Source organism: Paramormyrops kingsleyae, chromosome 18 (assembly GCF_048594095.1).
Source record: "Paramormyrops kingsleyae isolate MSU_618 chromosome 18, PKINGS_0.4, whole genome shotgun sequence".
In the NCBI taxonomy this organism is placed as follows: Eukaryota; Metazoa; Chordata; class Actinopteri; order Osteoglossiformes; family Mormyridae; genus Paramormyrops; species Paramormyrops kingsleyae.
Window position 1 is genome coordinate 10,939,812 of NC_132814.1, and position 109,083 is coordinate 11,048,894.

Consider the following 109,083-nt stretch of genomic DNA (forward strand, 5'->3'; position numbering starts at 1 on the left):
TGTTGCGATATTCTGTTCACCATTTACTGAACCTTCCATTTTCTATACCCAGACACACACACTTCCCAAGGTTAATTTAGGGGCACTTGTTTAACTGAAAACTCATGTCCTTCAGGAAATTATTTCATTATTATTTAAAAAAAAAGAACATAAACAGTGTCATTGGCATTTATTGCCTGAAAAATATCTGGGATAAAATTTTGTTAACTGTGTGTGAGGGAAGAGCCTTTGAACTGTGTATATAATGTGGGGACCAAATGTTAGAGGTGTGCGGTAAGAGTGATACCCACTGAGTCACTCTGCCTTCCCAACTTGAGAATATGAGAAACGGAAATGTACATACAACCATACATGTCTTTTTTCAACAGCATTTAAATGTTTGCAGGCTTGTTTTAGTAAAAACTGCAGTTACTGCTTTGAGCACATCTTGATCCAATGGCACATCTGTGGGGGAAAAGTGACTCCTCAGGGACACGCAAGGACTGAGTCCAGCTCAGCACAACACGGAAGTATCAGATAATTAAAAAACTGAAGAAACTTGTGATCTTATGTGGATTAGAGGCGCTGTGAAAACCAAATTTGTTGGTAGACGCCATTTCAAAACAGCACACAAGACATAAAAATACACATACGCAGGTCTGTTCTGGAAACTTTATGTAACTATTATACATTCAAACATGTCCAGCTAACCTTGTTAATGCCTGAGGACTCAATGATGACGTGTAGAGTTATCGGTAAAAGACGGGAATGATAAGGGATGGGGGAGGGGATTAACAGAGGCCATCTGATGGAGGGAGCTCGCTCATTGGCCAGATTCCCCGGGGAGTGATGAGGGATGGGGGAGGGGATTAGGAGAGGAGATCTGACGGAGGGAGCTTGCTCATTGGCCAGATTCCTGGGGAGTGATGAGGGATGGGGGAGGGGATTAGGAGATGCGATCTGACGGAGGGAGCTTGCTCATTGGCCAGATTCCTGGGGAGTGATGAGGGATGGGGGAGGGGATTAGGAGATGCGATCTGATGGAGGAAGCTCGCTCACTGGCCAGATTCCTGGGGAGTGATGAGGGATGGGGGAGGGGATTAGGAGATGCGATCTGACGGAGGGAGGGAGCTCATTGGCCAGATTCCCTGGGGAGTGATGAGGGATGGATTTAAGTGATGCGATCTGATGGAGGGAGCTCACTCATTGGCCAGATTCCTGGGGAGTGATGAGGGATGGTATTAAGAGATGCGATCTGACAGAGGGAGCTCGCTCATTGGCCAGATTCCCTGGGGAGTGATGAGGGATGGATTTAAGTGATGCGATCTGATGGAGGGAGCTCACTCATTGGCCAGATTCCTGGGGAGTGATGAGGGATGGGGGAGGGAATTAAGAGATGCGATCTGACAGAGGGAGTTCGCTCATTGGCCAGATTCCTGGGGAGTGATGATGGATGGGGGAGGGAATTAAGAGATGCGATCTGACAGAGGGAGTTCGCTCATTGGCCAGATTCCTGGGGAGTGATGATGGATGGGGGAGGGGATTAGGAGATGTGATCTGATGGAGGGAGCTCGCTCATTGGCCAGATTACCCTGATTGCAAGTTTACTGTAAGGTTAACAACGTCTTTTTCCACAGTCGAATTAGGCACGTTACTTATTGGCTATATAATTGATTTATACATTATATTTCTATAAAGTATTGGGTAGGCGGGTGCCTACCTAAATTGACTGGCACAAGACCACTGATGTAGATGATCTATATTTCAACAGGGTGTATAATACAAGTTGAGATAGGGCTGTATCTGCTCTTGGAAACATTTTCTGCATGTACATCCTCTCGTTTGGGCATGAACCCGGACATGGACCCACACTGCTGATGTTAAAGGCCTTCTGGCATATAATGGAAATTTCCATAATCAAAGGTTTGCGGGATCTCTATCCTGAGGAGTCCTAAAGTGTCTCTGCATTTGCGTCACATCATGGCATATCTGGCTTGCATTGTGGGAAAGCTTCATCTCTCTATTGCATTTCCAGCCTCACTCTCCCACATGGGAACGTTTTTTAAAAAATAACACATGACTCTTGTGCATTTTAACCAAGTCATATAAGCTCTTTATATGGCACTCAAAAATAAATATTCATTCCACATTAACTTAAGGTGTCATCAGATATATATATATATGACATTTATTGATGAAAAATACATATGAAATTAACGTACCATCAAACATACAAGTCTTACATTCATGTACAATTCATAGTAAATGTATGTCATTAGTCATATAAGTCCTTTATTCAAGTAAAAGACATATTAAATTAATGTTTTGTCAAACACATACATTCTAGCTAGATGTACAATGCATATTACATGAATGGTTTGTCAGTATTAGGTTTTTGCATAATTCTTTGAATGGACTCAGGTGAATCTTGGACGGTGGTTCCACACAACTAGAGTGAGAATTTTGAAAAGGAAACATACTTTTCAGATGATGCGTTCACTTTGTGTTCTGAGAACAAAACATGAATTTTCTAATGTCCAATTAAACCGACTGAATATGGAGAGATCATACATGTCTTTCATTAGTCTAATATAGAAGCAATATAATTTTGTATTAATAAACAACAAGCAATAAACATGTATTTACTACTAAAGTCGTATGTTATCAGGTGTGGTAAGATGTAAAGTTCATGTAAAAGTTTATATATTCCTTTGAGTGTCTTACATGTCAAGTGTGTTTTTACTATGAATGTGGCCATAATCATCAGAAAAAACACTAACAGAACATATGAAAGACATCATGCATTGTCATGTATAACTGAAATAAGAAAAATGCTTGATAGCCTTATTCACACGGCCGAACCGCCGCCTGCCTGATTTCTCGTCCTTCCTATTTTTCCCACGACCTACTTTCTTTTCACCTCCTGTCCAGCACTATATGTGACGGTAGCAGCTGAGTGTCGCACACAGCTGTGTTGATACGGATCAGCCCCAGCTCAGCGCTAACAGTCACAAATTGCTGGCACCGAGGAGACAATGAAACAGTACACGTTGTAGCCAGTAGGCCTGCAAAACACACGAGCAAAGAATCCAATTAAAAGGAAATACTCCCTTACTTTTAAAAGGTCTATCACAATGCATGCCTTGCATGAAGAAGTACACCCTGTACTTGCGTAACATATGGAACCCCTTTAAGCAGCAATAACTTGAAGTAAACATTTCCTGTGAGTGTTTATCAGTCATCAGCCCCCCCCCCCCCCCCTCAACCGTGGCTGTCAGTTAGGTTGAGGTTACTGTGGTGGTGTGCAGTGTCTGGGTTCTGAATAACACATCGTTTTGCATGACGGCAAATATCTCCTCCTTGGCCTCGTCTGTCCAGAGGACATTGTCACAGATGTCTTATGGTTCATTCAATTGCTGTTTTTGTAAACCTAAGTTGTGCAGTAATGTTCTTTTTGGGTCGTACCTTGAACTTTAATGACTCACATATTGGAAAAGGCCCATATTTCTCTGCATGTAGCCTTTGGGTTCTTCGTACTTCAGAGAATATTATAAAGAACAATTTAGAGAGTCGTGTTTCCTACTGCTTGAGTAGATTGAGAACCATCTTAAGCTTTATCAATTTGTAAATTATCTTTCTCACTGTGAAATTGCAGGCTTCCTATTGATAGTTTGATAATTGACTTTGTAACCCTTTCCCAGACTGATGAGCAGTAACAATTATTTCTCAGAGACTGTTGCCAATTTCTTTTGGCCTAATTGTTTGTTCACCTAATTCCTGATGATTAACTGATCGTGTGCATATATTTTGAAGCACCTGATTATAATTACCTTCTTAACTGATACAGGCTAATGGTGTATATTTTTTTTCCAAGAGCAACCTCGTATGGCAAAACTCAAGTGGGGAACAACAGGAAGAGCCAAGATCCATCCATCTTCTAACCTATTATCCTGGTCAAGGTTGTAGACTGGGTCTGTAGGCTCTCCCAAGCAGCAGAGAGCACAAAAGCAGAGGTACACCCTGAATGGGATGCCAGTGAATTGCTGTGCATGTACATGCATGCAGACATACAGTAAAGGGTGTGCGACTCCATGTAGTAGAAACCCATGCCTGTGATCAGAAGGTCAACCGTTCAAATCCTACGACTAGAAGAGTGATGTCACCACTGGACCTTTGAGGGCCCTAATCCCACCTGCTCTAGGGACTGGCCGACCCTACAGTCTCACTTGCATCCAGCTTTATACCCACATCAAGTAGCCTAATTACAAGTCTTTGGACGGTGTGTTTGAAAACCGGAGAAGCCAGAGGGGACCTGAGCAACAACACGGACGGCATGCAAAGCTGGCAAGAAGCAAGCACCCAACCCTGGAAGCGTGAGGCAACGCTGCTAACGGTGTATGTGATGATGCAATTCACATCTCTGTCATCTATTAATGTTTCCATTCCTGGTCACACAACTACCACAGCACAGCCCAATCAAGCTCCTTCCTTTTCAAAAATGCGTAATAATCCATTTCCAGATTATTGTTGTTCTTTTCAATTATAAGCACAATCGCTGAGTCCAAATGAGATATTTTGCATATCTAATTCAAGCAGCGGCTGATTGACAGTTCACTCATATTTAATTCATCCTGAGCGTTGACAGTTTCCAGCATTTTCTCAATGCTTTTCTTAGCAAGGTAAATACAGACACACAACACGGCAGGGATGACAATAGCGAAATGAAACCACAACAGAGAAACCCAGCAAAAGCTCTTGGTTGATAACACTGAATCGGTGTAGAAAAAGCCACCATAGCTGGACATGGGCACCATATCTAAAGTTACATATCTAAAGTTGTATGCATGTAATGTGCAGGTTATGTTGTGCATGGTAGCGTCAGGATTTAACTACCTAAAAGCACAGTTTAAGCAATGCTATTTATATAAATCAAGATCCTTAGCAGTGGGAACATTGATTATGTCACAATGGTGGTAACACTGCAAGCACAAATGACTGTTGTTATTTTCATCCCATCTTGTTATGGATCATATAATAAATATTTTAAACACAAGACATATTTGCTCCACATGCTTGGCAGCAAAACAGGGTCTCACTTTCTCACACTGTGCTGGTTGACAGCCAACGGCTCCATCCGTTTCACAAATACTCACGTCTACACCCCCAGTCTTTGTGTTTTTTGCATATATTTTACTGCTGGAACACATGAAATCACAAAATGAACTAGCTTTCATCTTCAGTCTTGTAATTATGTTTAAAAAGGACATATTTCCTTCTTCTCTTTTTTGTTTTTCTCTTGCTATAAAGAGTCAATCACATTTTAATATTAATGGGAAGCTCTGTCACTCAGTGTTACATGAAACATTTGCAGTTCCTCTAAAATCAAAATGTTTCCATAAACTTTGAAAAGTTCTATACAGAAGCCCAAGTTATTTTTTCCAGTCAAGCCTATTAATATATTACCCACTTCAACAGCTAAGAAAACATTTAAACATATTTTGACATAAACACTTGCGCAGAGCACAACTGATCCTAATACTCTTAACGGCTAACACTCATATGTCATTATTGCAACAAAAAATGGGTAAATAAACCTTTAAATAAAAGTAAATGCAAGAATCACAAGAGGAATAGCAGAAATTATAATGCTGATGCAGAAAAGATGTTTAAACATCAACTGTAGAGCAGGTTAAAATGTAAAGGTTCACGGGGATTGACCGGCAATTTCTTCCTGTTAAAAATGAACTCGTCCATAAAATGGACATACACGGATTATGGCCTACATGTAAGAAAGTGATTTGCCCCACACTTTTTCTGTTGGAGTAAAATAGGAATATTTCTCCAACATGAAGACACCTGATAAAAAATTACCTGACAAATAATGAAACAGGACATCAGTTGATTAGCTGCGTTCTTATACCAATCAGACAGCATCTTCCAAATCTTTTCAAAACTGCACATTACCTACGTTTATTACATGTCTGTGACAAATATGTACATTATGTGTACTTCCCAGTAACCTGTGTAAGTCCTTTTAAACTTTTATCTAATAAATCATCATGAACTATCTTCATGCTTGCAAAGTTTCATCTGCACCGTCATTTTGGGATAATACAAATTTCATGCAACATTTGCTACATTTTGTTGCAGTGGGGAAAAATGAAACTTGGTTTCTTAATTAAGTTCACTATTCAGGCCAGACACTGATCCCTGGTCCCGCATCCCAAAGCCCAGTCAAAGCCCTGCCTTTGCTTTTAGATCCCACACCGTTTATAAAACCCATCTCAACTTTGGTACCCAAATCAAGTGCGTATATATTGCTAATCCTCTTAAAAATAATGGAGGTGCTTCACTCACCTCCATAGATATTAAGAGTTTGGCTTAGACCCCGATTTTTGAGCCACGGTTCGGTTAATACCTTAGGAAAAAAATTCTGGGTTTTATTAGTCACAGACAATTTGGAAGATTAAATGGAAGAACACTAAAGAACACGTTAGATTAACATAACTGCACATAAAATAACAATGTAAACAATAATACATTTAAAAATGAAATATTATACTGCACTGGGTAACCAAAATGTTCCCAGACCGCTGACCTGGATGTGCTCTGTAATCTCAGGGTTATTATCCATCTTGAGCTAATGAAACTAACCTAGCTTTACTGCAGGTGTGATCACTCAATTGTGATTGGACCAGAATAGTCATGTGACACTCACAGTTGTAAAACAATAAAATGTGTAATGTATAAAATTTACAAAATATATAGCCCTAAATTTTATGATTTACATGTGTTATAGTATTAATTGTGAAATGAAAAATGAGTCGTACCATTAGTAACATTAGTAACGAGAGCTAAACAGGCTACACCTGTGGCAGCGGATTGGAGTTGGGGGGGGTAGATATTGTGATTCCCTAACACGAGATCGTGAACGTGTGTATCATGGTGTTGGTCTCGGTTTCAGGACCGTTATATCGCTAAGGGTTATATTTAGGAACTTATGACAAATGCCATTTTGCATTCCATAAGACAGTGTTTCCCAATCCGGTCCTCGGGAACCCACAGATAATCCACGTTTTTGCTCCCTCCCAGCTCCAGGCGTCTATGGGACCCCGCGGACCGGGTTGGGAAATACTGACACAAGAGAGCAATTATTTTGGGTAAGAAAACAAGGTGAGCTAGCATCCAGTATCTGCCAAGCACAGGGTTCCCCAATTCCGGTCCTGGAAGGCCAGTCTGCAACACAGTTTGCAGATTTCCCTACTCAAACACACCTTATTCAGCTCACCAGCCAACTCCAGTACCTGAACTGAGGAAGCATGCCCTAGCGCAGGGTTATTCGACTCACGGTCCTCGAGGTCCAAGCTGCTGGTTTTCCAACCTTCCTTTACCTGTCAGTCAGGTGTGAAGCCTCTGACCAATCAGAATCAGTAATTATTAAACAACTACCTGGGAGAACTGAAAACATGGCCTGGATTTGGAATCGAGGTCCACAGTTGAAGAACCCTGCCCTAGCGGTTGGGGTTAAGGGCCTTATTACTTACTTAAGGATATGATTTCTCCGCTGGCCAGAGGATTTGGCCCCACGACCTTTGAGGCATGCAGTCCAGCCTAAGTTACACTCTACCCTCAAAGCTCCGGGGTTCAGTTCTCTGTGGCGTCATGAGTAAGTCAGAGAATTAAATAATGTTGCAGCAACAGTTTCAACCTAAAAAAACTGACTTATCACAGGCCCTTGTCACTAAATAACTTCTCCTTTCATAATTCCTCACTGCAAATCTAGAAACCTACAAAGAAAGAAGCCAATTTATCACTGTAAAAAAACCAGGCCCTTCGTGGGACACAGCAATATGGAAGATGGAGACAATGTGGAAGATGGATACATAGATTTCATGTTGGCACCTTGATGGTGCAACTGGTAGGTGCACCAGCCATAAAAATCACATTTTACTCTCGAACCTGAAGAGCCAACTATAAATGGCATGAGAGCTGGATCACTGCTTCCAAACCTATGCCAACCAACCCAACATGAGAACAACCTTAAATTAACCAGTTCTAAAGGAATTACGGATGACTAGAGGGGCTTTTAAGCAACCTTGCCTGCCTCTGAAATATCCACACCATGACCCCACAATCACCACATCTTAACCTGTAGGCAAGCTGCAACTGATCTTGCAGAATTTCCCCTCTCTGTGAACGGCGCAGTATTACAGGGTTTATTATGCAAACCGAGAAATACATCTTCAGTTAGGTCTTTGAGTGCATTGGCCTAGTCTACGAAGTATATCACAGAGCTTCTCAACTGTCTCTTCACATTTATGGTATAAGCTTTGGACAAGAAGTCATAAACGGTTCTAAAATAAACAGAAAGTTGTTGGGTTGAAATATAAAGGCATCTCTGCCAATTTCTCCAGCCTTCTAATAAACAATAAATACATTTGAAAATAATATCACATAATACTACTGCACCACTGCACGGTATCCCCCTTCTTTTGCTGCAGATGATTTTGCAATGTACGTTAAGATTGCTCACATGAGAGCTTCTTTCTTAACTTCCTGAAACCACCCACTCAACACCTCTTTCTCACTTCCCTTTTTATTCAACTCAGGGTTTTGTCTGCTGGATAGTAGCATCCTGCTCTATCTGCTCCACACTTTTTCAATAGTCTGGAAAATACTTGCACACATTCTCTGAGTGATTATAGATGGACAGATCCCTGTTGATCTGCTCTTCTCTCTCCCAGACTAACCTCTATAACCTCCTCTAGTCTAGTTTAAAGGCTAGACTGTCCTCCCCTGCATCTCCACTGCTAATCAGTTTGCAAGAGCTGCAAACCATGCTGGTCATCTTTCTTCCTTGATTTCAGCTGTGTTTATGATGAAGAGTATCACACCCTTCTGTACTTCCTGTAAAATGTGGATATTGATGACTCAGCTCTATCATGGTTTACACCAGTATTCCCCAATCCGGTCCTGGGGGACCCACTGGCAGTCCATGTTGTGGACAGTCTGGAAGGTACAAGAGAGCAAAAACGTGGACCGTCTTGTGGATCCCCGAGGACCGGGTTGGGAAACACTGGTTTAGACAATATGTTTTCAAATCTTCTTATGCAGTGGCATGCAGAACTCTTTTCAAACCCCTTGCCACGTCTTTAAATGACTCCTCGAGTAGATAAAATCACCTCTTCTCCCCAATATTAGATGCTTGGATCACATTGCTACCTATTTACACATGACGCTTTATATCAACCGAGGCAGACTTCTGGCTTTGTCTATGAGGCTTCTAAGGTTCTGGTCGTCATTTTCAACAACTGCATCCCTATTCCACCACAACACAGGGGGTAATTACTGAGAGAGATCCTTTCCTTATAGCATCACAGTTGACCTTTTCCTTATAACTGTTTCTCACTCAGCATATTAATTTATTTATTTGTTGGTTAATCCTTATCACACACCGATGAAGGCTTAGTGCTATGCCAGACTCATAGAAGATTACTAATAGTAAAAAAAAATTGGAGTCTGGACCTGATTATTGTTAATCTGATTGTGGTTAATCCCCATCAGACAGAATTTCTTCTCCAAAACTATCATTGGTACAACCAAATGTCAGGACTAGTGCCGAATACCAGATCTGCTGAAAAGGCTTCACCTTAACCAAACATCCATCCATTTTCAAGACCCAGCTGTCCTGTGCTGGGCCATGAGGGTTACATTGAAACACTGAAGTAAGTAGTTAAGTATGTATTATTTCTGCTTAAAAATATAAACATCCATTCATCTTCCAGCCAATTTTCCAGTTCCAGGTGGGGGGGTGGTAAATTCTAACCTGGGCAGCAAAGGACTCAGGGAGGGGGAACACCATGGATGGGATGGCAGACTTCAGTTTTCAGAGTTATACATGCATGCCATTCATCCAATCTTCCATTTCCTACATCCCCTCCAGCACAGGGCGCACGGTTAGACATTATGGGCAGTTCAGAGTCACCAATTCAATTGACTGCATGATTTAGACTATGGGAGTGTCCTGAGGAGACACAGAAGTATACGCAACGCTCAGACTCAAATCCCCAAACTAGGAGGTGCCACGCAACGATGTTCATTTTTATCTGCAGATGTTTTTTGTCTAAAATGATGTATATACACAGTAGGGCCAACCAGTGTCATTAGAGTAGCTGTGGTTAAGGGCCTAGCTCAAGGTCCCAGTGTTTAAATCACTATGCCAGCCAGGGGATTTGAACCAGTGACCTTCCGACTGCAGAGTCTGACCCTAAAGAGTCATGCATTACCCACCTAGTTCCATTTAAATTACATGTCTAGCAATTTTAGACAAGAACCGTCAAACACATTGATTCTGACTAGTCACCAGCTTTACAAAAATTAAGAACCACTTACATACAAGTACAAGACCCCTGCTCTGAAAAAAATCATAAAGGAGGGAGTGCAGTAGATGGAAGGTCTCTGTAAAAGCCACAAGCAAACAAACAGAATGCGTTTCGGCTTTATTCTGATAAGGATACATTGCGGTTTTTAATTAATAACGGTCTAAGCCTGGGTTCTACTGAACAAGAGTAACACAACATAAACACTCTACTTGTAAAATCACAAGGGTTATTGTTCATTCAGCTGTCTTTTTTCATAGTTTAACAATAATCAGTACACTGCTGAAATCCTTTTGTAGTATTTCAGAAAACCAACAGGTGATACTACAGTTAGCAGCAAAGTAACGTTTCTAAGACATCTCATATCAGCATGTATCGCAAAGCATCTCAGTTACACAATCACGTTTCTTTGCCTTGTAGGGTAAACATTTTGTGTAAAATTGTTCTTCCTCTTAAATAACCAACGCCTGAAAGTGTCATAAAATCTTGAAAGGCTACGCATATATCACACATCCCATGTTAGGGATACTGATTTCAGGGAGGCAGATGAGGGGCGTCTGGGAAGGCGCGGTGCTGGCCAGTGCTGGGCTGGTATGATGGTAATACCGTGTGTGTGTGTGTGTGTGTGTGTGTGTGTATATATAACCGACTGGGGTGAGAGAGACGTAAAATTTGGGGCGAGGCTGGAGCAGTAAAACTTCTTGCCAGCTAATTTTACCACCACTGAATAGCGGAACAACATAGCGCATCGTTTGTGGATGTCAGTGAGCCAATGCCAATCTGCGGGAGACTCCCTGAACTTCCGGGAAAGGTGGGATGTCTGATATAGGCCTATTGATATATATTCAAAAGGTTGCTGGTTCTAGTCACAGATAGGGCCCTGCAATTACATCTAAATGCAGGTATATAATGCTATGGTTTGGGTCCGATATCCCAGGTCACAAAGAAATGACGTCCATTCACCTTCTAATCACTTGTCCCAGTCCTGGCTGTGGGCAGGACCTGGCTGGAACCTATCGCAGTCAGAATAGGAACACTCTGTATGCGATGCCAGGCCATTGCAGGGCACGTAAACACACACACAGTCACTCACACAGTCATACACTAAGGGTGATTTAGTGAACCTACTTATACTAACTGCACGTTTTTGGATTGTGAGGCAAGACCAGCATGTCACAGTGGAAGTATGCAAACTCTACGCTCAGGCGGAGCGGGAAATTACACCATGCTTCTTAAACAAGGAACACAAGGAATCCTTATACAAGGACCAATAGCTGGAATTGTAACAGAAATATACTCTGAGGTACAACGCATGAAAAACAAGAAACTGAATATTGTACTTTTGTATTTAGGAACAGTGGTTTTGCCGTATGATCATATGACCATCATGTGAAGTTCCCTCTAAGCGAACAGCGAAGCAAAGGCTCTCATTAAAAACTCCGCTAAGACTGCAGTGCGATAGCAAGGATGATTCTGCCTGTATCAACTTAAAGTTACCATCATCAATAATATCATTTTTACTCACTATACTTACTCATATAATTATTTCGCAGCATGGTAAAAAAGAAGGACACTATACTTTTAGTATACGCATTTTAAACTGTTTTTAATTACATTTTTGGAACGTTAAGAAACGGAAGTGGTAGAAAACTTATTTCTGAACTCAGATGGAAATTCCCCTACCGTTAACCACACTCGATAGTCTTTTATATTTACTTGTTTAATTGTACCTGTTAATCTGGTAACATTGACACACACAAAAAAAAACAACACTTTCGTAACATTCGCAACAGCACCGGGTCAGTTAATTTTCAGTTACTCACAGGTACTTCACATACCCAATCATTAATATTATTACTGGTTAGGTCAGAACTAAAGGTCCCCTTCCTTGCAGACCTAAGCATTATGCATATAACTAAACTTCAAACTATTTGGTTAAATCCAAGCGTTGCGAAAACTATACATAATACATAATATACATTTACATGTAAATATTTACATATTTAGAAAATATTTCGCGCAAAATGGACAAGTGTCGCCTTATAGTTACATTATTCTATTTTATACACAGTTCGACGCCATATCACATTTATTCAACCGCTTTCAAAGTTAATTGCGAATACGTATCTCTGAAGTTACAATTAATAATTAATATAGTTAAAAGTTTTATATGTACGTTTTCATGAGTGTTTTCGGTTTTCATAAAGAAAGAAGTACACATCAACGGTCAAGTTTCCTTTTCAAATACTATACTTACTGAAATGAAACATGTCCATACATGAAAATAGTTTATACATAAGTTTATTAAAAACGTAAGTTTTATTTACCTCCATCCTCGAAAAGATCCACTATTCCCTATTTTCTCAGCAGTGTTTTGTTTTTGGAGGCTACTAAGCTCTAGCCGAAAAACTCAAACTGACAGTCTCGAGACTGTTTCCTGTCACCTCTCGCGCGCCAGAGCGGAGCATCTGACAAGGGCTGCTCTGCGGGTATATTTAGACTCCAAATCTCACAACACTTTAACTGATATTACGAGGTAGTTGTGGTCTGTGTTGCTCTTGCAATACTGTGTTTTTAGCAAGTAAATGCAGGGGATTTAATAAGCATGAAACTACACATTATATTATATTATATTATATTATACTATATTATATTGTTACAATATGATAAAGTTACTATTGTACATTTTTAAAAGGAAACATTCTGACAGGCTTTGTCTTTGACAAATCACATCCTTTGACTTATGTTTTTTTTGTTTTGGTATTATCACTTTTACAAAAGTTATTTGCATTTTATTAATTATATTTATTACTAGGGTGGTGAGTGGTTCACTACTACTCACTACTAAGCATGGTCATAGTCATAGTCATAAGCTCAATCCCAATGTCCCCCCTAAGGCCTAAACCATGAACCCTTACAAACTTAATTGCCATTTCCTGGTAAGTGATTTAGGGCAAGAGACTGCATGGGCTCAAAATGATATAAATAGGAATGGGACATCACATTGCAACGTGACTTGACAATGCCAAACATATTCCTTACTATTGTGTATTACTATTACTCTCTTCACGGCCAAGGCGCTTAAGGGACTGACTGCCTAATTTGAATGTGTTCTACGCTGTTGCCTTACAGAGTGGACAAGAGGTAACTGTCAAATAATCAAATTGATTTTTTTTCCCCAAAACAGCACCATTAACCAAAAAATAAAAGAAATGGCTTGTTTACCATTTACGCTTTCGGATTTAATAAATTCTCTCCAGATTAATCAATGACACATTTACAGTTTGCAGATTTATTTGAACTGTGGATATTAGGAGCATTGTGATTATAAAAATTTGGCAGGAGTCTGAGGTGTTCTTGGAATGCAGTCAACAAAAAGTGTTTTCAACCAATTTTAATGCCCCACATATTTACTCCTGTTATGGAAATAAATAGCAAGTGAACATAATTCAGAAAAAAACTAGAGATTTTTATATCATTTGTAGTAACATGTTACCCTAAAATGAGGTTCTCCAATAGGCAGCCTGTGGGACTAGTGTGGTCCCCGGGAGTCAGATGTTTGGTCCGCGGGAAACGTGTCACATTCATCAGTGTAATCACGTTTTAGATAAGCGAGCCTTACCATCCAGTCACAGACCTTCTGCACTCTTCACTCTGAAGCGGCCGCTGAATGTTCAAGTAGCAGCGAGGTCTGACAAGAATGAGAATAGAAAACGACCACTGCAAAAAAAAATGTAGGAGAATAGAACACAACCACTGCAACAAAACAAAAACAAAACATGCAAATTCCACATAAAGAGTAGGATTTATGGTTCGAGGTATAAAAAATAAATTAATGATGAAAACAGACAATCCAAGTCTGACTGGACTGACTAATTTTGTTTTATTTTACCAATGCTAAATGCTAATGCTGCTATTATTATTATTACTACTACTGCTACCTATGCTACTACTTAGCTACTGCCACTAACAATAGTTAAGAATAATAGCTACATAAAAAACAACTTAAACCAACACAATAGAATAATATAGGGGGCAGAGGCCCTCAGCTTTGTGTTTGGCCCTCAGGGAAAAAAACATAACCATAATAAGAGTTCAGTTCAATTTAATTTATTTTTATATAGCGCCTTCCACAGGCTCCAGTGCTGACTTCACTTACTTTTAGTTAACTGGATTGTCGAGAGTCGGGAGCATTGGTGGTCAAAACCATGCTTCATGAACCATTTGCTGTATTTTCTGACCCCACTAGATGGTGCTCTTGGTTTACTTGGGTCAGGAAGTTAACTCTCAACCAATGCAAAACGTGTAATATCAGGACATATTGCACCTTTTGGTATAATGTTTTACAAAAAGCTTTAACCAGGGTAATTCACATTGTACATTCTCCTTGTATTTCTCCTTCTATGTTCTGTACTCTCTTGTCCTTTGAAGGACTGTGGGGAACCACAAAATATCCTGGAAGCTATGGGCACAAGGCAGGGTATAACCCAAGACAGGGCACCCACCCACCCACCCACACACACACACACACACACACACACACACACACACACACACAAGTTGGTCTTCCTATCTAAATGGGGACCGTCCATTCATTTCTATGGGAAAAACCATAATCCCAATCATGACACCATTAACCTCTATCCATCCCTAACCTTAACCATAAGTAACCAACCCAAATGCAAGACTTTTGGCATTTTTATTTATTTGATTGCATTCACAGATTTTTATAAAACTGAGGTTATCCAAATGAGGACCTCAAAAGATGTACCCAAAAGTAGGGACATTTCAGGTTTTACTACACTTTGGGGACAATTTGGTCCTCAAATGAGATCTATGCAAATCCACACACACACACACACACACGCACACACACACACACACACACAGGGGGCACGATAAGGGAAGGGGAGAGTTAGGATGATTCCAAGAGCCCTAAAAAATTTGGAAAGTAATTGGATTGGTATGCTATCAGGGGCCCACAATCTTAAGCAATGCCCCTGCAAACACACACATACACAAAAACACACAAACGCAAACACTTGTATTCATATCTTTGTGGGTCCATTCACTTCTGAGAGAAAAACCCTAATCCTAACAATCACAACCTAAACTTCTATGCGGCCCTGTCCTTAACAATAAGTAACCAAACAAAATACTTTTAACATTGTTTTTTTTATTGTATTGACAGTTTTCCCCTTATGGGGACCGAAAAAATGGTCCCCAGTAGTCAAAATAACACGTTTATATCACATTATGGGGACATTTAGTCCCCACAATGTAATATATATATGACCCACCCGTACATACAGACACACACATTTAGGCAGTTTGGGTTTAAGTGTTGAAGATGTGTTAAAAAGCCACTACTGTTCCAGAAAAAAATAAAAAGGAGAGAATTTTGGACAGGGTACCGAATTTGCGGAATGGTTACAGCAGAGGTGTGTGGAGTCATTAATTACGGTTTGAGTTCAATGCATCAACACTGTAGAGAAGAGTGGAGGAGGTGTTATGGTCTGGGAAGCCTTTCATCTGGTGGTGCTGGTGAGCTGCTCAATAAATGCCACGGAGTGAAGGAGAACACTGCAGGAAGGCTTTCTTCCAAATGGAAGGGAGTTTTCACAGGAGCAACGGCCAAACGTGGATTTTAACAAAGCTTCTGCCTACACTGTAAAAACCACCAAGTTCAAGTTCAAAGTTTTATTCGGCACATGCGGTTGTACTTGTACAAAATACAGTGAAGTGCTTGTTCTGGCAGATTCACTGACTGTGCAGCTGTATAAATACAGAATGTATTATATATTACATTAGGTATAATATATCTAAGCATACAAGAGTGTAACAAAATATATACTGAATAAAAAATATAAAATACCGAAAAAACACTGAGACCAAAAGAATAACACAACACTGTGTGAGCGGTGCAGATGTGCAAGGCAATGTGCAAAAATGCAAGTGATGTGAAAAGGAAGGGGAGACATAGAAGGGGAGAGACAGAGAGTTTGTGTGAATCAGCACAGATTTTCCATTGTATGGTGCTGCTGAGAGGGACAACCCATCTACCCAGATGTGGCTGGAGATCTAAACCCTACAGATTAAACACAAACCAGCACTTTCCTACTTCCGGTCAGCTGTTTGAAGCCATCAAAACTGAAGAGAAACAAGACTAATTGCACTTTCTATAAAAAAAGTATCTGCAAGTTGACCTGCAAGGCTTCAATATTTGAAGAAACACAAGGGAGGGACCTTGAGGAACCTTGAGGAACCTTGAGGGACCTTGAGGAACCTTGTGTCACGGTACGGGATGAAGGCGAGCAGGGAAGCAGGGAAACGGAGCCAGGGAGTCGGGTAAAGCGGGGATTTATTGGGCAGGACAGGACTGGGGAAGCAGGACGGCAAACAAAGGGTAACACTACAATGACAAGTCTGGGGAAGACTGACTCAGACGAGGACTAAATACACAAGACAAGCTAGACTTAATAGGACACAGGCGATCACATTTAGGGCTGAACACGAGGTAATGAGGGGGGCGTGGCACACATCGGGATCGTACGGAGCGGGATGTGACACCTTGCTATACTTTTAGTCATTTTATCTGCTTACATTTTTGCTTCTGATCGTTTCCTAACCATTGATCTGATGTTAAAACCACGATAAACTAAATTTCTTGCAATTTTTGACTTGGCCATTGTTTATTTTTACCCAGATAATACAATACATATAATATGTTTGTATTATACAGTAATTAAGTGGTGCGTAAGTTGGATGGACAGATATTTACTTATGAATCCTTAGGAAGAGACACAGCCTGCTCTTCATCGTTTTGTTTAATCTTCACAGAACAGTATATTTTCAATAAAAACAATTCTATAGCGCCCCCTGGGATTTCTGTAGGGGGTAAAGCTGGTCATTTCCTTCAGTTACTTAAATACGAGGAAGTATTTAATTTGCATAAAAGGAATCATGGACTTTCACAGGATGGATAGAATGTCCGGGTGACTGGGTATGACACAGTCACACATCACAGGCAATCAAGTGAGGCCAGTTCATTTAACGGCATGTTTTGGACTGCAGGTGGTAACGCAGACAACACAGGGAGAACATGCAAATTCCACAGAAAGAGCGGCATTTATGGTTGGAGGCGCAAAGCAGCAGCACTACCTACTGAAATATCACGCAAAATGCATTTCAAAGCCAAAGGTAATCATTTGTCTGCAGGGATTGCAACTGCGGTCAGCTGATTGGACACAACACTTTTGATGCAGCTAATTTTAGGTTTATAATGGAATAATATAGATTTGCCGTAAGATTTCTTGTGTGAGCGTGAGAGTCTGAAAGCATGAGTGTCACGCCGGATGCATGAGAGTTGGCAACCCAGTGTCTGTAGACAGGGACGGATTATGGGTTGTGTGGGCCCCTGGGCAAAACGTTCGCGAGGGCCCCCCCCCCCACCACCACCACCACCACCAGCACCACCACCACCACCACCACAACCACCACAATTCAAGGGCCCTTGGCAGCCAAACGCCCTCCCTCCATGTTTCCATCAGAGGCCCTATAGGGTCAGGGGCCCTTGTAGGCAGAGGATCAAAGAATGTAGGCCCTCTAAAATAGACAAACGAAAATACATTGTTGATAAGCGTTGCAAATTGTTTTGGGCTAGGGGCCCCACGGGCCCCCTGCACCCCAAGGGCCCCTGGGCAGCGGCCCCGCTGGCCCGGTCCGTAATCCGTCCCTGTCTGTAGATAGCAAAGGAGAGGCTATAACAGAAATTTGCTATCTCCAAAATCAGCCCTTACACCAAGTCTCCAAGCGTGTTTGCCGCTGTCACAGTAGTCACGGAAACTATTGGCGTGAATCTCCTCCAGCACCACACAGATTCAGTGACCTTCTCTCACTACTTTGGAGGGATTTCATCCATCTCTTGCACATTCCCTGGACAGCACTTGTGGAGTGTAATTCTCTAAGGGTTATTGCTAATATAAAAATTCATAAATAAAATAATAAATTAAAAATGAATATAATAATTGCTATTTATTGCTATAACCTTATTGCTCATGAGTCGCTCCATCTTTGGGTCCTCGTTTAGGATAATGAAAGGTGACTTTTCCATCTAAGATTCATTTTATTAGCAACATGAATCAAATTCCTTTGTAGACCTGCACAGTCATACGGCAGTATGTTCTCTGGGGACAATAAAAGCATATAGGGACTGGACTACAGTAGTGACATCAGACACCAATCCGATCCACCAGCCGATCCGCCACAGCAACAGCTACTCCCTGAGTATGGCAGCCATTAGACCGACCAGACCAAAAGTAGGTATACCCACCTACAGAGATCTGGCCACTCCCCGGTCTGCGTACCTCAAAGAGCGCCGCCACCCAAACGCGGAGTTTACGAAGCTCCCCCGACAGCAGAGGAAGATGGTCGTCTTGTCGGAGAGAGATGACATTCAACGGGTCTATCCAGATGGGCCGCCCCAATCCGGGACCCGAGTGCCACCATGCAGCAGGCCCTATCACACAAAGACCCTATTAGCTCTCCGACGGTTTCCACTCGGCAGAGCTACTCCCACGGAGAGCAGGAGGGTGTCGTGTGTGTTTAGACTGAGCCGCTGTGAAGTGTTTTACGGTGGCTGGAGTGCCAATCCCGCCACCAACCTCCAAAAAAACATTTCCCTCACTGTTTTGCAGCTACAGCAGAATGCATGTGGAGTGACCACCCCAAGGAGTGTGACGATGCTGTGGTCTAGACCGGCCATCTGGCATTCCAGGCATTTTCCCGGCTGGCCCATGGGTTTGTGGGCTGGTAAAATTAATTGGGTGGCGGTGGGGGGGTACGTAGCTTCCAGGTTAGGACCCGGAACCGCTGACCCTGCATTAGACAAGTGGGAATTGAAAATGGATGGATGGTGATGACTTGAATGAATGAGATCCATTTTGGATCAATGTTTTGCTTTTCCTATAGCTTCGTACATAATTCTATAACATGTACAGGTATCACCATTTTGCCGTTTGGTTAAGCAATTTTTTACTCCACCATTTGATTGTTTCTCAGACCATCAGCTTTGGAGTTCATTGACCTACAGGTCCATGGCCTTTTCTGGTTCTTAATCCTGTTTAAATCCCTTCATGCTGAACATCTGGTTTACCTGGTGTCCATCCATCCATTCATCCATCCATAACTGTTTATCCAGTACATGGTTCACATATAAGTAATTTCAGAGGTTACATTGACAAATTTTAGTTGATTTTTTTTATTATGTAAATAATTTTATGCATTGATCTATACTGGATGTTGTTAGCAAGTCTGAACCTTAAGAAGGAAACCAAGTGCATATGCAGGTGAATGGCTAAAAAATCAGTTATTGCTCCCAGGACTGTTTTTCAACAATGCAATTTGTTTTACTGTGTTTAGTTTTGTCCTACTTCTCAAGAATTATTGAGATATTTTTGACTCAGCTGTAGGCTCTCCAGTCTCAACTGTCTCCCCTTCAATGCCAGCACTGAAGGTACCCAGCTGCACGCCCTGGGTCACAGTCAGACATGAATCTAAGAGCTCAGAGATTAGAGCCCTTGCAAGCCTGTCCCAAATTGATTCTAAAAATAGGACATCAGCCTTCCGCATACAGATATCGAATGAATAGGTTCTCACTTGAAAGTGACATAGTTTTATTGTAATAATTTCTCTGGTTTATGTGAAACAGCTTTAGTGTTTTTATCAGTAAGACTTGATTGGACTTCAGTCGTAATGATTATAAGTACGTAGCAGTGGTGGTTCTAGACTATTTCAACTCGGGGTGGGGGGGTAGACTGGGGTCAGTTGTTCTGCTAGGGGGGCAGATGCATTTGACCTTGATTTCCTCCAAGTATTACTTACACTAGATTGTCGGCATTAAGAAGCAAAAGGCAATTTTGAAAACTGATAAGTTCTTTATGCAATGCTGTGCAGTTACATTTTAGAGTTTTTACAAATAGACTGTCTTGCTTCCACAAGCTTGATGATTTTCTTCTCTTGTTAACTTTGCTTTTCACCGAGTGAAGTGACTCGACCACCCGTCGAACCCGCGTTAAGAATCCGTCAAGAAAATGTGCTTATGTTTGCCGTTTGTTTTTCGCCTGTTCCCAGCGCACAAAATGTTAGCCCACATACATAAATGCAAATAATAATAACAGGAGAACAAGCTTGGGGGGTCACAGCAGCAAGAAGCTGGGGGTTAAGGGCCCACAGACTTGTGACTATTCTGTTGAGGCTGGGGCTCGAACCAGCAACCTTCCGATCACAGGCTCAGAGATTTTGTGAGATGGGAAGTTTGCTGGTTCCTGAATGTCATTCATTATAAAAGATTCAGTTGTGTTTTTTCCTGTTCTGAGTCATTCCATTCACTCCCTGATGCTCAAAGGCATGCCGAATTGTTACCAGATAATGGTCTGCTACCCATATTATTTTTGTTACTGTATGTTCCTGCACTAACGCAAACAATACTTGCTTTTTGTTTTTCTCCACATGCTGATTTTGTTAAGCAGGTTTCTCCCCGGTGCCAACATGCTCCATCCCAGCACCTTTTCCTTTCCCCAGTCAGATCCTGCTTGTCCAGTTTGGGCTTGACTGGATATGACGAGCTCTTCACAGGGCACACTGGGAACTCATAACATCCCATCCTCGTGTTGGATAAAGACTGGCTCACGCTTGACCTGAGGTGGATAGTCCAGGTCCAGAAAGTAAAAATCCAGACCAAGGTTTTGTTTCAACCAACCAGTTGAGTACTCTGTGACTGTGACTCTTCATACTCAACTGGTTGGTTGAAACATAACCTTGGTCTGGACTTTTACTCTCTGGACCTGAATTACCCAACTCTGCTCTGCTTATAACCAATGAGAAAGATTTCCCAAAAGCTGGGTGCTTGTGTGCCTTGTTTCATGCTGGCTACAAATTAAGGGATCTGTATGTATACAGAAAAATTAATTGATAGGCAAGTTTCCAGTTTCCAGAGGGCCCACTTGAATATGTCCTGGTACCAGTGGAGGACTTTCCTCTTCAGTAATTACAGAATGATACCCTTCCCCATGTCACAGACCAAATAATTCAAATATATGAATGACGATTGTTTCTAGACTAAACAGTAACATACCCAGCTTTAGTGATTATTGAGGATGGGTTGCATCATGTAAAATCTAATATGCTTTAATATAAGCACTCCCACGGGAGTGTCTCATTATTTGCTGCTAAGCTTTGGTGAAATTACTATTAGCCAACCTATGTCACAGAAGAAAATATTTCAATATTTTGTACTAAGTATACGTAAGTAGAAGTAAACATAGTTAATAAATTCTCTCTAGTATAATCAATTATACATTTACAGTTTGCAGTTTCGTTTGAACCGTGGATATTATGCGCCCAAGGAGCATTGTGATTACAAAAATTTGGCAGGATTTTGAGGTTTTCTTGGAACGCAGTCAACAAAAAGTGTTTTCAACCAATTTTAATGCCCCCATATTTACTCCTGTTATGGAAATAAATAGCAAGTGAACATAATTCAGAAAAAAACTAGAGATTTTTATATCATTTGTAGTAACATGTTACCCTAAAATGAGGTTCTCCAATAGGCAGCCTCTGGGCCTAGTGTGGTCCCCGGGAGTCAGATGTTTGGTCCGCGGGAAACGTGTCACATTCATCAGTGTAATCACGTTTTAGATAAGCGAGCCTTACCATCCAGTCACAGACCTTCTGCACTCTTCACTCTGAAGCGGCCGCTGAATGTTCAAGTAGCAGCGAGGTCTGACAAGAATGAGAATAGAACATGACCACTGCAAAACAAATGTAGGAGAATAGAACATGACCACTGCAAAAAAAAAATGTAGGGTCGACAGTGAAGACAGGCAGGTCAAGTCTGCCTGGACTGAACAATGTGGCTATTATTATTATTACTACTACTACAACTATCTCTGCTACTACAGAGTTACTACCACTAATAATAGCTAACAGTAATCGCTGCATAGAAAAAAACCTTAAACAAGCACAACACAAAAATATCAGGGCAGTGGCCCTCGGCTTTGTGTCGCTGATCGAATTTGGCTTTTGGAAAAGAATAATTGGGCAACCTTGCCCTGCAATATGTATAATTCCATATGTTGACTCTCTGGTGAATAATGAATAAATTATACATAACCCTGAGATTATTGAGGACAGGTTGCATCATGTAAAATAGGACATGTTTTCGGTTGAGGAATTAACATACTTGCTGGTGCCAAGGAGCTGTTGGGCATGAGGGGATCACTTTGTGTAAATGATTATGAAATATGCAAGGTAATCCCTGCAAGCAGTACTCTGATGGTGAATTTGTGAAGACATGACTCTCAAAGCTACAGAAATCGTGTGTCGGGCTTTTGCCGACATAAGTCTGACGAGAAATGCAGCTGCAGACAGGATTTCACATCTCGTCTATCTCCATGAGTCTGTTTTTTATTCATGAGTGCTTTGTGAGTAAGTGTATGGTGATTAACTGTATTGAATGGCAGGTATAGGACTACTTTACTGAATCTGAGAGTAACTGAAGATCTGTTTACTCGCCCTGTCACAGCTTGTTACCGGGCATTTTTATACTTGCGTTTTACCAGTAATCACATTTTAATAAGAAATAGTATAATTGTTTATAACTGTATTATATGTGGGGTAAACCACTAAGACTCCCCCCACTTTTAATAAAAAATGAAGTGGAATGTAATTTATATTAGCCCTCTTGGGACTGGATTTTGTCCAGGTAGGGGCCTTTATTGAAATGATTTTTCAGCCCTGGAATGGTACATGGACCCAATTGATAAAGCAAGAATTTAAGGATGGACCTATGTATTCTGTGGTGAAATTATGTGTGAAATAGAGAGGGAAAGTACCCCGTAGACAGTCTGCTCTTCTGCAGAAGAAGGGAATTCTTCTTTGAAATAAAGGATGTGGAATTTAGAATGGATCTGATTTTACCCTGCCTACATTACGTGTGTGTAGGTACTGTGTGTGTTAATTTAAAGGAAATGTATTTACCTTCAGCATTTTGAGAACTTAACCAAGAAAAATAATATCATTCCATTAGAGGAAGGAAAGTCTATTGCAAAGTACCCCACTTTATGCACCATGGATCTAATAGGTGGAGAAGAACATGGGCATTATCAAAAGAGTTTGCTAAGAGCCAAAAATTGGACAGGCTGAACTACAGGATTTTGTATCTGGCTGGAGTGCTGACTAGCTATGCTGCTGGCGAATAGTAAAATGACAGCTAGATGATCCATTTGCATCCACTTCCAGTCCTGGCTACTTAATACAAGATGGCCATAGAGTTCATCATGCAAAATTGGTGAGATTTTTACCCTCCCGAACAGCATGAACCACAGCACATTGGAGTCTGTAAGCAGGAGAGTCTTAAATTGCTGATTGTCACAATAAAGCATATATATATATATACATATACATATATACATACATACATATACACATGCAGCCTCATGTCTGCAACTGAACAGTCATGATGTATTGGAGTACAACCGCACCACTTTGAGTATGTTATGGTTTTTATACAACAGTTCATCGAGTGGCATTTCTAAGGTAACAGTAATAAGCTACAGCATATTTCTATTATTTACTTAAACATTTTCGGGCCTCCCCAAAAAAAAAACAGTTCCCATATATATCAGAACGTATGGTTTAGCAAAAAATGTAATGGGTTTGTTTTGGGTTCAAACATTTGAAGATAAGGATAAGTATAAGTATAAGTTTAAGTTTAAGTATAAGTGTAAGCATAAGTACAAGTTCAAGTATAAGTAGAGCTTTATTGTCATCCCAACAATACACAATAACTATAGAGTGAGATAAAATATCATTCTCCATGACCATATGTGCAACATAAAACACAACAGCACACAAGACAGATCACAATGAGGGTGGGAGGGGTAATAATTTACACTATACCTATATACATATATTTATCTAAATATTCTGAGGTATATAGTACAACAGGACAGAGGGCTCCACTAATCAGTGCATCTATTGTTCAGTAACAAGTTGAAATTCATATTGGCCAGATATAGAGACAGTACTGTCCCTATAGCTATTTCGGAAATGTCTTATCTCCAAGAAAGAGTTGAGTGTGATTGGAATGTATGAAAATCAGGTCTAATGTAAATATAGTTTTCAACTCGTCAAAGGCCCTTTGCACCTTCAGAGTCCTTTCGCTTTTCAAGACACCTGTCAGCAGTGATAGGTCAAAGCTGAAACTACAAACGTCATTAATAAAAGTTCAAGAACGTTCAAACTCCATGGCTCTGGTAAAAGGCTGATCTAGTACAGGCTGACCATTTAATGGGTCTGTCTGGCACTTCTCTAATTTTACCTATAAGCTCTTCTCCAGGCGTAAGACCCGACGCAGGATGTGCTCTTCGTCAAACCATGAAATATTAGGATGGTCCAAATATTTCTCGTTTTCTGTTTGTGTCCTATATGATTGCAGGAGACTTAAGTGTACTTAACTGTGAAAGCATTGAGTCCCAGGTCATTTATTTATTTTTTTAACATATATATTTTTTTGTCCAGCAGCTTTAGCAAACAGAATCATGGTCTGAATGCGCTGCTGTGCCAAACATGTTGGCTTTACCAAGAGGGGCTCTGTAAACTCTGTATAGGCCGCTCATGTCGATCAATTTCTTATCTTATTTGATTTATTCATTTATTTATTTATAGCACATGTTAAATATTGCAGTGGCTGAGCTGAGTGAAGAGGAGGGACAGATGAAGGAAAAAAAAGAAAAGGAGGAGAAAGTGAGAGAAATAAGCTAAGAAAGATAGGAGTAAAGGGGGAAGCACATAACAGGCCGGCAACTGCTGCATCAGTAAAGGAGAGAAAAAAAGGCAGAAGATCAACAGCATCTGAAGGAAACGCTAAAACGGATAAATGCACGAGTCCCAGGTCATTTATGAAGGACCATAGTCCCCCGTCCCATTTCACCTTTCTCAACAAAAACCATCCAAGCTGGAGAAGATGACAGATGGATTGTTCCTCCCCTTTGGCCTCTGGTAGGTAGATCTTCACAAGGTCATGGGTCCCAGGCTCTTCCTAGGAGGGGTGCCAGCGAATAAATCAGGAGAACAGCATTACAGGTACAGTTATTGGGGTGCAATGAATCGTTGCTGAATTATTTTGAATTTTGTACTGAAGCTATGAAAAGAATTGCAATTAAAAGCTGTATGTGATCATTAAATACACCCCGAGTGTACAGAAAAGACAAGAAACTTGTTCAGTTCTCTGGAATTGCTGATGAAGGGGAGGAAACAGGTTTAAAAAGGAATTTTAAGGCCTGAAGCAATTGAGACATGGATTGTGTTTGGGAGGGAGAATGTGCCGGAAAGAAATAGTTTTAAAAGTACTTTTGAAAGGAACTACAATGTTGCTGAGTTTTTCCAACCTCAGTAGTGTGCTATGGGTATCTGGAACCCAACCACCGAAAATACGTCTGGCCAATGGCAGACCAATGGTATAAGGCGGCTCATTGGTGAGGCAGGTGGTAGGAGTCTGCTACTACTAATTGTGCAGATCAGCAGATGGTCTGCAGTTAGTCAGCTGACATTCCTGTGTAACGGTGGTGCTGGAAAAAACCGAGAAAAAAATACGCAATGCGACACGCCTTAACACAAATGTGGTATGACAGGCAATGTCTTTATAGAGTTCCATTGTTTGTCAGCAAAAAAAACAAAAAACTGCATTTGCAGTGGGGTTGGGAATGAAAGGATTGGATTGGAGGACTGGAAAGACACTGTGTAGTTTGAAGAATCCTAGATCCTGTTGCTGCATATATATAAAAAGGGAGGAATCGGGTATGGAAAAAATACATTAGTGCAAGTAACCATCATGGTATATGTCGACGCTGCAAGCTGGGGGTGGTGTTGCCATAGTAACAGGTATACTTATAGCAGTAGTACATTCATCTGTAAATTTGGGATGCACGATGAATCATTTTTAGATTAGATTTGGTTAGACTAGATTCAGTTGGATTCAACCTTGTCATTAAACAAAGTACAAGACAACAAAATGCAATTTGTCATTTAATTTGAAAGTGCAAAACAGTGCAAAAATGCTAAAAACAGTTATACGATATATACATGTGATAAATAGGTAAATGGAAAATATACACCTATACATGATGTCGTTGTCACTCCCACCAGATGACGAAACACCGCGGGATCCTGGTTGACCCCCCAGGCCAATACATGGTCCAGACCCACCTCCGGACATGGCTGTCTGTCTGCCACAGTCAGCTGCTATGCGAGTGTCCCTCTATATATGTGTATATATATACACACAGACACACAGACAGGTTTGTAATTATATCTTTGTGGGGACTCTCCATTCATTCCTATGGGGGAAAACTCTAATCCCAACATGATGACCCTAACCCCCCCAGCCCTAACCTTAACCATAAGTAACCGAACAAAACATGAGACTTTTGGCATTTATAGTTTTTTGATAGCAGTCATGGATCTGAAAAATGGTCCCCACAGCGTCAAAATAGCAGGTGTTTATCACATTTGGTCCCCACAATGTAATATAAACCTAATCCACACACACACACACACGTATGTATGTATGCATATGCATGTATGTGTATGTTTTGGGGGTCTCCAGTGATGTTGCACCGCCCTTTTCAGGCATTGCTTACGCTGGAGGCCCTTGATCTACGGGAGCTGGGTGCCGACGACATACTGGGCCATTTTCACCACCTGCAGGGTCTTCCAGTTGGAGATGGAGTGACTTTTATACACCCTGTGATACAGCTCAAGATGCTCTCCAGGGAACATGGGTAAAAGTCGGTCAGGATCTGAGATGACAGGATTTCCTCAGTCTCCCCAGGAAGTAAACATGCTGCTGGGCCTTCCTGACCGGGGTGGAGGAGTTAATAGACCCAGAGAAGTCTTCAGAGATGTATAATTCCAGAAGCTGGAAGCTGAAGATGCTCCACCTCAGTCCCGTTGATATGATTGAGGGTGTGTCTGCAGCCTCTCGCTTTCCTGAAGTCCACAATGAGCTCCTTAGTCTTCCTGATGTTAAGGGCCATGTTATTCTCAGCACACCATGCAGCCAGGTGTTGAACCTCCTCCCTGCAGGCCCGCTCTCCTTTCCTGTTGACCAGGCCCTCTATTGCGCACCAGGATCAGTCCCTGTCCTGCCCCTTCGGTATGTCTGTTCCCCGTTTGGCCAGCAGGTGTTGCTGCCCATCTTGTGTCCTTTACTCCCAGTGTTTCCCTGTTCCCTTGGTCACTGTGTGGTTTAACGGACTAAGCAGTCAGCCATTCATCCTGATTTCTGTTTCACTATGGATTAATTTAACATTTATGTTATTTTGTGTTTTCTTGGTGTATTTCTGTTACAGTTCCTTGTTTAGGTTTCACTTGGTGTTTGAACGTTCTGTATCAGTTAACTGGCCTCACCTACTCCTTGTTGCCCCTAGTCTCTTGTCTGTAATAGCCCACACCTACTGTACCCCTTCTTATCCTTGCCTTGTGTCCTCAATCAGTCATTGTGGTTGTTACTCTGTGTTAGTTCCTGTGTTTTTGGTGCATTACTCCCTTCTTGCTCCCCACATGTCTTCTTAGTTGTAGTTTACTTTGTGGATAATTATAGTTTAGGTTTTGCTCTTGCCTACTTCTTTTAGCCCCTCGTGGTCCCTTTGTTTGCTGGTTCTTGATTCATACCCATATATGAACACATTCTAGGGCAGCACGATTAATCATTATTAAACCACGATCCCGATTCATACCCCTATGCAATCTCATTCTAGGGTAGCATGATTAATTTTTACATCGCGATCTCGATTCATACCCCTATATGGTCTCATTCTTAGATGACACCCATTCTGCCGTGTTTGCATCAGCAGGAAGATCAGTTGCATCAAACCAAGCGCTCCCTTTTTCTCCATAAGCTGTATCAACAAATGACAGGACTGCGTTACACCATGTGACAGGAAGAGGGGGTGGAAGGATGAGGAAAATGAAGGATCAATATGTGAACTGGTACTTTTTACCTCTTGTAAATGGCGAATGAGCCGACAAAATCCATTTTCAGTTTGATGCAGGAGTGGGCAATCTTATCTGCAAAGTGCCAGCGTGTATGAAGGTTTTTGGGATAATCTTTAGGTCAGTTGCTCAAACCCAGGTGTGAGGACTCTTCAGCCAATCAGTCCTCCAATTAGTAATCTATTTAGGTAGTTAGAGTAAAAACCCACATATGCAACAGCACTTTCTGGATGTGACTGCCTAGTCCAGTCCCTAGATCTCAACACAACTGAATATCTGTGTGATGAGCTAGAATGAGCCTTTCAAAGTAGAAATCAACTACCTGCCAACTCCATATAACTATGAGAAACAATGGAATCAGCATGGGCCAGTACCCCGGTGTAACTCTTTGGTTACCTTGTTGAGTTTATACCCTGACAAAGAGACTTGTGAAGATGCTATGTTTTTAGTATCCGGAAAAGTATAGGCATGAACTGGATTAACTGTGTCTTCCAAATCAAATAACAAATAACATATGTGGTGTAAACCTAAAAAATGTATCATATTGTTCAATCAATCAAACAAAAATTGTTTATCCTAGAAATTACTGTGTTGGAGTAGTGTGCTTGCAAGCAACACTGGCAAAAACACATGATGATTCACCAGAAACACAAACAAACATCTACAGACTACAAACATTGCAACAAAACTAGACTGGAAACAAACTAGAAACTACAATATGGTTTAAGACTGGAAACAATATCCAAGTACATAATAAACCATGTGTTACTTATGCAGAACTTTTATATGCACGCCGCAATTGCCCATACATGTTTATATGATAAGATGTCGTCTAAGGATAAGACTGACACACAAAACTTCAGAGATGACAAACTTTTCTAGTGCAACAAAAACAAGTAAAACAATAACAGCAATACATTTTCCACAGACTTCAGGCCAGGAAGCCGAGCCAAGATGCTCAGAACACACCCTGGATTTGATGCTAGTCCTTCAAAAACTACACACAAAGGACATCTTAGAGGCATTAGTCCATGGACTTTGGACTGCCAAGTACCTAGTAAAAACCCACACGGACATCGAGAATGCAGGCGAACCTCCAGTCGAACCCAAACCCCGGAGGCGCTGGGCTGTTACATACTGGTTCTCACTTACACCCTGCATTTTAACGACATTTTGTGTACATGAACCAGAAGTTTTATGCATTCAGGACTTCGAAAAACACACATTCAGTTTTAGTGTATGACGGGGGAAGTCTTGTTTGTTTGATTATGAACTGAGAGCTTGGATTATTTTGCAAACTGTGTTTTTTTATTGAAAGTGTAATAAGGACTACTAAAAGATTACATCTACATTCTATGTTCTGTAATATTCAATTGATGATAAATAATATTAGTTAAAAAACATATATTTCATAGCCTTTTTCAATGTACTGCTGTAACCAGCAATATTAACATAGTTAAATAAGACAAATGAAGAAGAATGCAATCAAATCAAATCAAAACTGTACTTGATGGTACATAAGCCGGATTGGAAAACATGATCTGAGAAAAAAATGTAAAGTTTTAAAACTATTTTTCATTCTGTTTAATGCTGTCTCGAATCTGGAATGAGCTCATTTCAACACGCTAATATACCATCCGCCAGCAGAGGGCGCAAAAACATGCAATTTGCTTTGTAAAATAACAATGTAATACGCTACGATAACTTCAAAAAAGGCCTAAATCCACGCCCCTGGCCACAGCAACCAACGTAAGATATAGCGGACTGAGAGGTTCGTTAAGACCGATTAAAATCTTTCGTTACAAATGTTCATAATCAATACAAAAATATGTAGTTGTTTCCAACGGTAGGTAAAAGCAGTGAGATCAAAATGGGGAAACAAGCACGCATTGTTTAACTGGAATTTAATATTGTAATAACTTTCAGGATATTATTGTGTGGTTATTCAACTCAAGAATTTCCATTTACCACTAAGTCATAAGGCTTATTTAATATGATATTTTCAGATAGAAAATCACTTCTTTTTCGCGACTGACTGGTTTATGTAGCGTTTTCATTTAGGCGATACCTTATTATTGCTAGCTAATTTACATGGTACATACATGATAATAATGGACACTATCAAAAGTAAAGATCTACATATTCAGAATGTATTCATTTCCATCTTAAAATATTTTATATATTTTCAAATCCGAGTTCAGATTGTAAATGAGTATAAGTATCGACGTTTATGTGTTCTGTCTAATTCTCTCGAATCAATCTTTACGTTCGCAGTCTTAAATTAAGCTGATTTGCGGATAATTTTATATTTCCATGAGTCTGACCACCCATTTTCAGTAACTGCTTCTCCAGTCAGGGTTCACGGTGATCGAGAGCAATATCCTGAGAAATGTGACATGCAAGGTGGAGTACAGTATTGCAGGGCACACACACGCACAAATTTGGAGATAAAAAAGGCAAACCTTTGATTTGTGAAACGAAACTGGAGTACTCGTGAGAAATACTACTACTAATAATAATCAACAAGCAAACAAACAAATAAAAACACCCACCATACACGCCAACAGGGGCGAAACCTACGTACGGCGTAGGGGAACCCGGGCGCGCGCTGCACCCCTCGGCTCCGTACGGAACCGAGACAATAACGATCCTCCGAAACTGCCCGCTTCTCAACACATTCAGCATTTTATATTATGCGGGCAGAATTTACCGTGCAAATTAAGCTCGACAAAACTATACGGCCATTGCTTGTTTTTATTATTGAATTGTGTCAGTTCATTTCCACTGTTACAGAATTAAAAATAAACAATAAGAAAATGCATTTAGTCCACCATATTAATATCGTTACAGCGTGCATACCAAGAGTCTAAGAAACGTGGATCTAATGATAAAACACATTTTTTTTTAATGTGCGATGTTCACACTGAGAACAAATATGTCTAGAAATAACATTAGGTACAGCTTTAAGTCTGACTCCTGCAGTCTAGACTTCAGACGGGCACACACACCTGTCACTGTCTAGACAGAGGTAATGGTGATGATGATAGTGGAGAGGAGGTGCAGGGGCAACACAAAACCGTATCCTCAGTTGCTCTCATTCAGTGTCAGTCACGGTCTTCTATAAAGATATTGGACAATATAACCGTTCGCTATCACCTTTCCCAACCTGATTGGTTAGATAAACTGTCAGTATTTATTTAAGTTGGCCTGAGGTCAGCTCGGGTCGTTGTCTTAAAAAATAAATAAATGAGAAAATAGAAATGCGTAGAAAGTAAAATGCTCCGAGGCAATCTAGCTTGATGGTATTAAAATGATAGGCAGCCACCTCCTCCAATATGAGCCGGAAAATAATTCTGGTTGGTTAACTGACAACATTTCCACCCAATGTCTGGCATGAGTAAATGATAGACACATTTAATTGTCAATGAATTGCCTTTCTAAAAGAAGACGGGACATAAAGACTTTCGGGAGTTTTCGTCAACATAATTTAATGTTGTGGACCCTAATACTATATATAGTGCGCATATAATACATTTGGTATATATATATTCACATAAACCATACTGAATACGTATTATTTCAGTTGTGTATAAATGACGTACATATACTGTAAGATGTGAATACAAGCATATAGACATATATGCAGAAATATGTATATATGTCATGTGCGAAGTGTTTAAGACACGTAGCATGTACATATGCTGTTGTGCATGACTATATGGATGTGACTGTTTGTGCCACAGCGCCGGACACCGCACAGAATCGCTGAAAATCGATTACAACAATGCCATCGCAAGCCAGCAAATCCTCTAGCTTAAATGCGTGAGTCTTCCACCGTAGATTTAATTCAGAAACTGTATACCTTCTCTCTCCATGTTGGATCAAATTGCTTCACTTTATTTGCTACAAATTCTATTTCTGTATCAGAGCCGTAATGGAGTCACTTTCAGTGCTCCTCAGTGCTGTGAAATGTGGGTGTGCAATGTAATGATTGGGTCATTGTAATGTTAAACGATTTATTCCCCAACCTACGCGCTTGGAGAGAGTATTTTCTGTTCCAATCGTCAATGAAAAGGCGTGACTATCCGAAATATTCGACGAATAGTGAAAAACGGGCGGGAACTGGAGGTACTGGTTGAGGTCTTTTGCCTAGGTAGGCTGCAGCGTGTGTTTATTGATGAGATGAAAGAAGATGGAAGTGAGAAATGAAACAAAGTAAAAAAATATATTAAAAAACTCATACTCTTGCCTGGTGAAAAACGGGGAAGGAGTGACGGGCAATCGCAACAACAGCACGAAAACAAGTTTAGAGTAAAAGGTAAGATATCAGAAAAGCAATGGGAGGGGGCGGGTGTTGATACTGTCTACGCTATTTATAAGAACAGAAATGTCTGTTATTCTATAGAAATGGTTTATGAAAGTTTTTCGGTCAGCAAACTAAAACAAATAGAATTTAATAATAACAACGCTCTTAGATTTAACAAGTCATATTTTACTTTATGATATAGCTTATTGTTTGTTGCATCCTGCATAGTTTTGACATGATTTATAATTACTTGGTAGTATAATACGTTAAATATCGATTATAATTATAGCAGTCTCTTAGGCACCAGTTGTTGAATGCGACAGGTAGTCATGTGGTTAATTTGGCAAACATTTTTATACGTCATTAGAATTAAACATTACCTATGTATTGTAAGTGGACCAACAATTGTCATTTTAACGCTTTCATGTGTGGCTAGAAGAAAAGACAATGGATGCTTTACTCAATTGACAGTATGAAAAGTGCGATTTAAGTTGCCTATAGGAAGTCTGAGACTGTCTGAAATCAAGATTATACCACCCACCCCACCCCCAACAGCCGCCCCAGTCGGCGGTTTACTGAGGTGAACCAAGATGATTTAATACACACAATGATTATCTTCATATGCAACAATTGTTGAACATATCGGGACTAATTTAATTACTTTACCTACCCATGTGCAACCACTTTTTGTCCCAGTTGTAAAAAAATCGTTGTACACATTGTCAGCGTTGTAAAACAATTGCTAAAACTTCCTTACATTACATAAGGATACAAACGCAGCGACCGAAAAACTGGTTATATCAAATGGAAACTTTTTCCCTAAAATAATAATAAAAATTGTTGGTTCCGCGCAAACTTGTAACGAAACGGGCGGCACTACTAAACAAACGCGGTGTATGTGGTGAAACTGGAGATCTCTACATATTTTATAAACATCCAAGTCTACAGGTCTCTTTTTAAAATGTCTTAAAATTTTATGGCCGCAGTACGGGTTGGTTTTTCGGTGCCGTGTTTTAATAAACAAATCCCCTTTTTACTATAAAGTTGACCAAGTTGCGAAATTCCAGCCCTGGCAATACAAATTAGAAGAGTTGGTTGTATCATAGGTAGTTTAATCCACCACTGAAGGTCACGTATTTTTCCGAGTGATACGGATGAATTGGCGATGTGAAGGAAAATCACGAAGCCTAAGCGTTTGGATTTTGAGGGCGAAATATGGCAGAGAGTCAGACACCGTGCGGCGATCACCCTGGTGTTTAATGTCATTCTGGCCTGCGACGTAGTTCAGCCCAAAAGATGCTGCTGCCTTTTTGTATTGGTGGAGATCAGTCTAACATATGAGGCGATGGCGATCTGAAAAAGTGATATATACAAAAAGGTCATAAACCGAAAATAAAAATATTATACAACGTGTGCAGTACACTTTTATTCTTTGTCATACATTAATACCGGTTATTAAAGGAATATAGCGTTTGGACCTACCGCTTTTTCCTTTTCGGACAGTTATTCTTTGGTACGAAATGCAATACATTACTTGTGAATGCAGGAATGCAAATCGTTATTAACCCTTTTGAGCTTAATTTTCACTATACGTTATAGATGATGTGGAAAAATACGTGCGTTTCACCTTGGAACAGTGTTAAAGGAATTTAATAAGTTTCTGGCAGGTCACGCATTCTTGCTCAGCTTCGTTCATTTGCAGCTCTCACACAATTTAACCTATTCCAAACTCATGAACTCAGATCGACAAAACATAGACATATTTTAAATGTAGTCATGTATAGTGAATAATTCGGCTGGTTTGGAGATATCGGCTTTTCTGGCATTGTCGATAGCTGCTTATCTTAAACGTTACAAGTAAAGTGAGCTCCTGTGATGACATTGCTTTCTCGTTAATTTAACCATACATTATGCTTCATCTACTCAAATCAATCACTTTGTAAGTACAGTGTCAAATTTAACTTTGTAGGCCTATAGGCCTACGTACGTTACTTTCTTTACTGCTATTGTCGGTAGTCCTTTTTGTTGTGTGTCCAATGTTTATTTTTTATATATATGTATATATATAGAGGGGAATATTGAGACTTATTAAGTTTACCATAGTCTAGTCCATGAACTTGAAGGGAGGTTACGTGACATACGCGTCAAGTTATATACCTATAACAGAAGAAACATATATAGGCCTGTAAAACTATTTCATATGAAAGTATGAAGGTGTGTTGTTTTAAAACGTTTTACAGCGTGGAACTGATTGCAAAAAAATATATATAGGGCCTGTATATCTACAAAAAAAGCTCTGTTCAGAAATATGCATTTATATTATTCTTGTCTCCTGCCCCTGGTATAAACGGTAAGAAATGCCTTAACGCGGAATGCAGACCTATGGGTACGTCCAATAATATGGGTAAAATAGGAACCGATGTGTTTTTAAAAGTTTAATTATTATCACTGAAGCACTGCTGAAAACACGTTTTATTTAGGACCTGGACCCAGTTTTTCGCTGCCCATTACATTAGTTGCATTAAATTTTAAGGGGATACTGACTTACGCCGCTAAATGCGCTTTACCGTATACATCATTGCTTTTAAAACTATAAACCGCGTTATGAACTTTTTTCCCCCCTCTTTCTGTATTTTAAAATTGCAAACTTGTACATGCTTGAATGATAAATCAACGACATCACTACATATAATTTGTCATGTGAAGTTGTAATGACCGAAAAGTGTGGAGTTTTAAAAGCCCTTTATATATATCGTAAACTTCGACGTTGTCCGATCTATATTGTTCTTATCAAGCACGTAATATTGTGTTGAGCCATTTTTCCATTCATTTTTAAAACATACAGAGAACGGTTTTGCATTAATTGTGCCAGTTAAATACACACCCCTAATGGCTGACCTTAATTTAATTACCAACTGGGTATTTTATTTAGCCTGTTTGGGAGGAGATAGAATGAACAATCACAAACAAGTAAGAAAGCCACTGAGACCGTCTTTGTGCGTGTTTATCTTCCACAGTAAAGAAATGTTTTGCCAGTGTTATATTAAAATAGGGTATTATGAATTAAGCCTTTGAAACTTGAATGTAACATTTCAAATTTAAAAACTTGAGCAACAGACGACTAATGCTGGATCGTTTCTTCCCTGAAATATGTGCTGTCATTTCAGCATTACTAATTGCATATATAAACCGTATTTTAGAATATGGCATAACAGAAGAAAGAAAAATAAGAACAAAGACCGAACACAAGAAATAATTAAACTCGGTATTATGGCAGGAACGCCAAATGGCTACTTTAGACGTAGATAAAAGGCACCTTTTCATAGCCTAGCATTAATCCCAAGGTTAACTATTTGTTACCCAACGTTTCCTCATTTACACTGTATAACTATTATTAATAACCTATTAATGAATATTACATTAATACTGCCAAACAGAATGTCATGTTAAAATCTTTATATTATTTATGGTATTTTGCAAAAAAACGTTGGGATTTTTTTTTTTTCCCCCCAGAGTCAGTTTTCTATATGATGAATTTGGAAATATGATAATGAATCATTTAAACAGCATTGCTCATTTAGGCTTGCCCCGTAACAGAAGTACTTGAGAGCAGAGTTTAGGAGCTAAGTTTTTATTTTTTCTTGTTTAATTCTTTACAGACATTGGGCCTATTTTCCATATTAAGACTCTAATTTAAAGTAATACAAGCCAAATTAAAAAACATTGCAGTGTACCAAGCTGTTTTAAGCAAATAATAATCTGTAACATTTCAATAATATTTAACAATATAATTTATTACAGGTTGCTTAGCAAGTAGTTTACCGCAATCTTAATTTTAAAAGTTTTTTTTATATTAAACAAAAGGAGTAGAAACTATTAGATGTCAGAATGCAACCTATAATTTTACTGAGGAAAATTTTTGTTTATTGATTTTTTAAAAAAAATTTTTTATATTTTTTTAGTTGGATATACTTTATTGATCCCAGTTGGAAATTAATATGCATGCAGCAGTAAGGAACATAAAGTGTACAGACTGGAACACGAAAGTGCTCACGACCAAGTTTAGAAGACACAGAAATGTAACTTGATGTTGTACAAAAATGGATAAACAAAGATAAATAGATTGCATTTTGTCGTTGTGATGTGCATAGTCATGTGGTAATGCAGCATGTCGTCTGTATTAAAATGTTGTCCTGGAATGTGTTATGGCCTGGGGTGGGAAGGGGGGGGGCGTAATTGTATTAGAAAAATGTGATACATTTTAGCAGTTTAGGGTTTAATAGCAAAAAAATAAAAAATTCGGATACATTTTTAATTGATTACAGTATCAATATAGTGAAACAAACCAGTGTCATCAATATCCCAGAATCTTCTGCCATTATGCTGATTACGGTTTTTCTAGCTTTATTCCTGGCCGCGTGTTTAAGACATCTGACGGACTTGGACTTGAACTCCTTTCTGTTTTGCATTTAAAAATGTTTCTTGTTGTGTCTCTGCAACATAAAATTGTTTATCTATTATGCACATGTCATGCATAAATTGAGCTAAATATTTAAACTGAGATGCAAAAGAATCCATTGCAGCAATGTCGTGTCATTTTTTTTTTTGGAAAGCTTAGATTTCCCGAAGGTCAATGGCAAGTTATTTCCCACCTGCATTATTATTATTATTATTATTATTATTATTATTATTATTATTAATAATAATATTATTATGTGGCATATCCCCATTTGCACGTCTTTGTACATATTGTACAATGTGTAGTATACGTACTCTCATATACAAATTTGCCAAAATCTCCTCGGTAAAATCGCTTATTTTGATATTCCTTGTGTATAATGCATGTGCTACGGTTTTCTCAGTGTTTGTGATGTGTAAAACATGTGATTGCTATTTAATTATCCAGTGATGATTGTCTAAAGACAAAGAATGGGTCTTGTGAATGTCCACTGTTCCCTTGCATGTTTTGCATTAATTATATGTGCTTATAGTGGTTCTGCCTATCAGCCATGGTATCGGCGCACATGGCTGCTTTGGGCGCTTCCCCTGGTCCCCACAATACACACCCCGTACCTCTGACCCGATTGGCCCGGGGTGCCGCACTGGAGCCTGAACTGCTGCCGCCCAGTGGGCAGCCCGCAGTGGCCACAATATAATTTGCATATTGGGGAAGTGTGGCACATAAGGTATCGTGCCAAAATTTTAATACAAAAAATTAATACAAAATAATAAAAAGCTTTTTTTTTTTTTTTTTCTTTTTTTAAACTTTAGTAGAGATATGTATTAAATACAATTAAGGATGTACAATGAGTTGTGGGATAATGCAAAAAACATTGAAATATAACATTTCTATAAAAATACAGTGAAAAAATAGTGCAAATGTTAATTGCTTTAGAGAAACTGTGCAATCAACAAGCCTTATATAAAAAGGAAATTAATTCATTTATGAGAATTTAACTGTCTTTTTTTCTGTAATAATTGAGGGATCAAATAAAGATGAACAAAACTTGAATAGTCTTGTCTCCTATATTATCCTGTTTCAGTGAATTAATCTGGTACTCAATACCATAATGCTGCTCGACGCATACAAGTACATTTCTGCCATTGTTTCATTGTTCCCCAAAACATACCTGAATTTCTGATCATGCAATGCTCCTGTTTTCTTTGGCTGTCTACCTTGGGGGGAGGGGGAGACACTTTTGTGACCTGTGTTATGTAGTTCAGGAAGTACACAGATTAAGGCAGATGCGTCCTGGTGAGGATGCTTGATGAATTAGTGTAGGTGGGACTGTTAGGGCCGATGTGTTAAGCTTGGAGGACATACAGTAGGGAGTGGCATCTGTAAAGTCTTGGTCCTGCTTTTGTGGAGCCTTCTGGATTGCAGCACTTCAGACTTACAGTATATTGTCGTGTCCTTTAATATTTTCAACATTATCATTTATTTGTTCATCTTTTATACTGCTTGTCTTGGACAAATCAACAGTTACGAAACAGTCTTTTTTAATTATATTCCACAAAGGGGAAAAATACCAGAACAAAACAAAAGAGGAAATATTAACCAGATGTTACAATTAGAAACTGTGCTTTATAATAGGGCTCATGTCATATAGAGCACAGTAATGTTCCCGGCATTTTTCAAAGGGTACTGTTGTTTTTAAATAAAGCGTTGCGTGTTTCCGTCTATGCAGAGTTAGCATCATCTCTCGTGTTCATGCCAGTTTTCATTTCTCTGTCATTTATCTTTCATGTACTTTACCTAAAGTGCTCAGGATTCCCTCTCTTTTATCAATGTGTGTATGCTTGAGTGATCTTGAATGGCTTCCCATCCTGGATTCATCTTGCTTTACAGTCTCTATTTTCTGTGATTCACTGTATCTGTACTGTAATAATTGTACGAGAGGTTATTGTAAATAACAGAATGAATGGACGTTCTCAGGTTTGAGGTGATCATGTCGCATTACTGCCAAACCACCTCAAGATGTTCTGTGTCAGAATGTGTTGCCTTTTTGTACATATACATGCTTCCATATATCGCTTGTCAGGCAAGTGTTTCCGTGAAGAGTTACAAAAATTTGAGAGCTGGTTCATAAAGCAATAAATAGCTAAGACATCTCTAGGTAAGTTGACGCACCTTTAAAAAACATGAGAGGTATGGTAACAAGTTTGCAGTTATATGATAAACTGTCATGCTCATTAAGCATACACATAAAATGATTCCTGCACTTAGAAATTGATACTCTATTGTAAAATGCCCCATATATACCTAATATATAGCTGGGTGTACAAAGGTCTGCTTCTTTTTTAGAATTGACTTTCATGACGGATACTACGGTAATCTATAAATACTTTTTATATTGTTGGTCTTGAATCAACTTTCCGTAAGTATGCCACATGTGGCTGTAGTGTTACATCATCCGTGAATACAAACATTTGTTTTTACCAAGTCAGATTATTTATTTTACCATAGCTCTGGTAATAATTTACATATCTGCATAATACATTCATGCACACAAAAACAGTTTTACAGAGTGAATAAATAGACGATCATTTTATGTTCCTTGAGCTTGTTGTGAGTTGGATTTTTTTTCTTTCATTTAAGGATGTAATATTCGGTTTGCTCATTCCAAGGTGACAATTTCCCCTTGTATGGGCAGAATTTTTACAGACAATTTACTCCCAAATGACTTTTACCCTCATTGCTCACTTTGAAGGTTGCAAAATCATGCAGTCATTGTGTAATTTCTTCATCCTATCATCCTGAGAATGGACACGCTGATCCAGTTACTTTTCTTTTGGAGTTGTCACCTCTGACTTACAAAAATCTTGGACTTCCAGCAGAACAACGATTAAGAACCAGTGCTTTAGTGTAACAGCATAGATTTTTGTCTGTATTTGACTATACTGGCTTGAGACTGAATTCCAAAAAAGATAAACAAAATGTGCAGGCAGAATAGATGTGCATTCTCCCCCCCCCCCCCCCATTTTGATTATCTTTGGAGTTGCCTTTGCCTTTAACTCAGTACACTGAACTCAATGTCACAACATGTTTTTATATGACCCATATAGTTAGCATCTGTTTTCTGGCCAAAAAAGCCACAGTGAATTGGACGGATGTATGTAAAGGCATTAGACTTCAATAGAATGTGTTGCATTGATGTGGCTGATGGACTTTTTGTATCTGGCTGCACAAAATAATTATACCATTTCTTCATATGAAGCACATATGAAGCAATCCAGTTGATATTATGGACCAGGCACGAGGAATTTACAGTGAACACTGTAAAAAGAGGAGCCTCTGATGCAGAAGATTTTAAATATTCCCGCTGGAATATTACTACACGTTTTTTTTTTTTTTTTAAACTCTGCTAGATGGATTTAAACAATGTTACATATTTTAGCGATGTGAATATTGAATGTAATAGCCGTTGCATTTTTTGACTTTTGATTTTAAAGGCGAGCAAGCAGTGATGGTGGCCCTTTAAATCGTGGTAGCATTCGGTATACAGACTGTGTAGGGCGATGTCTCTCCACTGTGGCACACAGCCCTGATGTGGAAGTTCCTAATAATATCGGCCCAAATGTGCCCAGCATGGGTGGGGCTAGCTGACAGCTCCCACTGCGGCAATTAAAAAGCAAGCCCCCCATGACAGCTGTTTAAAGCAGTCGCATATTTTTTTTTCTTCCCTATTTGTTCACCTAACCTGGTGCTAGTGCAGTCAGTTATTTACGTTCTTACATTGCCCAACTGAACTATTACGCACCAAAGGTACAAGTTACACACAAATATATACGAAATATTCTAATATATTGCACGGTATTTATAACAATACGTGCATTAAAACACGATATCTTACTATGCGTCAGAAGCTGCGACTCATTGAAACACATACACCTGAATCCCCTGTTTGAAATTTCAGCAGATAGTTAAACTGAAATACAACCATCTTAAATTCACCATTATAGGACCATAACAATTTATATGTACACCTTGAGATACAGTTTTCCAGAATGAAATTTATTTAGAAACGAATGAATACCAAATTATTTGAATCTTAGTTTCGCCTGCCATTGGACTTCTGAAAATCACCAGCTACTGTAAAATGGTCGTTTTACATACTGTCACTATAAAATACTTTGCACAGTTGTGACACGTCATAACTGCTTGTCATTAGTTTGTAATGGTGAGTACATGCTGTTTGCATTAATTAAAGGAGAAAGGACTTTAGAGGTGCCATTGTATTTTGAAAATGTTAGGCCCACACCACGCTGCTACACGGAAGACATTCTTCAAATCTCGATTTCAATAATAAGATATTTAACGTGAAATAGGTGTCGCCTATTACTGTCCATCAGGGAAAGCAAACCACCTGACAAAAAAAAAAAATCATGCTGTAAATTTTAAATTAATTTGTGTTTCATGTAAAAGGAGAGGTTAGTGGTTAATAATCATCCCCTTATTCTTGGCTTAAGTGTGGTAGATGACATCAAGGTCACCAAACAAGAGAGGTCAGCACATCTCCTGGGTCTCTTATTTGTAATAAGTACTTATGGTATCATGACAACAAAGTTACATAATCCAATTTCATGTGATTTTCAAAAGAAAATCCATTAAAAAGTGCCAAGAAGTGCAATTTTACGTGATTTCATATAGTTACATCAAAAACACAGATTTTCCCAGATTGAAAAATGGAAAAATCTCAAAACTGCAGTAGAGGGAACACACTAATTATGCCCCCAGTCATTCAAAGAAGGCAACTGGGTAGTATCCTGTACAAATGGGTCTGTGACTGCACAAATCCATTCATCTGCCTTGCAAATCTATTGGGTCAGTCAGTATAGGGTCTTGCAGTCAGTATAGCAGTGTTTCCAATCCAGTCCTCAGGGACCCACAGACAGTATACATTTTTGCTCCCACCTGGAGCTGGAAGGGAGCAAAAATGTGAACTGTCTGGCAGGGAGCTGGGGGGGAGCAAAAACATGGACCAGCTGTGGGTCCCCTAGGACCAGATTGGAAACCACTGCAGTATAGGGTCACAGAGCTTGCATGACTGGCTGGTTTGCCAGTCCATTTAGGGCCCCATATATTATGGTCAAATTAGAGATGTCATTTCACCTAACTGTGTGGCTTGGGCTGTGGGTTAAAGTGGGAGCAGCATGAATAAACCTGCTGAGCCCCGGAAGAGCACGCAAACGCCAGGCGCAAGGAACAAGGTCAGAATCTGCATCCCCAGTGCTGGAGCTTTAAGGCAACTGTGCTACCTGCCGAGCCGCCGACTGTGTAAATGACGAGTGTGATTGTAAACAATATACAAGAAGCGGTTTGATCATGAATGACAGCAGCTGGGGTCGAATAATCAAGGTCATGTGACTCAGCAGCCGCAGAGCTGCTGCCAGGGGAAGTGGTTGATGCAGCATCTGTAAAGTAGATCATCCCAACATGTGGATTCATTCTCTAGACATTTGCAGGTCAGATGTCTGGTTCCAGGTAATGATTTGTCAGCTTAAGGCCAAAAGGCCCCTAGTGGAAGGAGAAAGGGCAGAAAGCAAAAGCAGAGTAACGCTAACATAATATGGAATAACCTGGTAAATGTAGGTATAGCAGCATATTAAAAAAAAAAGTTAGACACTGGATACATGTAACTGGCGCGAGACAGCACTGACCAGCTTACACATAGCTCCGCAATGCATTCTGTGTCCTGTAATCTTATAGCATTACAGGTAACACATGTTTTGTCATACAATGAATTTTTAATTTAAACAAGTAATCTATTGATATGTAACCTTTTAGAATTCTTACCAGGCCTTTGTCCAGCTTATTCCAACTGCCACGGCTGTGTTAAACGAATTGGTTTTTTTAAATTTCATTTTCAGTGAATAAAATGACCAGATAGTTTTTAATCTTATAGGACTGAACTGGTAAAAACAAGTAAGAACTGAACTGGAACAAATACAATTCAAATAGAAACTTTACGCTGTTGTATTGAGAACAAAATAAATTCCACTGAGATTTTAATTTGGGGAGGGGGGATCTTATAGAGCTACTTAACTGGAATATCTAAATTGTTTAATTCTTTGAGGCTGTGTGTAGTCAACAGAAGTTTTTAAACGCAGAGACTCTTCGTGTTAATAGTTACACAATGCAGAGCAGCAGGACTAAATTCTGGCTGTCAAATGTTAGAAAAAGACCCAATGAAACCCGAGTAAGAGGTTAGACAGAGGGGTGCTAAAATATTTTGTGTTCCTAACAGTCTGTTATAATAAATTTCACATTTATGAAATAATTCTAAATTATTCAATTTATTAAATCTAAATTTTCCCTTCTTGTATAACACTGGTTGTATGTGCACAGTCCTCACAGTTTCAGTGATAGTTGGTGAATTGTTGGGTTAACACATTACCTCTAAAATAATTTAATACAGATCATGCACCATTTGCTAGCCAGCAGTTATTATCAATCATTTACATTGCATATAAGGCACACTTGAAAGAAGGATGATTATAAAATGGTTAGGCTACTGTTATACTAAAATGTAAGAATATCACTTGTCAGTTGAACTCAATGCAAATTTAAAATCGAGTTAAATGCAAGCTGTCTATTTATTCCTAGGCAATTTTTGATGCCGAAAATAAAGACAAAATATTTTATTCCTGGACTAGAGATGCATTTAATATTAAAGCATTAAGGCCTTAGAACATTTTTTGCCACATCAGAAATGCAGCTTCATTTAGTATGTTTTAATGTGAATTTATCATTTACTTTTTAACATACAGAAAAAAAATTCAGATTAAAAAAAAAGATATCTGATTCAAATGCAGATATAATTTGCCTCTTTCCACTTTTCCTCAATTTAAATAGCATGTATTTTGACATTCTTTCAAAAGGCAGGCAAAGAAAATGATCGTGCTGTGGAACCTTGAGCAGTATAGGATGCACAATTTTGATACAAGAAAATCCACAAATTAAAGATTTAGAAGGAATCATTCAAAATAATAAATGGCCCAGGTGTGGGACAAGACTGCAAACATCATTGTTGCTATGCAGTGGGATTAGAAAACCAGTTAAGAACCATACGTTTGCATTTGTATCATCTAACAGTGATAAATCATTTCTCAAACCTGCTTGGAACAGTCCCACAGGGAATGATGCTGTACTGTATTCTATGTTGCTTATATTTTAGAATGTCTAGTTTGCTAAATGCATTTTGTATATGCTAAACCACCTGATTTTTTTTTTTTTTACCTTCCATATATAAGCCCATAGCAGTGTATTGATTATTTATGTCACAAGTAACAAGATACATTTATTCATAATGGTGCTGCTGTGAATTACTTCTCCACAAAATGAATAGTCAAAATGTGCACACTTCCCTACTGTAATACCTTGCATCAGTTCATTTTTCAGAACCACGTGCAGGATTGTGATGAGCTTGGGGCCTAATTCAGGAAGCACAGGGTGAAAGGCAGGCATACCCTGAACTAGATACCTGTTCATCATATGGCGCATATTTCCACAAACAATATTGTGCTAAAGCCAATTTACAGACACCAGTTCAACTAGCTACTGTACATGTCTTCAGATTGCAGTTGGATTGTGAGTTAAATGGTGTACCCAGAGAAAGCAAGAGGAAACGTGTAAACTGCACATATGGAGAACCAGACCAGAAACTACCCTTCGCCAGTATTATAATTTCAAATGGTATTACAGCAATCTCTCGCTTTTGGATCTTTATTAGCGTTTCACTTTTCTTAATGATTTTAAACATTTATTCGATTTTTAGAGAAATCTAGGGTTTCAATGCCTGAGAAACACACATGAGTTCACGAATGGAAATGGCGGCATTTCATCAGACATACGTTATGGCGAATGTTCGTAAATCGAGATCTTGTAAATCAAGGAGTGACATGAGCTGTTTTTAGTCCAATTTTAAACTTCATCCACTAGATAGGAGCAGTTTGATGTAAACATACTAAAAAAGCAAAAATGCCATTTAAAGAGAAGACACCAGGAACAGGAAACTAGACAATTTATAAATGACGGATTCATAAGCAAACCTTTATGACATTATTTGGACAGATAACATGTTTATTTTGCATGATGATTTCTATTTTGGAGCATAGGCTAAATAACATAAATGGAATAAAGTTAATTTTATGCAATATATATTTGACAGAACTTTATTCATTTTAACAGTCCTTGTTATATATATATACACACACACACACATTCGAGTTAATCTTAAAGCCGTAATGCGTTATTTCTTTGATGGCTTTAACGCATGTGGTATTTTGATACTCAAATGTGAGAATAGTATGACCAAAGATTTTTAATGGAGACCTATAGTATTCCTTCCTGCTTCTAGGTAATGCAAGAACTTTGAGCATGACGTTACCCAGAATCCCAAAATTCACAGCTAAAGTCTAGTTAACATCTCAGTGGAAGCTTACTTTATTAGTGCTAATTCTACATTAATTTGGGGGGTTGATGTGTAAATATTTATAAACATAAGATTTAATGTTGGGTGCGATTAAATTATGAATAATTACAGAAAACTGTAAAAAATGTTATTATTTTTTGATCAATTCACAACTGTAATATGTATAAATTCCATGCTTCCCTGACCCTACAGGCAGCTGCTTTTATTGGGGTGAATGATTAATAGCCAGAAACAAACTCTCCAACATCACTGAGGATGTGGTATGACATTGGGAGGAAGGTTTTATTATAACGCTTATATTATTTATTATAGTATAATTTTTAAATTAAATTTCCCTGTAAAAATGCATTTTTCTGGTGCCATGCATGACATTTGAGAGGTTGTTCCAGGATGTCTGCACACGAGAAACTCCTATCAGATTTTATAGCTTTGTTAAAAAGGAAAAAAAAAACTAAAATTAAAGTCCATTACATTAGAGAAGTCATATAAATATTTTTCCTCTTTACAAAGTGGTCATTAATTTTGAAATGAATGTTTAATTTAGCATTTTAGTTTGTCTATTCAAAAATTTCTGTTTTTTCTTGTACTATTCCATGAAACGGTGAGAAATTCTGCCTCAAATGGTTTCTGGATAAAAGGCTATTTTCATATGCAGACTTTGAAGTAGTAAATAAGCTTTATTTACAGTGCTCTGAAAAAAGGCATACATTTCTAAAAGGGGACACAATCTTAAAGTTGTTTGCAGCATCTTGGTGTTCTGCTTCCTTCCATTATTTTGAAAAATCATTTCCAGTGTTGTAGAATGTGTAGGATGTAGAATGTGAAATTTGACAGTCATTTTAAGTGTCTTGGTGTTCAGTTGATGCCTGCAAGTTCTTATGCTATTGATACAATCGGCATTGTATAATATTTTGAATGTTCCAAGTCATTTTCACTTGTCACATTATAATCACTGTATTCAATACAACCACCAGATGATTCACCTGTTTACTTGATCGTGAAGTTATTGAAGTATTTTCTCCTTAAAAGCTTCTCTATGCCTCTTAAGAATGTTGTGGCTTAAACTGCAAGCTTGTGTAGAAGATATCTGGATTACATTGAAGTTCATTTTGCAGAGTTGTGATAAGACCTAAAAGCTACTAAGCCGTAAGGCATTTTGACGTATATTCTATGGCTTACGGTGAAATTTTGTGATTACTGCTGATTCTGTAATGCATGGTCATCATTTCTTCCCAGTGATGTTTAGAGCTGAACATTGAATGCCTCTTCTCACCTATCAGTTCAATTGATTTATCTTGGTGATCTTCTCTTGCTTGTGTCAACTATTATTATGTTAGAGAATCGCTTTTAAAGAAGCATGGGAGAGATGTTGCCTCTCATGGATTTCCTGTTTTATGGAATGGGCCATCTGTCAAATTAAAACGACTCGTATTAGCTGTGCCAGCTTTTATGATGCGTGTCTCAGGTCATGACAACATGTGTGTATCCGCGGCCTTCCATGCTTTTGTAAGTCCACAGAAGCTTAGTCCGCCTGGGTCATTCTCTATTTGCCTTGCCGTCCTCTACTTCTATATCAAAACTACTTATAAATAAAATCCTTTTTATTGCCCTCTTTGGCTTCCTCCTTGGAGTCATATGATGACAGATCACCAACAGTACCCAGACATCTGGCATGATACAGTATCTAAAAGAAGTATCCAAGACCCCAGACTTATGAAGTATACAAATTCAATTATCTGAATAGACACTCCTGTCATGTCATTCACCTCAGCAACCAAATTGCTTGATGATAATGACTATCAATTGATCATTATCATTCATTGTCATGCATGAAGTTCGTGTCTGTCACCTGTAATTTGTACATTTAAGAACATAAATTTACAAATGAGAGGAGGCCATTCGACCCATCAAGCTCGTTTATTGACAGTCCTCATTTATTGACATTGTGCATCAATAACTCTGTAAAGCCCTGTGGCCTCTGGGGCTGTAGGTCAGTTTTGGTCCTTGTTCTGTGTAAATGCTTGTGATTTGAGTGGTTTCCCCATTTTCTTTGCCTCATATCTTCAGGTAGAATGGTTTCCTTCGATACATAGACATGCTGTCCAGATTTGTGTCTAAAATGGTGTGTGCGCCCTGGATCCTCATCTAATTAAAAACATCTAATTAGCAATTTATATTGATATTATAAATGTATACATTGATAGAATGTTGTGTGTAAGGCGGAGTGGGTGTCTGTTTTTCTCCCCTATACCCGTTCTATACCCACAGCCCCTTACACGAAGCATAGACCCTCCATGAGGAGAGACCTTGTGGAGCAGACAATACTGTATGAACGCAAATGCAAAGCACAATATTCGGTATACCTACAGAGACAAATTTTATGTCTCAAGTTGATCTCTGTCTTCCACAATGGTGTAATGTGTTCTGCATTTGCATTTCTTACCGGTTTTCTGTTGTAGTACAAAACCAAGGCATTTGGAGTAACTTCATTCATGATGATGATGGTGGCCATATTGTAAAACAAAATAACTTTAAATATCTCATTTATTTAGCTAATGTTTATTTTTTATCCACAATAATTCATTTTCCAGAGAGGATTTTTTTTAACATACCTGGGCAGAACATACATAATCATCAGTAACTTGGCAATAATTGCAAAAGTCCTTGGAATGTTGTTTTATCTGTTATATATGCCTTTATTGTATATAGGTTGAAGATGCAGTTATCCAGTATTAGATGCTTCCAGGGCAGGAGGCGAAAAGCTGGAAAAACTGGGCATCCCCAGCCAGTAGTGGTTGTGTTTGTGTTTTTCTATATATATATGAAATATATATGAAATATATATAAAAAAATCTCTTATTGCAGTGACCTTCATGCTGTTGGGCTTCAGCCATCCATTGCTAAGGGACAATCTTGGGTATTTTGTTTTGGCATTGTTATATAGGGTTTATCTTCTGGCTGTGATGGCGGGGTGTCGGACAGCTACCAGCCTGTGCAAGGACAGGAGGGAGATCGAGTCAGATGGACAGAGGGGCCCTGCCTAGCGTAGAGGCACTGGGATAAGAAGGTCCAACTTGCGGACCTTTGAATGGACTGTCGTGAAGCCTATTATATTAAAAATTCAGGTTAAATACAATGGTTGTATGAACGCACGCATTACTTTGTGATGCTCATGAGAAGATTTTGTAGCTTCAGCAGCTCGTCGGCTAGAGGACAGTACAGTACTGTATGTAGTTACTTTTATTATTGCTGTTTAATCATTATTGTTATACTGTGTTATTTTTCTGACTTGCCTACAAATTTGACTTAAAGACAGACTTAAGGAAAGGATCTTCGTAACCTGGGGACTGCCTGAGTCCAGAGGCAGTGCAGGTGGGCTTTTCTGTGATCAGTTCCAGTGTGGTGTTGGATTGTGAAGTCGAGTTTCTGGACGGTGGGGTAGCAGTGAGTCATTCAGCTATTAGTGTGCTTGGCCTGGGTCATCCATGAAGGGCTGCCCAAGGAGATAATGCCTCAACTCACTGATAGCCTTTTTGATGGCCCGATCCTCCTGTTTAATGACAGTGTACCACCGTTTACTGGGAGTGAGCTTGGACAGGACCTAGATATTTCTCACTCCTTAAGTCTAAGGAAAGGACAGGTCTTTCAGCCTTGGAAGCTGGTCTCTGTGGCCTTAATCCAAAGAACTTGGTCAGGCTAGTCATTCCGGGGGGGGGGTTGGGGGTGACAGAGGTGAAGTTAAGGACAGCAGTATTTGACCAGTCCCAGGGTAGCCAAAACCTGTTTTTTGGAGTCCAGCACCTTAACTATGAAGGTAAACAAGGTGCTTCATACATCTGTATGTTTAGATGGTGACACTGTCTAAGTAGGTCATCATTTACTCCCAGCGAGAGCTAAGCATGATGGACATCAGCTTCAGTAAGGTGAGGTGTCTCGTGGTCCCCAAAGGAGAGGAGTCGGTAATGCTGGTGACCACAAGATGGTTTAAAAGTCCATCTTTCTTTAGCATCTGCACTTATAAGCTCTTGTCAATAATGTTTAGTGAAGTCCTGAGTGGAAATGGAGTGGGCTTTTCCTAGATGTTCCACCAGTTTATCCATGTGAAGCATGGGATAGCTGTTGAATCAGGCAATCTTGTTCAACACGTGGATGTCATTGCAGATGCTGTAGGTGCTGTCGAGCTTAGTGGTCATCATGATGGGACTGCACAAGGAGCTTTTGGACATGTCCAACTGCTACATACTTTTGATCACCTCACGTCGACATGTCACCAGTATGGCCTTTGTCAGATGATGATATTGTAATGCTGTAGTAGGTGCGTGCAAACTGGGAAAATAACAATTCCCTGCATTTTCCAGCAGTGGGGCTCCTCTGGAGACTCCACATAGGGGGATGATAGGAGGACCCAAAGCTCAAATTATTCCTTCAGCAGGTTGACTTGGTTTTCAGACCCAGTTGCATGACCCACCTTCTCCAGGGTGATGTAGAGTCCCTACCACTTGCAGAGGTATTTTGGATGAGGATGAGCATTTCATCACCAGGGCACTGGTTGGGTGGGCCAGTTGTAGGCTCATTGTGGTGCCCACTGGGTCTGTTCAGTTTTTTTTTTTTCCTTGATGATAAGCATGACCTTCTCAATTCCTGATGTGTTCCACTATAGTACAACATGTCAGTTATTGTTGCTTATATCATGACGTAGTGCAGCCCCCATGCCATTTAACCTAAGAGGAACTTGAAGGTGCGTAACCTGTCAAAGTTTGGGGAACTTTCTGCACCACAAAAAGAATGTAGGCCATCCTAGTCCCATCCTAGTCCTAGTTCCTCTTGTCCTTGTCAATGTTGCATCAAAGTATCTGTCTGAATTGCTTAATGAGTCTGGCCATCTGAGGGTAACACACTGAGTTCCACAAGTGGTGTAGCTTGAGGAGCCTGCTAAATTCATCAGCTGGGAGACCAACGCCATGTCTTGTTTGAGAAGATGTCCTTGGGAATGTCCATGGTTGAATAGTTGGAACAGCTTGTAGGCTACATTCTTTGAGGTGGCTCTCTGTATTAGGAGAGCCTGGGGGGACCTGGTGGCATAACCTGTGGCAGCACGAATATAGTCATGTCCCTATGCGAAGCACAAGAGGAGATCTATCAGGTCACACTTAAGGGCACCTCAGTGATGGGAAACATCACCAAGGTGCTGAGTGGTGGGGGACCGGAAACTGTCCTGTGACATATGGGAAATCTTTGGCTTGAGTTTTTGATGGTGGATCTCATCTTTAGCTAATGGAATAAGTCTGACTGTTTCCACTTGGCTCTGTGGTACCACTAACAAGTCTTCATTCTCCTTGCTGGAAGACTGGATAATAGAAAACCTCTCCATTGCACCAGGAAGCAGGTATCAGGATTGTGTCCTCCACTCACCTTGAACTAGTAGGACCTGTTCCCCAAAAGTGTTTAAGTTTGTCGCCTTGCTCTTCATCATTTGCCAACAACCCTGCCTGTGCCTCTGGTTAGAAAAGGTCTGAGTATGGGTTGTTGGCTAAGAAGGGAGTCCCACCTTCCTGTTCAACCTCTCTGTCCTTGGCTTGAGCTAGGAGTACTGGCTCACATTGGTTAGTGGGTATTCTGTATGGCTTGCAAGGGTGATTCGGATCGGATTTTCAACAGAGAGGGGCGCATCACAGGAGGCCTCAAACCTAGGCCAGGTCCATCTGAGTAGGAGGAGTATGACCCTGAAAGTTACTCCCCCAGTGAGCAATACTCATCATGGTGACAGGGAGAGTCCTAACATCTCTGTGCATGTAGTTGAGGGATAGAGAGCCCCTATAGGAAGCAGAAGGGTCCGGCAAGGATGATGGTGCTTCTGGAATCAAGTAGAGCTGACACATGGTGTCCCTCCACCTGAACTGTGCAGCTGAGGTGGCAAACAGGCTTGTCCAGGAAATCCTACCCCTGGTTAGCCAATTTTTGGGGGTAGTCCCAGGTCAAATTTGACCTTCATCAGGGCCTCATCTGCTGGCTTTGAGTGCTCTGTTGAGGATCGTTGGGTTTCATTGGCTCTGCCACCTTCTAGGGTGAGGAAAGCGGTGGCCTGGTTGGGTGCTTCGGCCATCTTACTGGGGGTTGACAGGTCTGCCTGGCAGACGAGTCACCACTTGGCAAGCGGCAGGAAGGAAGTGGCCTGTGGCCATCTTTTCCTCCACTTGTGGTAAAGTTTGGCACTCTGGTTGGAGTCACCGCCATGTCAACTACAACATTTGACATTTTTGCCTACAGACTCGCTGTCCTGAGGCACAGCCCCAGCTGTAAAACCGGGGTGCTGTGTTGAATGGGGAGAGGCTCGAGTGGGCCAGGATGTCTGCCTTCAGGGTGTCGTAGTCTTTGGACGTCTGTCATGGCACAGAGTGGTAGGCAGCCTGCGCCTCCCCTATGAAGTAGGGAGCCAGGGTATGTGCCCAGACGCCGGCCGTTCACCATTCCCTTTGGCAGTCCCCTCAAACATGGCGGTATACATCTTAATGTCGTCCCCAGCAGTGAGCTTGATGAGAAACAGGTGGGACATGGGCTGGACTCTTGGTTACTCTTTGGTTCCAGGGTAGTGACAGACTCGTGATTCTCTTGTTTTATCCCTTTATGTAGTCAGGTTGACTATTTTACTGTGCGCTGGTTGACTGGAAGTAACAGATGTCAGGGTCTTGGCTGTCCTGTTTGGCAGTCTGTGGGCATTGGTTTACAATTGACACTCATTGGTTGTGCTCCATTGCTCATTATTGTGCAGAGAATAAGTTGCAGAACTTTGAGTCCCTGGTAACTGCGTTGTATGAGACTTAAATTTATTGGGATCTTAGCGGGTAATCAGGTATGGTCATTGAAGACAGATCTGGGTGGTGAACTCTAGCCTGGGTTTACTGGTGTGGCCTGGCACTGAATGTAACTTCTGCTGCTCGTACGATCTCTTGTGACAAAGCCCCATGGAATGTTGTTTAAACACGGGGATTGAAACAGTAGTGCTGGCTATGAAGTAGAGTAAGTAATGATGGGTACCTCTTAAAACAAGTAGAAACTCTAACAGCTTAGACAACAAAGTATATTAAAAAGGATAAAATGGCTAAACCAGTTATTTACAGTGTTGTTTGTTACTGCTGCATATTAATTTCATCGCTACTGCTAAAAGCTATGCTTTGTAGTGTCAAAGTAATTGCATTTCATTATTAAATTTAATCAAAGTATGTGTTGCACCAATGTTGTCATATGTTTTGCCCTTCATATAGTTTAATATAGTCTATGATTATATAGCTAGACTATTCTGTTTTCCTTTAATAATTCCTCTTTTTCAAAAAAGTGTTACCATCCTTTCTCTTCCCTATACTGAATCTTGAATCCTGAATTATTATAAGTAATTTTTTTAAAATTTATTTATATTTTGTAAGTTACTTTAAAGACTGTCAAACAGGCCGGGCCTTTTTAGCTAACCAAAATAAGGTACTGAATATTAAATGTCACTGTATCATACAGTTCTGTCCATCCGTCCATTTTCCAGCTGCAGGCTGATTAGTAGAATTTCCTTAATTACTACAACAAAGCAACGCAACTACAGATTTAGAGTTGCATGTTTTTTTTTTCTTATTGTTTTTATCACTCGCATGTTCAGTTCAACTGCAACTGGATGCTTTATGTTTTGATTCTGTTGAGAATGCAAGCTGAAATCAGGGTCTCGTTTGTTTTTCCTTTGAAAAATGCCACTTTGAATGAGGGAGAGTGTTGACCCAGTCATGTGGACTTAGAGATTGAAGCCTTTTTTTGTTTTTTGTACTGGTCTCTCTCCTACATATGGTAGGTCTGTACAGCGTTCCAGATGTTGTTTACTGACATACATTTTCTCCCTGATTCATTAATCTCTGCAAATCATTAAAATGTACTGTCTTTTCAGTAGCATTCCTCACCAGTGTACGAGTTTTCATATACCTCATTTTGGGGAGAAGGTCCCGTCTAGGCAATATCGGATGGTATCGTCTGTCTATTTTTGATGGTTTTCTAGTTTCCGCTCAAACCATTCTAGAGACCTCAGTTTTTATGTACTTTTACTCAATATTTGCATTTCCATAGCTTCAGACTTTTATAAACATGCTCTTCTTCATAGCGGAGTTTGATTTTTTTAAAATTCAATACCAGACTAAGAAGTCTTCTAGATGCAGAGTCTTGGTCACACAAACGGAGACAATTCAGTTACATCTTGGCTCATGCAATTTTACATGCAAATATAATTCAATACTTATTTACTTTTCAAATTTCAAACCAGTAACATTTGAATACAAAAAAATCCAAATAAAAGCCATTGAATTTATTCTCTGTCTATCTAGACTGACAGATACAAGCTTCTAGTTGTCATATGGTTATGGATCTAATGGGACTGTTAATTCAGAGGATTCATATTTGTCATGTTTAATGAGTACTGCTGTCGATTATGAATTGTATGAATAATATAAAGCAGAATGCAGTATATTGTTTCTGTGTAAATTAGCCATCGGAGGCAGTCGGGCACTGGGCTCATTTTATACAGAATGCCAAAGAACTTGTAATCTCTAATATCTCATGCTGAATGGTCTAGATGAATAAAGCTAGGTAGAGAATCTGAAAAGACAGCTGAAAGATCAGAATCAGAATACTTTTGTTAAGATGTTTCTTCTGAAATATTTCACTTTGTGTTTTAACAAAGGTCATAATTTCTCATTTCTGGAAATCTGCAATCACCATTACTTAAAAGCTAGGCCTTGTCTAAGTTGATCTGACTTAAAATCTGAGTCATTATGGCTATCTCCAACTCAGTTGATGACACTCAGGGTGACAGCACCCCCTTCTGGACAACAGAGGTAAAGCTGCTTATATAATATATATTTACCCCCCAAGAATGATATAGTGTGGTTTGAAATTCAGGGCGGCATGGTGGTGCAGTAGTTAACACTGTTACCTCTGGGACCCGGGTTTGAACCTCTGCCATGAGTGTGCATGTTCTCCCTGGGTCGTCATGGGGTTCCCTCTGGGTACTCTGGTTTCCCCCATGGTCCAGAAACATGCGTAGGCTGATTGGAGGCACCAAGTTGCCTGTAGGTATGCATGTGTGAGTGACCTGGAATAGGACACGTGGTTTCAGAAGATGGATGGATGAATTTGAAATGCTTTATATGTTGCAATATGGACAAACCATGTCTTACACAAAAACATCGAAACCTGATGGGAAATGAAAACGTCGGGTGTCTATTCCATACCTGCTACAATGAATAACAGTAGATCACACTTTCATATAGACAGTGTTTCCTGCTCCCAGTGGGGGGCAGGACAAAAAAAGTGTAGCATCATTTATGATGCAAGGGGAGTCGATTATGGATCCATCCTCCGTTTTCATTTTTCGTATCGATAAAGACAACAGTAGCTGGTCAACTTGGGCTGCTACGCCTCTTCCCCAATGTCTATCCTTTGGCCCAATTTCTCTACTGTTTGTTCTGACGAAACCTGATATCTCCATCAACTAAGGCTGGAAAAGCGTCTAGACTGGACGCAGCCGGAGTCATAGCTATTGCTACTATTGAGTCCGAAGAATTTGCTGTCCTAGACTAAGTGCAAAAGAAATTACTCCTCACTTCATCTAATATGAGAGGTGGTATATCCTATCCAGATTTGAGTTAGATTGAGTTAGATTGAGTAGATTGAGTATTCAGCATCACCTGACAGGATTATGCGATTTTCAGGACGCTAAGCCTGCTGCTGCTGTTAAGGCTGTATTGCATGATCAGAGCAGAAATCCAGCAGAGATGGAGGCACAGCAGGTGGGCTAATTGTAGGAGTCCTTTCTCCTCATGGCTCCACACTTGACCAAACAGGGGGTTCGATGTGTCTAAGCTTGGGGAAGAACAGCAGGAGTTCAAGTGGTCAGAAGAACCTGAGCTTGATAGGGACATCGATGCACCCTTTTCCCCGCCACCATCGGTGCAGGAAGTCATCTGCTAGACAGCACCTGAGGCAGCATGTCAGCGAGAACCACCGAATGACTGCTGAGACGATGCAGTTTGTCTGCTCATAGCCATCTAGCAGCGGACTTGAGGCACATTCTCTGTCAGTGGCACTGCTGATAACTGCAATGGCCAGCTGTCTGCCAGCAACAGGAATAACCTACATGCTGTTAGTTATTGTCCAACAGTAGTGATGAGTTGTCCGAGATCTGCCATTGAAGGATATGCCAAGGAAAGGAGAGCATGTTTTGGCAGTTTGAACTGACACGTGGGCATCATGAGCCGCTGCTCTGGAATTTGATGTCTGCACCAACTTACTCTCACGCAAGAAATCTTATGGCAAATCTGTATTATTACGTTATAAATCTAAAATTAGCCACATCAAAGCAATTGGGATAGTTTGCAAACCCTACAGACTATGTACAGGGTAATACTGTACAGTAACTGTCACATACATGTAAATGCGTGTGCATGTGTGTGCAGACAGGGGGGGGAGGTAGATTACAAGATGTACTGAACTTAACTAAAATCAATCCCATGCAATAATCCCTGCTGAGTTGACCCTGGTTGAACCATATATATTTTTACTATACTAAAGGTATCCGGGAAGAGAGCATTCTTGTGGTTTTCATAATATTTTTAAGCTTTCTGGCATATGAGTATTTTCATGTGCTAACAAATACAGATATAAGCTAAAACCTTTTGAATATTTTGATTTTTTTTTAAAGACACACTGTTTATTTCGGGAGTCGTGTAAATCATAAAAGCTCACCCAGAGAATACAGTGAAATATTTTATTAGAAATACTTGAATAATAATAATGGTTTAGTAATTTGTATCGTTGCTAGTTTTATTTGATAATAGATGTCTTATGTTTTGGTTTCTTTGAAATTGAAGTCTGTGCCTCTGGTTTGTTGTTTCTTTGAAAAAGAGTGCTTTGATTAAAAAAAAAAAAAAAAAAAAAAAGAAAGAAAAAGAAAAAAAAAAGCAAATATCGGCACCAGAACTGCTTTTTAAAAAAATTCGTACATGTGGTGTTTATCTACTCCCACCTAATTTTCTATTATACATTCTTTAAGTAGGATCATTCTTTAAGTAGGATCATTCTTTAAGTAGGTTATGGGAGATTTAAAAAAGATTTCCTGGAATTCAATGATTCATTTTTGGGAAGAAATATTTCATGAAAGTTAGAATGGTTGCCACACCTATCATTAGCGATGCCACCATCCCAAGGAAGTAAACAAGGTTAAGTTGATAGAAAATGGCTGCCAAGAAATGTTTCCTGATGGAGCAGTAATTGGAAAGAGTGTGTGTGCACGTGTGAGAGTGTGTGTGGGTGTGAAAGACTAAAAACAATAAGATTTTTGTTTAGAGTTAAATTAGTGTTTTTTTCTTTCCACTGAGAACAATATTGGTCATTGTTTTGACATATTTTATATTTTATTTTATTCTAGTTGGTCTTGATTTGTGGAACTCATAATCTGTAAGTAGTCTACTGGCTTGTTTCTAATTTGCAGCTTGTTCTCCATATACAGTAAATCACAAACTGGTTTATTTAAAATGTATCCGTGCTGATTACCTTACCCTGGATGTACCTTGAGGCCCATGTATTAAACAACAGCATCCGTTTTTTGGTCCGTGTATATTTGGGGCTCTTAATGTGTGTTGTGAGTGTATTTGTGTCTGTGTGTGTGTGTGTTTTTTTTGTGCTTGTGTGTTCGTGATAAAGTGTAAATATTTTATGGGCATCCTAAAGATCGTTTTCTACATGAGCAGTACAATTTGAATCTGAGTATGTAATGGACTGGTTAGTATAGCATAATGTATCAAATCAAGTCAGTATTAATTTTTAAATGTGCTACACAAAGCAAAAAAAAAATGCATCATAAAATAACATGTCTGATGCAGAAATGGATTAAAATAATGTATATTAATGGATACCTTATAGAATAGAATAGTGATACTTTATTGATCTCCAAGGGAAGGTCTTTTCGTCGGTCCAGTCGTGTTCTCCTTGAGACACTGACACTCAGCTCTGGGGCAGCCAGCACGCAGCATTCCTGGAGCAGTTGTGGGTTCGGGGCCTCGTTCAGGGGCCCGTCGGTGGCCCCAGTCTGTCGGGCCTGGGATTTGAACCAGGGGGTCACACATCGCCTGCCGTCATCCATCCAAAATGCAAAATAGTCAACCTAATTCCATCAAACTGGGCACGAGGCAGGAACACACTGGATGGGATGCCAGTCCATCACTGGCCACGGAGCCACACACAATTCACACAGTAGTGGCAATTTAGAGCCACCATTTGGTGTAACCACATGTTTTTGGACTGTCAGAGGAAACCAGGAGCCAAGGGTGGGAAGCGAATCCACAAACGTCAAGGAGCGAGGCTGCATTTGTAATTATACCTTAATTATATAATAAGCCATGAGCTCTGCTTATTGTCAAATTATCGTTGAAGACGCCTTGTAGAAAAGCTCAGGTGCATTTTTAAAGCTCATTGATCATGTTATGAAGAAAAAAACAATCTACATTCAATTCAGGATTTCAGGGGGCAGGATTTTAATTACATATTTAACGGTAGAAATTTTATGATTATTTGTCCTGTCAATAATTTACCAAATCAATATACATTCAAATCCTGCTGTAACAGGCATTAACAGGGCAATTTAATACGTATGACCTGTAAACTCCTAAAGCAAAACATTTAGCCTTATTTGAATCAAAATTCACCTTACCAGAAAAAGCTCATTAATTACCAGGCACTAGTATAAAATGGGTGGTTGAGGTATGCTGTGGTTACACTTATGGGCAACTTGTTTGTTTGTTTTTAGGATATATGACATTGTGACAAAATCAGAATTTCAGACTATGACACTAGAAAGTGAAAGAGTATCATTCTGTTTTTAGCCAAGTGAATCATTCTTGAGGTATAACTCACCAATTAGTGTATCATGAATGTAAAAAATTAAAAATATTATAAAATATTAGTTTATGCTTTACAGCAACAGCTATATTATTATTATATTATTATTATTATTATTAATAATAATAATAAGGACAAATAACAATAATAATAATATTGAGAAGAAGAATAATAATAACAATGACAATAATACAACAAATGATGATTGTTTCAATATTAATTGTTCTATTATTGGCAGCTCAGTATTGGGGTAGCGTTACTGCCTCTCGGGGTTAGGGATTTAAATCACCCCCCCAGTCTGTACATGGAGTTTGTGTGCCCACCCCCATCCTCTGGATAGACCAACTTACCCCCCTAACAATGTGCTCTTGTGAGTGTGTGTGACCCTGTACAGCAAAGGCACTTGGAAAATTCCAACGTTGTTATACATAAAAAAAATAAAATAAAATAAATAAAAATAAAACAACATTGGCAGATATTGAAAAGGATCGAAAGGTATTCCTATAAGTAGGATTTCTAAAGGTACTTATGACATAATATGGAATATTGTATTATATAACACTTAGAGAATCTGATTTTTAGGACAATATCAAAAAGATGTAACCTGCAGCAGATAATGTAACCTTTAGAGAATGTAACCTTTAGCGAATTCATGGCATTTATGTTGCACAGTGTAACCCTATAAGTATGTATCTGCATCCTGTGTTAGCCCTGCGACACATCGCTATGTTGTAAGCCATAAAATGTAAGTAATGTGTAACCTAACTTGTAGCCATGTAAGGAAGCTTCCAAGGCCTGCTGCCGTAGTGTCTGAGAGAAAGGCATACGTTCCGAGCTTACTGTCATTAGGCCTATTTTAGGGGGGCCTTAGGTATATATATATATATATATATATTGGCTTAAGTTATGAATAGCTTTTTCTATTATATATATGTTTTCCATCATGCCGAGACCATCTCTACAAGATATGGTATATATAATATATATATGGATATCTTATAGAGATGGTCTAGCCACAATTATACTCATCGGAACGACCAAGCAACTGGTCGAGGAAGAGATGATACTTAAGACTCTGAAGATCTGCACAAGCGGTCCCTGAATCCTGATTGGCTGAGAAGGAAAACCACTTGATCATGAATGACAGTACAAGAGGCATTGTGGTCATGGTCAGGTAAACCAAATTCTGGAGCCAGGGTAGTGAGAGAGAGCAGATGTGCCAATGCAACATATCATTCCTACATATGGATCTGTTGTGTACACACCGTGGAATGATCTAGATGTGAGGTACAGTAGATCTGTGAGATCTTGCACAGATGGGCCTTTGCAAAAGGAAAATGAAAAAAGAACAGCAAAACATTTTGTATAAAAAAAAACAAAAAAAAAAAAAAAAAATCAAAAATAGGACACAACACAATGCAGATACTAGCTCTGGCATAGTAAAAATATGTGATCAGATTCATCCAAGTATGTGCAAAGCCTGAACCATTGAAATGGTTAAGAGGGTACACCATATAGATCTTGGAATTTTTTGGTCGTACAGCCCATTAGCCAGGGATGATTCTCTAATGAGATGTAAAACAGCAGTGTCTTTACAGCCGCTATTCTGTGTGGGAGGTCCAAGGTCGTTCTGTCTCACAAGTTGGGCTGGGGAAGTTTATCTCACAAGAAGAGCTAATAAACAGGGGCATTAAAGGAGAGAGACGAGCAGGGAAACCCAGCAACTACAAGTCACACTCGTAACAGGTTCTTAGCTAAAGATACTTAAGGAAAGTATCCTTGTGTTATAGAAGCATCACAGAAAAATATGTGGCATAATTTCTGCGCCATACTGTTTGGAGTTTGCATTTTTGACCATCTCTATATCTCACAGATTAAAGCAGCTCACTGTAAATATTTTTATAACGTAAAAAATCAAATGCTCATGAATTTGTAACATTGATGTTTTTTGTTGTTGTTGTTGTTGCATTTGCAGCGACATAGAAGCCACTCAATTTCAGCTTGTTTGAAAAGATATTGCTTAAGCAACATAGGGCACAGTTTCATATAGGAATTCAGAAAGGATTCCCCATGTCCTCTACAGTATTCACACGTCTAAATAATTGCCTAATTTTGATATATAGAACTTTAAAATGCTGAAAGGATAGGGTATATAAGGAGAACCATAGTGCCCACCTACCTGAGGCCTGCGGAGCTCTATACCTGTCAATTTATTACTGTAGTCGTTCAAAATTTACAGAGACAAATAAAATTATAATAGAAAAGGCACCTGCACACTTACACCACAAAGATCACTTTGTCTGTCAGAATCAAAATCAGGTTAATTAGCCAAGTATGTTCACACTCAGAGGGAATTTGTTCTCTGGTTGTCAATGGCTGTCATACTATGGGAGGTGTTTTCTGCAAGAAATAAGTCGAAAATGATTTTTGCGCATAGACTTGCAAAACTAAATTGCAAAGTGGAGATTGTATTTTCATTTTATCATTTTCATACATAATCATACATATAGTAGGTATATTGTTAGGTCCAGACAATGATGGCATGCAGTCTGATTGCATGTGTGGTTGATAAATGTACAGAGTGCATGTCAGTGCACAGAATGTTGGAATAAATACAGTAAAATGGAAGGTTTGGGGAAAAAAATAATTTGGATATATTAGAGGCAAGTAAGGGCTTCATTAGAGCTGTTTTATAACTATTAGGAACACATTTATAACATAACGATGTATTTATAGCGATCTGTCAAGGGTTTTCCAGTTACAGAATGAAAGGCCCTCATTTTTTAGTTTTGGGTTTTAGTAAGTGGATGATTTAGAAATAATTATTAGTCTAGTCTGTTCATTTGGTGTAACAATGGAAGATAACTAAGTATGCCAAGTATATGTAGTAACAGTAGGAGTTGTTACAAATCTGCCAAATTACAACTCCAAGATTTTGCATGAAAATCATCTCTACTATATAACATGTAGATATGGGGGAGTTATTAGCTCATTTATTAATGAAGGGAAAGGCTTCGAATCAACAGTAGTATTGGCATAGTCATAGCAGAATGCTTACTTACCCAAAGAGTTTCTTTAAATTGTTGAGGAAAAAAACATTGTATATTTCTGAAAAGAAATTTCAGCTTAGTTTGTTGTAATATTCTAAAACCTTACTTTATCGCCTGTAAATGAACATTATGCCACAGATACATTTTTTAAGCATGCAACTTGGTTTTTTGTGCATGCAATCCAGGCCCATAATATTCTGCCTCTGTCGTTAAATATGTATTATTTATAGATTAAACATCCACTGTTTATTTTGATGTAAGCCCAAGAAACAGGCCAGTCTAGACTGCTTTCAAATATAGCTTTCAATATTTTGCACAGTTTTATGGTTTAATGAACAACTAGACCATTACATACAGTATTTCAGTTGTCCACATTTGCACGTTTCTAAAACTTATCTGTCATATTCACCATAGTCTCTGTCATTGTTTTTGTCTCTTTTGTCGTTTCTCAGTTTTTGTGGAATAAACCCGCAGCATGTGAATTTCTGCAGTTCTCTTCTACGACATTGCTGCTGCCTTCTGACTGTATTTGAACGTTTTTTTAATTGGCAGTGGTAACAAGTGCAATTTTCTACTTTGCTATAAGCAGCGCGGCTCGTCTGATTGGCCAGTCAGTTTTTGCCCCTCTACAAGAAGTACAGTGACCTCAGATTTTTCCAGATAATGCTGATGTCATTCTCTGTTTTTTTTTTTTTTTTCCCTCTTTTTTTGGTTTGGGTTCTTTCAGCTGCGGCAGAGCGTATAGTGGCAGGGCTTAAGGATGTCTGCTTGTTTTATTAAAATTTAAATGCGCCTCTTTTGGCTCCTCTATCAGCTCGCTCCTCGTCTGTCACTTGATGTAGCAGATGATGAAACTCTTATGAAAGAGACAGACATCATCTCTCCTGTTGTTTGACCTTTTGTCCCTCCGACGGTTTCTGGTGCTCAGTCGCTCTAAAAATCATGAAAACAGTGCCTCTGTTTGTGCCGGCTCTCCAAGCATATGGAAAAGAAAAGTCTATTTTTATATCTGCTTTTATTAGGAAGCGTAACATGACGTCATGTAAGGCCAGCCGATTGCGGGTTTTAAAACACGAAAGGTGGGACCCGTATTGTGGGAAGTGAAAATGTGCACTTTTAACCAGGATATAAAGTGTTGTCAAATGGCTTAACGTAAGAAAATGTATTTTCTTATTTTGGGTGTTTTACAATTTGCAGTAGTAGGTGTATATTTTTACAGTCATTAATATTTAATGTATTAGAGGAAATAGAGAGGTAGTCTGGAAGCAAAGGGCACGAGGACGGAGAACATTGAGGTAGTGATTGCTCTCCATCACAGGACGTGCACACGGATGATCACACACTGCGGGCTGTTCGGCTGAAAGCGCTAGTGGTTGGTGTATGTAGGTGTTAGTCTTACCATGAGACTGACGGATTTTAGCCCATTTTGCCATCCTCACGGTCACAAGATGTAAATGGTAAATGTTTGTTGTGCGGCAGATTTTTATCGTGGTGGAATCCCCCCCCCCGCCATTTTTGATGGCTCACTGTTTCACCACATTTTACAGGTTTTTCATCACTCAGCTCTGCGTTTGTTTTCTGCAGTTGGGTTGAAATGCGTGTATGAATAAATGCGCTGATTTTTAAAAACCATCGGTTGGGGTAAAAGTCATCTGAAGAAAATATCCCATTTATAATCGCCCACCGTTAACATTATCACACCTACAGAAATAGACACATCCAATCGGGGACGCTTTGGATTCTGGTACATATGCTTTCACAAGACAAATCGAAAACAAAACAAATGACAGGTAAAAGGAAATAAATTTTTCATTACCTGTATATTAGCTAGGTTACCACCAGCAAGGACGTAATGATAGGGTTGGAAAAATACAAAATACATCCTGATTGGTGTAGAGAGATAAGCGTTTCTTTGAAAACATTTATCTTCTGCGTTGTCACTGGCAGTCAGTGGTTAAAACCTTTGTGTAGGAAAACATTTTGAAAACAGAGGGCTAGATTCTGGCCTTGTGATGAAGGACATGGACTCTGTCCAAGTCTCTGCAAGGTCCTGCTGTGATACTCTTGAATAAAACAATAATTCAGTCAGGGACCTGTTGAATTAAATCACTTTCAGAATTTGCAAAAAGTTGGCATTGTCTAACTTTTGGAATGTGAAATATGTTTTGATTTTCATGCAGCATATATTTAACTATAAATAAAAATTCTTACAGAATATTACAGAATAAATAAGTCTTGGTTACCATCAGTGTAATGATGTAAGAGACCAGTAACACCTACATTCTTTAACTCTTTCAGTTTTCGAAGAAAGTTATCAAGGGCTGATCACAGAGGCTACGATCAATTTGAATAAATTCTGTTTGAGGTAAGTGCTTTCATTATTTCTTAAGTGTAATTCAAATTGTGTTTTTGTGAATTTGGCAGAATGACCTTTTTGCTGACTCTCAACCCCTCAGGCATTGCCCTTAATAGATGTGTTCCTCCTAACACATGTAAAGGGTGGTATACTATAGCTGAATGTTTGCACGTATGTTTCTGTGCACAAAAAAGGAGGTGTCTCTACTGCAGTTTGGTACAAAAAATCATCAGCATCATTTCTTAGGCTGTACATCTTCTGTCTGAGTGAGGATGATTTAGAGAGCACACCAACAGAGGCCAAATTTGTAGGAATGTAAATGATTGTATCATTCTTCATTGGATATTGCAAGACTCCTGCATCAATATTAAAATGTTTTTAGCGTAGTTCTGTATAGCTCTGAGTTAAATAGGCTTGTCTGAAAAATATGTTATCCCATTCAAAGTATAAAAGTTTATCAAGCATTTGTTTTTCCTGTCAGAGTCTGGGTTGAGGGTTGAAGATGGATGGATGGATGGATGGATGGATGATGGATTTTAACTACAATTTTTCACGTCTGATTTTTCAGTAGCAAAGGTCATATTTTCACCCAGTTGACAGTTATGTCAGAATTCCTGAAGTAGGGAAGGACAGGATCCAGAACGAACATTTACCATCTATTAATACTGGTAAATATTTCTAGAACAAATAGTTCCGGCTTGTAGGGAATGGGAAATTTCATAAGAATGAGATGCACTGAAGAAATGATATATTTTGTTTTCGATGTAGGATAGGTTCATGAGAGTCTAAATTTGGAATTTTGAGCAGGTCCGACTATACAAAGCCTGATGATGCATAGGCATTATGATAAGGCTAGACTCAAGTTACAGTCTGTAAGCAGTTTTGTAAAAGTGAGATGTGGTGGAGAAATGGTAGATTTTGCTTACAGTTCATTTTAATACTGCTTTATAATGGTAATGGTAATAATGGCTGAATTTCATTGAAATGATGTTAAAGAAATCATTGTTACTATTATTAAACCATGTGGTTGTTCAGGAGCTGAAAGTCAAATTTGCATAGATTTATATATATTTTTAATAGTGTCCATGAATTTACATTAATAGGTGGTGTCAGTGACTTTGATTAGCTGATATATATATAGCCTTTCCAAATGGTTTCACTTTGGAACTGTTTGACAAGCTCCTGAATTTGTGTGGAGTTTTGAAAATTTTAGCATTACAAAATATGCTGGACTGCTAGATTGTTTCCCTAAGAGGGCTACATGCAAAAAAAACGTGCACTTAGAAAGAGAAGGCTGCTTTATTTTCAAAAAAGAAGGAAATTGGTTTGACAATTATGTCCCAAATGGTAGAAGAGAACGAAGAATAAAAATTGCTAACAACTTGACTGGAGGCCATGCAGCAAAAGAATACATTAACAATTAAATTACAGTACAAATAAACCAATTTCATTTTTTTCCCAAGGTTTAACAGTGTATGATTTGATTTGTACTGATCAAGTTACTAGTTACTACTAATTACAAATATGTAACTTTGTGTCTTTTAATATTTGTTTCAAGTTTTATTAATATGAAAACTACCAATGATTTTTACATAGTCATCTACTCACTCTCAGCCAATGGAAGGTCCACAGAGGGTTTTCATTCCTGAATTAAATTAAGAAATGAATAAACCAAGAAGAAACTTAATAACACTTAATAAATAAACTTACTTATAATGCAGTAGGTTGTGAGGCTTCAAACATATAATGTAAACGTACAATTTTTCGGGCAAAACAGAAAATACAGCTAAATAAATAAAATAAAGTTATTACTTAATTTTTTTGTTTAGTTATTGTTATTTAGATTTGAAAAGATTAATACAGCTTTTCAGTTTGAGGGAAAACATGGCTGTGTCATAGCAGGGAACTGAACGCTATAACGTCAGAATGTATACAGGCAGTTCTCAGTCGATATAAGTAACCCATCCCACAAACGCTGGAGTTTACATTCCCATTGAATTTGCGTTGCCTTATAGCAAAAAACATATAAGCCAAACATATACTACTAGTACATACTAGAGAACACATATACAGACGTATACCACCTTTTTGTGTTAGCGCTTCTGTAAACACTACGTATCAGAGATTTTTGCGTCTTACAATAAGTTGTTTTTTTGCATAAATTGAGAGCTGTATTTATGTGCAGTTTTAGTCGACATTATTGGCACGTCTGAACTTTTTGAATGTCCTGCAATATCATCACAAATAATTGGGAAATGTACTGATTTTGCTTCATCAGTGTATTTACTATATCCAAAACTTATTCAACAAAAAGATACATTTTCAATATAAATGTAGTGAATTAACAGGAATAAATAATAGAAATAAACAGAATATTATCTGGACAGCATTAAAGACATCCTTCCCTAATATTTTGTCGCAGAACCCTTAGCAACAAGGACAGAACCCTTAGCAACAAGGACCACCTAGAATTGTTTCGTGTAGCAGTCTGTAAGCTTCCTGCACTTGTCCCCTAGTACTTTCCACTACTCTTCAGTTGCAGTTAGTTTCAGTTGATTGAATGCTTGCAAGGTTCTTTTTTCACAATGATATATTTTAGTTCATTCCAAAGATTTTCAATCAGATTGAGATCAGGACTCACTGGTCATTTTCTTTCTCTTGGATGTGCTTTGGATCATCATGCTGCTGGAGCAATCGTGATGTTTGACCCAAACCTGTTTTCTGACACTGGGAGGCAGATTTCCTCTTAAATGCCTCAGTAATCCTCTGATTTCACGATTCATTTAATACATTCGTCAGCTTAATTTTGTCAGCCTTAAACCAAAAGCTGCTCTGCATTGCTAAAGATCTCTACTTCATCTGTCCATAGATAATTTCCCTGAGTATTGTGATTTCTCTAGGTAAGTTTTAGAAAATAGCAGTTTTGCCTTTTAATGTTTCTTTTCCAGTAGTGCTGTCCACCTTGGCCTTCTTGGTTTAGTGTGATATGGGTTGAACCCATTCCTCCAGATTGCACCAGGTCACCCTTAAGCCTTGTGTGTGTTTTACCAAACTTTGAAGGCTTCTCTGATCAATTTTGTTCTTCCTACTATGTCCCGGGAGGTTCTTGATAGTTCTATGAGCAGCAAACTAATTAATAACATTGGGAACTGTTGAAACAGGGATACCAAGGTCTTTGGAAATGGCCTTGTACCCTTTAGAATTTTTATGCTTGGTGATAATAGCATTTCTTATCATTGTGAAAAAGGAACTGGGTCTAAAATTGGTCCTTTTAAGCATTAAAGCCATCATTCATTGGGTAATTCGAGTCATGTGAGGACCCAAAATTTATCACAGGTGAGTCTAATTTAACTGCAATGCCAATCTGGTTTTTTTTTTTCCCCCAGACTGATTTGAATTCTTGAAAAGGGTACCAATAAATGTGGCAAGGTAATATTTCAGTTTTTGTACATTTTCCACACATTCTTTTTTAGATTTTGATTATTTTATACTGTGCTTTTTTTGTATCAGCCGTTCTGTAACATGACTATTTAGACACAAGCTCTTTCGCTATACATCTTTTTCCAGGAGATATTGTGCTTGATGTATATAAAATTCAGAGGTGCCAATTAACGATCGTCAGCTGCACCTGTGTCATGCGGCCTTAGTGAGGTTGTTCCTCTGAAGAACCACAAAGCACCACATGGTCTTGCACCGCTTCACCTCACTGGCCTCCTGACCCCTATCTCTCCCCTCATTCTCTCCGGTCATCTAGCTGTAATCTGCTCCTTGTCCCTCGCGTCAGGCTTCTCACTTTGGGTGGTAGGTGATTCAGTGCCACTGCCCCCAAACTCTGGAATCCTCTTCCTCAGTCTCTCCATGACTGTTCTTCACTTTCCACTTTTAAATCTGACTTAACTTTGCTGTTTAATGAACATTTCTCTTCCTGTTCTACTTAGTTGTGTGTGTTTTTCCTCCTTGTAAAGTGACCTTGGGTTTGCAAATGGTGCTGTATAAATGTAGCTTATTATTATCAATATTATTATTATTATTATTATTATTATTATTATTTTATTAACTACAAATTGAAGCCCTCCAAGGCAGGCACATGCTGACAGTGTGTTGACCCAGGCTCACTCCCTCTTCTGCCCTTCATTAGTGAGCTCAGAATCCGCCCCCATTTTCCATTCATCTCTGTCCATGAATCGTGAAATTATCATGTGGTAAACTGCGCTTGAATTTGAATGGAAGTAGCCCTCTCTGGTCAGGTAGAGGTTTAACTAAATTGGATGAATGAAAACTGGATGCATCCCCAGACTGAACATTTCCCAAAGGATGTGTATGAGAGATTGTAATCTGTGTAGTGAATTTAAAAGCTATGAAAGATTCCCGGATCTTTCACGAGTAGGTTTTTTAAAACTATTCTTCTCTTTTCTTTTTTCATGTGGACAATTTTGAACCTGTAACAGATGGAGTGAACAAATGGTTATTTCATATGGGACCCCTTACACAAGAATGCATGAAACTGCATCAGAGCTCGGCCCAAATTCTGCCACACAATAGGGTTTGAATAATACCACTATGGTATAGGAGGAGAGAGAGAAACCAAGGTTGGCAGGAAAGATGATAAACATGACAGGGTCTGCAAAAGGCATCAGATTTAGCCTGGACCCACAATGCACAGCTCTTTATGTTAGCCAGCCAGGAATAAAAACCAAAATTTTAGGCAACACAACACTTCCATTAGAATTTGAAACATTTGTTTATTAAATCCTTTGGTCTTACCATTCCATAAATCACTTGGTACAGTATACATTTATGTTGGCAGGAATATTCTGAAAGAAATTTAGAAGTTACTATGGTCATTTTCATATCTTTGCAAACAGTTCAGTGATAAGGAATGCAACCTTTGGAAATAGTTTTATTTGAATAATTTCCTGGAATAATGAAAATGAATGGGACTGAGGGCGCTCAGCTATTTAAAAACGGGTTCAGAAGATAGAAGATTAAATTGTGCAAGGACGTGTTTAACAGATACATTCACATTTTTGCTAATTCTATATGCATGCACCGAATTGCTTCAAAAATGTTTATTTTAGGCAACCTGGGTAATAGGGACAGTAATATACAGCAATGGCAGCAATTATTTACAAAAAATATTACTCTGTGCGCATAGCATCCTTATATAATTCCTTGAAACAAAATCAATTTCCTGAAAAAGAGACAATAGAGATTCATGAGCTTTGTCAATCTCTTACCATTGATGCCTACACAGAAGTGTACAAAGATGTATCCATGAAATAGATTGCCAAAAACAGGTTTCTGCAGCAATGAAAATAAGCACAGCTGTGTGGTTAAATGCTTTTCAGCTTTTTAGCATCTAACAAAAACAGCGGTCATATGATTTCATACTTTGAAGACATATGAAGCTCCATTTTACTGTAAAAAGCATGTCACCATTTTAAAACTCATTTTTGTGCTTCTGCTGTAATGTTAGAATAAGTTGAAATCTTGCCTTTGTCATAGCAACAAATTTTGGTATCTGTGTTTTATGAAGTAAATGGGTGTTTATCCGTAGACTTCAGCAAAGGTATGGAGGGCTAAAGCACAGGGCAAGGACCCATTTTTGAGGATTCCTTATTTTTTTTTCAAACTGAAGATGTATCTTGACAGAATTTTAAATGTTTTCTTTCTGATTGCCACAGAGGCCTTGGTATCAGGGGGAAAAAAACTGATTTAATTATTTCTTATTGAAAAGAGGAGTAGTGCTAGACAGCAAAGAATACATTTGTAGTGTATCAAAATATTTATATTGATTTTCAGGGATTGTGAGTTTGTGATGAAACAAAAACATTATTGTCTGTAGGCATTGCTCTTAAAAGCTTTTTCTGTTTAAAGACATAATACCCTGTGAGAATACTGTCAAAGACGCCTTTAATTAAAGAAATAAAAAGGAATGTGCACTTGTTCTTTGATTGCATGTGGAGCAGCACTCTTTGTTACACTACAGTATATATATATACATACATATATATACATACAAAAACACACACACAAACATAGTGGGTACTGAAAACATAAACTAATGTCTTTGTTGTCATTTGAAGGAAAATGATTACCGACTTCTCTATGTCATGAGCAGAGTTGGGTAATTCAGGTCCAGAGAGTAAAAGTCCAGACCGAGATTTTGTTTCAACCACCCAGTTGAGCATAAAGAGTCACAGTCACAGAGTACTCAACTGGTTGGTTGAAACAAAACTCTCTGGACCTGAATTACTCAACTCTGGTCATGAGTGTGTAATTTGCTTTTTGTCAGAGAGCATATTCATCTGAGCAGGATACTGCATTGCAAAATATGGTTTCCTCTGAAGCAATTTAGTTTTGACCTGTTTGAACCTAGTGCACCTTGAGTTGATGCTCATGCTGTAATCCAGCTTGGTGAGCTGCTTTGTAAGTTCTCGATCTTACAGTAAGGCTTGTGCAATACTCAATGGCAGTGGTGAGTACCTATGGACAGTGGTTGCTTCATTGACATTTCACATTGATGAGTCTTGGCCACCCAACGCTCTGTTGGCGGTTAATGTTTTTTCCCTCCTCAGACCACTCTCAGAAGGTATTCACCACTCAACTGGTTCCATACCCTGGAAATAATGGAATTGGAAAGTTGGTCATAAGCTTCACTGGATCAGGTCCTAGAAGCTCTTCAGAAGTCCACGTTTTTGACCGATGTGATCATGATTTGTCTTGCAGTTGCTTAGCTAGTTTGTTTGGGTGCATGTTCTCTATGAGCTAACAGTCCCCTTTGCCTGTCAACAATGCACCGGTCCTGTAAATTTGCTCTTTATCACTTTGTTGACAAGGAATGTTGAAATCTGAGCATGTGTTTTTTCTAGTGTAGTATTCAACAGGATTATAAGTGAACTTTGAGCTTTGCCACAAGGCTGAGTACAGCTCATTTTTTCAAGACCCGGTGGCTTGTTACTAGCAGTTACTTGCCATCTGCTAGTTTCTTGGAAACTTTTTCTGATTTGTGATTTTGTGGCAATATATACAAATAAGTTTAAATATGAATTAACAATGGTAAGAGAAGTGGTAAAATGTATATATAATGTAATATTTATATAATGTGCATATATATAATATCTGTAGGTATGTATTATTATGTTCATAGCTACCAAATGATACTTGCTCATGTATGGGATCGTCTTCATACATGTGATTTGTTTCGGTTTTGGATACATACAGGGTTGGCAACTTTGCTCAGCTGGCTGGAATAAGATTTTCAATCCGAGACACGTCTGCACACACATTTACACGCATGCAACTTTTTTTTTTTTATTTATTTTTTTTTAACCTTGTAGATAGTCTGATGGGTTTGTTAATTACAGATATACAACGCGATTTGAAATGTTCAAATGCCATGGTTTTTATGACAGTAAACTTAATGGCTTACAAAAAGCACTACTTTCATGCTAAGCAAATGTTGTGCACCAACATGTATTGAAAACATGCATTGTGATCAGAGTTGGCATTTTGCTGTTTCGTTGTGTCTGATATTTATAGCCCTAACCACCTAAATTCCTTCCGTGGGATTTGGACATCCCCAAGTTTGTTGTAACAATGAGATGCTTGCTCGCATGTCTCATGCAGTCTGCCAGTTAACTGTATATTAGCACGGAAGAACAGTAACTAGCATAATCAGACAATGACAACATAAGCAGCAGTGCAGTCAATAAATAGCATCAATGGTAGTGGTGAATAACACAAAACCATGCAAAATTCTATCCCAAAAACAAACAGCAAGTAGAATGGTGGTAATGAATAGAAGGTGCAAATGACCAGCAGTTTAATCTGCAGCACCCTTATTATCAGACATTGAGTAGCCTGATAGCCTGTGGGTATATACAGATACTGAACCGTGGGCTATGTGATCTACCTGAAGCGGAAGTGAAGTGGTTATGCAGGGTGATTGGAGTCCCTGATGATTCCTGTCTGTCTGAGGCAAGCTGTGGTAAAAATGCCCTGAAGTGTGAAGGCACATGTGTGCTAGTGATGGGCTGGGCTGTCTGCAGGACGCTCTGCAGGACGCTCTGCACGACGCTCTGCAGCACACTGCAGTGCTCCGCCAGGCACTTTCCCTCTCTTAGCGCTTAGATATTTACCAACATTGTAAGTTTGTCTCACAAAGAAATGTGTATGATAATTACATCTAAATGTCGGCCTTTTTAGCCAGATCAGTGTGAAAGCATTATAGTTCATTGAAGAGCTTACAGTGATGTAGCTGAAGCCAAGCTGATGTGGAGCCACGAGTAATGAGGACTGTAGTGGGGTGAGTCGTGGTTAAGTATGATGTGGCAGATCCCTGACATCTTTGTTATTGCAGTGAATTGTAAGAGAAGCCACTTGAAACGCACAGCACATGATTGCCGACTTCTCTCTGTCATGAGCAGAGTTGGGTAATTCAGGTCCAGAGGGTAAAAGTCCAGACCGAGATTTTGTTTCAACCACCCAGTTGAGCATAAAGAGTCACAGTCACAGAGTACTCAACTAGTTGGCTGCAACAAAATCACGGCCTGGACTTTTACTCTCTGGACCTGAATTACCCAACTCTGGTCATGAGTGTGTAGTTTGCTTTTTGTCAGAGAACATATTCATCTGAGCAGGATACTGCATTGCAAAATATGGTTTCCTCTTAAACAATTTGGTTTTGACCTGTTTATGTTATGACAGTACATACATATGCACAGTAAGTTAAATCACCTACTATAAGGCAAGAAAAGATGGCCTGTTTTACTGAAAGACAAAACTGGTGAAAAAGTCATTTTCATCAGCATAAATGAAATTATGTACTTTTAAATATTTTAAAATGTAATGGTGGAAGCAATGAGAAGGATTAATGGCAGCCTTTTATGAGTTATTGATGGCTTAAGGGATTTCAGATTTGTGCAGGTGGCATTGTTGATGTAGAAGAAAGATCTTTTTGTTTATAGTTTGTGCTGTTGAACTACGGTTTTTATGGTGCTGACCTCTCATATGCCTGAGAAAATATTGCATGTGCCATTAAATTATGATTAATTACTTGTCACACGATTCACTAAAGTATGGGAGGGTAACGTGGGCCAAATATAAATGAGAAAAGAGAAGGAAAGAAATGAAAAGAAGAAAACAGGCGTCAGCACATGCAATTAAAATTTATATTTTTTAAGCTAACGTTTTATGTTAACCCTATAAGAACTAACCTCATAGCTTAACTCTGCTGTGGCTGAACATACAAACAAGAAATAAATAAAAAAAATATATGACTTAATGTAAAATGGCTTCTAACAAAAATAAAGTTTATTTCTGTGCATAAGACATAAGGGAACAATGGACTAGGTATGAAACTTAGTAACTAGGAGCATGTTGGCGTGCATGTGATGTGTGGGGGTAGTATTCTGATAGTGGCACTATTTGTTTAAATTGATGTATATTTTCATTTTATGACTTTCTTCTTTTCATTTTAATTAGAGCACTTCCTTACCTCATTTACACAGTGCCAGGTTCGGTTAGACTAGTTTTGACCAGTTTTATTTGACCCAAATGTTCTTACCTCTAACAAAAAAGGGTGACATCACTGCCCTGGATGCTGAGGAATTTTGGCAAATGAATGAAATGCCAATCCTGTGAGATGCACATCATGTTCGAGGAAGCAGTGTTTGTTCCAGGAAGCGCGCTAAACTACGACCTTGGCTGCCAGAATGTGACGACGGAGACGTGTGTCAGGCCGTCAGGGGCTACTTCTGCACAGAGGATGCCATTCCTCTGCAAACTCTCAGAACAGTACAGTTTAAGCACCAGTCTTGATTGGTCGTGTTAGCCAAATACAGTTCACAAAATTAAGAGCTTTTAAAATTTTTTTATTGTTGTCACATGCTGTCAAGTTAATGTGAACTACAGACAACTGTATGAATGGAATTTCTTCAGAATGTCATGTGTTCTGTATGAGGCTACATGTTTCCCAATGGGTGAACCTGTCTGTCTGTCTCTGTCTGTCTGTCTAGAGCTTAGTCTACTACAAAATAAGACTAAAGTAAGATTGAAAGTTTAGGCTTGATGTTGTCAGTCAGTATTGTAACCACAGAGGTACAGACAAGGCTGCCCCCCCTGCAGATGTGCCCCAACACTTAGTTGTATCCATTTCTATACATTTTCTTGTCTACTATCCTCTAGCTCGTGGCGAGCCGATCGCAGGCCAGTCTCTCGGTGCCCTCCATCCTCTCTCTCCCCCCCCCCGTTACTCCCAGACCAGACCAAAGTTTGGCTCGTTGCCAGGTTTCCTGCCTTTGCAGATGCTCTTCCCAGCTTCCTTTGAATCTAATGGTGGCACTTTTTGCCCATAATTGCTATTGTCCAGCCTTTTTCAAGCATTCATATTATACTTTTTATATATTCAACTGTTGCATGTTTCTGCCATGCTCGGAACTTATTTTTACATTGTCCATCTACGTTCTCATCTGCATAGTTATACGGTGCTCATTCAGTGCAGCAACATGTTGGATATCAGACGGTGCAGAAACATGTTAACACAAAATGCAATAACATATGCTTTCTAAGGCTTTAACTAAGAATCCACTTTTGTTTGACCAGTTCATAATGCATTGTTATGAACCTCAGCTCATAGGACGTATCATATGGTGTGAGATGCTTCATCCCCGCCTTCACTAAACAATCTTAGTCCGGCTCACCACAATAACCGCTCTGGAGGCGGCCTTTGTCAGGAATAGCTACAATGTAACTGAAAAACCTGTACAACTGAAAAGGGAACCGGATTCTTGAAATATAATGAAACAACAATACTCCCTCTCTAGCAGTAAACACATCCCGAAGAAGTGTCACAGTTCCTGAAAGCCACTAGTGAACGGGTGAGTGCTTCTTCTCCTTGGTCCTCGCCTAGGGGTCTAACGCCACCCCCTACAAGTGGAATAATTTTCGGCCCTCCAATAGATCACAGCAGCCCTAAAACGAATCAAGAGGCGCAAAAGGCATAGCAACAGAGAACAGGAGTAGGTCATAACAAGACACACAGACACACACACACACACACACAAACTAATACAAAATAGTCTTCAACCTATTCTTCGGAACACACATTGAGATGTTGCTAAACACTTAAACACTTAGTAAGTACTTATTCTTATGCACAGTTTCCCTACATGAATACATACATTTAATCACATATACATCATAGTAAAATACTGAAAGAGAATCGTTGGGGTTCCTTGCTGTAAGCAGTGGGACAGATGTCCACCACAAGAGAGTCTTGCGTGGTATCCGATTGCAAGCCGCAAAATCACTGGCCCACCTCAGAACTGTCTGCGTGCAGCTCTCAGCTGAGCTCTGCTTTTAGAAGGACAGTTTTTCCGCCATCCCCATGAGCGGAAGGCCCAGAACCACCAATGCCTCTCCTACTCTTAGAACCCAGTTCCTGACATAACACTAGAACTTCACGCCTTAGAGAAGAAAAACACTATGTTGTCCACTAGCTTAGTATTCTCCATAACCAATGGAATCATCAAATTATGCCCAATATACATCCACTAGAATTAAGTAAAACCTACGTATATTCAAGCAGTGTGCAAAAAAACAAAACAAAAAACAGGCAAAAGAAGGATGCTATTTACAGGGCATTCTTAGAAAGTAACACTAAGTTCATATTTTCAAGGGTGCTGTGGAACCACTTAGCACATACATTCCCTATGGGGTGGAATTGGTTAACGTTCTGCTCTGAATGGATGTATTTCGGAAATCCCGAGACTCGTTGGCAGGGTCATGTTTGTGTTTATTAACTGATTTTGATAACGGAAAGTGTTTGCCCCTTTGAAATAATCAAAACACTGGACTTGCTAAGACGGTGTTTCTCAAAACCGGTCCTTGAGGACCCCAGACAGTCCATGTTTTTGCTCCTTCCTGGTAGGGAGCTGGGAGGGAGCAAAAATGTGGACCATCTGGCAGGGAGCTGGGAGAGAGCAAAAATTTGGACTGTCTGGGGCTCCCTGAGGACCGGGTTGAGAAACACTGGGCTAAGAGATTTTTCTGTAGTCCAAAAACCGATGTTCCAGCTCCAGTGATATGAGTTTTGCTTTGGACTGGGGAGAAATTGGCAAAAATATCTTTTCCCAGTACAAATGTAGTCAATCACACTCTGCCCAGTGATTAGAAGCAAAATTTATAGTCTTAAAGCATAATTTTCCTTGCTAAAATGTCAGAACTTAATGATATTTGAAGAGACAGAAGAATAAGCTTGTGTTTATTATTATTTTTTGCTTTTATTAAATGCCAGATTTCTTTGTGCAGCATTTTGTGTAAATTACAAAAAACATTAAATTGATTATGCATTTGAAAAAGCTGGATTAGCAATTTCTTCCATTATTAGCTATTAATATAGTTTTGCTTAAAGTAATCTGATTATGTACAGCAGGCATAAATCGCCTATAAATGGCATGAAGTTTCAACTGCAAACAGCAGAGTGCAAAATAAACAGTGAAATATTATTTATAAATAATATACATACACATAATTAATACATTTTGATGTGTGATTTTGACAAGAACTAAACACAATGTGTCAAATATTATGTGAGCAATGAGCTACAGGTAGAATTGCTGAATATGAAAGCCTCAGTCACCTGTTGAAGTTAAAAGTGGTAAAATATGTTCCTGCCTATAAGAAATAAATTTCAGCTCCTTATTTCCTAACATCTTAACCTGTTGTGAAGTAAATAATACCATAGTAAACCCGTATTTCCTGCCTGATTATCTGTTCACTCTGACAGTTTTTGAAAATAACTCATTATTTTAGTTTTTCACATATTTTCAGCTTTCTTATTCCTGAACTCAACCATTGGTTAAAAAACCTCTCCTGTGTAAGCTCTAGTTCTGTATTCAGCTGCGTAGGTATCCGTACTGGTATGACTACAATAAAATGTTTAATGCAGTACAGCTGTTTGTATTTTTTAAAAATAGGACATGCAGAGAGAAATTTGCGTGCTCTAGGCAAAATAAGAGGGTTTGGAGAAACGCAGGCTTTTTGCACTCCTAGAATCAGTGTTCTGGGCTGCCTGTTGATGTAATCAGAAATGTAATGGACCTTTTGGAATCTGTCAGTGCTGGACTTTACATTATAAAAATTAAATAGCATGATTATGAAAGGGACGAAACAGCTGTGGCAGAGTCTTGGCAAGTCTGGATACAGTGTCAGGAAGAGCAGTGCACACGTATCCTGCAGGCCGGTCTGTTACGGCTCATGGGCTCCAGTGTACCTAACTGCATGGTTTTCGACTGAAGCCTCCTACAGACTGCGATTTCAGCAATCGAATGAGTGTATTGCAAGCTATACTGTGTGACATGCATCTAATAAACACCAGTGTAGACTGTACAATGATAATGCCTGTTGAATCGTAGACTACCATGCAAATCAATATACAGACGCTCCTCTACTTGCGAATGAGATGCGTTCCGAACGGCCGTTCGTAACTTGAAATGTTCGTAAGTCGTTATTCTACATCATTTTAAGGGTATACGCAAGTACAAAGAATTAGGATGCTGGGAGTACGCACGCTACGCTGCTGCGCGGCGGGAATAGAGGCCAGAAGTCGTGCTAGGCGGAATTGGCGCGCAGAAAACAAAATTGATGTTGCGGACAGGAAACGGGAGCCCAATGAACACAATTTGGACTTACAGTCCTCTTTGTTCGTATGTCTGAAAGTTTGTAAGTTGAAAGTTTTTGTTAGTAGAGGAGAGTCTGTACAAGAATAAAACATCATTAGTGTTGATTCGTTAGTAGATGTAGCTCGTACCAGTAGTCAAATTGTGAGACCATGCTTGGTGTTTAGCTTTGAGCTAAATCTGTTCAGCCTCAAGCAAAGGAGACTGAGGGGGGACATGATCCAGGTCTATAAGATTCTAACAGGTTTGGATGCTGTTCAACCGAATAGTTACTTCAGCATTAGTTCAAATACAAGAACTCGTGGCCATAGGTGGAAATTAGCGGGAGAAAATTTCAAACTGGATTTAGGGAAGCACTTCTATACACAGCGTGTAGACAGAGTATGGAATAGTCTTCCTGATAACATAGTGCAAGCTGAATCCTTGGGCTCCTTTAAATCAGAGCTAGATAAGATTTTAACAACTCTGAGCTATTAGTTAAGTTCTCCACAAGCGAGCTCGATGGGCCGAATGGCCTCCTCTCGTTTGTATAGTTCTTATGTTCTTATGACAGTCATACTGCATTTCTTCCATTGTCAGAAATTTGTCGCAGCCTATGTTTGGTCGCAGGACCTCAATCCTGAAGGTATATGGCCACCAACATCAACCAAAGTGAATTACGAGCCTACAGCAGGTCTTAACGACCGTAATCCGAAGATCCAGAACAGAGAGGTTTCCAGCAGTATTTACTATTTATGTGTACCATCTACTGTGGCAAACTTAGTCCAGTGACTAAAAGATGGAGGGAGCGTGTAAGCCGGCATGTAGCTAATATGAGCTTTCTTATAGTTACATGAGTCTCAAATGATAAACCTTTTAGAAAGACCTTAGTTTACATCGCAATGTGAACTTCTAGCAAACACAGTCATTAGCTAAAAGTTGCATATGGCTAGAACAGGACAGGAAAAGCACCAAGGTCCTAATGCCCCACCCTTTACACCATGGAATGTCCTTGAATGCCAAATGTTTGTGTATTAACAGAGTAATTCATGTTACTTTAACAATTATATTTCATTAATTCCTCTGACTAAGTTCAGGGGCTCCACAGCAAAGAGGAACCTTGGCTGTTGTACACAATTACAGGCTCATTTTTATACTCCTCATGACAGAGGATGTTTCTGTGTGCTAAAAGTTCACTAGCACAAATTCAATAAATATTTTTTAAAATTACATATTTTTGAAATCCAAATAGCTGTAAGCCTCCCTCTCTATATACTTGAGAGAGTTTACTGTGGGTAAGTAACCTGTCCATTGACATAAGCTACATTTGTGCAGCTCGATTTCTTTTTTTAAATATTCAAACTAAACTGACAAATGCCTCAAAATTATGAACTCCTGATAGTTTTTGATCAATTTTGTTAGCCCAGTGGAGGCAGATGTAGCCATGATTTTGCAAACGTCAAACAGCTCTGTGTAGCACATTAAACAATGGCTGCACCAGGACTACTGTTGTCATCAACAGGACGCAGTGTTCAGACAGACTGCTAATTAACATCACAAAATACATTTCTGATACACGCAAGAAAAATGTACGGAGCCAAAACTGGTAGTGGGGCAAAGGGCTACAACGTATGTAAGTGAAAGGCATTAGTGAATGGCATGAGAAAACCGATTGTTACACACAGTGTTGTATAACAATTGGCAGTGAGACAGAAGTGCTATAAATGAGTGTGCTTGACACATGACTATTGCCCCATTTCTGAATGCCCAAGTTGCCCTTCCAGTCTTAACTGTAGTTAAGCTACACTTGTACAAGGATATAGTATTTCCTTGTATTTTAGTTTCAGGAAATATCATAAAACATGCTTCAAAGTAACAAACCGCTGATAAGCTGCCTCTTTATGTACTGTTTATGTAACATTAAAGAGAGTTATTTAAGTGCTGGGAGTTTTAAGTTCAGAACTGTAGGCAAATGATTGATACATTGATACAAGTGTAGCAATGTGTAGTTAGATAACAAGGCACTGGGAGCCAGGAGAACAGTCAAGGTGTGATTGTGTGAAAAAGGGTTAGGGTAACAAGCAGCATTCTAGACTGAAGGCCACAGGAAAGATCCAAAATCAACAGGGCGCTGCTAGATGAGTGTGTAAAGCACACAGGCATGAATTAGGGGAATGTTTGGAGGGTGGACGGTTTCTCAGAGATGCCTGTCGCTTTTGGGTGGGTCTCTGGCTGGCAGTCAACCGGCACGGTGTCATACAATGTCAAACCACATTCAAAGAGCCATGCTTGGTGTTTTCTGTTACCAACCGTGGCATGATTACAAGTCAATAATTTGTGTCAGTTTTGCCCGCACTCCGTATTACTATCAGGTACAGAGATGATCTTCAGCGGAGCTGTTTTCATATTTGTTTTCCATGACTAATTCAACCGACCTCACAGAACTAAAGAGTCTTACCGAACAATATTTTGTATTTTATAGATAACTACTACTGAAAATATGAGAAAATAAGCAGAAAATAAATATGAATAAACAAATAAGTTCATATAGTACTAAATGCATATGTTTAATACACGTTATCAATCTTGTAGATATTACAATTGTGCAAGATAATTTATCTTACAAATGTTTTCATTGTGAAAATATGCATTGTTCACACTGTGCACAGATTATTGTCTATAATATATTTTTTTTCCAATTTATTAAAAATACATTACCCAGAATTCAGTCACAGGTCCTGATGTTTTGCTTAAAGAAAACAGAGGTTAACTGTGCCTGTGTTGGAATTGTGCGGCTGGTTGGTTTAGTGTGTGGAAGTTGAACTTTGATTTGATTTTTATAGTTGCCAGCATAAGAGGAGGTGCCAAGTTATCTGGATCTATCATAACAGCTCGATCCCCTCCAGGACTGGAAACACAACCAGAACCGGTTCCCTTACTTGGCCAGACTTGCTTCCCAGTGCTCAGGCATTCCTGCCTCATCTGCACCTGTACAACACATTTTCGGTGTCACTGGCAAGATGCTTGGGCCTGACAGATGTCATTTTAGCAATTTGAAGTTTTTTAGCAGGTAATGATGATTGGATGCAATAAAAAATGAAAGTATATGAATGCAAGATTATAATCAATAAAGGAACGTTACCGCAACAGTGCAAATTGCTTATTATTTTATGGTTTGCAGCATCATGTATTACAAGAGCAAACAAGGCAAATACCCATTTTCTCCATTTAATGTAGCAAAATATGTCTGTTCAAATAATCCTTCACTGCTATAAATAGTACTTTCAGATCTACATCATTCCATGGATTTCTAGAAAGCTCAGTTCTACGGCAGTATAGTCATCATTCCTCACTTATCTTCAAGTTCTCAGTTTTATTTAATGTATTTTACATAAAATACTGTTCCACTTGAAAGGTACCTTGAACATTGTGTTATGTTTAGGATTGCAAATATATATATATATATATATATATATATATATATATATATATATATATATATATATATATATATATATATATATATATAAATACTATACTATATAATCATTAGCTGTATTATGGAAACCCGCATGTAATTACACAGAATTTCATTAAATTCAATTTAGCTCCCAGAAAATCCAATTTAATTCTAGTTCTTCTTCCTGTAGGTTTTTTCCCCCCCAATTCCAATTTTTTTTTTCCCAGTTCCTTTTCCTGGTTTGAATTGGATTTGATGAGTTCATTCATGAATGGCTGTTTACTGGTGATAGTGTCATCATTAGTAAATTTGATGTGATAACTTTCAGATTAAGAATGACAGAACTTCAGTTTAGCCAGTCTCTAGCAATAATGCAAATCTTGTCTTAGCACTTTAATGTAGTCAAGCAATTTTAAGTTTTTTTTTTTTTTACTTTTATAAAATTATACTTACAGTTCCTTTATCAGCGAGGTCATTTAAGGTTACTTTGCAAAAAAGTACATCATCATAAATAGCATAAAATAGGCACTTGAGAAATGATGCATTAAGCTTAAAATTATATGATGGTGTTATCAATCAATTCACTGATGCTCCTATACTATACAGTATACAGTATACTGCTATATATACTTCATATACAAAGTACTTCAGTTTAAGTAACAGGGCGCCAGCTATGGAGGTTTAGCAAGGAGGAACGGGCAGGAGACTAAGCGAGAGGTAACTGAGGCAGCTGGGGTGGCGGCCGGGCGAGGGAGGGGCAAACCCTTTGGATGTTATACAGAAGTAAGAACCCCCAGTCGTAGGTGCCCATGCTAGAGGATGGCAACGCCAAGCTTTGTGGCATTTGAATAACTCTGAGATGCATCGATGCTGTGGAAAGAAGTCCGCACGTGTTTCAGAAATGGCCAGTTGGCTCAGGTAGAATAATCTGCTAGAAAATAATTAACATGACAGACGACCTGTGTGTCAGGGTCAGATACAGTTTATCTACGTAGTGGTGGTAAGAAAAGTTTGTAATGAGAAAGGTAGAATACCAGTAGATAAGACTGGGTCCAGTACCGACCATGTGACTGCAAGCTTAGTGTCTGCTGACAGTCACTCCAGAAGAGGACACACAAGTGCAATGAACAGCAGCCTGTGGGAGCAGCGTGTGGCTCAGTGGACTAAAGCCTCTGTGTCTTTGATCCGGAGGTCGCCGGTTCGAACCCGGCCTCGGCAGAATAGTCATTTTTGTGGGCCCTTGAGCGAGACCCTTAACCCCCCACAGCTCCATGGGCGCTGCTACAGGCGGCTGCCCTTCACGCCAAGCTTGCTCTCACCTACATGTGTGTCACGAAGAGCAAGAGGAGGAAGGTGAAAACAGGAATTTCCTCACGGGGATCAATAAAGTGTCGTCTTTCATTCATCCATCCTTAACGATTGTAAAGAGGACTTTTGGTAGTGTAGTGAAATGACTGGGCAGGACACTCAAGCAGAGTAACCAGACTTATATTTTAAGTTCCACTCTTCACCATTGAAAGGTTTTCATTTTCAATTTCAATTCCTATCTATATTATAAGCTATTATCCTTCAAATCTGGTTGAACTTCACGGTTTCTGTCTCGTCTTTTTATCTGTCAAAAATGCACGGGGCCACATTTTGCCAGGTCATACATTTGATCATATTTAAAACCCCTGTTTCTAATTTCCTCCTTTATTGTGGAAAATAGGGGACATGAGAATATCTGATATTAATAAAAGTAATAAATCTTTTTGAATTAAGAATGACAATAACGCTTTAGAACACATTTTATGTATACTGCCTTTCTAAATGTATTTGCTCAAAAAATAGTAACAGTATTACAAGTTGATTAAAAACTAATTAAAACCCGCATCCTGATCAGGAACAAAGGCAGAACATGTTAGACGGGACTGAAATTATACAAAAATCTCTGAGGGAGCAGAGACGAGGAACAACCTCCTGCGTTATAAATTGTTAAAATGAAACGCTTGTGATCACTTAAATGTATACAGTTATTCCTAGCTAGATGTGTTTATGTGTCTTTAACAGTGATCTATGGTAACCGATAAGCGCAGTTATTTCTACAGATATGGTTGCTTCAGAATGATCTTCTTAGTCAAAATGCAAAGTGAGCGCACAATGGGAAGCTGAATAAACATCGGAAAACCGTTCCAGCCGCTACAGGCCACTTGTGCTCAGCGGCCGCTTTATTAGGTACAGCGAACAGCCTGAGTCACGTGTCTACAACTCAATTCATGCAGCACGCAGACGGGGTGCAGGAGTCCACTTACTGCTCAGCTAAGCATTAAAATTGCTTAGATCAGACATCTTAGCCGTCTTGAATGTGGTGTGAAAGCCGGAGCCATACGTGCCGCTCCTGGTGTCTCAGAAACAGCCTCCCTCCTGGCATTTTAATGATCTACACCGTCTAGAGTTTACAGAAAATGGTCGATGACCAAAAAACAATGGCGTTTTCATGGACGAAAACACCTTATTAAAGAGTGAGGTCAGAGGAGAACGAACGGTCAGACTTGTTAAAGGTATCAGGAAGGTCACAAGTGCAAAAATAACAAGTGAGTACATCAGTGGCGTGTAGAACGGCGGCTCTGAAAGCCCGGCTCTCCTCCCCCCGAAGTGGTTACGAAGGTGGAGGCGTCTCCGTCCTGGTACTTCCCAGTGAAGTGGCCATTGAGGGTGCGTGTGTGGGTCATATATACTGTGTATATATATTACAACCCCACGACGACATGGGGAGAACATGCAAACTCTGCATACGTAACCCGGGCAGAGATTTGAACCCAGGTCCCAGAGGTGTGAGGCAACAGTGCTAACCACCATGCCACCCTACTGAATGAACACACAAACGTGTGTGTGTATGTGTGTGTATGAGAGAGAGAGAGAGAGAAAGGCGGGGGGGGGGGGGGAGGTTTTGGCTTAGTTAATTTATGTAAAATATATATCCAGATTAACTGTGCAGGTTAACATAGAAATGATCTAAATGTGCAACTATAGTAGATACACTAATGCTTTGATGGCAATTGTATTTCTGATATTAATAATTCTGATACTGATAAGACGGGCCTTTTGATCTTTTTTGGGAAAGAGGTGTACATTACATTAATTTACTTTAGATGTAAATGATTTATTTAGACCTTTTACTGCCATGATATAAGCGGTAGGTCCTTTTGTGGAATCTAAGGATTATATATGTACTTCAAAATGATGAGTTTAATTTGCGGATGGATTCATTCCATAAAAGGTACAGATGGTTGAGGTTGCATTACATCTCTATGAAAGGTTAATATTTTTATGCCTGTTGTATTATACTATAATCTATTATATAAACAGTTGGATGTATGGTTAGGTGGGTAGATGGACTGTATATTAACAGTGAATCATCTTCATGTTCAGCAGTTCTTCAGAATTGTGGTAACAGTTACTCAAAATTGGAACGTTTTTGTAGAAGACAAAAAAAAAAACAATTTAATTTTATACAGACATTGACTTTCTCATCAGCCTTGTTATTTTATATAATATAGGTATGGCTTTTCCCTAATTTTTTAAACTGTGGATGGACACTTGGTTAAGTGCAATTATCCACTCACTCAGGGCTCATCTGTTTTCTGTACCATAATTCACGGTACATCACTTATTTACAGTGCAATTTACATGCCTGGGACAGGATCCAGTTCATCATGGCTAACATCAGACACTGAATCTTAGTTTGGCAGGCAAACTGTGGTTATTATATTTGAAGGGACTCTTTTGTGCAAAACTTTACTCATAAGAATTTTTCTGGTGGAAAAAAACAGAAATAACAATTGTCAGGTGCAAGGCAAATAGGCTTGATCATTTAAATTCTTCTGAACATGTAACCAATACTCTCAGGTAACACCTTTAATCATTTAAGCGTTAAGAGAGCCACAATTCTTTGTGGTTTGGAAGCCATTTTAAAACCCCAACTATTCTACTCATTCAACATTCAAATTCTGTGGTGTTCTGCCAAGCAGGAAAAATACAAGTAAATGTATGAATTCCTCTTCTACCTCAGTAGTCCTTTAAAGTACGTTGTTTTTTTATTATAACCAATAATTGAAATGTCCAAACAAAAGGATGCATGAGATCATGCATCCTACGCAATATACAGTGTAGTACCAACTGAGCTGTGTATTAAATCCATTAAACCAGGTGAAATATGACAAACTGTATTTAACCTTATACCATTAGGGTAGTTGCACTTCATGTATAATAAATTAATGCAATAATATTAATTAAAACAAAATTAACTGTCATAAAGTGTTAAACATTTAATCTGATCCAGATTGGAACTTGATGTTCGAGGAACACATGAAAAAACCATTTGTCATTCTGCTTGGTATAAACTTACTGTTGAATTTTTTTCCTGCCCTGCTGGTGACTGTGGAAGAGCAGATCAATCAAAAAAAAAACAAAAAAACAAAACGACCAAAATGTATAATGCAATAACCAGAAAAGAAGCAAGAAAAATTTGCTCAGCTGTTAAGCTCCGCCCTCAATGTCTCAAAAGAAATGGTTACACTTTCATGATGCATAGAAGAAGAAATGTTGACTTAACTTACAGAATATATATGGAATAACACGCCAGTAATTCATTATAAACTGTTGTATGATGAAGATCACTAATGCATTTATTGATTGTTTGTATTTTGTACATGTGATGCATAACAGAATTTATTCACGTTTGGTTTTAATAATTTGTGGTTTCTCTTATATGGCAGGTGATATTAGGTGCAAGGGGATGACCGAGCGGGTTCACAACATAAATCTCCACAACTTCAGTAATTCTGTACTCGAGACCCTCAATGAGCAGCGTAACCGCGGACACTTCTGTGACGTGACCGTTCGCATCCACGGGAGCATGCTGCGAGCCCACCGGTGCGTGCTTGCTGCTGGGAGCCCTTTCTTTCAGGACAAGCTACTCCTAGGATACAGTGACATTGAGATCCCTTCTGTAGTATCAGTACAGTCCATTCAGAAGCTGATCGACTTCATGTACAGCGGGGTACTGCGCGTCTCGCAGTCCGAAGCCTTACAGATCCTTACCGCTGCCAGCATTTTGCAGATAAAAACTGTCATTGATGAGTGCACTCGCATAGTCTCACAGAATGTGGTCTTGGGTGGGGCTAGTGGCTTCCCCTTCATTCGAGAGGACTCTGTACAGGAGACCCCCAGAGGTACCCCAGAGTCAGGAAGTTCGGGGCCTATCAGCGACACGGAGTCGGGGTACATGCAGCCTTCATCGCAGCAAAGTTTGGAGCGTGTCTATACGTCGCTCTACTCCTGCTCAAGCATCTCACTGCAGAACGGCACTCGGGAGCAGTCGTTCTTCGGCGGATCCATCGTAGGCAGCTATGACTCTGCCTCCGCAGCACAGAAAGACCAGAACGGACAGGATCCATCTTGGGTTACTCGCATCCACGAAAGGACGCAGCAGATGGAGCGTTTTCTCTCAACCCCGGAAACCACCCATTGTCGGAAACAACCGCGACCGGTGCGCCTTAAGACAGACAGCATGCACATAAAGCAGGAGGTGGAGGATGATTACGGCTGTTTCGGACAAGGCCGGGAGCTGGAGGAATGCGTGGAGGACGCTGATCAAACCGAAGGAGCTGAAAGTGAGCCCAAGGGAGAGAGCTTTGACTCTGGCGTAAGTTCATCCATCGGCACAGAGCCTGACACAATGGAACAACAATACTTGTCAGGCTTTGGAAGAGAAGGTACTGGGGAGGTCCTGCAAGGGGACGAGCCTCCTTTACAAATAGAGGTGACTGACTCCTCCCCAGAACAGATGAATGATGTTGACGATAGAGGCACATCACATAACACAGGGGAGCTTAGTCTCGGGCAGACGCCTGCAAATCCCATCATATCGCAGTCGCTGCCCAGTACACAGCTCTACATACGTCAACCCGACTCTCTTACCAGCAACCTGAGAATGCCTCTGACCTTGACCAGTAACACCCAGGTCATGGGAACCGCTGGGAACACCTACTTGCCCACTCTCTTTGCCACACAGTCAGCTGGAGGCAACAAGCCCTTTCTGTTTAGCCTACCGCAGTCTATGGGGGGCCAGCAGCCCCAGTTTGTGGCCGTGCCTCCTTCCAGTATGCCCCCTTTTCCTAACCAGATCGCAGCCCAGCAGCCCTCGACGCCGCAACAAGTTGGTGGAGGAATGGGCCAGGGTGAGAAGAAGCCCTACGAATGCACTCTCTGCAGCAAAACATTTACTGCCAAACAGAACTATGTAAAACACATGTTTGTGCACACCGGTAAGTACTCATGTTCTTTCCATTTTGCATGCACACCATAACGTACAGTGTTCTTTTATCTGATTCTTTCCTGAAGCAGTTCATGTTTTAAATATCCAACAGCATCGTAATATGTGACTATTAATATCATTAACGCGCATTAACAGGTGATCACCTTTGATTTTTTTTTTAGTTAATCCTGTCAAAAAATGTACAATGTGTTTTATGTGCTGATGAGACGCTTTTTTTTTTAAATCCGAAATGATTTACAGATGTGGCCCGTTTTTGCAGCTGGCTGCTTCATTGTTCGCAGATAGCTACCGATAGCTAAATAATTAATTTCCTCGCTATATACAACTTGAAAAATGGCAGCTTCTCACTCTCCACGTGCTGCTTCAGACTGATACCTAATTCCTATGTACAGAAACATGCACATAGCGAAAATTACTCTCATTATACATTATAACGCCTATACCAATATCATAAGCATATTATGGTCTTAATGTTATCACCGTTTTATTATCTGTCATATAAAGATTAATAGTGAATTACAAGGAACATTAATTATGTAAGCATTATTATACAGTATGTGATAATGGTTTATTAAAAACAGGGTCAGACTGAAGAGGTGACCATTCATATTGAATGCAATATCGATAACTGGAATATTTATGTTTCAGGTTGAAGGAATAGTTGTTTTAAAATGTATAAGATTTTACACTTTGTAGATCCACATGTAATAACTGCATTTACAATATTCAAAATATTTCAGACTTAAATATAAAATTCTAAAAGTACTGAGTGAAAGCTGATTTTTTTTTTTCTAATTAAGAGCAGTGAAATAAGTATTCGTCAGACTTGCATATTTACTAGAATAAAGCTTTCATTGTGTAGCAGAATGCAATCGTCTTCATGACAATTCATAACTCAAAAAGCTCTGTTCTTTTGCATATGCTTGTATGCTTGCGTCTCTCACCCTGTTATATTATCTGGAAAATTGGGAGAGTATGTAGGCTAAAACCAAAGAAAAATTTGTTTCTTTCTGTTAAATTCATATATAAGTGATGAGATTCCCAGTTTGCAGGAAATGAAGCCAAAGCTAAGAAAGTATTTAGTCACAGTAATACTCACCTTGTGAGTGTCCCTCTTTTAAATCTATAACCTTTGTATTCTGGTGTATTTAAAATAGCTTTCTATATTACATATTTATATCAAGATGTTCAATCGGTTAGTTCTGAATTTGAATGGATGCAGAGAAAGAGGTAGTGGTGCTAAACCAATAATGGCACGATGCAAAGTGATATCACATCCACGCTGGACAGGAAATGATGCGTGGTGAAATGCAAATTGGCTTTAGCAGCCATGTCTGGTGGATTGCCTGCTATGCAGAATATGTGATTTACTTTAATCAAAAGCTATTTTGTTAACAGCAGATAGTGCAAGTGCTTAGATGCATCATGCACTCCAGCACTTAAGGCTAGGGGGCTCCTTTATATGCCTGCTCATAATCCAGATCGAAAAGGGGCACCGAGATGACAGAGTCACTTATGAGTTACGCTTAGAAAAGGTTTGGCCATTGTGGTCAAGTTAAGAAAAGGGGGGGGGGGGGGGGATGACCAATGTGCTGTTCACACAATATCACAGAGGATTCTTTCAGGCAGTGTAGGAAGACATGCAAAGATCAGAGCTTACCGGTATGTGAATCGGTTACGTTTACGCAATCGGTTACGTTTAGTCAAGATTACCGCTTTTATAACCGGTTGTAACTTAACACCTCCTTCCTCAGAGGAACAAATATGAGCATAACTGATCAACAAGAATGGACTTGAACCTATAGTATTGTGTTGCCTAGTATTTTGAAAAGCATTGGCATTTTAACTGTCAGTGCTAATGCAGTGAAAATGTTGCAAACGAAAATAGAGAAGGCAAAGTACCAGTCAATAGTTTGGACACACCAAGTCGCCTGCACAGGAGAGTGACAGTGTTGCACCACCCGAACTAAACCCAAGGTAGAGATGGTTTTGAAGGAGTTTAATCAGAGACTGAAGGAATAATGAGAGCTCGACATGTATGTGGGACTTCCTAAGGACAGCTGGAAAAGCATCCCAGGAGGCCGCCTCATGAGACTGGTGTAGAGGAGACAGTGGGGTCAGCCAGCCCCTGGGGCAACTGGGGTTAAGGCTCACAGGCCCAATGGTGGGATCTCTCTTCTAACCCAGGGATTTGAACCAACAACTTTCTGAGTCCCAACCCACAGAGCTGTTTAATACTTTTTTGGTCAGTGCAAAATCCATATATGTTTTTTTTTTTTTTGTATTTATGTCTTTATAATTATTCTGCTGTAAAATGTAATAGTACAGATAAACCTGTCTAGGGGCAGGTGTGTCCAAACTTTTGACTTGTACTGTATTTAGCACATTTTAAACAGAGTTATTGTCTTGTGAGCTGACAGGGCTGTGGATGGAAACTGGAGCTCTGAGTGACAAATGCTTTTTGTGTAGATAAATAGGATTTTGTGGAATCTAAGCATATATCTACACAAAATATAATGTTAATATACCTTATTCTTTATTTTGGGTAGAATGATCTAGGGAAGTAGCGTGCACCTGGTCTTGCCAAGAGTCTCGTTTAATGATTTAACTTACTGGTGCATAAACTTGAACAAACTACAGCTTATTCTCATAAATGAGAAGTACTACTAATTAGGTTTTATATTTCATTTTTTGTTGCTTTCTTTCCTAATATTACAGTTTAACCTATATAAATACCAAACATTAAATGCACCGATACATTTTAAAGTGGTACATTAAGATGTAGTATGTTAATGCAAAGATTTGAGCAAATCCGTAGTAGGATACGTTTCCATCCTACAATACAAAGCACTCATGTATTAAAGCCCAGCGTATAATCAGTTTAACATAATTACTTGTCATTTGTATTTGTTCCACACTGTCACAATGAAAGTCTTTGTAAACTCAGATAAACAATAAGACTTAAATTTAACAGAATTTCAATGAAAGGAAAAAAGTAGAGAAAAGACAGCTTTTGCAAGAAAACTCAAAGCTTTAAAGTATCCGCTACTTAAAAATCCTGCATTCTTATTATACAGTTGGCTGTGGATGGTTTGGCAACATTTGATATCTTCAATTAAATTTTAAATTTAATCAGAATTCTGGAGTGTGGGTGTGTTCCACACTGCCCAGATCATTCTCTGTGTTTTCTGGGAAGGTGCAGGCTTTACTCTTACCTTTGAAAGAGTATAGTGTCATCATAGAGCAACTGTGAAAAGTACAATGAATATTGAATCCTCCTGGCATGTATATTTCAAATCATAGTTATATTATGAGTAAATGTGCCTGGGGGAAAAATATGGTAGAATATAATAGTATAGTAACATGATTCTAAGCCCCAAGCCAACAACATAACAAACTTGGTCCATCTTAAACATTTTTTTATTCTCATCATACAATAGGCCTTAGTTGGTTTGGTAACTTGGTAGTTCAGTGGTAAGATCATTTTCCATGATTCGATTCCATAGCAGCACTATTCTTCAATAGCTTTAGGTTTGTAAAGTAACTCATATTTATATTATTTTTATTGGAAATACTGGGGTTCTGGCACAGTGATGCTCCTGGAAGCCTGAAATTAAAAGGGTTGCTATACAACCTTCGTTAATACAAAAATGACAGACAGCCGATATCCAGTTTGGCTCAAAGCAAATATGTTTTCCTTATAAAACATTATTTGATTGTTGTAGTAACGCCACTACATAAATAGCACTAGATAAAATACAAGAGATATCAAGTGATATCAAATCTCTGAACTACAATAGTTGTTACTTTTATTGCCTAGACACACACACGCACCACAGTCTATACAGCTTTTCAATGGATTGCACTGGCTATATTCTGCATAACAATGTTACCTTGCAAAACTAATGTATGCAAAAATTATATACAGATCTGTGGTCAAAAATCTGCTAGTTCAAGTCAAAGATAATACTGCAGTGTTTTTACTCCTGAGCAGGGTGTGTAATGTGAATTGCTTCAATATAAAAATCAGATAATGAATAGGAATTGTGCAGAGACTCTGAGGTTTTGGATTAAAGTATCAGTTAAGCAAATAAAATATATAGTAATTTTATTCTCTGATTACTAATATCTGGCTTTAAATCACAGCTGCAATTCCACAATGGCAAATGCAGTTAACAGGTTTAATGTCTTAAATATTAAATGAAATGGCAGAACTACAGGAATGGATCTGGGTGCAAGTGCTGAATCGTGTTCTGTTTGTGTGTCCGTCTTCTGATAATGAATTTGATTTCACGTTTAGGTGAGAAACCGCACCAGTGTAGCATCTGCTGGCGCTCGTTTTCCCTGAAGGATTACCTAATAAAACACATGGTGACACATACAGGGGTGCGAGCCTATCAGTGCAGCATCTGCAACAAGCGCTTTACCCAGAAGAGCTCTCTCAACGTACACATGCGCCTGCACCGCGGAGAGAAGTCCTACGAGTGTTACGTTTGCAAGAAGAAGTTCTCCCACAAAACCCTGCTGGAAAGACACATGGCACTACACAGCACAGGTGGGAGCGGAATGACAGGGGTCCCCGGGGCAGGGCCGGGGACGGGAGCAGGGGCGGGAAGCCCCGTCTCCATTCCGGTGCCCATGGCTGTCTCAGAACCTGGTGCTGGAGCTGTGACCCTCTCCATGCCTTTGAGCGGAGGAGCCGGAGTGGGGGTGGCGGCGGGGGTCGGCCCGGCGGGCATGGGCGTGGCGGCAGAGGCTAGCTGCCAGGAGGGCACCACTTACGTGTGTTCCGTCTGCCCGGCCAAGTTTGACCAAATTGAGCACTTCAATGACCACATGCGAATGCATGTGTCTGACGGATAAGTACAAAGCAACGAGGACTTACAGAAAGGCACTAGATTTTATTTTATTTTTTTTCCTTATTTTGGGGTATGAAGAGAAATGAGTATAGACACTGGCACATTGTGTTTCCCAGACAAAACTAAATTCTTTTTTGGTACTCTAAAAAAAAAACAAAGGATGGTGGCCTTAAGGCTTTTGTAGTTCAGCGTCGGTCCACTGGATGGACTCCTCACTACAGGGCCTCCAAATGTATCCTTTCCTCCAATAGTCATTTATGTGTTGAACACCACCAAAAGGCCTACTATCGCTAAAAAACAATATACACAAATTTATATACACAAGCACACACACGAAACACACAAATACCCATAAAGCATTGCAAAAGTAGACATTTTCCTATACAGACCATTTTGGGCACTCTATGAGTCCAAACGTACTGTGGTATGTGGCTTCCTTCAAAAGAATTTTTAAGTACCTGGCTTGTACTTTGATTAATTTTAAAAATATTGATGGTCACAAATTTGCCTTTTGTATAGAATAAGAAAAGGGGAGTTATCAGTATGACACTGGGTTATTTATTATAATGCTATTAAGGGTTTACATTGCAGCTATTGTTAGATACAAGTCAATTTTCGTAATTGTACAATGTAACTTCCTGAAAGTGGTATAAGAGTGATCGTTCACTTCTTTGATGCATTTTGATGGTTCTGGGAAAGTTTACGAGATAGCAATTTGTTTATGTAACAGTATTTCAGCATTTTTTTTTGCTTACACTGCCACTAATACCTTAGAAGACTGTTAAGGCTAATTATTGACCTCTTCCAGTTAGAAAATGTGAGCTTAGAAGAGTAGAAAGTTTTAAAATAGAGGTTTTTTTTAATCATTTTTATATTTTTGTTTAAGGACATTAAGTTTGCAGTTTGGGCAGCATTATACTTGTATATGCCGCCAATTATTGTCTTCATTTTAATTGCTGCTCCTTTATTGCATTAATTAACTTGCTTCAGACTGTTATCAGCTGCTGTTTCCATTTTTGTTTTTAATCATGGTTTTCAGATTCACTTAAAGGTTTACCAAGAATGAAGATCACAGCAGTAGTCTGGATTAGATCAAGAATTATCATGTTCATTTTAATTTCCCACAAAAAGAAAAACTACAACTGTCTCTGAAAACCTCTGCTTTTCCTCTTAGCAACTGCATGACTGATGACTAGGCAGTTCAAAGTAAATGCACTACTTCTGATACACTAGCACCACCTGGTGGATAAAAGGGGAGTCTGTTTTTCTTAGGAGAAAATAAACTCAAGGATACAGAAGGAAGGCCTTTTTATTCCAATTTTTCATATTATTATTATTATCATTATTATTATTATTATTATTATTGCTGTTGTTGATGTTATTGTTATTGGTGTTGTTTTGTGATTAATAATTATAATGGCAATGACAATAATAATAATAATAATAGCAGTTGTATTATATGATTTGCTTTCAGAATATAACAAACCATGAAGATGGATATCACAATTACATAATAAGTACATTCCCATTTTTGGAAGTTCACATAGAAATACAAAGGCCGGAGTATGACGTCATGAATTTAATGGGTTATTTATGTGTCACTCAATCACTCGGATACTTGTTGCTTGTTGTATTCCATCAAGGCAAAGAAATAATGTTTCTGAAAAACACAACTGCCTATGGTTAAAATCTACAGATTTTTTGCTCATTATTTGAGTAATGGATATATGTTGGATAATCTAGGAAAAAAAAATCATTACAGGCTGCAATTAGTGTGACGTTTCCTTTTAGGAAATTTGCTAAATTCTAGACGAAAACAGTGCAGCTTTGCACATATCTTGCAAATGCCTGTGCTTAAATATTGTTTAGTTTAATAAAGGAATTCTGGTGTTTTATTAATTTTTAAATTAAATATTTTTCTTTAAAGCTTGAGAGAAGGACTGCATTGTTTCCTTGCATATATGTTGCACTGCTTAAACCAATAAGTGCACTACTGTTACCAGAGTTGTTATAGTTTTAGAGAAAAATAATATTTTTTTTAATTAATGTTTTTAAGATTTAGAATTCATTTTGTGTTAGAATAGCTTTGTTCTTTTTATATAAAGTAAATGTTTCTTAGCTTTTGTTATTTCTTGCTATGTATGTATTCACTTGTGCAGTATTTGTGCAAGCATTTTCCTTTGAATCTGAACCATTTTGTGACGTTAGGATTTTTATTCTCATTTCTTCCTGTTCTTTTCAGTTAATTCCCCATTAACAGCAGTTATTGTCATGCGTTAGGTAGAGCAGTTCTGTTTTAATAGCATTCATACCAAACTCTGTAAAGCACACACAAAAAACGAAAAAAAATCTAGTTAGAAAGAAAAAAAAAAAAATCATACTCACTGTTTTTCTGCACGTGTGGCTATACCTGATGCTATGTAGTTTATGATCAGTTTTTTGTACAGCATTTCACATTCGCTCTGGAAAATGTGTACGCTTCTGTTTGTGTGACTGTATGTATGTATGTGTGTGAGAGAGAGAACGTGATGTATTTGTCCTGGTCCAGGTGTGATTTCTGAAAAGTGGGGCTTCCTTTGCAATATACAGTGCAGGTACTGATGAGAGATAGCTGTCCTAGATATATCACTGTTCTCAGCATCACTGATTATGTGCAGTGTCTTGTAATGCACAGCTTTGAACTCCTCCGTGAAAACTTTAAATAGGCCTTTTGTTAACCCTGCCCTTTCATTGAATGAAAATAAATATTTTCCATGTTAAGTCCTGTTTTAGTTTTGCTGAATTTTAACTGGATACAGAAAGTAGCATTTAGAAAGACCCTATTGCACTAAATATGTTTAAATATATCCAGCTATTTAAAATGGAAAATTGAACATGTCTAGTAACTCGTTTATTAAAATACCAAATTCACACTCTGTGGTGGCTTCATCTAGTAATGTGACACACATTTCTGTGTGTTTTGTTTTCCGTTTTAGAAGGTGTATCTATGTAATGTAAAAAATAACAAAAACAAAAAAACTGACCACAACTGTAACTTTCGTAAGCTAATGTGTGTGGGTATTCTTACAATCCATAAACTGTGACTGCCTTCAGTACAGTAAAATTGCCAGAGATACATTTAAAGTTTCCATTATGGATATTTTACTGTGTCATTATCTGATTATTCTGATTTTTAAAGTTCATTATAACAAATTTTGCCAAGAATTTTGAGAATATTTTGAAAGGTCATGGCAGTGGCGCTGCATTTTAGGACAAAACCATGAAATTTATAGTTATTGGAGTTAAATTCATACGTTATGCAATGCTTACAGCACTTAATTTACTTTATATTTCTGAGCAGTAATATATGGTGCCTGTGTTGACCCAGCCTTACATTGTCCTTAAATTTAAGTAAGCATTCACAACAAAGGTGAATTATGGGGGGAAAAAATATAAATTTGAACTATATAACTAGAGGAAAAAAGTTAAGTGGTGATGTATATATCACCATGTGAACGAGAAAAGTCTACTAATATGCAGATGCCTTATTATAAAACCATTGAAAACTAATAACTGGAAAGCATAGGTGAAATGAGCCTTAACTATAGACAAACAGCTTTCAAGCATAAAATATATGCAATCAGTATTCCTTTTTGTAAAAAAAAAAAAAAAGAAAATTCCTTGACACTTGAAACTTGAGGCACTACCACAAAGATCATAAAATTGTCACTGCCAGCGGTAGTGTGTAAATCAGAACCCAGAAGTATATCTATTATATATATATATATAATAGATATATCGATATAGCGATATATCTCATCAGCGTTTTTTCTTTCAAAAATCCCACAAACATATTATTGTGCATTTTATTTATCGTTAGTAAAAGGAGACACCTAAGTAACGTGAGTAAACTTTTTCTTTCTTTTTTTTTTTTACTTTGGCTATTTAAAGAAATACCTTGTTTCTATTTCCACATAATTATCAACAGAATTACAGCCCAAAAAAATCAGTGGATGCTATGAAATTTGTTCATCCTATAAAATAGTCATAGGGCTCTCACCTTGTCTTAAAAACAAAAACACTTAAATCTATCATTTCTTCAAGATTCTTCTTATGTAAATCTACTTAGGTCTCTCATAGTGTTAGAAACTCATTGTTCATTCATTGAAGTTGATATACTGCCAAATTGAAGCGTAATGGTGTCTTATTTGTAAGCTATTTTTTTCCCCACGGACAGGAAACACGTCTCTCACCTGTTTGTTTATTAATAATAACCCCTCTCATTAGAAAAATGGACAGCAAGCTTACTCACAGTCTGATTATGCTGCTTTAGCGATGGTTAGAGATCATTGACATTGATGTGATAATTGTTTGTTACATATTCTACCGCATGTTACTGTGTTACATGTATGGCCTGAGCTTTTAAAACTTGAAGATAAAAAAAAAAAAATCTCTCTCCATTTTCCTCAGACCCAAATTTTCTACATAAATATTTATTAATAGGCATAGCCTCTTTCAGGTACTTTTTTCAGCCTTGAGTGAAACTTAAAACTGAAATCAATAACTTAACACAATAATTGCTGGATGAGTAGAATGGATTGGCGCGTCCTGCTGTAAGTGAAACGGCTGCATTTAGCGCATGTGAGTTACATTTAGAGGGTACCTATTTGACCTGAGGTCAGAAAGCATCCGAGCGACTGATATTATCTCATCAGGTCAATATTTGAAAGAAACAAACTGATGCTCAATTTTGACATTATTGATATAAGTAAGGAAAGTGCTACAGAACAGCTGCACATACTCCAAATGTACAATGTAGACCTTAAATATTTTAAGTCGTATGTTTTTAATTTAAACAAATCTCCACTGATACAAATAGGTTTTTAATCATTACTTTTTGTGTTGTTTTTTCATACATTTACGGAACACATTCATATAAATAATTTAGCAAAAAATACGTTCTCTGTTTTAACCAAAACATTATTTGGTCTTGCATGTTGTATTTACATAAGATAGACAAACATTGTATATATACACAATTTGCTTAATACTTTTTGTGCAGTGAATTTGAATTATATTTGTCTATTATTTGTTTAGCTGTAGTTTTCCTCTATATTGGTTTTCTTTGCATTTATGAAATTGCAGTAACTAGATTTTTGAATACAGTATTTAGTGGGTAAAGGATAATAAGCCATTAATGTCTCTACATGGGCAAACTTTCAGATATGGAAGTTTTTTCTGTATGAAATTGGACAAGACTGAAAGTTAACATTTTGCACTGAATGCAAAGAAAATTGTTGCTGAGATAAATTTAAATTGAGGACAATATGAAAAAAATGTATGCGTTTAATTTCTGCATGGTGAAATCATTTTGTATATCCTGATTTCACAGCGTCATGGAAATATCCCCTGATTTGGAATTATGGCATAATAATAATAATAATAATAATAATAATAATAATACTAGTTGGTTTAACTGCACTAAAAGTCACATTTTAGCACTTAGGTGAGCAGATCTTCCTATTTTAAAACATGAAATTTAACATGGATTGTCTTTTGGGATACCTGTTAGTCTTTTGGCATACCTGTTAGTAGCTGACATACCCATAAAAGTAACTGTTAACTTAACGGTGAGATTGATTGATTATTTTAGTTTTTCTGTTTGTGTGTGGCTGATGTTTTTTCTACGTGATTTTATCTGCTTCTAATTTGATTTGTATTAAATGACTATGGTAAATATCTACAATTCTCAGTATAGCATTATGTACCAGTTTAATTAATGGACACCATTACTATTTACTTCAGTAGTACCACTTCACAAGCCAATAAACTCATATTTTGTATTTACACAACTCTTTTACTATGGAACACTTTTTACAGGCACTAAACTTTTTATCCATCAACATATCTTACAGATTATAAGGATGGCTTAAGATGTAATACTTTCTTGCAAGCTTTTATAAACTAGTGTTAAAGTATATTGGTAGTCTATGTATCAAGTGCCTATTTGTATAGAATAAAGTCATTTTCCTTAGTAGATGTTTAAAATATCACAATTTACCATTCAGCATATAATTGTAACATGTATTTTAATGTACAGTATACATTTAGAAAACGTTGGCAAGTTTTTTTTTTCCGAGAAATCAATACTTACAAGTCTATCTAGAAATAACCGGTCGTCATACTTCTAAATTATGAAGCAGCAATAAGAAACAAACTGGCATATGGATCTTTTTATTTAAACAAATGTGTATTTTAGTGGAATAAGCAGTGCATGTTTACGTTTGGATGGAGACAACATTGCAACATTTAAGTATTTTTATTTATATCCTGTTTGATATATTTACCATTGATCGCTGATTTTAGCTCTGTAATTTCCCTGACTTCTCACATGTCACATTTTTGAACATTGTGCAGTTATTAATGTGCCATTTCTCTTTGCTCTTCCTTACAATAATAATATTTGATGGTGCAGAATAACCAAAGCAGGATCATTAACAAGATTTTTGTTGATCTTTCCTAATTAATATTTTTTATATTTGGTTATTGTTGAATCTAGCTGACAATAACAGTAGGTGTAAATTTTAAAACTGTATACTTCCCTCAAATAATTATTTATTTAAAATATCATTTTAGTTTAGTGTTTTTTTTTTTTAAATCATGTTTACTGTGTTTTTACTTTTTGGATGTTTCTCCCCTAGCAAGTCATAATTAAGAATTATGACATCATGTATCTTTAAGAAAATCATCTGTTTCTTTAAAGCTGTGCTTTTGCCCTTAATGTTAATAATGGTAATAAACAATACAGTTATTTTCAGTAATTTTTAAATATATATTGATTCCAAAAGTTACTGCAATCACAATTGTTACAGAAGAGAAAGTACGCTCTTCCTACAGGTCTTTTGGCATCATCACAGTTTTCACTCAAACTGTTTTCATAATACATCATGGGCATCCCATGAAGCCATTAAAATTTGTAACCTTTTTAGAGATTCATAGTATCTTTTCCCGAATTAATAAATCCAACACAACTTCAGATTCAGTTATTCAAATCATTTAATCTGATTTTACCTACTGTGAATTACAATATGAGCAGTTTCAAAATGATATATTAAAAAAAATGAACAAAGTACAAGGAAACATGACAACAATGTAACTGAAAGTCATTGTTTTGGGGAGAAACATTATAGGTTTTATCAGTACAAAGTGTAATGTATCCTAACCTTCTCTACATGTGATTTAGAATCGATTGATTTAGGTCCTGCGTATGATTTTTGATTCATCATATCAAATATATAAACAGATATCCTGTGCAAAGAACAATTGATTACATTTATTTAATATGACATATGATATACTTCTGTATTACTTCCAGAACTGAAAAAAAAGTTAAGATTTACATATTGTGTGCAAGCAATCAAATTCTGATAACAGTTGAGACTAAAAAGGTTTAATAACAGCCATTAAACTTTTGAAGCATCTTCATTTAATTAAGCAAATTTCTCTAATAGTGAGTAGGAGCAGTGTTTGAGAATTTCTGTTTTGTACTTTTTTTATTCAATGTAGCATTTCGGCCTAAGTGTTACATCATTATTTCCAGAAAAGAACAGTATTTGAAAAATATGACACCCCCCCCCCCACAAGCACGCAGAGTGAAACTGCTTTGATATGAATTTATAAAGTCATATCTCATGATAAAATGTATTCCGATTTGGTGCAGAATATACAGTATATAACTGAAACGTATATTTATATAAAAAAAGGATTTTGGGTGCAGTTCAGTTTGATCAGTTTTATGTAGAATATAGTTTCTTGTAATAATATGTTAAACAATTAGACTGAACTCCAATCTAAGTCCAACTGAAAAGAATGAATATATGAATGTTAATTGAAGTTCCATGTAGAATCCAAATAAATGTCATATATATATATATATATATATGTTGTCTAACCAAGAATGTTCCCATCAACTGAGCTCCCCATCAGGTATTTTGCAGTCATAAATCCCTTTAAGGAACTGACCTCTTGATTCTTGAATGTTGACAAAAGTATATTATGTATTTTTCATACATTTATTTTTTGTTGTGATTTCAGTATAACTGTAATATCTCATGTTATTTTAAGAAAGGCTATAGGTACCAGAGTCAAAATTTGTCTTCAGAGTAGGATGTCATACAGGAAGTTTGCAGACATTGTGCAAACACTGTGCATTATTTTCTTTCAATGCCACAGAAATAATGACATGAAAATTATGTGAAAGTTATGCCCTTTAAACCAACAGTGCAATAGATAGTGATGTCAGCTTATACAAAAGATAAAAACTTCATTTGTTTCATTAGTTAAATGACCAAAAATACGTAGCAAATTTGACCACCAATATTGTCTGTGCCTTATTCAGTATCAATATTTAGTAATACAGTAGTTTGAGCATCTATAAATCACCTGTCTTCACCAAGTCATTATTTGAAAATAAATACATTTATTTTATACAAGGTGGCCCAGAGGAAACTATCCCAAAACACTGAAATCTGGGTTTGAGAGAAAAAAAACACAAATCAAACACAGAATTTTTTTGACCAGTACTTTAAGTTGTAGAAATGAACAGATAAATAAAAATGCAAGTTATATATTGTTTTTTATGAAAAATATTTGACAGATATTCAGATGAAATTTCTTCGGTTTAATATGGATTCCACATGATGCTGGGCTATTATATAATTTCTTTATACTGTTGATGCCAGAATGCTGCCTTTTATTTTTACTTGAAGTGACTTGAATTCTGAGTAACTGCTAACAATGAGCACACATTTAATTAAAGCTAATTCATTTAGACCTGGACATTTCAAATCTTAGTCAAAGGTTGTTTTCCCACACACCTACCTGTAAGCTTTTGCTGTTAGGTGAGGGAATTAAGTAAGTGCATAGCTCCAAGTGTCTGCTCTGAAATGACTTGTTTCCGCGGTTGTTAAGTTTATGCTGAAATGCGAGTTAGTTAGTGTTTTAATACTGTATGACAGTATTGTGGTATAGAATGTACCCTTGATGGCCTATACCCATGAGAGTACAACATACATAGAATGAAACAGTGAAAGGATGCAAGCACTTTGTTATATATAATGAGAAATATTTATGTAGATTCTCTAATGAACTGGTTTCTTTATATTGCTGTACAATTATGGCCTTCCCATTCTTAATAAAAAGGCCCAAAAATATATTTTTATTTGTTAGTTATTGATTTAAGCAGGACACAGCACAGGACTGGACAGATGCCTGAAATGGATTCATTGCGCACTACTTTGTGAGAACATTTTATTATTTGTTTAGTACTATGAGGCACTTATCTGAATAGTTTGTCACCATCTATTGTTGACCAAAGGTATTGTTTTTAAGGCAAGATTTGGTTTGTATTTAACATAATTATGCCCCCCGTTTTAGCACTCAGACCCCTTGTGTTGAACATGCTACATACTAGCGAGCTGATTTTTTTAAATCAAAGTCCACTAGGGGCCTATGGCAGGTAGACATTGACTCCATGGTTGTTGTATTTCATGTCTGAGGTTTATGTTCTATAATGGATGAAATAATATGAAAATAGCTGAGTATAGATTCTCAGCATAAAAGCATTTGTTTTCAAATTGGCAGTGCTAACATGTAATTTGATCCATTAATATGTGTAAGAAAATTTTATTGTACCAGGAAAAATATACAATTACCACCTGAAATAAATGTTCGGCAAAGGTAAACAGATCAGGTTTTACAAGTAAAATTACTCATGACTGATAATCACCAATACAGTAAATTTCTGTCAGGAGTAGACTGACATAGATATAATGCTTATTTGTTCTATTTGGGTTGTTGTGGGTTGATGTGAGATAAAAAAAATAAAAAAAATAAATTGTCAACCCTGCCATTACATTACAGGCTTAACCTAGATGGGTAGGTTCTAACAGTGACTATTGTACATTATATTAGTTAATAATCAGAACTGACATGCCATTCTTGTTCAACAGCTTTTATAACAAATACATTTTTTGTTAAATTCCGTAAATCAGACCATCTTCTGGTGTGCCATAACGCAGAGGGGAAAAAAAAACTTTGATCCACTTAACTCAGAAAATAATACTACAAGCATTACTTTGGGCAGTGCTCTTCTCAAAGAATGCCATTCAGATCAGTGCTGAAGCAGTGTGAATGCTGCAGAGATCCAGCAAACCCATATGTGAACTAATGTCACTTAAGCTAGTTTAATCGAGGGTCTGGATTATGCCACAAATTAAATAATTTTCTGTTACTGGTCAGAATTATAACCTTTATAACATTTGCTTTATTTTTTCCCCCTGTGTTTATTTTACTTCTATAAAAATATAAAATTATATAATTTAACATTTATGGTAATTGCAGTGTATTTCTTGAACAAATGGAACAACTAGTTTGGTCGGACACATTAGTTACAAATTTGGAACAATCAATCGATACAGCAGTTTTATATTGTTTTTTTTTTTTAAATTCTACCCAGTGTAACATTGTAGACAATCTAATTAGAATAGAGTCGAATTGTAGTATGTCTTAACATGCTGGTATTTTATTTGTAAAAAATTTTAGGTAGTGTTAATTCCCAGAAGCTTCCAAATTCAAGCAATTAGGCATTTCATTAGGAACTCTCCAGATATTCACTAGAGAAATTATCAGCTTTGTTTATACCAGTCCTTTAATTTCAAAAGGTACGGCAATCCTGAAGTGATTTATGTTGAAAATTTCAAAAATACGTTTTTTTTTCTTTCCAATTAAGGACCAAATGGGATGGTATATCGACATTTCTTCTTTAATTATAAGAAAAAGCAAGTACAAATAACCATCATTTAATTCCAAATCATATTTTAATTGCACACTGGGAAATTTTTGATACTGTGTGAAGACAAGGTCAATCACAAGTTGTGCAGGAGTGGTCAGCATGAGTGAGGCTGTGGCTGGTGTCCTGTGTTGCGTCGTCACAGAGCCAGTACCCCTGATCTCTGCTTAAATAACTCTTTCTGGTGAATTTGTTATAGAAAATGATTACTACTTTGCATGATTAATTGTCTTGTTGATGGGACACTAATAATGAGTAACAGTCACCAATACATTACAGACTGATATAAATGATGTTTTATTTTGTTAAAAAGCCTGAGTCTGCATCATTCCAGCTTAGCACACTAGTCAAATGGATTAACTAATGAGTAATACTTCAACATACTAACTCAGTGTAAACGTGAGTCCAGTTTGGCATGACATTCTCAGTGTCTCCTTATTTAATAACACATTGTAAATGTAACATTACAATTTTACTACCGGAAATCAGAGTCCCTGATCATTTTAAGACCGTAAACTGAATTTTTATTTTAACTTTTTCTATATCCCGTATTTCTGGAAGAGACCCCTGTTATCCAGTATTGCCTATATTTTGTACCGTGTTAGAGAACCTAAAGATATTTTTATTGCCCATCTTTTTGGCATTCTCATTCGTAATTTCATCTTGAATTACAGATAAATAATAATAATAATAATGATAATAATAATAATCTTGAAAACCAAGCTTTTGTGGTATCTAAATGGAAAAACCAAGTTTGCCCTTAAGAATATGCTGCAGTATTTTTGTTTCAACTTGTATTCGTGTGTTCTTGTGTTCAGAGATGGTTTAAATATGTTTTTATTGTTGTGATGAAATGAAACAAGTTTGTTATGTTTTATAACTGCTGTTTTGAGGTAGATAGTAAGTGGATTTATTTAAAAATTGTGGGTGTTTGACTTGTCAGAAACACTGGGGACTGTGAGTGTGTTTCCAAATATTTAATGACTAAGGACTACAATTAAAGAACTAAACATAATCATTGTGGAAATCAACATTTTTATTCCCATTAACCACAAAGGTTGCAAAGCTACCGTGTTTCAGAGGGAACTGTTTAGAATGAGCACTCATCTTAACTACTCAAATTTTATCAGTATATAAACAGGAAGGCAGGATATTTTTACCCCCAGTTCATTTGGTTTGGCACTGGAAGTATTGATTAAAGTAAGCAGAGGTGAAATGTATGGCACTGGTATGAATGACACCCAGTTATGGAGATAAAATAAAGCAAATCAAGTGGCAAAATCTATATTCTATATTCCCAACTGAAATAGTACTGCACATGTAATAAAGGTGAAAAAAATAGCTGTTAACATGACTAATGATCCCATGACAAAGCGGTTCAAAGATTTGCACGAGTCAGCTATGTTTTCTTGGATTAATAGCAATATACTTGAGAGGATAAACACACTTGCAAATCAAATAAATTGGAAAAAAGAACTCTGTATTGCACTATGATAGTGCAGTGTAAAAGATGGCATTTGAGAAGGATTTTTAATTTCTGCATTGATATGTGAAATCTGTAGTTATACATTTCAGGCATGTTACCGTTGAGGTCTGTATGATGATATATGATAGCTTGAACACATTATTGAATTATTTTGTTTTATTTGCAATTAAACCATTAATAGTACAATAGGTAAAATAGAGAACAATAGAGAACAATAGAGTTGTGGGCACATGATTTTCTGTTTGTTTCCTCTAGTGATATGTTTGGACAAATGGAACTGCACTTAAATGCCTTTAGTGTAATTATACTTAATAAGAATTTTAAAATTGGATGAACACCAAAATAAACTTGTTATATAAAAGGATTTTTTAAAATTGCCTTTCACAGTAAAGTTTCTCTTCTCTGACTAATGGAAGGAAAAAAGCGGATTTAAAGGCTTAAAGGCTTTCAAGAAAGATTGATATATAAAATCAGTACACTCATGATCGTAATGATTTTTGTTGTTGTTGTTAATAATATCATCATTATTATAATTATAATTATAACACTAATAATAATAAAATAATCTAGAATGAATAAAATAGCAATAGTAGCTATCCTGTTATTACAGCTTTGTGGTGTTGCTGAATAACGATGTTGCAGTTTGTCTAAATCTGTTGCGTGTTTGAGGAAGCAAAGGTATGTGCCTTCTTGTAGTTTTTTGGTGAGCTTATTGCTGTTCAAAAGCTGAAGCCAGCCAATTGTGTTTGCACTAAAACCAAATGCTTTTGTGATGTAGAGTGTGTAAGTAAGCGTGTTGCTTCACTTTGACAGTATGCATGAGTATGAAATTGGCAAGTCCCAGGGCTAGGAGAATCATTTGTCGAATCACTGCTTAGAAAATCCCCAGAAATAATCTATATTCCATGTTGTTTTTAGATTTGGTACTATCCCATCTCAACATAAATATTTATACTGATCTATAATTCCACTAAAAATAATTCCATTCAATAAATAGTTGTGATACATTAAAAAAAAAAATGAAAACATGGTTTTTGTATGAAAATGCACTTACTGTTGTAATATAATGTATGAGGTCGCCTCAAGACCATTGGCCAGTTTGTTTGGTTTATTTATGTAATTATATTTTCTGTTGTAGACTTATTTTCTTTGACAAAAAAATTAGTTGAAGAAAAAAAAACAAATGCTTTGTCTTTAAAATGCACCTTATTCATGCTGATCTGTAAGGAGCTGATTGGCAGTCCAGTATCTCTGTTTTAGTACTTTACTTCACAGCATGTTTTACTGAAATGTATTCTTTGGTTGTTTTCAACATTATGCTTGTTTTACTATACTGCCATACATATTAATAAAAAAACCTTTATCTATTTTCTAGAAATATTTAAAGGGATGTGCCAAAGTGTTAGAGGCGATCTCCCAAGTTCATTTAAATTTTTGTTTGTACATTCTTCTTCCCTCTTTCTTTAGTTACAGCAATGGTATGTGCTTTATAAAATCATACATGTACACTCTATAAGTGCGTTAAACAGTTTATTTTAGCAACCGTATCCTTACTTGACATTTACACTTAGCCCTGTATTTCACGTATATTTACTAGTGATGTGTATATGTCATAATAAAGAAAATTGCCGTAATGCTTCATTATGTTACATATTATTGTGACTTTTTTCGAAATACTGTGAAGACTTATCTTGCATATACTTTATACAGAAGTATTAAGCCTTAATACAAAAGTCTAAAAAAAACTTGGTGTGGAAGAATAAACTGATTGTTGCTAAGTAAGGATGATTTTTTGTAAATGTTACCAGCACTTTTTTGTAATTTTCACTTTCTGAGGTATTGTACAAGTTCACGCTGTTTGTGAAGTTTGAATATGAAGGAATAAAAACTCTAGTACTTTCCTGTACATTACTGAATGTCAGACGTGTGTTTTTATTTTGCAGTCTAACAGCTTACATTCATTTCATTTAATGCCTCTGAAAGGTCTGTAATCACATTGTAAAGAAACACACAACAAAACATATGTGGATAATACATGTCTTGTAATAATGTCAACATAATTATCTTTTAGTGCCTCTGAAAGATCTGTACATTGTACAGAAACACACAACAAAACATATGTGGACAATATATGTTTCGTAATAATGTCAACATACATGTTATTGTTTTGTTAACCTTTTGTCGCTACAGAGTAAATCAAGGAAATGATTTACAAATCAAGGCCATGATTCCAGAAATTCATGTTACCATTTAAGGCAGGGCCAAATGTCTTTCTATTTTAGTATAATATATTTCACATCAATGAAATCCATTTTAAGAAATAATTTTGTGATAAAGCATGTCAATTCAGTAACTTTTACCAAGTTACCACATATTTTTTGCATGACAATATTCTCTGCTAAAAACAAGCCATTAAAGCAAACTGAGAAAATAAAAATTACACCACCCTTTGCAAAAATATATAACAAATAAATTTATTATAATTGACATAAATAACAGGTTTCATGGATCCACCCGGTCAGGAGTTGTTTTGTCATTTACATGTCACATATTTTTATGTGCTATACCTCTAGTATATACCCTTCTGGGGTCATGCCAGACTTTCCTAGGCAATATCCAGCTGGCTCAGGGAGACCTTATCTTCTAAGTATGCAAGATAATTTCTGCAAGAACATCATAAGGGGCATCCAGGTAATATTTATACCTAAATAAATCGTAAAAATCAACATGAATAATATGTTGAGCCAATAAAAAAAAACAATTTATCTAAAACATAATTTATTCAAATACAGGCATCTCCAAAAAACTCTCTGCATGGCTTCTGTCTTTTGGCATAAGTCAGATATGCTTCTTCAGACACATTATTTTGCATGACCCAAACTTGTAAGCTTTATGTATTTATTAATATTAACCTTAATATTGTATTATGATTTGAAGGTTTTTCCACTTGCTTATGAAATTGAAAGGTGGAACAATCCTACATTTACGACATGCGCTCGGCACAAGGTTCCAGATAACAGAAACTAGTCTGTATGGTGCTGTGTTTACAGGTAAGTAAAGGTTTAATTTTTTTTTGCGTGCATTATGCATATTTGCTGTTTATAGATATATTAGCCAAGGAATTGCAGGCCACAAATGATGCAGCCTGGAGAGGATTTCTGTCCATTGCAGGTAACTACCTATGAGCGATGCATGTTTTTGGAGATCATACCACACACACACACACACACACACACACACACATACACACAAATTACGGATCTATATCTTTGTGGAGACTCTCCATTCATTTCTTTGTGCATAACCCTACAACCTTAACCCCTGCCCAGCCCTAACCATAAGTAACCAAACAAAATTCAAGACATTTGACGTTTTTAGTTTTTTTATTGCAGTCACAGATTTTTATAAAATTGAGTTTCCTCGGGTGGGGATTGAAAAAAATGTCCCCAAAAGGTCAAAATAACAGGTTTTTATCACATGGTGGGGACATTTGGTCACACACACCCACTCACACACACAACAGTGTGAATCACTGAGCCACCATGCTGCCCTGTCTGTAAAATACAGCCATCCACGTTCTAACTGCTCACCCAGCACAGAGCTGTGGGACCTGGAATCCTTCCCAGCCAGCGCAGGACGCAAGACTGATGCGCACCCTGGATGAGATGCCAGCCTATCGCATGGATCAGGGCTTCCCAAAGTCCGAACCGTGGTCTGGATGCAGACTGAACCGCAAGTTAATAATCTGGACCCAAGCAGTAATGCATCTTATGAATCAATATGGTTAACATAAAAAAGGTTTAACGTGGTTTAAAGTACAAAAATGCAAGGTACAATCACCAAACTTTTCACACACATAACTGGTAATAATCCCCCCACCATGACAGTCTCAAAACGATCAGTGAGTGTTAAAAAGGTCCCGTTATTGTTATTCATTGATGTGTATATCGAAGGTGGTTGTTATATCATTAAAGCTCGTGAAATTCTGTTTTGTTACTGAAAATTGGTCCTGGCCTCTGACTTTAAGCAAAAATCTGATGTGGACCTTTGACCAATAGCTTAGGGTGTTGGCCATGAAGCTCACCTAGGGCGCTGGCAGTGAAGTTCACCTAGGGCGCTGGCCTAGGGCGCTGGCCTAGGGCGCTGGCCTAGGGCGCTGGCCTAGGGCGCTGGCCTAGGGCGCTGGCCTAGGGCGCTGGCCTAGGGCGCTGGCAGTGAAGGTCGCCAAGGGCACCACATGGGCTTCACCCGGCAAACAGCACGCACACAGAAACAAGGTGAGATTTCAACCTCCAAACCTGGAGGTGTGTGCCAACAGCGCCACTTAGTGTCAGAGCCTGACAATGAAATTGAATTCAATCGAGTTTTCTAGCTAGTGTTATCGCATTTAACCATTAATGATGTGTCTATTTAGATGTAGTTAGTAGAGCTTGCCTATTCCTGACAGCAACCTATGAGATACTACTATGTATACAATGGCTCATCAACTA

The 109,083-nt window shown here is 38.3% G+C and overlaps 2 protein-coding genes across 4 annotated transcripts in view; one reads left to right on the forward strand and one right to left on the reverse strand.

Annotated features, from left to right (window-relative positions):
- dub (duboraya) overlaps positions 1-12,838 on the reverse strand; it is a 24,454-nt gene extending 11,616 nt beyond the window's left edge. The window contains exon 1 of the mRNA XM_023800619.2: positions 12,686-12,838. Coding sequence (XP_023656387.1) covers positions 12,686-12,691 — 6 coding nt within the window. The 5' untranslated portion in view covers positions 12,692-12,838. The remainder of the gene's footprint in view (positions 1-12,685) is intronic.
- A 19,463-nt stretch (positions 12,839-32,301) lies between these two features.
- Positions 32,302-99,132, forward strand: zbtb20 (zinc finger and BTB domain containing 20). 3 transcript variants are annotated; one of them, XM_023800586.2, is made up of 6 exons: positions 32,302-32,730; positions 63,923-63,989; positions 67,367-67,409; positions 85,859-86,787; positions 87,268-87,409; positions 91,721-99,132. In XM_023800586.2, the coding sequence occupies exons 3-6, from the start codon at positions 67,400-67,402 to the stop codon at positions 92,281-92,283; spliced, it is 1,644 nt and encodes a 547-aa protein (XP_023656354.1). In that variant the 5' UTR covers positions 32,302-32,730; positions 63,923-63,989; positions 67,367-67,399; the 3' UTR covers positions 92,284-99,132. The 3 variants fall into 3 exon arrangements, with proteins under 3 accessions (XP_023656354.1, XP_023656352.1, XP_023656353.1); XM_023800584.2 differs by having other exon boundaries at positions 85,859-87,409; XM_023800585.2 differs by lacking the exon at positions 67,367-67,409 and having other exon boundaries at positions 32,323-32,730; positions 85,859-87,409.
- Positions 99,133-109,083: the final 9,951 nt, after the last annotated feature.

Coding starts and splice junctions, on each gene's coding strand:
- zbtb20 (XM_023800584.2), top strand. Junction 87,410..91,720: donor ACACATGTTTGTGCACACCG/GTAAGTACTCAT, acceptor TTTCACGTTTAG/GTGAGAAACCGCACCAGTGT.